Source organism: Podarcis liolepis (genome assembly GCF_965112155.1).
Source record: "Podarcis liolepis genome assembly, chromosome: 15".
Taxonomy (NCBI): Eukaryota; Metazoa; Chordata; class Lepidosauria; order Squamata; family Lacertidae; genus Podarcis; species Podarcis liolepis.
This window is the reverse complement of record NC_139566.1, coordinates 12,010,315-12,148,766: the sequence shown is the minus strand read 5'-3', so window position 1 is coordinate 12,148,766 and position 138,452 is coordinate 12,010,315. Positions and strand designations below refer to the sequence as shown.

General features: G+C 48.2%; 7 protein-coding genes across 26 annotated transcripts; 5 read left to right on the top strand and 2 right to left on the bottom strand.

Annotated features, from left to right (window-relative positions):
* The first annotated feature begins 7,904 nt into the window (after positions 1 to 7,904).
* Positions 7,905 to 33,868, top strand: NR1I3 (nuclear receptor subfamily 1 group I member 3). Of its 4 annotated transcripts, none has more exons than XM_083477626.1 (10): positions 7,905 to 8,052; positions 8,447 to 8,523; positions 10,197 to 10,412; positions 11,064 to 11,194; positions 17,362 to 17,558; positions 23,556 to 23,770; positions 26,971 to 27,116; positions 28,873 to 28,989; positions 30,788 to 30,893; positions 32,471 to 33,868. In XM_083477626.1, exons 3-10 carry the CDS (start codon positions 10,210 to 10,212, stop codon positions 32,607 to 32,609), a joined length of 1,254 nt encoding a protein of 417 aa, XP_083333752.1. In that variant the 5' UTR covers positions 7,905 to 8,052; positions 8,447 to 8,523; positions 10,197 to 10,209; the 3' UTR covers positions 32,610 to 33,868. The 4 variants fall into 4 exon arrangements, with proteins under 4 accessions (XP_083333752.1, XP_083333750.1, XP_083333751.1 ...); XM_083477624.1 differs by having other exon boundaries at positions 30,773 to 30,893; XM_083477625.1 differs by having other exon boundaries at positions 8,447 to 8,537.
* Positions 33,869 to 34,501: 633 nt separating this feature from the next.
* On the bottom strand, positions 34,502 to 49,323 carry TOMM40L (translocase of outer mitochondrial membrane 40 like). 2 transcript variants are annotated; one of them, XM_083477647.1, is made up of 9 exons: positions 48,590 to 49,323; positions 46,775 to 46,842; positions 45,525 to 45,617; positions 44,420 to 44,521; positions 42,853 to 42,958; positions 38,830 to 38,952; positions 36,997 to 37,073; positions 36,803 to 36,905; positions 34,502 to 35,304 (listed from the first exon to the last, which is right to left on the bottom strand). In XM_083477647.1, exons 1-9 carry the CDS (start codon positions 48,693 to 48,695, stop codon positions 35,165 to 35,167), a joined length of 918 nt encoding a protein of 305 aa, XP_083333773.1. In that variant the 5' UTR covers positions 48,696 to 49,323; the 3' UTR covers positions 34,502 to 35,164. The 2 variants fall into 2 exon arrangements, with proteins under 2 accessions (XP_083333773.1, XP_083333774.1); XM_083477648.1 differs by having other exon boundaries at positions 46,775 to 46,839.
* Positions 49,324 to 58,060: 8,737 nt separating this feature from the next.
* On the top strand, positions 58,061 to 63,795 carry APOA2 (apolipoprotein A2). Its single transcript, XM_083477693.1, has 4 exons — positions 58,061 to 58,255; positions 60,429 to 60,510; positions 61,852 to 62,002; positions 63,542 to 63,795. The coding sequence occupies exons 2-4, from the start codon at positions 60,459 to 60,461 to the stop codon at positions 63,654 to 63,656; spliced, it is 318 nt and encodes a 105-aa protein (XP_083333819.1). The 5' UTR covers positions 58,061 to 58,255; positions 60,429 to 60,458; the 3' UTR covers positions 63,657 to 63,795.
* A 3,649-nt stretch (positions 63,796 to 67,444) lies between these two features.
* On the top strand, positions 67,445 to 70,854 carry UFC1 (ubiquitin-fold modifier conjugating enzyme 1). Its single transcript, XM_083477685.1, has 6 exons — positions 67,445 to 67,612; positions 68,787 to 68,854; positions 69,292 to 69,355; positions 69,727 to 69,803; positions 69,924 to 70,014; positions 70,595 to 70,854. The coding sequence occupies exons 1-6, from the start codon at positions 67,490 to 67,492 to the stop codon at positions 70,664 to 70,666; spliced, it is 495 nt and encodes a 164-aa protein (XP_083333811.1). The 5' UTR covers positions 67,445 to 67,489; the 3' UTR covers positions 70,667 to 70,854.
* Positions 70,855 to 74,757: 3,903 nt separating this feature from the next.
* USP21 (ubiquitin specific peptidase 21) lies at positions 74,758 to 101,359 on the top strand. 5 transcript variants are annotated; one of them, XM_083477556.1, is made up of 15 exons: positions 74,758 to 74,938; positions 80,130 to 80,223; positions 81,199 to 82,003; positions 83,169 to 83,261; positions 87,446 to 87,505; positions 89,883 to 90,006; positions 90,806 to 90,917; positions 91,041 to 91,178; positions 93,882 to 93,946; positions 94,402 to 94,505; positions 95,462 to 95,548; positions 95,732 to 95,810; positions 97,812 to 97,919; positions 98,027 to 98,141; positions 100,679 to 101,359. In XM_083477556.1, exons 3-15 carry the CDS (start codon positions 81,224 to 81,226, stop codon positions 100,767 to 100,769), a joined length of 1,956 nt encoding a protein of 651 aa, XP_083333682.1. In that variant the 5' UTR covers positions 74,758 to 74,938; positions 80,130 to 80,223; positions 81,199 to 81,223; the 3' UTR covers positions 100,770 to 101,359. The 5 variants fall into 5 exon arrangements, with proteins under 5 accessions (XP_083333682.1, XP_083333681.1, XP_083333678.1 ...); XM_083477553.1 differs by lacking the exon at positions 74,758 to 74,938 and adding an exon at positions 75,320 to 75,513; XM_083477555.1 differs by lacking the exon at positions 83,169 to 83,261 and having other exon boundaries at positions 74,763 to 74,938.
* Positions 101,360 to 104,163: 2,804 nt separating this feature from the next.
* PPOX (protoporphyrinogen oxidase) lies at positions 104,164 to 116,903 on the top strand. Of its 6 annotated transcripts, XM_083477604.1 has the most exons (14): positions 104,193 to 104,282; positions 104,673 to 104,718; positions 106,133 to 106,226; positions 106,989 to 107,123; positions 108,525 to 108,640; positions 108,758 to 108,890; positions 110,087 to 110,231; positions 110,365 to 110,555; positions 112,212 to 112,272; positions 112,377 to 112,495; positions 113,242 to 113,355; positions 113,870 to 114,019; positions 115,284 to 115,326; positions 116,226 to 116,903. In XM_083477604.1, the coding sequence occupies exons 3-14, from the start codon at positions 106,140 to 106,142 to the stop codon at positions 116,360 to 116,362; spliced, it is 1,431 nt and encodes a 476-aa protein (XP_083333730.1). In that variant the 5' UTR covers positions 104,193 to 104,282; positions 104,673 to 104,718; positions 106,133 to 106,139; the 3' UTR covers positions 116,363 to 116,903. The 6 variants fall into 6 exon arrangements, with proteins under 6 accessions (XP_083333727.1, XP_083333726.1, XP_083333725.1 ...); XM_083477601.1 differs by lacking the exon at positions 104,673 to 104,718 and having other exon boundaries at positions 104,164 to 104,282; XM_083477600.1 differs by lacking the exon at positions 104,673 to 104,718 and having other exon boundaries at positions 104,172 to 104,249.
* Positions 116,904 to 117,967: 1,064 nt separating this feature from the next.
* Positions 117,968 to 138,003, bottom strand: B4GALT3 (beta-1,4-galactosyltransferase 3). 7 transcript variants are annotated; one of them, XM_083477611.1, is made up of 8 exons: positions 137,917 to 137,980; positions 134,621 to 134,654; positions 134,194 to 134,501; positions 129,377 to 129,612; positions 127,609 to 127,799; positions 126,281 to 126,403; positions 121,819 to 121,923; positions 117,968 to 120,578 (listed from the first exon to the last, which is right to left on the bottom strand). In XM_083477611.1, the coding sequence occupies exons 3-8, from the start codon at positions 134,444 to 134,446 to the stop codon at positions 119,981 to 119,983; spliced, it is 1,506 nt and encodes a 501-aa protein (XP_083333737.1). In that variant the 5' UTR covers positions 134,447 to 134,501; positions 134,621 to 134,654; positions 137,917 to 137,980; the 3' UTR covers positions 117,968 to 119,980. The 7 variants fall into 7 exon arrangements, with proteins under 7 accessions (XP_083333737.1, XP_083333735.1, XP_083333738.1 ...); XM_083477609.1 differs by lacking the exon at positions 134,621 to 134,654 and having other exon boundaries at positions 137,907 to 138,003; XM_083477612.1 differs by lacking the exon at positions 134,621 to 134,654 and having other exon boundaries at positions 134,194 to 134,504; positions 137,917 to 137,990.
* Between the last annotated feature and the right edge of the window lie 449 nt (positions 138,004 to 138,452).

The following is a 138,452-nucleotide window of genomic DNA, read 5'->3' as shown; positions in this document are numbered from 1 at the left end:
GGGGCTGAGGACACCTCAGCCTCCCCAACCCCAAAGTAAGCTGGGGCTGAGCCCCTCCCCCAGTCTTGAGGGGCTGGGCCTCGCCAGCCTCCCTACATGTTGGTGGCAAGCCTTGTTGGGCCTCACGACTGGCAGCCGTGGACAGTCTTGTCCTCTGCTAATTCCTCCAATCCTCTTTTAAAGGCATCTATGGTCACATCCAGGGACACGGGTGGCGCTGTGTGTTAAACCACAGAGCCTAAAACTTGCCAATCAGAAGGTCAGCAGTTCGAATCCCCGCAACGGGGTGAGCTCCCGTTGCTCGGTCCCTGCTCCTGCCAACCTAGCAGTTTGAAAGCATGTCAAAGTGCAAGTAGATAAATAGGTACCCCTCCGGCGGGAAGGTAAACGGCGTTTCTGTGCGCTGCTCTGGTTCCCCAGAAGCGGCTTAGTCATGCTGGCCACATGACCCAGAAGCTGTACGCCAGCTCCCTCGGCCAATAAAGCGAGATGAGCGTCGCAACCCCAGAGTTGGTCACGACTGGACCTAATGGTCAGGGGTCCCTTTACCTTTACCTATGGTCACATCCACACCGTACAGTGTAGCTCTCTGAGGGGCAAACTACACTTCCCATAATTCATTGGGGGAGACATGACTGTTAAAGTGGACTAGATGTGTTTTAAATATATGGTGTGGATGTGGCCGTCTCTACCTCTTGTGGGAGCAAATTCTGCAGTTTAACTAGGCGTTGCGTAAATAAAGTTCTTTTGTCTGTCCTGAATCTTCAAACATTCAGTTTTATTGGCAAGCCCCAAGTTCTAGTATTATGTATCTAAATTTCCCCCCTCCCTCTCCTCTTTTTACCTGCTGAAGTATTTCCAGTGTGGTACCAAACTTAACACCATATCCGAATCCAGGATGCACCGCCTTATCAGCAAAGCAAACACACTCGCTGCAGAGGTAGAAAACCTGGAAAAGGAGAACTGTGCCTCCAAGGTGACAAGGGAGGCAAAGATTTACAGGGAGAGATCTCTCTTTTTCTCTCCCCTCAGTTGGAAGGAAGAAGAGAATGGATTGAAGCCCCAGGGGATAAAAATCTGAGCAAAACAGCCTCAGCCTGAGGAGGAAAACGTCCCCTCAGGGATGCAGGAACAAATCCATCAATTTTGGTTTCTCTCAGGTGCAGACACATTCATGACACTAGCCGCAATCCATATCTAGCTGGTCATTTCTGAGGAAATAATTCATTTTGATGTGTTTCTCACCAAACAAGCTGCAATCCAAACTGAGAAACAGCTGCATTTTAAGCTGGTAATGTGCCTCAGTTTCTAATTTTTGCAATCTTAATTTCAAGTCTCCATATATTCACAATAACACACACCCAATACATTAAAAGGCCATGGAAAATTAATCAGCCAAAGAGGAGCTGGCGCAATGGCATGCGGTCAGTGGACTAGGGGGCTAGGTTATTTCCCTAAATGTTCCCAGTAAATTAGAGTATTAAAGTATTAAAGTCTAGCACCTCCTCCCCAAAGCTAGGGAAGCTTCTGCCTGGTTTAGGGAGGCATGATGCTCACATGAGTGACGTCACGACGTCCCCACGCCCTGCAATCGCCCTCACAAACCGGTGCCTCTAGCCCTAACTGTTCCCCTGCGAAAATTTCACTGCACACCACTATAAAGACGTATAATAAAGGTTTCAGTCGAACCTCCCTGAGGAGAGCAATTCCACAAATGGGGAGCCACCCCAGAAAAGGTCTGTTCTCATGTTGCCACCCTCCAGACCTCACGTGGAGGAGGCACATGAAGAAGGGCCTCAGAGGAAGATCGTAGGAGCTTGGCCAGCTCATTTGGGGAGAAGCAGTCCTTGAGATATTGTAGTCCTGAGTCATTTAAGGCTTTATGGGTCAAAAACAGCACATTGAATCGGGCTCGGATGCTAATCAGCAGCCAACACAGTCGGGCCAGGATCAGTATAATATACCGTACTCAAAGCGTCTTGCCCCTGTGAGCAACCTGGTTTGCACCAGTTGAAGCTTCTGAAACATCTTCAGAGGCAGCCCTAGCATAAAATGTTGCCGTAATCTAACCTAGAGGTTATCAGAGCCTAGGCAGCACTACAGTGGTACCTCGGGTTAAGAACTTAATTCATTCCGGAGGTCCGTTCTTAAGCAGAAACTGTTCTTAACCTGAGGTACCACTTTAGGTAATGGGGCCTCCTGCTGCCAGAGCACGATTTCTGTTCTCATCCTGAGGTAAAGTTCTTAACCCGAGGTTCTACTTCCAGGTTAGCGGTGTCTGTGACCTGAAGCGTTTGTAACCCAAGGTACCACTGTAGTTGGGCTAGCCCTGTCTAGATAGGGGCACAGCTTGGCCACCTCAAGTGGCAGCAAAGGATCCAGAAGTACCTGCTCCTTCAGTGAAGAGTCTAACCCCATCAAGAGCAGGCAACCTCCCATTCATCTTCCTCCCCCCACTCTGGCCCCATCCTAAGCAAGAGTCAGGTGTCAACTGTCCAGTTTCCACCTGTGTCTTGCCGGACCTGAACCAGTCCGGTCTCATTCCCAGCTTGTTATCGGAGGCGTTTCCTGGCAAGAGGGCCCTGGAGCAGAACTACGGAGAGACGCTGGCCGCGCCTGTGATCCCCGGAGGCATGGGATGAACGTCTCTGTAGGCTGACTGCCACCGCCACCAGGCTGAGAACCCAGCAGAGATTTGGCCTTCCTGGAGCAGACAAGGCCCACAACCATTAAGGGAGGGGGCAGGCAGGCGGGCAGCACCCCCACCCCACCGACAGGAGCAGTAAGGGATCTGGGGCGAAGCTTTGCTCAGGCTTCAGTGCGACAGGGTAAGTGCGTCACCTCGCCAAAGAATGTGTAGTTTCCAAAAGATTACTGGCTGTGGGGCTGAGGGGAGACTTTAGCAGGTATAATGATCGCAGGAACAGGCAAAGGGGCGTGTCCCACACGGGTGTGTGGCCCTCTGGTCCTCTTTGTTTGGCCCTCGTGCTCTATGCGGAGGATGGAGAGGGTGTGCATGTCGAGAAATTAACACCCCATGCAAAGGTAAACATTGCATTCGATGCTCCGCCCACCTTTTCCCACTGGCCCCGCCCATCTCTGGCCTGCAGCCCTCTGGGAGTGGTCCAGGAAGGAGGGTGGGCTGAAGGCACCACTGACTCCAGGGTTGAGGGCATGGGACTTCCTGGAGATGCCGGGGAATGAGCCAGTCCTGCCTCCCATCGTTCAGCCCCGGACGCTGAGGTCCAGCTCTGAGGGCCTTCTGGCGGTTCCCTCACTGTGAGAAGTGAGGTTGCAGGGGACAAGGCAGAGGGCCTTCTCGGTAGTGGCACCCGCCCTGTGGAACGCCCTCCCATCAGATGTCAAGGAAATAAACAACTACAGTGGTACCTCGGATTACATACGCTTCAGGTTACAGACTCCACTAACCCAGAAATAGTACCTTGGGTTAATAACTTTGCTTCAGGATGAGAACAGAAATTTTGCTCTGGCAGCGCAGCAGCAGGAGGCCCCATTAGCTAAAGTGGTGCTTCAGGTTAAGAACAGTTTCAGGTTAAGAACGGACCTGCGGAATGAATTAAGTACTTAACCCGAGGTACTACTGTAACGACTTTTAGAAGACATCTGAAGGCAATCCTGTCTAGGGAAGTTTTTAATGTTTGATATTTTATCATGTTTTTAATATTCTGTTGGGAGCCGCCTAGAGTGGCTGGGGAAACCCAGCCAGATGGGCAGGGTATAAATTATTATTATTATTATTATTATTATTATTATTATTATTATTGAATGCAAGCATGTGCTCTGCCACTGAGTTCGGGCTGTGGAGAATAAGTGTGTGTGTGTGTGTGTGTGTTGCTCCGCAAATTTTCAGAACCCCTTCTGATTTTGCCATCTCTCTCTATCTGACTTTGCTCCTGTGCCAACCGCATCCCAGGGGTCTGTGTGGCTGTGGAGGGAGGAGAGGGCAGGGTGGGTGGGAAGCTAGGATGTGATGGAGCTGTCATAGGAAAATGAAGACATCCTGTTCAAATATAATTATCCTCTCCGCCTCAACCACCACCGGCGAGATGGGGGTGGGTGGGGAGGGTGTGCAGTGGAGAGACGGCGGTGGGAAGAATGGATCGGCCCGGCTTGCCTCAGTGCAGATTAATCAAGCTCTTCAAAGTTTCATTAGCAGGAAATTGGTCTTCATTGCCGGGGGATTGGGGGATTAATCAGACGCTGGGGAATGAAAGGATGGGATCTGGTTCATTTTTCGTTCTGCCCTGCTCTCCGGATTGCCACCTCTTTAATTAGCCTTTAGCCGGAATTTTGTGGGTGAACCTTTGCAGTGGTTTGGAGAGGAAGGTTAAAATTGGCAGTGGGGTGGGGTAGGGACATTACAGTGGTACGTCGGGTTACATACGCTTCAGGTTACACACTCTGCTAACCTAGAAATAGTGCTTCAGGTTAAGAACTTTGCTTCAGGATAAGAACAGAAATCGGGCTCCGGCGGCGCGACGGCAGCAGCAGGAGGCCCCATTAGCTAAAGTGGTGCTTCAGGTTAAGAATAATTTCAGGTTAAGTACGGACCTCCGGAACGAATTACCGTATTTTTCACTCTATAAGACACACCAGACCACAAGACGCACCTAGTTTTTGGAGGAGGAAAACAAGAAAAAAAATATTCTGACTCTCAGAAGCCAGAATAGCAAGAGGGATCACTGCGCAGTGAAAACAGCAATCCCTCTTGCTGTTCCGGCTTCTGGGATAGCTGTGCAGCCTGCATTCGATCCATAAGACGCACACACATTTCCCCTTACTTTTTAGGAGGGAAAAAGTGAGTCTTACAGAGCAAAAAATACAGTAAGTACTTAGCCGAGGTACCACTGTATCTGGCAAGTGTCTGCGTGTCAGGAAGTTGACTAAAGGCAGAGGAGCAGGGCCAGGGAGAAAATATGGCAACCCTGAGGAGGCATGTGCTGGCTGGGGAAAGTGCCTGGCCCAGGAAGAAAGGAGAGCTGGCCGTGGGGAAAGGAAATCCACCATGGGGATGAGAACAGATTTTGAGGCCTACGGATCAGCCTTAAGGAGCCTATTTCAGCCTGAGGGCCACATTCCCTTCTGGGCAACTTTCTAGGGGCCGCATGCTAGTGCTGGGCGGGGCCAGAAGCAAAAGTGGGTGGAGCAAAAAATGTAAATATTGCCTTTATACAGGCAAAGGCTTCACCTTCGGAGTTTTTGCCCGATGTGCTGTTGCTTAAGCCAGCTGTTGCCACTGTTGCTTAGTGCTGTTGCTTAAACCAGCTCAGATGCCAGATTGCAATGCTCACCCCTTAATCCCATAAATTGTGAGGTCTGGTTTGTAATGAATAAAAATATACACTGCACACATTCAGGCACGTGTTCTGCTCTTGATTCCTGAGAAGGCGCCACCATAAGCAGGACACTTCACAGCACACTTTGAGCCAGCGCAAGTTGTAAAACAGCGGGTTGTGCATTGCCTGGCTCATGCGCATGGATTGAGGTGCATGTGCAATAGAGGCATTATTTTGCTTCAGGAAACCCAGGGTTGGAGGTACAGCGGAACCTTGAAGGATGGCAATGAGAGCAATATATGCCCATCTGAAAATATGAACGAGATGCACCCCCCCCAAAAAAAAAACACATGGGGGAAATGATTTACCAGGGACTGTGGGTTAAACCACAGAGCCTAGGACTTGCCGATCAGAGGGTTGGCAGTTTGAATCCTCGCAACGGGGTGAGTTCCCGTTGCTCGGTCCCTGCTCCTGCCAACCTAGCAGTTCGAAAGCATGTCAAAGTGCAAGTAGATAAATAGGTACCACTCCGGCGGGAAGGTAAATGGCGTTTCCGTGCGCTGCTCTGGTTCGCCATGATGGCCACGACCCGGAAGCTGTACACCGGCTCCCTCAGCCAATAAAGCGAGATGAGCGCCGCAACCCCAGAGTTGGTCACGACTGGACCTAATGGTCAGGGGTCCCTTTACCTAGGAAATAGGGACCACCTCAGATAAATAAAGGGAGATAGGAGCATATCTCCTGACAACCCACTATAGCATGGATGGGGAAGCTGTGACCTTCCATATGCTGCCAGACTACAGCTCCAATTATCCCTATCCACTGGCCTTGTTGGCTGTGGTGGTTGGGAACTGGAGTCAAAGCACGTTATTGAACTACAACTCCCATCACCCTGAACGTTGGTTGGGGCCGGTGGGAGTTGGGTGTTCAACAGGATCTGAAGAGCCACAGTTTCCCCATTGCTCCAGAATCACAGAATTGGAAGGGACCTTAAAGGTCATCCATTCCAACCCCCTACCCCCTGCTCAATACAGGAATCTTCTGCCTCTCCAAAAGAAATGAAAAGCCACAACCAGACCTCTCCACCCAAAATCCAAGCCTGGTCACACGTTCAACTCCAAGTCATCCAATCAGATCCATGCAGTTGTGAACAGACGTTAGTCAATCTGAACTGGTTTATGTCAGGGTTTCCCAAACATGGGTCTCCAGCTGTTTTGGGACTACAGCTGCCATCATCCCTAGCTAGCAGGACCAGTGGTCAAGGGAAGATGGGAACTGTAGTCCAAAAACAGCTGGAGGCGCACGTTTGGGAAACCCTGGTTTATGGCGTAAGTTTGAAAGGTTGACATAACCTAATATTATAACAAGAGATACTTCATCTTGACCTTTGGTGATGCTGGTACCAGTCTGATCCCAGCCTCTTGTCTCCTGAAAGGCATTCGGGGATATCTTGAGTTTCTCACACCTTGCAGAAAGGTCAGCACATGCAAATTTAGTTGCCTGAGTACAGTCTATTCAGCCCTTGAATGGAGACCATCAAGATAATGTTAGGATAAACTGAAGGGAAAGAGGAGTCGAAAAATAACTACAGTGGTACCTCGGGTTACATACGCTTCAGGTTACATACGCTTCAGGTTGCAGACTCCGCTAACCCAGAAATAGTGCTTCAGGTTAAGAACTTTGCTTCAGGATGAGAACAGAAATTGTGCTCTGGCGGCGCGGCAGCAGCAGGAGGCCCCATTAGCTAAAGTGGTGCTTCAGGTCAAGAACAGTTTCAGGTTAAGTACGGACCTCCGGAACGAATTAAGTACTTAACCCGGGGTACCACTGTAGTTCAGTCACAGCCCACTAGGATGGGAGTCTTTCAAACTCTTAATTTGCAAGATGAGCGAGGTGAGAAACTCGGGGGACGGGGGACAATGGAAACAACAGGAATTGCTCATCTTCCCCAGGAAGGAAAGCACATAAAGGAAACCTAAAAATGGTAGACAGTGGCTCTCATAGCTCCAAGGAAGACCATCACTCAGCACTCACAAGGAATGAACTGAACACACACACACTTAAGGACAGGTATACTCCCCCCCCTTTTCTTACCTTACTATTAATGTGGGTGGTGCCAGAGGAGGGGGAGGCAAGCACCCCCCAACAAGAAGCTCACCCCCAACTCCTTCCCCCGCTGCTGAGCTCCTGTCAGTAACATAAATTGATATTCCCCCCTTGTGGGACACAACTCACCCTACTAGAGATAAACTTTGCCCCTTCTCTTCCCACTCACCCTAGATTTCCCCCCTGCTGCCACCACTGTACATCAGGCTCCAGTACTTGTGTAGCAGCTGTGTGACAGGCCGAACTCCAACAGATGCAGCTACAAAGCAAGACAGGAGTGGACCCCGCGGTGCCAGGACCCTGTTTGCAGCACGACCCCTTTTATGATTCCACCCAGCCCTCATTTTTGCTCCCTCTCTTTCCGTACTGGCTCCTAACCTCCCTCACCTTGTGCCCCCCTGGTTTTTCTTGCCTCCGCCCTGCGGACGCCAGCTGTGCATGAGGCCAAAGTACAAATTTCACTTAGCCTTATCAGAATCCAGATCCTTTTCTCTCTCCCCACCGGAGAAACAAACGCCAGTGGGGAGGCAAACAAGAGGTCCGGTGCCGAGTGGCAGCCCTGTGGGGAGACCCTCACCCTCCACCCTCCCAGCTGCCCCCCCTTGTTTACACCCACTCGCCAACACACACGCTGCTGGAAACTCAACTGGTAAGCCCAGCTTTATGGGGTGGACATTTTGGGGAGTGGGGTGGCTTTGGAAGAGTGGGGGAAGGCATGGTGAGGAAGAAGAGCAGGACAGGGGGAAAGAGGACCTAGGAAAGGTCAGAGGTCAGGAACAGCTTCTTCTCCCCAAAGCCCCCCTTTCTCAGTACACAACAGATATATACCAAAAGTAAGGAAGGAAGGTCGGCCGTTTTGGGGAAAGAATGGGCAGAATGAACCAGGACTGCAAACGGGGTTTGTCTTTTCATTGCTTTCTTCTTCACAGCTCTTTGTTTTTCTCCGCCAGCCGAGCCAGACACTCAGGAGAGAGTTGCTTTCTTCTCTTGACCTTTCCTTTCCTTTTCTCTCTCTCCCCTCCCTCGTCCTCTTTCCTTTCCAGGTTGCGTAACGGCTGCCCTTTTATCTACACCCAAAGGCGCAGGCGCTTGCAAGGAGCTGGACGTGACATTCGCACAGGTGGTAAACTCAAGGTGCCTTAATGCAGATTCATGGGGCACTGTAGGTTCTCGGGGCAGGCCCCCACCCCACCCCAGCTGCCCCAAAGAGGTGTCACTCAATTCCCACTATTGGGGCCACTGCTTACAGCAAGGATGGGGCACTTCAGGCCTGAGAGGCTTATATGCCCCCTGCTAAGTTTCTCTCGCTGACTCTCGGAACAACCCCCAGGCCACACCCCCTCTTCCTGAGGCCACACCCCTCACCTGCCCTGCTCCACACCCTCCGTAGTGTTTTCGCCTGGCTGCGATGTCTCCTTGAATTCTGGTAATGCCCCTTTACTTGCTTTGAAGTGGGAGAGCACCCTTAACTAGGAAGTACAGTTCCTAGGATTCTTTGGCATTAAGTCACAGAACATTTTAGAAGTGGTGTGGTAGTGCTTTAAATGTATGGTGCAGATATGGCCAAATGGACCAATTTAAGACAATGCCAGGTCTCTTATGGAGCCTGAACACTGCAGAGCCGTGTTTGACGAATAGAGAGAGGCATTCAAGTATTCAGAGGTGGCCACATCCGGCCAAAAACCAGGGGCAGCCTCAGCAACCAGCAGCAACTAGGGAAAACCCCACAAGTGTCCCTATTTTCCAGGGACGTCCCTGATTTGGAGAAGCCATCCCAGTTTCTGATTTGATCCCAGAATGTCCCACTTTTCCTTAGGGTGCCTCTATTTTCACTACAAATGTTGGAGGGTACGGAGTTATCTGACCCCCGAACCGTCTGAAGGCAATCCTGCATAGGGAAGTTTTGGGTTTTTTTAATGTTGAATGTTTTATTATGTTTTTATATAGGTTGGAAGCTGCCCAGAGTGCCTGGGGCAACCCAATAAGTTGTGTGGGGTATAAATAGTAAGATTATCATTATGGAATGGGACGTCAGATTGACCACCCATGCCTGTTCTGAGCCCACCTTTTTAAAAAACCAAACCTCTGCATGGCACTCTGAGCAGAACTGGATGGGCTAGTCTAGCCACCATTTTAGTGTCCCACAGGGCATTATGGGAAATTAAAATGGTTGGCAGACCCATCAACAGCTGGGCTTCAGTAGAGGGCGCTTTGCCCAGGGCAAACCCTCTCAAACCTTAGTGAAATGTGGGGATATGCTTAATAATAATAATAATTTATTATTTATACCCCAGCCATCTGGCTAGGTTTCCCTAGCCACTCTGGGCAGCTTTCAACACAATATTAAAATACAGTAATGCATCAAAAGTTAAAAGCTTCCCTAAACAGGGCTGCCTTCAGATGTTGTCTAAAAGTCTGGTAATTGTTGTTCTCTTTGACATCTGGTGGGAGGGCGTTCCACAGGGCGGGTGCCACCACCGAGAAGGCCCTCTGCCTGATTCCCTGTAACTTGGCTTCTTGCAGTGAGGGAACCACCAGAAGGCCCTCAGAGCTGGACCTCAGTGTCCGGGCTGGACGATGGGGGTGGAGACGCTCCTTCAGATATACTGGACCGAGGCCGTTTAGGGCTTTAAAGGTCAGCACCAACACTTTGAATTGTGCTCCGAAACGTACTGGAGTCAAACCCGCTACAATGCAGGAAATGCAGTCATATTCCAAAATGCTTGTTTGGAATTTCAGCCTCAGGCACTGATGTGGGCCTGCCTGTCACCCATTTTCCTCCCTTCACACCAGGACCGCAGCTCCCATGGCATCGGTGCGTGGGGTCGCCGTGCAGTGCCCCTCCGACGGTGAGAGCAGCTGCAGCGGAGGCAGCCCAGCCACCACGGCCTCCAGTCGCAGCGACACAGACCTCGACGGGGAGGAGAAGACTTGTGCTGTGTGCGGGGACCGGGCCACAGGCTACCATTTCCACGTCATGACCTGCGAAGGCTGCAAGGGTTTCTTTCGGTACAGTTCCCCATCTTGGTTTCCACTCCTCCTCCCACTTCTGTAACCCCATCTTCCCTGCATGCAAAGACTCAATGTTTGGGTTCCCCCCACCTTTTTTGCGACTGAGGTTAGTGTGCTTAGAGGGAGATTAAAGGTAAAGGGACCCCTGACCATTAGGTCCAGTCGTGGCCGACTCTGGGGTTGTGGCGCTCATCTCGCTTTATTGGCCAAGGGAGCCGGCATACAGCTTCCGCGTCATGTGGCCACCATGACTAAGCCGCTTCTGGCAAACCAGAGCAGCGCACGGAAACGTCGTTTACCTTCCTGCCGGAGTGGTACTTATTTATCTACTTGCACTTTGACGTGCTTTCGAACTGCTAGGTTGGCAGGAGCAGGGACCGAGCAACGGAGCTCACCCCGTCGCGGGGATTCGAACCGCCGACCTTCTGATTGGGAAGTCCTAGGCTCTGTGGTTTAACCCACAGCGCCACCCGTGTCTCCTAGAGAAACATTAGAGAGACGTTTTTGTGTGTAGTAATCACTAACATGTGGCATTTATAGGCACACTGTTGTCTACACATTTTTATACACATTAGCGGCTGCAGAAGTCAGAGAAACGCCACGGTGCGACTGTGAGGTAATTTCCGTTCCCGCCCCCTTGTCTTGCAGGCGGACCGTTATCAAGGGCATCCAGTTCACCTGCCCCTTCACCCGAAGCTGCGCCATCACCAAAGCCAAGAGGCGGCAGTGCCAGGCGTGCCGCTACCAGAAATGCCTTGTCGCGGGCATGAGGAAAGACAGTAAGTGTGTCTGGCCAGTGTTCTTCCTTGCTTGGTTTTGGCCAGGCAATGTCAGCGGCTCCCGGCTGGTTGCCCAGGAAAGTATAAAGGCCAGGAAAACTTTATTACAGTCCTTTTTTATTTCAAACTTTGCAGAGAGAGGCTATAGAACCCAGCCTCTTGGATAATGGTGTTGTCTCGAATGAATCTCTACCCCATCCAGTCTCTCCCACGTCCTCATTCGTCACTTCTACGGCTGCCGCTAAGTGCCCTCTGTCTTTGAGCTCTTTGCTCTCCTACTTTTAAGGCTCGCCGGGTTCTGGGAGATGGAGGGTCTGGAATGCTTTCAAGTGACAATGTGTCAGCCAGCTGCTGTTCTGGCTCTGCTTGCTCCTGCCCTCCTGTTATTTCCCAACTTTCCCCCTCATCTGCCTCTGAGCTGTGACCTCCCTCAAACCCCTGTTATAAATCTATACTGTCTTCCTCTTCCTCCTCCCTGGAAGGGCCAGGATGGGGAGGCGCTCTGTCGTCTCCACCACTCCTCCTCCTTCTCTGCTCAGTCCCTGACAGGCAAATTACTGTACCAGGCAATGCAGTACCTTTTCAACCTTTTCAATGCAGAAACCATCCTGGTTTCTGATTTGATCCTGGAATGTCCCACTTTTCCTTAGGATGTCCCTATTTTCATTGCAGAAATGTTGGTGGGTATGGAGTTATCTGACCCCAGAGCCGTCTGAAGGCAATCCTGCATAGGGAAGTTTTAAAAAATGTTTTATTATGTTTTTATGTAGGTTGGAAGCTGCCCAAAGTAGCTGGGGCAACCCAGTAAGATGTGTGGGGTATAAATAGTAAAATTATCATGATGGAACAGGACGCTCCTATTTTCATCAGAGAAATGTTGGAGGATTTTATTTTATTTATTTATTTACTCATTCAGAAAACTTCTACCCTGTTTTATAGGGGCTGTTATAGTGGCTTACAGCAGATTATCACAATTTTCTTAAAAAAATAAAAATAATCACATTCAAGACTAGTATCAGGAAAAGAAATAAAGCAATGTCCCTAGGGTGCTTTTGCGTGCAAGGCAAAAAACAAAAGCAAAACTCCCTTTGAGATCCTCTGAGGTAAAAGAGTGATGCTTAGCAGCTGGGCCTCGCTCAGGTTTTCCCTGTTGGCGGTTGCTAGGCAACAGCTCCCATCCGCACCTGTTTGGCCACTGTGAGAAAGGATCCTGGACTCTAAAGGCCTTTGGCCTGATCCTGCAGTTGGACTGTTACTACTCCTAATCTTATTAATTTGTTAAGTCACTTTCCCCACAGACTGACGCAAAGTGACATACATTAAAATTGATTCAGAACAACCGAGTAAAAAAACCCCAGCAACACGGCTATACAGATAAAAGGCAGGACTAACAGCCCCATTGAAAGCAGTCACAGTGCCCCCCCCTTCAAATGAAAGGCCAAAAGCCTGGGTAAAGAGAAAAGGCTTTGCTTGGCATCTAAAAATAGATAAAGATGGCGTCTGGCGTGCCTCCTTGGGGAGAGCATTCCACAAGCTTATGTTCTTAGGTTCTCCCAGTAAGGTCTTCTGAGGCAAGCGAGTGGGACTGACACACACACACACACACACACACACACACACACACACACACAGAAAATACATATGGTTGTCCCGTTCCATCTTTGGACATTGACAGCCCCTCTTGCCATTCCTCCACTCTTGTGGCAGCGTAATGAAAAAAACATTAGAATTGATTGAATTCTAAAAATGGCTGACGGTACAGAGGCCAACTGTTCCCTGCCTTACACCCAGGGATGAGGGAGAAATTTTGCTTCAGATTGCTTTTAAAGGCAAACCTGTGTCATTTGCACCTTCTAAAAACAGTAGGGAGAGCGGAACAGAGCCATCCTTAGAAATCTGCGCTTCTCTGAATTTTGCATTGCTATGCGTTAAGGGAAAGTGTGCGTTTAAATGCATATATTGGTGAAATTAATATGCAAAAACGTGTGTGTGTTTGTGTGTGTGTGTAGAAATATGCTTTGAAAAAAGTCTGTAATAATAATTTAATTATTTACGGTGTATGCCACCCATCTTACTGGGTTGCACATAAATATGTATTTTAGGCTAAATTTTGCACTAAATGCTAATGAATTTTCATGAGGATTCTGAGTAGTAGTAGTAGTAATAAAAATATAAATAAATAAATAAATAAATAAATAAATAAATAAATAATAATAATAATAATAATAATTTCAAACTGATGTGGAACTCTGGGGAACTGAACTTAATATTGTAAAAACGAGAAACTGAAACTGAAATTGACACATTCACCCAACCCTACTTACATCCTATGGCCTAAACAAGTTCAGCTGTGGTGGATTTGAATTTTCCTACCAGATCCCGTTTGTGATACCCATCCTCCATATATTTGCCTATCAAGAGCTATTAGTGTTAATGAAGCTGTCTGGTCAAACACAAAAGTCATACTAGACCTGGAAGGGGTTGCGGGGAAGAAACAGACTAGATGGCTTCTGCCCTCAGGCTCTGGCTTGTGGAGTTCTTTTTAATTCCTATTACTATATGACCCAGGAAGCCTCTCTCTCCTTCCTCACCCCCCAATTCTTTTGGCCTGGTCCTTTTGTCCTGCACTTAACTGCATTCGGCAAGAGAGATTCTCCTTAAAGGTCCCTGCGTTCTGCAGGAGAGTTTCTCTTTGAAGTCCCAAAATATCAGATGGCTGCTTCAAGCAGGGCTGCCCCCATTTGTGGGACACTATCCCATATAGTGTGGGACACGGGTGGCGCTGTGGGTTAAACCACAAAGCCTAGAACTTGCCGATCAGAAGGTTGGCGGTTCGAATCCCTGCGACGGGGTGAGCTCCCGTTGCTCAGTCCCAGCTCCTGCCCACCTAGCAGTCTGAAAGCATATCAAAGTGCAAGTAGATCAATAGGTACCGCTCTGGCGGGAAGGTAAATGGCGTTTCCGTGTGTTGCTCTGGTTCACCAGAAGCGGCTTAGTCATGCTGGCCACATGACCCAGAAGCTGTACGCCGGCTCCCTCGGCCAATAAAGCAAGATGAGCGCCGCAACCCCAGTCGGCCACGACTGGACCTAATGGTCAGGGGTACCTTCCCCCCCCTTTACCTTTACCTATCCCATACAGAGATATGACAGGCAGACCACTATCTGCACTTTCAGGAAACAGATGAAGGCATGTTTGTTTTGATAGGCTTTTCCAGCAGGATGGAAAAGTCTCTGGCCCTAGGGGTTCATTTTGTATAGTTTCAAAGCTCATCCTTAGTTGTTGTCAACTGCTTTAAAAACTATTTCCAGCTGTTTTTAATGGCACATTTGCAAATCGCCTTGTAAAAGGTGGTTCATAATTTAATAAATAATAGTATAAAGAGACCCCTGCTAGATCAGATTCCCAGCAGACGTAAAATATAACCGTCGGGGCTGGTCACATTGGTAGCCCTGTCCTCTGCAGGCCTGTCCTTCCTGCAGCCAAGCAGAAGCTGCGTCGGACATTTGGCTTCAGAAAAACATTCGAAAACCAGAACACTTACTTCCAGGTTTTTGGCATCCGGGAGCCAATTTGTTTGTTAACTAAGCCATTTGAGAACCAAGTTCCACTGTACTTCCTTTTGCCTGTCTCATATCTTCCAACATTCGGGCTTCGTAGGTTGTCCCCGAGTTTAAATATTATGAGAGAGACCTCTCTGTCCACCCCCACCCCCCCCACCAGGCCTCGTTTCACACGCCCCCCTGTCACGCCTGCTCTTCCTTGCCTATTCTTGAAACTAAAAAAAGTCCCCAAATGTTGTAACTTTTTGTCACACGGGAGTTTCTCCGGCCCTTTGTTTATTATTTTGGTGGTCCTTTTGGGAAACTTTCCCCAGCTCTATAACAATAGCAACAACATTCACACACACACACGCACACACACACACACACACACACACACAGAGGTAAACAGCACAAGATAGGCACTCTCAAAGGATCTTTCGGTGTCATCCTGAGCAGAAGAAGCCTTCAGCTTGTTTGCTTCTGCAAAGCCATCCTCAGTAAAGAGGAAGGATTGGAAGCAGCTGTAGGGTTGTGCGGAGAGGGAGGGGTGAGGAGGAGGAGGAGGAGGCGGCTGTCAGCAAAGCCGCATCCCCTCTCCAGGGAACGATACACTGCGCTGGAAAGCAGGGTGGATTTGAGGCCGCCCAGCCAGCTTTTCCTCCGCATTGACTGGCCCAAAGGGTCAGATTTCATTAAAAGAAACACCAGAGAGGAGCAAGAATAGAGTCATCTCCCTCCTCCAGCTGCAGAAGCAAGACGCTTAAAAGCAAAAAAGATCTCAGGCTGGCAGCAGAGCCAAACCAATAAAAACAAAACAAAATGGGCCTCTGCCTGAGCACAGATTAATCTGATGGGGGCAGTGGGGTGGGGTGAGGTGTGTGTGTGGGCAGACAATAATCTGGTCCAGGATGAATCTTGCCGCACACCTCGGGGCTTTGTGGAGAGAGGAAGGAGAGAGGAGCATCAGCGCTGTGCGAGAGACTGTCAGAGGGTGATGCAATGCGGTCTCCTTACACAAGAGGGTGTTCCGCGCTGCAGTCGGACTGTGATGTAGCCGTGGGCACACACACGTCGTCGTTGTGTGTGTGTGTTTTAAGAAAAGAAATACCGCCTGGATCTGCCCGCAAACAGCTCCGAATTGCACCTGACCCTCTCTGCAGAATTTCCATTAAGGAGCTTCTAGCGAGAGGCAGCCCCTGTAAAGTGAATCGAGAAGGGGGGGGGGAGTGTTGCAAATCAATTGGGGTTTCTCTCTGTAGAATCTTAAGCAAGTTCAGCTGGGTACTGACAGCGGGGGAAGAAAGAAAGAAAGCAGCGTTGCAAAGAGGCCGATGCAGCGGCAAAACCTTTCTGACAGTGTTGTGCCCTGCCTGCCACAGGCAGCTGACCCCCAAGCCCAGGGATGATGCAACAGGGCTTAATTTGGACAGTGGCGAAGCCCATGAGGGTTTCAAGAGCTACAACTTAGCCATGGAATGTGTAATACAGTGGTACCTCGGGTTACATACGCTTCAGGTTACACACTCCGCTAACCCAGAAATAGTGCTTCAGGTTAAGAACTTTGCTTCAGGATGAGAACAGAAATCGTGCTCCGGCGGCAGCAGGAGGCCCCATTAGCTAAAGTGGTGCTTCAGGTTAAGAACAGTTTCAGGTTAAGAACAGACCTCCGGAATGAATTAAGTACTTAACCCGAGGTACCACTGTGTTAATAATAATGGAGAGTGTGCAATAACAGAGTCGGCATGGCGCCGTGGTTAGGAGCTGGGGTAGGGAACCACCGGCCAGGGGCAAATTGTGGCCCTCCAAGGCTCTCTGTGTGGCCCTCAGGATGCTCCCAGACTACACATTTAATCACAGGAAGCTACTGGAGTAGTCCCTAAAGTATGTATAGGAATGCATTTTACTAGGGAACTTTGCAAAAAAAAGTATATAGGGCAAAAATCCATATAAATGTGCCGGTTAGGAGAAATGTGTGCTAAAATTCTGGTGAATTTTCCTGAGGACTTAAAAACATTCCACACACTGCTGTGGAAATGTGGAGAGCTGTACTTGAGACTGAGAAAATGAGAAACTGAGAGAAACCAAATGCTCACTCAGGGATGGAAGGATCAGTTCTCTGTTTTCTCATCTTTCGCGTTTTCAATTCAGTTTGCCACATTTTGCAGAAATTTGTGGGGTTTGTTTGTTTAAATTCTCATGAATATTCACCAGCATTTTAGTGCAAATGTCTCCCAACGAGCACGTATGTATATGGAGTTTTGATTAACGTACACATCTTTGCCAGCAATTGCCCCTAATATAATGTTTTCGTGCGTGTGCCGTTTTCAACAATATGTTCATGCTTCCTTTCACCTAGGAGATCCGTTTTTTGGTAGTAAAATTCAGTAAAATAGTAAAATTCAGGGGAGTGCGAATTTCGGAGGATGGCTGGGTTATGGTCCGTTTGGAAAGTGTAGGTTGGAAAGATTCGGCTTCAGAGGAGACGTGAATCAAATCCCTCCCTCGCTCCTATACCCACCCTTACTGGTGGGGCATTCAGTTTATCAGGTCCCTGGTAACTCCCTGCCCAAGGTCCGCACAAGCTTCTCCTTTGAGCACTGCTTCCTTTTCGTTCTGTCACAGTGATAATGTCAGAGGAAGCTTTGCACGTGCGGCGTGCGCTGAGGCGGCAGAAGAAGCACCAAGAGCAGAGTCCGGCCTCAGTGGAGCCGCCTGAGGAAAGCGGACTCACAGCGGAGCAGGAACAACTGATTGAGCTCCTCACCGAAGCCCACAAGAAAACCTTTGACTCCAGCTTCTCTCAGTTCAACCACTACCAGGTGAGCTTTGCAGGAGTTCCAGACGGTTTGTTTCAGGAATGAGGGGAGGGGAACACCCTGTCCCCCCCCCCAGGTGCTGCTGTTGGACTCCAACTCCCATCCAGTCTGGCCAATGGTCAGGGGTGATGGGAAGTGGAGCTCAGCGTCTTCTAGAGAGGGGTCCCTCATCCCTGAATTGATTCATGTACCAGGAGAGACCTACATGATGCCTTGCAGATATCGCTGGAAAGAAAATATCACTGGTCCTAAAATATCTACAGTGGTACCTCGGGTTACAGACATTTCCGGTTACAGATGCTTCAGGTTACAGACTTCGCTAACCCAGAAATAGTACCTCAGGTTAAGAACTTTGCTTCAGCAATTCAAAAAGTGGGAGCCTTACAAAAAGAAGTTGAAGAAATAAAAGGAGAAGTCAAGCCTCTGCACAAACAGGTGGGTGAACAACAAACCTACCTGTCAATGGTGGAATTGAAAAATCGTGAGAACAACATCAAATTGAGAGGCATTCCAGAACTTGAGCAAGGAGACTTGATTGGATATCTGACACAAGAATTTTCAAAGTTCTGGGGCATAACAGAAGATACAGACTTTAAAATTGTCTCGGCATACAGATTGGGAAGACTGGTAAGGAAAGACAGATCCAGGGACTGTTTGATAATTCTAAGATCAAGGGAAGAGAGAGACAAGATCCTAGGCCTCCATTTCAAAAAAGCAATTCAAATACAAGACAAAAGGGTGGAAATTTATAGAGATATCCCAAGACAGCTGTTGGACCTTAGAGCCACCTATACAGAACTAGCAAAATTACTGAGACACAACGCAATTCCCTACAGGTGGGAGTTCCCACAAGGATTATCCTTTACATACAAAGAAAGGAAGGTTAAAATTAGAACACCTGAAGACAACCAAAAGTTCCTTCACGATCACGGTGAAGATCTCCAAAAAGGAGCAGATTGGCTTCCACCTTTACCAACACCAATTCTGCCTGGAAGCGGGCCAACGCCTGCCCCCTCGGGATCGGAGCAAAAGGAAGACACCTCATCTTAAGAACATCTCAACTAGAACAGGATGTCCCTGCAGCTACTTAGTTGGAATATAAATGGCGGGAATTCTCCGGAAAAAAGAAGGAGGATATTTCATATCCTAAAAAAAGAACAATTGGACTTAATATGTCTTCAAGAAACACATGTGACCAGGCTCCACAGGAAAGTATTAATCAATAAAAGATTAGGCCAAGAATTTATCTCATCAGACAAAGTTAAAAAGAGAGGCGTTGTAATATATGCAAAGGAGAATCTGACACCAAAATTCTTATTCAAAGATGACCATGGAAGAATTCTCGCAATTGAAATTCAAACACAAGGGGAGAAGATTCTGATACTAGGAATTTATGCACCAAATGATGGAAAATCAGAATTTTATAAGAAGCTGCATGAGACACTGCTCGACTACCTGGACTATTCTAATATTATCGTGATGGGAGACATGAATGGGGTGGTCTCAACAAATATGGATAAATCCCAAAATCAAAATTTAACAACAGACGGCAGACTCCCCAAAACGTTTTTTGAAATGACAGACAATATGGACTTGATTGACATCTGGAGGACAAGGAACCCCTTGGGTAAAGAAGGAACCTTCTTTTCTGAGGCCCATTTGTCATGGACACGAATCGACCAAATTTGGATATCTAGAGGGCTGGCACCTAAAACAAGAAAGGTGGAAATCTGCCCAAAAACCTGCTCCGACCATAATGCCTTAAAAATGGAATTGAGACTTATCCCAACCGGATCCTTTAGATGGAGGATGAATGACACCTTGCTAAGAGATCAAGAGATCGTTAAGAAGGCCCAAAAAACTTTAAAGGACTATTTTGAAATAAATTTGAACACTACGGTTGAGAAGAGAACAGTCTGGGACGCAAGTAAAGCTGTAATGAGAGGGTTTCTGATACAACAGAACACAATAAAAAGAAAATTTTGGAATGGAAAAAAGGAAAAAATCTTAGAGAAAATAAGTGAAGGAGAGAAAAAGCTGAGGACCAAACCAAAATCAAAAGAGGTATTAAGAGAAATCAAATTCCACCAAGCACAATATTCGAAATTGATTAATCAAGAAATTGAATGGAAAATTAAACAAATGAAGCAGAGATCGTTTGAATCAGCAAATAAATGTGGAAAATTGTTAGCTTGGCAGTTGAAAAAAAGACAAAAGTTAAATACAGTTACAAATTTAGAGATTCAAGGAAAAATAGTGCAGAAACCAGAAGAAATAAGGAAGTGCTTCCACAGATACTTTAAAGATCTTTATGCACAGGGGCCTCAGCAAGAATCGGAAATAGACCAATTTTTGAGAATAAATGGTCTAACTAAAATAAGTCAAGACCAAAGAGTAATTCTCAACAGTAAAATAACCCAACAGGAAATTGAAGGTGCCATTCGAAATATGCAACTCGGCAAATCTCCAGGCCCGGACGGGCTCACCTCCAAATATTATAAGACTTTGAAGGACTTTTTGATACAACCATTATTGGAGGTTTGCAACCAGATTATGGAGGGGAAGAGGGCACCGGAAACGTGGAAAGAAGCATTCATCACATTGATTCCAAAGTCGGAAATGGAAAAGACCCAGCTTAAGAACTATCGTCCCATCTCACTCCTGAATGTGGATTACAAAATATTTGCAGACATTTTAGCAAATAGATTTAAAAAAGTATTAAATGAAGTAATTCATAAGGACCAAGCAGGTTTTCTCCCTAGCAGACATATGTCGGACAATACCAGGAACATTATTGACATATTGGAGCTTTTGAGAATTAGGAACACAAGGGCCGCATTAATTTTTATTGATGCGGAGAAAGCATTTGACAACATTTCTTGGAGGTTTATGAAGAAAAACCTGAAAGGGATGGGAGTGGGAAGGGGGTTTGAAAACGGAGTAGAAGCAATCTACTCAGAACAAAAAGCCAAACTGATAGTGAACAATGTGGTGTCGGAGGAACTCAAAATTGAAAAAGGGACACGACAGGGGTGCCCCCTGTCTCCTCTGTTATTTATTTCTGTCCTGGAGGTATTGCTGAATATGATCAGAGAGGACCGGTTGGTGCAGGGTATAGTGGTCGGAGCGAAACAATACAAACTGAAAGCTTTCGCAGATGACCTAGTCTTGACATTACAGGAGCCAGAATCTAGCACAAAAAAAGTTCTTGAACTTATCTCGGAGTTTGGTCGGGTGGCGGGATTCAAGCTTAATAAACAAAAAACCAAGGTTTTGGTTAAAAATCTGACACCTACAGAGACAGAGGGGTATCAGAAAGAAACAGAGTTAAGTGTGGTGAAAAAAGTGAAGTACCTGGGGGTATTTTTGTCCACCAAAAATTTAAATTTATTTAAAGATAATTATGAAAAATGCTGGTTGGAAATCAAAAAGGATTTGGATATATGGGCAAGATTGAAACTTACCTTGTCAGGCCGAATCGCAGCTATAAAGATGTGTGTTTTGCCAAAAATGTTATTTTTATTTCAAACCCTACAGGTCGTGGACAGAATGGAATGTTTTGGAAAGTGGCAGAAGGATATATCTAAGTTTGTCTGGCAGGGCAAAAAGCCCCGAATAAAATTTAAAATACTAACTGACTCAAAAGAAAGAGGGGGGTTTGCCCTGCCGGATTTAAGGTTGTACTATGAAGCTGCAGCCTTCTGCTGGTTGAAGGATTGGTTCTTGTTGGAAAACACTGATGTCCTAGACCTGGAAGGGTTTGACAATGTTTATGGTTGGCATGCATACTTGTGGTATGACAAGGCAAAGGTTCATAAATTGTTCAAAAACCATATTGTCAGAAAATCAATATTTGCTGTATGGATGAAGTACAAGGATTTACTAGAAAGTAAAACCCCGAGGTGGTTATCACCAGTGGAAGCCAAAGTTTCCAAAAAAAGGCCCAATATGGAGGCCTACTGGCCAAAATATTGGGAATTAATTGAAAGAGTTGGAGACAACTGGAAGCTCCAAAGCCAAGACAAATTAAAAAATAAGGTGCGAGACTGGCTACATTATGCTCAAATGCAAGAGGTTTTCAAAATGGATAAAAAAGTTGGTTTCCAGGTGGAGAAATCGAAACTAGAGACGGAGTTATTAGAACCCAAAACTAAGGTACTTTCGAGAATGTATAACTTGCTGCTTAAATGGAATACACAGGATGAGACAGTTAAATCGGCTATGATAAAATGGGCACAGGATGTAGGACATAACATTATGTCTGAGGACTGGGAAAGGTTATGGAACACCGGTATGAAATTCACGGCATGTAGTGCCTTGAAAGAGAACATTATGAAAATGGTATACCGGTGGTACATGACCCCAGTCAAGTTGGCTAAAATATACCACCTGTCTGATAATAAGTGCTGGAAATGTAAGGAGGAAGAAGGGACATTCTTTCACCTCTGGTGGACCTGCCCGAAAGTAAAGGCCTTCTGGGAAATGATATACAATGAGTTGAAAAAGGTATTTAAATATACCTTTCTTAAGAAACCAGAGGCCTTTCTGCTGGGCATGGTGGACCGGAAGGTGCCAAAGAAGGACAGAACTCTGTTTATGTATGCGACAACAGCAGCAAGGATTCTTATCGCAAAGTACTGGAAGACACCAGATTTACCCACACTGGAGGACTGGCAGACACAGTTGTTGGACTACATGGAGCTGGCAGAAATGACTGGCAGAATTCGAGATCTGACCGAAGAAACAATAGAGGAGGACTGGAAAAAATTCAAGGATTATTTGCAAAAATATTATAAGTTGTTTGAATGTTAAGATTGTGCATGATTAGGAAACGTCACGCTTCCGCAACCTATTTAAGCAAAGGATAAAATAAGCGTAGATAAAAAAGAAAAGGAAACAAATTTGAAACAATATATTATGTTTATTGTGAAGGTACCAAAAGTAAACTACAAACTGTCGAAATTGGTAACATAATAAAGTCAAAGATACAATAAGTTGTGAAACAAGGTAACAAATTGCTGATCAGGTTAGAACAATGAATGCAATGTTGGGAAGATGTGGGGAGGTCCAAAAGAAAGTAAATTTATGAAACATGATGTGTAACATATTCAATTTTTTTTTTTTTTTTCTTCTCTTTTTATTTTTCTTTATATATAAAAAAAAAAATGTTTCTTGTATGTTGCTATGTAAACTAATTTGTGAACCTATGAAAAGGAACGCAATAAAAAATTTTATAAAAAAAAAAAAAAAAAGAACTTTGCTTCAGGATGAGAACAGAAATCGTGCAGCAGCAGCAGCGGGAGGCCCCATTAGTTAAAGTGGTACCTCAGGTTAAGAACAGTTTCAGGTTAAGAATGGACCTCCAAAATTAATTAAGTTCTTAACCCGAGGTACCACTGTACATTGGTTCCTAGTATGCTTCTGAGAACAATTCAAAGTGTTGGTGCTGACCTTTAAAGCCTTAAAACAGCCCAGTATACCTGAAGGAGCGTTTCCACCGCCATCGTTCAGCCCCGAACACTGAGGTCCAGCTCCGAGGGCCTTCTGGCGGTTTCCTCACTGTGAGAAGTGAAGTTACAGGGAGCCAGGCAGAGGGCCTTCTTGGTAGTGGCACCCGCCCTGTGGAACGCCCTCCCATCAGACGTCAAGGAGATAAAGAACTACACAACTTTTAGAAGACATCTGAAGGCAGCCCTGTATAGGGAAGTTTTGATGTTTTACTGTGGTTTAATTATTGAAAGCCACCCGGAGCGGTGGGGACAACCTAGTCAGATGGGTCGCATTAAATAAATAAACAAATAATGATCCTTAACTCAGTGCGATAGATCAGGCGAATGGCTGCCTCACAGGCCTGCTTGACCAATTTCCATGCATTTCTCATGAGGACTAGATGCTTAGGATCAGAAGTTGGTGGGAGGAAAAAAGAAAGCTGAGATGGTCTTGGGGTTCAACGAAAGGAAATTTATTGTGAGCCCCACTTAACCAGCGTCTCCCCTCCAGCCAGCGGTACGTCTCTACATCCACAGCCAGAAATCTCAGAGCCCCCAGGATGCTGCCGTCCCTCCCATGTGCCCCTACAGTCCTCAAGACCACATGGAGAGCTTTCCGGAGGAGGTCCTCCCTGATGTCTTCAACCTCTTGCCGCTCTTTGCCGACATCAGCACCTACATGATCCAGCAAGTGATCCAGTTTGCCAAGGCCATACCGTCTTTCAGGTGAGTGCCTTGCTGTGAATCAAAGGGTCTTTATTCACCCCCTGCAAAGTCCTATCGTCCTCCGGGAGTCAATAAAGGTAAAGGGACCCCTGACCATTAGGTCCAGTCATGGCCAACTCTGGGGTTGCGGCGCTCATCTCGCTTTATTGGCTGAGGGAGCCAGCGTACAGCTTCCGGGTCATGTGGCCAGCATGACTAAGCCGCTTCTGGCGAACCAGAGCAGCGCATGGAAATGCCGTTTACCTTCCCGCCGGAGCGGTACCTATTTATCTACTTGCACTTTGACGTGCTTTCGAACTGCTAGGTTGGCAGGAGCAGGGACCGAACAACAGGAGCTCACCCCGTCGCGGGGATTCAAACTGCCGACCTTCTGATTGGCAAGTCCTAGGCTCTGTGGTTTAACCCACAGCGCCACCCGTGTCCTTCTGGGAGTCAATGTGTGACTACTAATGGGGAACTCTGATCTAAATTAAGGAAGCTTCCAGACTGTTGCTATTTTTATGCGGGAGATTCAATCACATATGGACATATTTAGGTCATATGATTAAAGTCTCTCCTGTGCATCAGACCTGCTTCTTCCCCCCCAAAAAAAATCATTCCCTTTTTTTGCGATAAGAAAAAGCATTGCAGAAACACACTGGAAAGTGTAGGGAGGCAGTTGCTTGACGCAATGTTGTCTGAACTCTCCACGAAGGTTGTGCAAACAGATCAGGGTGGGTGCTCAATAAACCAGTCACCCAGAGGTGACGTCTGTCCTGTGTTGCCTGCTGATAACTCATAGGTGATGAATGCCGAAAGAGTGTGTGTAAGGCAGGCTGCTCCGCTGTAAGACAATGAAATTAATCTAAGACTAATTATTAATTAATTATGGAACTGATTTTAAAAGGTTTGAGGTAAGGATCAGTTACTGAAGTGCATCCCCTGTTTTGGAGAAGGGGAAAAGGGTTGTTTACAGCTCAGCCGTCAGTGATTGTTGGCTTGAATAATGGATACAGAGAGATTTATAATAAACAACAAAATACTGGGGGGGGGGGGGTTGGTTGGTTGGTTTGCTACTATGTTATGCATTTTTGTGTTTTCATATTGTAAACCACCCTGTGATCCTTAGACGAAGGGCGGTATAGAAATTTAATAAATACAGTGGTACCTCTGGTTGCGAATGGGATCCGTTCCGGAGCCGCGTTCGCAACATGAGCAGAACGCAACCCGTGTCTGTGTGTGCGCAGGTCGCGATTTGCCGCTTCTGCGCATGCATGTGATGTCATTTTGAGTGACTGTGCATGTGTGAGCAGCAAAACCCGGAAGTAACCCGTTCCGTTACTTCTGGGTCACCGTGGGACGTATCCTGAAAGAACATAACCTGAACCAAACTTAACAAGAGGTATGACTGTAATAGCATCTTAAAAAGCAGAGACATCACCTTGCCAACAAAGGTCCGTATAGTTAAAGCCATGGTTTTCCCAGTAGTGATGTATGGAAGTGAGAGCTGGACCATAAAGAATTTATGCTTTTGTGTTATGGTGCTGGAGGAGACTCTTGAGAGTCCCATGGACTGCAAGAAGATCAAACCTATCCATTCTGAAGGAAATCAGCCCTGGGTGCTCACTGGAAGGACAGATCCTGAAGCTGAGACTCCAATACTTTGGCCACTTCATGAGAAGAGAAGACTCCCTGGAAAAGACACTGATATTGGGAAAGATTGAGGGCACAAGGAGAAGGGGACGGCAGAGGACAAGGTGGTTGGATAGTGTTCTCGAAGCTACCAGCATGAGTTTGACCAAACCACGGGAGGCAGTGGAAGACAGGAGCGCATGGCGTGCTCTGGTCCATGGGGTCATGAAGAGTCGGACATGACTAAACGACTAAACAACAACAACATGACTGTAATAAAATAATAATATTTTCCCCACCATCCTCAGCCAGTCCCCACCTGCCCTGCCTTCTTGCTTTCATCTAGAACTGAGATCTGCCAACCAGAAGCAGGTGCAAAATAGCCGCTCTGTGAACAGCGTGCCTCTGAGCATGTGCTCAGTCCAAGTTACAAGAAAGGAGATTCCAACTAAATGCTGTATCAGGAAGAACTTTCTGACAGTAAGAGCTGTTTGCCAGTGGAACAGACTCCCTCAAGAAGCAGTGGGCTCTCCTTCCTTGGCGGTTCTTGAGCAGAGGCTGGATGGTCATCTGTCCTGGATGCTTGAGCTGAGATTCCTGCATGCAGGGGGTTGGACTTAGGTGACCCTCGGGGTCCCTTCCAACTCTACAGTTCTGTGATTAGAACTTTCCAAAACAGTCTGCAGACCAAAACACAGCTGGCCTTTGAAATTTGCACTTCTCCAAGTTTTGCAACACAGTTCTCTGGCCAAGTCACATGTACGAAAAGGCTGACTTTAAAGGTTTAATAAATCGAGCTTTTTTAAAAAAGTGAACACAACAGGCAAAAATGCATTCTGTTAGGAAAAGTTGCTCTGCAACATTATGTACGGTCATACCTCATGTTACGTCCGCTTCATGTTATGTTCTTTCAGGATACGTCCCGCGGCAACCCAGAAGTAACGGAAAGGGTTACTTCCGGGTTTCACCGCTCGCGCATGCGCAGAGGCTCAAAATGACATCACATGCATGCGCAGAAGCAGCAAATTGCAACCCGTGTGTGCACAGATGCGCCGCTACGGGTTGCGTTCTTTTCATGTTGCAAACGCATAGCTGTCAACCTTCCCTTTTTTTGCGGCAAATCCCCTTATTCCAGCACCATTTCCCGCTGCTTCCCGCTGCTATCTCGGATTGTTAGATATCCCGTAGACTGTCCCCGGGACATGTGAGGCTGCTGATCCCTTATTTTCAAATCTGAAAGTTGACAGCTATGCAAATGGGCCTCTGGAACGGATCCCATTCGCAACGAGAGGTACCACTGTATATGAGGCAAAATTGCATACAAACGTTTATATTAGGAGAAGTTCGCACCGTTATTATTATTTTTAAAATAAATTTGCAATACTGATGTGGAAATGTGGAGGACGTTGGAAAGACGAGAAACTGAGAGAAACCAGAATTGACAGTTGAACCAATCTCTAAGTCAAGGTTGATGGAGTTCAACAACACCTAGAGAGTCACAAGCTTCCCACCTCAAGGCTAAGGATTGGTTCCAAAACTTTGAGCCTGTCTTACCGCTTGACATGTTTTTTTCTCTCTCCCCCAACCAGAAGTTTGCCAATCGATGATCAAATCTCACTCCTCAAAGGCGCCACCCTGGAGATCTGTCAAATCCGGTTCAACACAGTCTTCAATGAGGAGACCAAAGCTTGGGAATGCGGCCAACACTGCTACACCATCCAAGATGGCGCCCTGAGTAAGTCACAGGAAGTCTAGAGAGTCCCACAGCTGCCATGTGACTGGGAGCAGAACACATTCCATGGGTTCTCTCAGGCTTGACTATAAGAGCGCCCTGCTGGATTAGGGCCACGGTCCATCTTGTCTAGCATCGTGTTCTCACAGTGGCCAACCAGATCCCTAATGAAAGCCCACAAATGAGATCTGAGTGGAAAAGCACTGTCCTCACTTGTGATTCCCCTCCTTTGGTATCCTGAGGCAGGCCACCATCCAAGCGTGGAGACAGGACCCACTCATCATCATGGCTTGTAGACACTGATAGCTTCTTCCTCCATGAATATGTTCAATTGTTTTGCAAAAACATCCAAGTTGGTGGCTGTCACTGTGGGCCACGAATGGCCCAGCCCATTAGCATTTTTTAAACTTCCAAATGCAGTGGTACCTCGGGCTACATACGCTTCAGGTTACAGGCTCCACTAACCCAGAAATAGTGCTTCAGGTTAAGAACTTTGCTTCAGGACGAGAACAGAAATCGTGCTCCTGCGGCGTGGCAGTAGCAGGAGGCCCATTAGCTAAAGTGGTGCTTCAGGTTAAGAACAGTTTCAGGTTAAGAACGGACCTCCGGAACGAATTAAGTACTTAACCCGAGGTACCACTGTATCACTTTCCTAGCCTCTTTGCTAATTGTACAAAGGAAAGCTGTCTTGTTTTGCAGTTTTCGTTTCCAGGCGCTAGTACTTCCATAAATTTAGTATTCAGTCTGTACAGTCCAGTTGTTAGCATTCCTACCAAACAGAATGTATGGAGCACAATTTATGGCTGCTGTGATTATGCTTCCTGGGCTGGGATAGAGAGATTACCCTGGAAACAGCAGTGTGGGTACATGAATTCATGGAGAATTCACATGATTCACATTATTTTTCGTTTGTTATCACGTCATGCATTTTTGTGTTTTTATATTGTAAACTATCTTGCGATCCTCTGATGAGGGGCGGTCTAGAAATAATAATAATAATAATAATAATGTAAAGGTAAAGGGACCCCTGACCATTAGGTCCAGTCGTGACTGGCTCTGGGGTTGCGGCGCTCGTTTGCTTTACTGGCCGAGGGAGCCGGTGTACAGCTGGTCATGTGGCCAGCATAACTAAGCCGCTTCTGGTGAACCAGAGCAGCGCACGGAAACGCCGTTTACCTTCCCACTGGAGCGGTACCTCTTTATCTACTTGCACTTTGATGTGCTTTCGAACTGCTAGGTTGGCAGGAGCAGAGACCGAGCAACAGGAGCTCATCCCATTGCGGGGATCCAAACCGCTGACCTTCTGATCGGCAATTCCTAGGCTCTGTGGTTTAACCCACAGCGCCACCCGCGTCAATAATAATAATAATAATAATAATAATAATAATAATAATAATACGTTCCTGTTTTCTGAGGCAAATGCTGCTAAGTGGGAAAAAGAGCCCCTTTGGGACGCTGAATTCTTTCCTGGGTTCTTTCACCCCTTGATCCGGCATAGTCCTGACCTGGTCGCCTTCTGGAACCAATTTTGCTCATGGGGCTCATACAACCAATCTAGCAAGAGACCCATAATTGGATTATGTTGTGTGAATGCTCCCTCCTGTGGTCAGAGGGGAGTATTTAGCACAGCAGAGGATCCTGGATGGGCCAGTCCTCAGATTGGTTCCTTCTGTGGGCAAACTGTTCCACATGCCATAAGCATCACAGGCCCACAATACACAGAGACCCACTTTATCAGCCACCCTGTCTTCTCCTCCAGCGGGATTCCAGCAGGTCTACCTGGAGCCATTGCTGAAGTTCCACATCAGCTTGAGGAAGCTGAAGCTGCATGAGGCCGAATACGTTCTGCTCCAAGCCCTGGTGTTGTTCTACCCGGGTAAGTCCTCCGCATCCCAGTAGTAGCAGATTGCACCATCACCAGTGGCGTAGCGTGGGGGGTGCCAGGGGTGCCAGCCGCACCGGGCGCAACATCTGGGGGGGCGCGCTCGCTGCCTCCGGACTCGCTGAAGAGCCTCCAGCGCAGGCTGTAGCAGAGCCCCATGTCTCGCGGAACCGACGAGCTGTGCGCGCGTCCGGGCTGAAGGCGTCCGGCAGGCAGCGGCTCTCAGCCCTGCGCGTCAGGGCCACGGAGGACGCGCCAGGCAGCCCCTCCTCACAGCCCCGCCTCCGCCGCTGCTGCTGCAGCTGCTGGGCCATGTTGCATTTTCCTCGCCTCTCTGCCCCCCTCCTCCTCCAGGCAAGCGGCGTGGTTTGGGCGGCAGCGCCAGCGGCAACTCGCCTCAGATCGGCAGGTTAGGGGTTAGGGGGGGCGCAAATTACTTGCCTTGCCCCGGTTAGGGGGCGCAAATTACTTGCCTTGCCCCGGGTGCTGACAACTCACGCTACGCCACTGACCATCACCACCCTTTCTGAAAGGCAGGAGGTCCCCACGCCTGCTCGGTTAGAGCATTGGACTAAGACCTGGCAGACCAGGGTTCAAATCCCCACTCAGCCAGGAAGCTCACCGGGGGACTTAGTCACAGCCTCTCAGCCTGGCCTGCATCACAGGATTATTCAGAGGAGAACATGGAGATAGAACCGTACACGCCACCTAGAGCTCGTTGGAAGGAGAGGTGGAATAAAAATGTGTGTCTGTATGCGGGTGTGCTTATATATCTGTGATTAAAAATAAATAAATATTTTTTGTTAACCGCAGTATCATACAGGCAATGGCCAGTCGATGCACGGCCCATTTGGCGTTGCGCCAAAGCTGGAAGTGTCTTTAAAATTTTCAAAAAAGGGCCCTAAAAAAGCCCAGAAAAGGGGGGGGAAGGCGCTTAGCAATCCTACAAGCCTTTGCAAGTGCAATCCCATGAGCCTTTGCACTGACCTTTGAGGCCCATGGAGAGTTGGGAGTTTGAGCAAGGAGGTTGGGAGGGAGCGATGGGGGTGTTTGCAGGCTTCCCCAGTGGTGTTCCCAATATACGTAATTTCAGTTAAACATGGTTCCTCGTAACATAACCCCTTCGCAAATGGGGAGTGGCCTGTATCTCTTATTCCCGTGATTAACAGAATCTCAAAAGAGATCCACAGAAAGCTTGGGTGAAGTGCTGTTTGCTCATATATGTATATATATGTGTGTGTGTATATATATATATATATATATACCGTAGATTCTGGCATATTAGGTAACTGGGCGTATAAAACGACCCCCCAAATTGGCTGTGTCAATTTGGGTTTTGTCTTATAAGCCCAGTCTTATATGCTGGGCAGGAGGAAGCCGCCCGGTGCCCACTGCTGCCTCGGAGGTAGTACCCGGCGTATAAGACGACCCCTGACTTTTTAACCTCTTTTCTGGGGTTAAAAAGTCGTCTTATATGCCGGAATCTACGGTACACACACACACACACACACACACACACCCCACACACAGCACAGTATGTCTACCTCATTCTTTGTTTCAAGAGGTTTGGCACTTCTAGACAAGAGCCTCTGGGTGCATGCAGAGTACATCTTCCTCAAGAGGGGGACATTTTTCTATGTGCCTCTGAGCATGCACTAAGTAGCAACCCATTTGGGTAGGTGGGTTGTTGGTTTTTTGCCAGTGCTCCCTTTGGGTAAGAGGGGGATTCCTCACCCTTTGCCCCATATCTCCTCTGCCTTGTCTCTCACTGCCCAAGCCTGCGACTTTGCAGACCACATGGACGTCACACAGCGAGAGGTGATTGACCAGACCCAAGAGAAAATCGCTCTAACTTTAAAAAACTACATTGACCAGCGACATGCTCTGCCTGAAGGGAGGTGAGCAGGGAAAGCGCTTTGTGGCGGGTGGTACTCTCTACACGGGGTGGGGAACCTGTGGCCATCCCGATCTTGCTTGGGGGCTTCCAGACGGGCTCTTTATTTTGCAAATGTGATTGTTTTCGTTCAACCGGTATGCAGCTGACCAAACTCCCTGTATTTTAGGATTGCCATGGGTGTTCTGCTGTAGTCAGTTTTTCACAGAACATTTCTGTTATGTATTTTCTGACCTGTCCCAACAGTTAATACTTCTCCACTCTCTCACAAACCCAACTTTCCAGCCCCTAGTTATCATGCAATGGGCAAAATGAAGGTTTGTGCTGTTTGTGTGTTTGTGCTGCAATTCCCAGTGGTTTAGCAACCAATCCCTCTTCCCAGGGGACTCTGGGAACTGTTCCTCTGTGAGAGGAATAGGGATCCCCAAACAACTCTCAGCACTATAGCAGCCAACTCCTAGGGGCCAAGGTCCCTTCACCCCCTCCAATAAAACATTTGAAGGGGCCAGCCACCCAAAGTTGGCAGGCGTTGCCATTCAAATGGTGTGTGTGCATCACGTTCTGTGATTATGTGGGGTGGGGCTTACCTGGGCCCCTCCCCATATTTTATTCAAGTTGGCAACCCTGCTGTAATGGGTATGAGTTACTCGTGTGTAAACTGGTGCCTCTCTAGGCTAATTTGCCTTGTTAAACCTTTCTGACTGCACAGCCCTTTCTCATCGTGGCTGCCTCAGTCGCTGGCAGAATCCGTCAGTGGGCGTTTCTTGAACCTCTTCCAACATAAAAGTTGTTTGACACCCAGTCTCCTCCTCCTCTCACTGCGCGGGAGTCTTCTGCGCAGGGAGGGCGTGGGCAGCGGAGGACCTGGGCTCTCCTCACTGATGTCCAGTGAAGAGTCCTGGAGCCCTCTCTCCGATTCCCCCATCTGCCCCCCTTTCTCCCTGGTGTTGCGCTGATTAGCTTCCCCCTCTACTGAGCTGTTTCTCCCCCTGCTGCTGGGTCCTTCACCAGCATCATCTCGGAGCCTCCCCTTCGCCTCTCGCTCTGATGTCAGTTCCCTGACACCTGCTCAGCACAAACTACATTTCCCAGGATTCTTTGGAGGCCATGATGTCTTAAAGTGGTATGATACTGCTTTAAATGTACAGTGTTGATGGAGGCCTTAGTCTTTTAAGATCCCTTAAGCAGCCTTTGCTTCCCCCAATGAATCCTGGGAACTGTGGCTTATTAAGGGTGCTGAGAATTGTTAGGAGACCCCCTATTCCCCTCACAGGGCTAGAATTCCCAGAGTTCCCTGGGAAGAGGAATGGATATTGTTAAATCCCTCTGGGAACTGTAGCTGCGAGGGGGTCTCCTGAACAACTCTCAGCGCCCTTAGCAAGTTACAGTCCCCAGGGTGATTGGGGGAGAAGCCGTAGCTGCTTAAAGCAACGTAACTTGAATGTGTGGTGCTGATGGGGCCCTAGGTGGTGCTCAGGCAAGGAGCCAATGGAAATTTGGTGTGTGTAATAGAGAGCACCCACTCCAACTATCAGGAACGGCAAGGACTGATGGCTGCCTCCCCCCCTTCCACTTCTGCAGGTTCCTCTACGCCAAACTTCTCTTGTTGCTGACAGAGCTGAGGACACTGAAAGTCGAAAATACGCGGCAGATCCTCCATATCCACGACACCCAGGACCTCACCACCATGACGCCACTGCTTTCGGAAATTATCAGCTGAAAGTTTGCACCAGGAGAGTGCTGCATCTTTCGTTCATGTTTTGCTTTAGGTGTAAAAAGGGACATATGTGCTGGAAGACCGGATCCAGAAGTTTCCCAAGACTTCTCTCGAGATCTGGTAGTTTTAGGGATCTGCTGGAAAGCCAGGCATTGCTCCCTTCCGCTGCTACCCTGAGCAAGGGCTAGTTACTTTTGCAGAACTGCAGTCTCTTCCCCCTCCATCTGCTGCAAACCCATATTTCCCGTCCCCCGCTCCCCCACAAACAATCTAATCTTCCTTCCACAGCTAATCCAATAGCAGCCAACCCTGTTCCTCCCATCCTCACCCCCAATCCTGGCTTAGCCAAGCATCATCATGAGCCTCCTTGCAGCCAACCTCGTCTGATCCACTGATCCTCTCTAAGCTCCCCAGCGCTGCCCCTCAAAACCCTCTTTAGGCTTCCGAGATCATGAAAGCAAAGCGAGACTGCCAGGGCCCCACCCCCAGGCAGAGAGAATTTCAGGGCAGCTTTTGTATATCAAGCTGGTGTCGTGTGGGAGGAAAAGAGCTCCCCCCAAAAAGTGATGGGGTGTGTGTGTGTGTGTGTGTGTGTGTGTGTGTCTGTGTGTGTGTGTTTTAATGTGTTTAGTTACAGCTCGAGAATGATTTCCGGCGGCACATCAGATGCAAGGCCAGGGCCAGACAGAATCAGTACAGGCACCTAGGAGCAGCAGGCTTCAGAGTATGGAAAGCTGCCTTGCCTACTCTGCCCCTAGACTCTTTTGGCAGCACTTTAAAAATGAGGCAGTGCCATTTTTGCTGCAGCACACACTTTTCCAAGTGACGTTCGAGTAAGAAAATGTGATGATGATAATAATTTATTACTTATGCCCTACCCATGTGACTGGGTTGCCCCAGTCACTCTGGGTGGCTTCCAACAGAATAAGCACAACAAAACATCAGACATTAAAAACTTCCCGATACAGGGTTGCCTTCCAATGTCTTCTGAAAGTTGTATCATTATTTATCTCCTTGACATCTGATGGGAGGGCGTTCCACAGGGTGGGCGCCACTACCGAGAAGGCCCTCTGCCTGGTTCCCTGTAATGTCACTTCTAGCAGTGAGGGAACTACCAGAAGGCCCTCAAGCTGGCCAGAATTAGTTACTAATAGACAGCGCACAAGAGGGTTCCAGCTAGCTCTTTGTGAGATTTCTTCAGGGGCAAGTGAATTGAACTGCAGCTCAAGGGCTTGAAGCCTTGATAAAATTTGCTCCTAATACACCTTTGAGGTCTCCTGTTTCTTTCCTTCATTACTACGCTGAGCTCTTCCATCACCCCCAAGGAATTTTAACAGAACAGAACAGCAGCCCTGCTGGATCACCCCCAACGTCAAGTCGAAAATTCTGTTTCCCATCCAATGGCTTTGAGGACGTGAATGCTTTTGGACTACAACTCCCATCATCCCTAGCTAACAGGTCAGGGATGGTGGGAATAGTAGTCTTAAAAAATAGTCTAAAAACAGCTGGAGACCCAAGTTTGGGAAACCCTGCTTTAGAAGAAGTCAGCTAACATATTGGATGCAATGCCTTAGTTTTCTCCTGCCTGGGACTGGGTGGGCAAAGCGCAGTGGTACCTTGGGTTACATAAGCTTCAGGTTACATACGCTTCGGATTACAGACTCCGCTAACCCAGAAATATTACCTCAGGTTAAGAACGTTGCTTCAGGATGAGAACAGAAATCGTGCAGCGGCAGCAGGAGGCCCGATTAGCTAAAGTGGTGCTTTAGGTTAAGAACAGTTTCAGGTTAAGAACGGACCTCCAGAACGAATGAAGTTCTTAACCCGAGGTACCACTGTACATCACAGGCAAACCTTCCTGCAGGTCCCCCAAATAAGCACCAACAAGACACACATTTTTGAGGGGGGGGGTGGGATGTCCCCAGCATGATTTTAATTGTATATTCCAAGCCATCACTACACAGAAGCCACAGCCCTTGCCCTCGTCACAGTCCCAGGCAAGGGGAGTGGCACAATGCCCACATGCATGCCACCATCTTCAAAATTCAGAGTTTGGGGCCAGAACTGGCGTAGTGATGGCATCGATTCCCAGTTCCTCAAGGGAATGCCATGATTGACATCCTCCAAGCCCCAACAAACGAAGGCATCCATCCTTCCACGAGCCCCCGTGCCCCGTCACCCACACCATAACACCTGCCGTGGAGTTTATGCCTTGCACGATCTGGAAGAAAACAATACATGGTCATGTTTTCGGAGGAGAGCGCATCTCCCTCGCTGCCACACCAATAACATTAAATGTCCTTCTGGAGACAAAAAAAATTTAAATAACAATCCGTGGACCTCCTCAAGGCAGGGCTGTGATGCAGGCACGCTGAGAGGATGCTGGGGCCCCCAAATCATCGCTGCCCCACTGCAGAAGTCTGTGGTGAAGTGCCCCGCTCTGCCCACACAAAACACACAGACACGCGGACAGAACGGGGGTCCCCTCTGACCAAGCAGCTTCGCAAAATCAAGTCCTACTGCCTGGCGCAGTCGAGAGAGGTGGGTCCTCAGGGCGCTCAGCCCACGATGATGCTGAAGCCGCAATGGAACCGGTTCTTCCAGTGGTTGAGGAAGGCGCCCAAGGCCAGGGTGACGGGCAGAGGGGGGAGCTTCTTCTCCAGGACAGCCCCCACACACCAGCTGCTGTCCAGGAAACCTAGAAAAGGAAAGAGGGGGCACATTTTGTGTAGGTTTAAATATTTACAAACTGTAATTGGATTTTATTTTATTTTTAAAAAAAGGATAATAAGGCAGCAGGGCCCTATGGAAAAATATAGTATTACTACAATAGGGTTGCCATATGTCTGGAATTTCCCATATGGCACTCGGAAACAGTGTCCAGGTGGAAATCACTGCAATGTCTGGGGAAATCCGGACTTGGGCAACCCGTGTTGGAAGTGTCAAATTTGGTGAATTTCCTTAAAAATAGCTCCAAAACTTCATTTTGTTGTTGGTGAGATATTGGAAATATGGCAACCCTATTAACTATAACATCCATAAAGATTGGTTGGTAAAACACACACACACACACACAGAGAGAGAGAGAGAGAGAGAGAGAGAGAGAGAGAGAGAGAGGGGGCGGGTGGGAGGGAGAACCATGTCTGAACTGTATGGTTTTTAAAAGGTGCGTCGAAGAAAGCAGGGTGGACTTTAGCCGGCCTTCACAGGGGAGGTCCTGTCACACTAGGGACTCAGCTCCTGGTAAAGGCCACCTGAACTTCAGGGGAGTGGGGGACCCCCAAGTTAAGATGGCAATAGCAGCCACCCAGTTTACAATTCCCCACTGCCGGAACTTCTCAAGCAAGCTGCTGAGATGCAGTCTATCTCCGCTCTTAAAAGTCTGGCCAGTTTTTCTCAGGCTCCGCTGGATGGCCTTGAGAGACCCCAAGCTTGGCTTCAGGAGAGCCTCACACTCAGGGAAGACTTCCAAGATGGGACATCTCTCTGACAATCTGCTTAAACCTTTCCCTGGGATTCAGCTCCTGGCTTCTCAATCACCAGCCCTCCTCCTCCAGCTCAGACATTTCTCGAGGCCCCAATTTTGTCCTCTTCGTGCTGCTTGGGGTCATCTAGCTGCAACCTCCTGGTTTCTTTTCCCCTCATCTCCTCAGGATGTTCCTGTCCCGTCCCCCCCCCCCATGACACCTCCACAGGGCTCACGACAGACAGGAACTCAGGTTCCCTATCCCTGCCAAACTCATTTCCTGTCGATATACGATATCTTTATTGTCATTGTCCCATGCAGAACAATGAAATTGAAAAACTACATAAAACAACTACAAAACTACATAAAACTACTACAAAACTACATAAAAACTATATAAAACATTCAAAACCCCCTAAAAACTCTGAAACCCCACTTTAAAATACACTATACTATAGAGACCCCTTATGCTGCATTTAGAACCAGAATTGCATTTGCATAGAAACTGTTTCTCAGGCGGCTAGTCCTGGCCTTTATCACCCTATACCTTCTTCCAGAAGGCAGCAGCTGAAAGAGATCGTTTCTGGGGTGCGTACTATCCTGTCACAGGAAGACAGGCAATGGCGAATGAAGGAAGGGCTTATGGGAAGCAGGGCCTGTGGCAGGAAGGTTCAGGCATTTGATCACACTCTGGCCTCGCACAGGGAGGGGGTCCCAGCCCCTCGCTCACCTCTGAAAACCATGTTGGCCTGAGGCAGCGTGAGCTGATATCCAAAGGCAAAGCTCGTGTCTTGCAGCCGAGTGTTGGCCTCAAATTCTACCCCAACCTGGATCTGTTGAGGGGGAGAAATCAAGAGGTCAGACTTGGCCAAAAAAAAAGTGGACAATGGGCGGGGGCGCCAAAGAAACTCCTTTTTGACTCACCTGGTCATTGGCACGGTGATAATAGCTGGCGTGAGCCCCGCCATAGCCAAGGTTCAGGGTGGCTATCCATTTGAGGGCTACAGAAAAGAGGGGGGAAATACACACAGCACAAAGGAACACATTGAAATTCATGGACCCCAGTGAGGGTTTTTTTGGGGGGGAGCAGATTTGTGTGGCTTAATGACATCTTTGTAACAACACCTCTATCCTGTCTCTATTCCTGGCTAACAGTGTGCCAGATTGGGGAGTGTTAAGAATACGCAGACACTTCTTAACGCAGTTTTCCTGGCTACAAGATTCCACTTGAAGCGTTATACAGTGGTGCCCCGCAAGACGAATGCCTCGCAAGACGGAAAACCCGCTAGACGAAAGAGTTTTCCGTTTTGGAGGTGCTTCGCAAAACGAATTTCCTATGGGCTTGCTTCGCAAGACGACAATGCCTTGCGAGTTCCTGCGGGGGTTTTTTCCTCCCCCCCTTTTTCTAAGCCGCTAAGCCGCTTATCAGCTGATCCGATCAGCAAATAAGCTGCTAAAAGCCGCTAATAGCGCTAATCCGCTAATCCGTCAATGGGCTTGCTTCGCAAGACGAAAAAACCGCTAGATGAAGAGAATCACAGAACGGATTCTTTTCGTCTTGCGAGGCACCACAGTATCTGCTGTCAGACGTGGCTGCTGTTTTGAGGAAGGGAGAGTAGAATCCTTAGGAAAAAAGGAGGGAGGGTAGATCTTTTTCCCTGCCTCTCCTTCCACCTTCCTTCAGAAAGTAAAACACATTTATTTCACTAAGGGTGCTGACAATTGTTAGGAGGTGCCCCCCCCCCCCGGTGTTCCCCTCGCTTAGCTACATCCCAGAATTCCCTGGGAAGAGGAGTTGATTATTAAGCTATCCTGGGATTTATGGCTCTGTGAGGGGAATAGCTCTCAGCTCCCTTAGCGAACTACAGTTCCCAAGATTCTTTGGGTGCCAGCAATTAAACATGACTGTTTGGAAGAGGTACAGTAGTGTTTTAAAGGTATGGTGTGGCTGTGGCCATCACCTGGGAGGCCACAGGTTTCTTCATCCCTGCTCTCGTGTGTGTGTGTGTGTGTGTGTGTGTGTGTGTGTGTGTCTGCAGCTGGATTATTCACAGTACAGTGGTACCTCGGGTTATAGATGCTTCAGCTTACAGACTCCACTAACCCAGAAATAGTACCTCGGGTTAAGAACTTTGCTTCAGGATGAGAACAATAATTGGGCGGTGGCGGCGCAGTGGCAGTGGGAGGCCCCATTAGCTAAAGTGGTACCTCAGGTTAAGAACAGTTTCAGGTTAAGAACGGACCTCCAGAACGAATTAAGTTCTTAACTCAAGGTACCGCTGTATCTCCCAGACGCAAAGGAAGAAGGGAAAAAATTAGCAGCCATAAACTGATTCTGCCCTTGATACTAAGCCTCTGACACAGAGAAGCATTTGGACATGCAGGCTTCTTCCTGCCACATCCCAAAACAGGAAAGTCTGAGGGCAACTGAGAAATGAGCCTTTCTGCAAGTGTTTCAATCAGCTCTGTGTGCTGTTGTTCAGGTGTGGGGAACCTTTAGCCATCCCGATGTTGACTGGACTACAACTCCCATCAGCCCCAGTCAGCATGGCCAAGGACCAGGGATGATGGGAGCTGTAGTTCAGCAACACCTGGAGGGCTGAAGGTTTTTCATGCCGATCGCATCTGATGCCAAATCGGGCAATATCAAGAAGCTGCTCTTTGAAGAACCATGATGGAAAATGGAGGCCAAGTATGTGGGGGACCAGCGCCTGCCCCTCGAGTCACGCCCCAGACCTTCAGCAAAAGGAAACCAACCTGTGTACTTCCCAGCAAGCGTGACGATGGCCCCTTCTTCCCCCGGCCGCCGGTGGTACACCATTTCCCCGCCAAGGACTAACCGTGAAGTGATGCTCTGCAGGAAGTGTGCCACGACAATGACTGCAAAGAAGGAAGAGCAGGTCAGTGTGTGTCCCCCCCAAAAAAGGCTTGAATGCAGCTGCAAAACAACCAACACCCTTTGGAGACGAGCTGTGGCTTAGTGGTAGCACATCTGTTTTGCGTATAGGTCCAATCCCCAGGATCTCCAGGCAGAGCAGCGCTGGGAGAAATCACTGCCTGGAACCCTGGAGAGCCACTGCCAGTCAGTGCAGGCAGTACAGAGCTAGATGGACCTGTGGCCTGATGTAGTGATCAGATGGGATTGCTATGAGGAATTATAGCAAGTATAGAGTAAGCCATCTGTGTCAGCAATGAAAGCATTGTGTTGACTGGGTTTAAACTATTTTGATATGATTCTTGATCAATCCACACCTCTGCATCCCTGTTCCATTTCTCTTTCTTGACCAGTCACGTACACAGACAGGCAGGCGTCCTGGGTCATCAAAGACAGCAGTGGGCAGTTTCTTTGCTGTAGTTTTTCTGATATGTCAATCTTAGGGCCAGGAAACAGGTCTCACATAAAGGTGATAATGATTGCTGTCCTCCTGGCCATCCTTCTTATCATGTGTATTGATTGTTTATGACCTCCGGGGTTGCTGAATTCACTCCTTTGTAGTTTTTATTCATTTACCCAAAAGTATGCATGCCTAACTAGTGTTTGTATTTTAACTTTGTCCCCAGGTGGGGTTTGTTGAAATACTCAGAAGAAATCTGATTGGTTCTTACGAACTATCTGTAAAAAGTTCTTTTGTGAATAAAACGACCTGGGCTGAGGGGTAGAGGGAGAGAGATTATTATACGCACCCTTCCCAGAGTCTTGCTGGTTCAAGCCTCTGTGTGTATTCTTATTAATCAGAGTTCAATCCTTCCTTACTTTGAGAACGCCTCAGCCTGATTCAGTATAAGCCAGCTTCCTGTGTCCCCTCTTAGACTGAGCTAACCAAGTGTTGGGGCAGCTACAGCAGAGATGGGCAACCTCTCGGCCTCCTGATCTTGCTGAGCTTCCAATTTTTTCCTTATCGCTAGCCATGCTGGCCAGGGCGGATGGAAGTAGAAACAAATAAAATCTGTGAATAATGGGAGGGAAGTGTATTAAACTTGGGAAAGTAGATAGTGACCGGTCTGTTTTGTGAAAAGGGAACTGCATAACAAGGGAGACTAGGAGATTTTTTTCTGGATGTTTGTGAGGTTTGTAAAACTCGGATATTATGAATGAGAGGATGTTATTGAGGAAATAGGATTTAAAATTACGATTAATGATTTATATGGACAGATTAGCTCTACTTGATTAAGTGGGAAAATAGAAAAAAGTCTGAGCAGGAATTGAACATGCAGAGTCAATGGAAATAGCAATGGATGGGAAAGTATTATAAATTAAGAAAAAAAGTATTTTTACTGTGAGCAGCAAAGAAGGGTTGGAAAAGAAGCTAGGGCTGATGGGAGTTGTAGTCCAGCACCAAAGGTTCCGCATGCCTGCTCTATAGGTCACACCAACTTTGGTCCATCAGCACGGACAGAGGGAACTTTTTCTAGTCCGAAGGCAACCTCCCAAGAGCTGTCACATGCCAGCGACGGGCAGGCCAGAGGCCAAAGTAGACAAAGCAATGCATGCAAATTTGTACTTTGCACAGGAGGCAACCTTCTAAACACACAAACACATCTCTGTCTCCTCCACCCAGGCAAACCAAGAAGCATTATCAGAGTTCAAGGGCATGATCTAGCTAGGCAGAAACACCTAGGCGGAGGGACAGCAGGGCCAGGGAGGGCTGTGGCTTGGGCAGAGTTTTGAGCAGAGCCTGGGAAGTTCATTTTAAAAAGGAACTAGTTCAAGTTCATCATGTCCGAAAAGGAACCTCATTCCAGTTCATGTCTGTCCCTTAATGAAACAACCTTCAACAACGTTCAGTAGTTCATTCAAGTTATCCAGGGCAATTTGCCTGTTCCCAAACCCAGCATTCAAAATGCTGAAATTTAATGGAAACTTAAGATGTTTTTAATTGTGGCTGCTTTTAGAATGCTTTTACCTGGAACTGCTTTGAGAGGTTTTCAACTGTTGCTGTTTTTAAGAACGTTTTACTTTCTTCCAGAATGTTTTTGCTTGATCTTTGTTTTTATTTGTTTATTAGATTTATTTATTAACTCTATATCCTCATTAAGATATCAGGGCGGTTCACAGAGCAAAAACAGGATAAAAACATGAAAAATAAGTAAAACAAAACAGCGAAACAATAACCTCCACCATTCCCACAGATGAATTCAAAAGGCTGTAGAATATTAATCCATTTTAAAATTGTGCAAATCCGTTTGCCTCGGCTCCTTGGGAGAGGAAGAGTGGGACAGGAATTCAATAAAGAAATAAAATAACACACTAGTCAGGAGTTGAGGACGGATGCAAATTTGTCCCACCCGGGGTGGGGGGGCAACTGCTAGGCTGTTACTCCACCCCTCTCCAGGCATCACTGTAGGCCACAAAGAAGCCATGATGTTCTTGCCCCATGTTAGAAGCTGCCACCAGGTGACATAGGACCTCTCACTGTCTAGCAGGCCCTACATTACATGGTAGAAACTCCATCCTTCTCTAGGGTTGGTTGCTAAGCAACACAGCAGCTGTGGGAGAGTCGCCCCCTCTAGTGGTCATTCGAGGGAAACATTGGTCTTGGGGGCTCCCTCCCATTCTAGGCCTCCAAACGTCTTTTCATTCTTTTTTTACTACGTTTATTTACCACCTTTTCCTCTGAGGTGGTTTACATGGTTTTCTTTTTCCCATCTTAACCTCACAACAACCCCTGTGAGTTAAGTTAGGCTGAAAGACACTGACAGGTCCAAGGTGACCTACAAGATTAGGACTAGCCGCCTGAGAAACAGTTTCTATCCAAATGCGATTTTGGTTTTAAATGCAGTGGAAGGTAGTCTCTATGTGAGCATATTGTATTCAATTATGGGGTATCAGAGTTTTTAGGGGCTAACCAGGCTGGGATAGTTGGGATAGCAGGCTTGTTGGTTTTTGAATGTCTGGTGTTTTCAATTTCGTTTTCAATTTCGTTGTTCTGTATGGGACAATGACAATAAAGATGTCGTATCGTAAGTGAGCTTCGTGCCCAGGGGGGATTCAAACCCAGACCTCCCAGGTCTTAGTCCAACGCTCTTAACCACTACACCAGGGTTTCCCAAACTAGGGTCTCCAGCTGTCTTTGGACTACAGTTCCCATCATCCCTGACCAGTGGCCGTGCAAGCTAGGGATGATGGGAATTGCAGTCCAAAAACAGCTGGAGACGCACATTTGGGAAACTCTGCATGGTGTCCTATTTATTCTGCGTTCATCCAGAGGGTCTGGCTCCCTCTCACTGCCTGCCTGCCTCTCTCTCCATTATGTCAGCCTCTCTCTCTCTCTGCCTGCTCTCTACATTTGTACAGGCAACTCTCCATTTGCGCACGTTCAAGGCACACGTGACCACGAACATGTGCATCACGTGAACCCGGAAGGGGCAAAAACGGCCCCCAAAAGAGCACAAAAATGGCACAAAACAGCGCCTAGCAATCCCACAAGCAAGTGCAATCCCATGAGCCTTTGCACTGACCGTTGAGGCCCATGGAGAGTTGGGAGTTTGAGGAAGGAGGCTGGGAGACAGCAACTGTGGCGCTTGCAGGCTTTTCCCAGTTGTGTTCCCAATATATGTGATTTCACTTAAATGTGTGGTGCTTCAAAACGTAACCACTGCATAAATGGAGAGTTGCCTGTATCTATCTATGCGCACGCACACACATTTGTATATTTTCCTGGACAAGCTGCCAACCAAAGAACTAAGATTTATTTTTTTTCAAAGAGGGGCGGGCAGGATGCAAACAAGCCTACGGCAACTGCAAAAGGTTGCCAAGATGGCAGACGGGCACTCACTCACTCGACTCGCTGATCAAGTCAGGGTTGCCCAGCGTCAGGGTGGCCGTGTAGTCATCTCCCCGGTACTCGGTATCAAACTGCCAAGTCATGAATTTGGACTGCTGAGTCTGGAACACAAAAAGGGGGGGGGGGGCGGGAACAGGGTTGGGCATGGACTATTACTCAAAACGAGTTTACAGCCTAGTTCTCAGACATGCAAAAGCTCCCAAGGGACTGCAGGTCAGGGCTGCAGGGATGGGGGACCACAAATTGGCAGAGGCTGGTCCATTAGGGCAAATGGGGCACTGCCCCACCCATCTCGTCTGTGTCCCCCCCCCCAGCTGCCACCTGCCTGCCTTACCAACCACCAGTCCAGAAGGTGACAGTACAGTGGTACCTCTGGTTATGTACTTAATTCGTTCCGGAGGTCCATTCTTAACCTGAAACTGTTCTTAACCTGAAGCACCACTTTAGCTAATGGGGACTCCTGCTGCCGCCGGAGCACGATTTCTGTTCTCATCCTGAAGCAAAGTTCTTAACCCAAGGTACTATTCCTGGGTTAGCAGAGTCTGTAACCTGAAGCGTCTGTAACCCGAGGTACCACTCTATGGCCTGCCAGCTTCCCCCCTCCTTAGTCTCAGTGTTGCCACTTACAGAACTCAACAGCAGGGAGGAGGGTGGTGGCAAAACGAGAATTACGGTATTTGGCTCTGCCTGTCTTAGCTCTGGCGCCACCCACTGTTGGGCTCCATGGCTTCCGCCCTACCAGCCCCAACAGCTACCAGCCAAATGCTGCTGGGCTCCGATTCCCATCAACCCCAGTCAACAATATCTGGAGGGCCCCAGGTTCCCAGTCCCTGATTTGCAGCCTCTTCAACCTCTCAGACAGGATGCCGTTGTTAACGTGACAAAGCCGCACAGGCGTGTGAGATGCCACCTCTGAATTTCTTTATTTAGGATTCATTTTTATTTATAAAAATATTTGCATACTACCAATTCATAAACAATATACATAGTGTAAAATGCCATTAAAAACAGGGTAGGGGGAGAGATAAAAAGGTTAAGGGACCCCTGACCATTGGGTCCAGTCATGACCGACTCTGGGGTTGCGGGCTCATCTCACTTTATTGGCCGAGGGAGCTGGCGTACAACTTCCGGAGTCATGTGGCCGGCATGACTAAGCCGCTTCTGGCGAACCAGAGCAGCACACAGAAACGCCATTTACCTTCCCGCCAAAGTGGTACCTATTTATCTACTTGCACTTTGATGTGCTTTCGAACTGCTAGGTTGGCAGGAGCAGGGACCAAGCAACGGGAGCTCACCCCGTCGTGGGGATTCGAACCGCCGACCTTCCGATCGGCAAGTCCTAGGCTCTGTGGTTTAATCCACAGCGCCACCCGCGTCCCTGGGGGGGGGGGAGATAGGATAGTTTTTTTAAAAATTAACCGTTGCATAGGCCTGTTGCTTGCCATCGAACACTCACAAAAATATACACTGATGAGTTTTCAGCCTGGCAATACCGAAAGCATTAAGATCCTGCCTTCAAGCCCGTTGGCCTCAGACCCAAACACTCCCTGTGTAGTTTTTACCTGGAATACAGCTTTTGTCCGTATCCGCTCAGCCAGTAGGTGGAGCACCTGAGCGTTGAGGCTCCCAGCATTATTAATGTCTCCAATGAGTGTTGGGAAGGCCTATGATGGAAGCAGGGAGAAGGTAAGGAGAACCAATGGCCCATCTCGTCTCGCCATCGCCAAGCACTGAAATTTAGCACCAAAGCAGCACCTGAGCTAGAGAACAGTCTCCCCACCTGTGTGCTCCAGCAACTGGCATTCAAAGGAAGGAAGACTGAATGAGTTAGAAACCCATGCTCAAGAGAACAGATGGCGCATAGATGCTGCCATTTTTTCCTTCCACCTTATTCAAGATGGCGTCGGGGTGAGCAAATGTGCATGCCAGGTATCATTCTGGAAGCATCTCTGCCTCTGCAGAGGCGGTGACTGAGAAGCAGGATGGAAGGAAGGAAAGAGATGCAGCTTTTTCTTTGAGGGAGTGGGAATTTTGGGTAGAAGATATTTATTTCACTTTTAACTTGTATATAGCCTTTCAGTACACAAGGAGGCTTACAGGAAAAAAATATACACACCTTATAGTAATCTGATCCAATACAGAAAGTCATAAGGAAACATAACTTCAAAAGTAATATTCAATAATCGACTGGAATATAATAGTACACAATAAAATTAATTCTCAAATCAGCAGCAAATAATAATAAAATATAAAATTGGGGGACTGGGCAACCTGTGGCTTCATGGAATGACCCTGAGTTCAAGTTCCACCTTGGGCAAAAGATTCCTGCCTTGCAGGGGGTTGGACTAGATGGCCCTCGGGGTCCCTTCCAGCTTGACAATTCTGTGATTCTAAGCATCATGACAGAGCCTCTCCTTATCTACTTTCTCCATCATGCCCATTCCCCCTTTTCACATCTTTTCTAAATCAGGAAAAAGGCCCAAATTTTGTCATCTTTCCTCACAGGGGAGTTGCTCCAACTCCTAGATCGTTTTTAAAAATAAACTTTTATCAACACTTTTCACAACCCCCCTAAGACCACATATCTAGAACCATGTTGCTCTTTTCAGCACTTTCCCCACTTGTCATAACCCCACCCCCCAGGAAAAAAATAAATGCTTTGCTCACTTCCGTGGGGCTCAACTGCTGGTCTCCCACATACGTTGTATTGAGATGATAATGTGATTGTCCAATTGTGCTCATGTGAATAGTATGGGTCACCTGGAAGAAGGAAAAAAGATGCACTCTGTTGATGGAAGAGAGTCTTATCGTCTTTGAGAAATGAACACCATGATCCAGTAGACAGCTCATACTCCAGGTTTGGGAGCTCTGGGATCTGTTAAGACTGGGTGCCACCGTTGGTCAGCACAAAAATACAAGGAGCACAGAAGTATGTTTTAGAATAGGCGGTCCCTTCACACAGAACCTGTTGTACAGTAAAATTTTATCGGGTTCGCTGGGTTGCAATGGCAAACATAGAAACCTTATATGGAGATCCCCATCCATCAGCAAAAAAACAGATTCCCCCCCCCCCCTATTATTCCAAAAAGAAACTCTCTGGAGAATTCCTTTGAGGAATCCATCCCTAGGCGAATTATTTTTTTGTTGGCATCCATCTGTCTCGAGAGACAATGGAGTGGACCTCCAGGGGTGAAGTCTAAGCACTGCGTTAGCAGCACTGATGTGGTCTCCCAGGGTGTAAGTCTCTGCAGTGTGTATGGGGGTCCTGGGCTGCCCAGATAACAAGACCCTCCTCTCTGCCTTGCTGATGTGGTCCAAAGGAAAGCAAAACGAGACGTCTGGCACCAGCTTGGCTGCAGGAGTTGCTGGAGGGAGGCGTAAAAGGTGCAACCCAACCGTCTTAGGGATTTCCATAAGGTTTACCCCATCGCTTTTTTTCTCCCGAAGATAGTGGAGCTTTAGGATCAGAAGTTTCCTTCTCCCATTGGACCCACTCTTTGTCCCATCTACTCAATCCTTCAGAGCCGGTCTTCGCGTGCAGGGGAAGCCCCTAACACATTGAGGGTTTGAAACCCACCGGCTCCCCTCACCTGGTTTAGCCAGCCAGTTGAAACCATTGCCAGGGTGTGGCCGCTGTCGCATGCTGTCAGCTTCTGGGAGCCACAGGTGAGATTTGAGTGCAGGCTGGGAACTAAAGGTGGACAAAAACTGCCCCAGAAAGCGGCACTACCCCTCCCCTTACACCTTACAGGGAGCAATATGGTAAATATTGAACAGTATTTCCCACTTCCCCCTTTTGCCTGCAAACCAGACGCTGTTCCGCTGCACCACAGTGCTTCCCCTGGGAGCTGGACCCATTTCTCCACTTTATATGACTAAAAATAGCCAGCATGATTAATAGCGGCAAGGGTACCCACCTGAAAATGGCTGGTGAGGGATTTATTAATGATAAGCTTGACTCCTTCTGTCTGCTGGGGGAAGACTTCTGGAACAGAGGTAGGGAGGGAGAAGAGAGACAAAAGCAGTATTTAAGCTTACAAAATGAAGAATATGAATGATCCAGGAATTCCTAGACCAGAGATGGAGAACTTCAGCCCCAAGGGCCAGATGCGGCCCTCCAGTCCTCTCTACCTGGCCCTTGGCCCTCTCCCCAGGCCACACCCCTCTTGAGTCCTGCTTCACCCCCTCCTTGAGCGTTTTTGCCTGACTGGAATGCATCCTTGAACTCCCTTTATGCCTTTATGGATGATAGAAGTCCCTTTATGAACGATAGAAGTGTTTGTGAGCACATGGAAAAGCTAGTCAATTGTCCAAAGGCAAAATTGTTTTGCAGCCACATAAAGTGAGAGGTTTCTGCATGCACATATCTTTCCAACCTCCACCCAGCAAGCAAGAGGAATGATCATAGCTCAAGGACACATTTCTAGAGGATTACTACTATTATTATTATTATTAGTAGTAGTAGTTGTAGTAGTACCCTGCCCATCTGACTGGGTTGCACCAGCCACTCTGGGTGGCTTCCAGAAAAACATTATACAGTGGTACCTCGGGTTAAGTACTTAATTCGTCCTGGAGGTCCGTTCTTAACCTGAAACTGTTCTTAACCTGAAGGACCACTTTAGCTAATGGGGCTCCTGCTGCCGCTGTGCCGCTGGAGCACAATTTCTGTTCTCATCCTGAAGCAAAGTTCTTAACCTGAAGCACTATTTCTGGGTTAGCGGAGTGTGTAACCTGAAGCATATGTACAGGTACCACTGTACAGTACTTAAAAAAACAAACCTTCCCTATAAAGGGCTGCCTTCAGGTGTCTTTTAAAAGTCAGATAGTATTTATTTCCTTGACATCTGATGGGAGGGCGTTCCACAGGGCGGGTGCCACCACCGAGAAGGCCCTCTGCCTGGTTCCCTGTAACCTCACTTCTTGCAGGGAGGGAACCACCAGAAGCTCCTGGGAGCTGGACCTCAGTGTCCAGGCTGAACAATGGGGGTGGAGACGCTCCTTCAGGTATACCAGGCCGAGGCTATTTAGTTCTGTACCAACACTTTGAATTATGCTTGGAAACATACTGGGAGCCATTGTAGTTCTTTCAGGACCGGTGTGATATGGTCCCAGCAGCTGCTCCCAGTCACCAGTCTAACTGCAGCATTCTGGATTAGTTGTAGTTTCTGAGTCACCTTCAAAGGTAGAAAGCTGCCTTGTGTAGAGGCACTACTTATAAGGAACATAGGAATCTTCCTTATAAGTAGTCATTGTGGTTCGGTATGAATGAATTTCTCATGAATTTCAGCCGTGGGGAAGGAATGAAGAGGGAGATCATGCGGGCAACAGGGAAAGCTTCATGGGGTCTGGAAGTGTGCAGCGACTCCTGCTCTGACTGGCAGCAGCTCTCTGGGGTCTCAGGATGGGTCTTTCCTTTCCTCTCCCCTACTGGTCCTTTTTAATTGGAGATGCCAGGGACTGTACCAGGGGTCTCCTTCATGCGTAGCACATGCTCCACCCACAGAGCTATGGCCATTCTGCAACCACACAAAACTACTCAAGGAGGGTGCAGAGCAGGGTGGGGGCCAGCAGAGAAGTCCGAGGGCCAAACAGAGCAGACTGGACGGCAGCATTTGTCCCCACCCCAGCAATAGACCTTCATGAGGACTAGGGGGCTGCCTGCACCAAAGGCTTCATGAGAAAGGTGAGAGCTTTGAGGAGGGATGAGGAGGGATGAGCAAACGACGGCTTACCTTTGCATTTCCGATGGAGCTCATCGAAGCTGCCCGGGTTAGCAAGCGGCTCCTTCCGATGCGCCCCCCGGCGCAGCCCAGGCAGAGGGGACAGCATGTTCCCCATGGCCCTCTAGAACCGGGCTAAGAAGCTTAGCTTTGGCCCATTGGTTTGGCGTTCGTTTGCTTCTTAAGGTAGAAATCTATTTATACGAACTCTTGCGTCCCACTTCCTGCCTCTCAGTTTAAAGAAAAGAAGAGAGTAACGCCGGGTTTTAAGCGGAGGAGCGCTTTATCACCCGCAGCCGCAGCCATGATAACCACTCCCAACATCCCAGGACAACTCGCTTCTTCGGATATTTATTGCCAACGAGTTAACGAAGTTTCACAAGAAGCTTGCCAGGTCAGCCGCATAAAGCGGAACCTGGTTTGCGGGGTTTGCAAAGGAAGAGAAAGGCTATGAGGGTTCTGAGCAGGGGGAAACCTGTCAGTGCATGTTTTGGATGCTCACGAGAGGCTTCTAAAGCAAGATCTGGAACATGCACAGGAGGAGAAGCTCGGATAACTGGGCACATACACGCACGCAAAACAGCAGGCAGCGTCCTGGCAAAAAGCGGGGGGAAGCTTGTGGTGGTGGGGAAATAAGGGGCATCAGCCAGAAACTAGACTCTAGGAAGAAACCCACTCTGTGATCTTGATGGGGGCAGCCATCTTGGGCCCCCCTTGACCCCACCCGCCCTCTTCCAGGAAGCGATTTTCAGCGGTTGAAGCCTAACATGTGCTTTCAGCGGCCATGTTTGAAACGGGCACGCAACACGCACACACGCGCGCGCGGAGGAGAGGAAGCAAACAAGGGCTGTGATTGGAAAGGAATGTTGCAATCGCTGTTGTTGTTTCCTTCTCCCCCGCCCGGAACTGTTCTGTGATTGGGTGAAAATGTTGCCGCCGCCTTCTTCCTTCCATTCAACATTCCGAAAGCGCCGCTGTGGCTTCAACCCGCTAAATCAGGGACATCTGTGGCTCTCCAGATGTTCTTCCATCTGGGCTCCTTGGGGAGGAAAAGTAATCCATGCTTACTTTGGGATCTTACTTGGGATCCCTTCTGAGTAGGCATGCATTGGATCGGGCTGCAAACTTCCGCACACACTGAGCGCAACGGGTTCCCTTCGAAGTAAATGCTTACCCAGAGATTTTGTTCCTAATTGGTGTTCATCTTTTAGTTGGGTGGGAGACAACGTGTCCTTTTTATGCGATTGCAGGACGAGCGCTTTTAGTTAAAAGTGCCTTCTAATCTTTTGGTGGATGTTAATTTAGTATTGTATGCTTTTAAAAAAAGGGAGGGTTGTAGTAATTTTATTTATTGACATTTATATTCCTGCATTGCAGGGGGTTGGACTAAATGACCCTTAGGGAGGGGTCTCTTCCAACTCTACAATTCTAAAATCACAAGCAATTAGTGAGGGAGCTGCCAGATGGTGAGGCCAGAGGCCAGGAAGTGTTGCTTAAATAAAGTCATAAGAACCAGAGAGGCTTTGAGGGCCACATTCAGATTGCAAGGTAACCCATATAATAATAATAATGATGATGATAATAATAATAATAATAATAATTTATTATTTATACCTCTGGGCGGCTTTCAATAAAATATTAAAATACAATAATCTATTAAACATTAAAAGCTTCCCTAAACAGGGCTGCCTTCAGATGTCTTCAAAAAATCTGGTAGTTGTTTTTCTCTTCGACATCTGATGGGAGAGCATTCCACAGGGCGGGTGCCACTACTGAGAAGGCCCTCTGCCTGGTTCCCTGTAACTTGGCTTCTCGCAGCGAGGGAACTGCCAGAAGGCCCTCGGCGCTGGACCTCAGTGTCCGGGCAGAACGATGGGGGTGGAGACGCTCCTTCAGGTATACTGGACCGAGGCTGTTTAGAACTTTAAAGGTCAACACGAGCACTTTGAATTGTGCTCAGAAACCCAGTATTTATTTTGGAGTGCAAGGGCAAAGAAACTTACATTCGTGCCCTGCTGTGTCAAAAAAGGAACCAGAATTTCAGAACCAAGTTCTGGTTCCTTAGAACACAAGGAGAGGCTGCTGGATCAGGCCAAGGGTCCATCTAGTCCAGCATCCTGTTCTTACAGTGGCCAAACAGAGGCCTCGGAGGCAGGGCCAGAGCACAAGAGCCCTCTCCCTTGGATTCAGAAGCACCTGCCTTCTGACCACGGAGCCACCAAGGCAAGCAGCCATCCATAGCCGCCTGCATCATTTTGCCCAATCTTCTTCTTCTTTTTTTAAAATATAAATCTTTATTAGTTTAAAATACAATCATACAGTAAAGGTAAGGTAAGTATAACAAAATTAAGCACACAAAAAAGAAAAGAAAAAGGATTCATCACCTCAAAAAGGTCGAAAAAGGTTTAAAAGTGACCAAAAAAAGACAATTAAAAGAACCACATATTTACACAACATGTCTTATCCAATAAAGTTTTCTGTGAAAAACTTCCAATCGTTCTCATTATTCTTTTCCTATTGTCTTGATTTTGTCGCGCAGTTTGTTTTATATCTTTTTCCATATATTCCTCCAAGCTGTTTATTCCATTTATTTGTTGTACACAAATATCATTCAATTCTGCCAGGATGGTATCATTTTTACAATATAGTCTTATATATTCCTTAAATATTTTCCATTCTCCGTATACTTTTTGATTTAAGGCTCCCCTGGTTTTTCCGGTCAGCTTTGCTAATTGGAAATACTCTATCATGAGTGTTTGCCAATCTGTTATTGTTGGTGTTTTTTCGCATTTCCAACTTCTGGATACAAGTATTCTTGCAGCCCAATCTTCTTTTAAAGCCTTCTCGGTTGCTGCCCATCACTGCCTCCCCTGGGAGCGAATTCCAACAATTTATGTGCTGCGTGACTCTGCCCTACATTTTTCAACATTCAGTTTCACTGGACGTCTGCAGGTTCTAGTGTTATATAAGGAGAGAGAGAGAGAGAGAGAGAGTGTGAAGCTTTTCGCTATCTGCTTTCTCCATGTCAGGCATAAATTTTATGAACTTCAATCTTGTGGCGCAATGGGTCAGTGAACCCGGCTGTTAACCAGAAGGTCAGTGGTTCAAGCATTGCAGGGGGTTGGTCTAGATGACCCTCGGGGTCTCTTCCAACTCTACAGTTCTATGATTCTATGCTACCACCTGCTCACCTTTTCACTAAACTAAAAAGTTCCAAAGAAATCAGCCTTTCCTTACGGGAGTAGCTCCATCTCCTTTATTATTTTAATTCCTTTTTTTCCCCTTCTGGGAGCCACTTTCACCTGTGCATTATTTTTTATGGCTGTTTTTTGATGACTGATTCTGTTTCATTGACATTCATATTTTGCTTGGGATTAGGATGTTTAATATTGTGTGGTGCTTGGGATTTGTTAACCCGTGTGGTTTTCTTTCGGAAATTAAGTTTTTCTTTGTTTTTCCCAAAAAAATACTTTTTTCCTGGAGCTACTTGGAGCTTTAAGAAAAATGCTTTCCAATTATTTCAGCTTGGATCAGGGTGATCTATTTATTTTATTTTTGTCAAATACTGCAGGGGTGATGATTGCTTAACTGAGCCTTTGGACTGAAGAGCACACAGCGACTCTTCAAACACAGGGGCACATGATGTGCAGCGGTGACGGAAGAAGCAGGCCGAATGTGCCCACCATGTTTATGTACAATAGCCCCGGTGGTTTGTAATGGACAATTTCCCAGAATTTTCGATGCTGGGGATGAAGCAAAAAGGGTTCCCTCCCCCCTCTTCTCCCTCGTTCCTTCCCCCCACCTGCTTGATTCAGGTTCGTTACCCTCTTGTTTATGCTAATAAGAATATTTGGCTCATGCAAACGGGTCCCTCAATTAAATTCTTCCTCCAGGGACAGTATTCTTCAGCCACCAAAAGCCTGGGTTAACAGGAACGCTGTCATATTCCTCCTGGTAATTATTAGTGATGGAGACAGGCGCACCTCAGTAGGGAAGGCATTGCACAAATGGGGAGCCATCACTGAAAAGGCCCTGTCACAGGTCAGTGCCAACTGGGCAGCCCCGGATGGCAGCAAGGCCTCCCCTGTTGTATTGTATTGTAAAACCTTTATTGGCATCACATACAACATCCAAAACAAATCAATACAGAATTACCACTTCCCCAGTGGCACAAAACATTTACTAAGAGGAAGGAGGCAGAGCAGTGTATCGTCATATCTCTTGGTCTCCAGGGAGATCAGACGTCTGCAGTGTATTTCGACGACAAAAAAACCAAACAGAGATATTTAGCCACTAACTTGGGGCCTCACCTGTCGACCGTAAAGTTCAAGATGGAAGGTGCTGTTGATCATCAGGTGTTGAAGGCTTAGGAGCCCTTCTGCAGTTGAAATCCTGATGTGTTTAATAGTTTTCATAGTTATGCGCTGATGTCTCCTGTTTGTTTCATAGAATCATAGAGTTGGAAGAGACCACAAGGGCCATCGAGTCCAACCCCCTGCCAAGCAGGAAACACCATCAGAGCACTCCTGACATATGGTTGTCAAGCCTCTGCTTAAAGACCTCCAAAGTAGGAGACTCCACCACACTCCTTGGCAGCAAATTCCACTGTCGAACAGCTCTTACTGTCAGGAAGTTCTTCCTAATGTTTAGGTGGAATCTTCTTTCTTGTAGTTTGGATCCATTGCTCCGTGTCCGCTTCTCTGGAGCAGCAGAAAACAACCTTTCTCCCTCCTCTATGTGACATCCTTTTATATATTTGAACATGGCTATCATATCACCCCTTAACCTCCTCTTCTCCAGGCTAAACATGCCCAGCTCCCTTAGCCGTTCCTCATAAGGCATCGTTTCCAGGCCTTTGACCATTTTGGTTGCCCTCCTCTGGACACGTTCCAGTTTGTCAGTGTCCTTCTTGAACTGTGGTGCCCAGAACTGGACACAGTACTCCAGGTGAGGTCTGACCAGAGCAGAATACAGTGTTTCTTCTCTCTCACACACAGACAGCCAAGCACATTGGGATGTAAGAAGTAGTAATTTATGGAGTCAGACCATTGCTTCGTGTAGCTCAGTCTTGTCTACTGGCAGCATCTATCCAGGGTTTCAGTAAGGGATCTATCCCAGCCTTACCTGGAGGATGGAAACCAGGACCTTTTGCATGCAAAACAGATGGCCTGCCCACTGGGCTCCAGCCCTTCATGTGCTCTGAGCACAAATGCTCACTCTTTTAAGCGGGCAGCTCCCCCCGCCCCCAAGTAGAAGAAGAACTTTGGGCATGGTCTTTTTTGAAAAATTGCTTGTTTTGCAAACGTACACAAGTTGACCAAGATGAAAGAGTACAGAAGCAAGCACACCAGCTGTGCCAGTTTGAGAGTTGTGTATTATTCCCCAAGCCTGCCTGAATCTTAGGGCCTGTCCCTACCTAACGTGGACTGTGAACCACTCCTGCAAAAACCCAGAGATTCCCTGTATCCTGAAAAATCTGAACAGCAAAGCCACATCCATTGCAAAGGGAAATCTCTGGACTTGAAGAGGAGAAAAGTCTAGGGCAGCAGTAGTTGGAGGAAAACACTGTAAGACTGAGGGGGAATTAAGGGAGGCACTTGGGATTCAGAACCCACCTGAAACACAGGTGTGGGTGGCAGTGGCGTAGCGTGGGTTGTCAGCACCCGGGGCAAGGCAAGTAATTTGCGCCCCCTAACCCGTGGATTTGCGCCCCCTAACCCGTGGATTTGCGCCCCCTAACCCTAACCCCCAGGTGTTGCACCCGGTGTGGCCGGCCCCCCCTGCACCCCCCACGCTACGCCACTGGTGGGTGGCCCTTAGCCAGCTTTGTGATCAGCAAATTACTTAAACCTGTGGTTCTCAAAGGGTTTGGTGTGGCAGGAGAGGTGGTGGGAAGGTTCAAGGACAAGCAAAGAAACATTTCAACATAGCATAGTACCAAAATAATTGTTTTTATTTGCAGGAAATGGATAGATATCTTTTCAAAATGAGAGCAGGAGCATCAAGTTAAACTGCAAGCTCACACCTCTCACTGAGTTTGTATACATACTTAAGGTACACATGTAAGAGGCTTGTTTATAATTATATTTTGGGGGTGATTCTTATGTAGCTGCATTGTTTCATACTTTCTGGCTGTCCCACGATCCTATTACAGTGGTACCTCAGGTTACATACGCTTCAGGTTACAGACTCCGCTAACCCAGAAATAGTACCTCGGGTTAAGAACTTTGCTTCAGGATGAGAACAGAAATCGTGCTCTGGTGGCGAGGCAGCAGCAGGAGGCCTCATTAGCTAAAGTGGTGCTTCAGGTTAAGAACAGTTTCAGGTTAAGAACGGACCTCTAGAATGAATTAAGTACTTAACCCGAGGTACCACTGTATAAAGGTAGTTTGTGTTCTACCGTATGTTCTAAATCAACCACTGCTAGTGGCTGTTTCTTTTTGTTTCCCAACGTATTTGCTACCAATAAAAAATTCAGTGTGGCACGAGCTAATTCTTATTCCGAAAGTGTGGAGCTTAAGAATCACTGGCTTAAACCATTCCTCCATAAAACCTTTATTTGCAACTCCAAGCAAAACTACGGTTGCACATTCCATGTGAGGTCAAAGGGAAAGACGCCAAAGATTTGGATTTCGGTTGTTGTTGTCTACCTTTTTAATGGGGAGGGAGTTGTTTGCCTGACAGGTTTCCCCCACAGACCAGGTCTACTGAGTTTCTTAAGGACTTCTTTACACGTCCTGGACTCCCGGCTTCCTTTTCTGCTGACACTGTTTTCCCCCCTTTGTCTACTTCCACATCTGCCCCTATTAGTCAACCTGACATGTTGGAGGTTAATGTCCAGCGATAAGATTAGAGCCAAACTCTGTCCTTCACCTCCCAGCCATTAAACCCTGGCCAGCCTCATGTGAGCTGACAAGACCTTTTACGCTGCCAATTCTCGTTGTAGACTGAAATCTACAGGAGCCTGGCTGAAGAAACTTTAAAGACTGAATCTCCCTTTTGGACACAATTTGAATGAGTTTTCTGTTTGTGGCTTTTGTAGTAGATCTTGTACCTTGTTCTCTCAATTTTTGGATTATTAATATAAGATTTAGAACGTAGAATGGTTTGGTAGTGTTTTGTGTGCTGCCTACTTCATATCAGGCTCCAAATGTGGGCAGCCAATGGTCACATCCACAGGATGCATTTATAACGTTCTTATGCCACTTTAGCAGTCACGCCATCCTGCAAAGAACCATGGGAACTGTAGGTTTGCTACAGCGCGACAGTTCCCAGGGAACTCTGGGAATGGTAGCTAGCTCTGAAAGGGGACTAGGGGTCTCCTCACAACTCATTGCCCCCTTCACAAACTACAGCTCCCAGGATTCTTTGGGGGAAGCCATGACTTTTAAAAGTGGCATCATAGTGCCTTAAATGTTGGTGCAGAATGCACCAATTATGTTTGCAGGTGAAGGGGCAAAAAACTTCCCCCTGTTTATTTCTGGAGAGCCACTTTCTTTTAAAATGCACAAGAGCAGGCTAGGCCCCCTTCCATCCTCATCAGTTGGCAACTGATGAGGGAGGAAGATTCTAGCACGAGAGGTGCACACACAGCATTTAAACGAAGAATTGTTTAGCAGAGCTTGCTGCAGTTCAGCTGCAGGAGATGCTAGGGTTGCCACCTTCCCACCCCCAACAAAGCTCCCATGCCTTTAACAGCAGCCACAGTTGGCAAATTCAGCAAGATAAAACTTTTCCTGGCATGGAAATGAATGGGGGGAGTTGAGGGGAAAGATGCAGAATTTGTTTCTTTTTATTGTCAGGACCGTTTATTTATTTTCAAGTCGTTAAACTTAGGAAAGTTATTGAAGCATCATTTTTATCTGTCATGTGACAAACTTACTGTTCTGTACTGAAATTCTCACCCCGGGCCAGCAGGGGGATACTGTAGATAGTTATGCAAATGAAGGATCGAAAAGTGACGTTCAGTGATTGGATAGTTTTAGAAAATGGCAACAGTTACATTGTTCTGGAGCTCTATATAAGCAGGCTGACTGAGCTCCTCAGTTCAGTTCTGTTCCAGCTTACAAATAAAGAGCTGCTTTGGAAGAATCGCTGTGTCGTCTGATATGTTCGCCCACAACTTAACACTTACTATGCAATGTACACAAAACACTTTGTTCAGTTTTGGTCGCCCCACCTCAGTTGTTTTTATAAAAGGTTCAGAAAAGCACAGCCAAAATGTTCAGGGGGGGTGGAGCCGCCACTCTGTGAGGAACGATGACAACATTTGGGTTTGGGGTTTTTTAGCTTAGAAAAGATGTATAACGCTACTCTATTGAGGGGGAATCAAATTAAGGCCAGGCTCCTTCTGCACTTTACATTTAAAGCTGTATTGTATTACTTTAAACAAACATGGCTCCCCCCCCAACCAAGGAATGCTGGGAACTGACTTCAGTTTGCTAAGGATGCTGGGAGTTTTTCAGAGACCCCTGATCCTTTCACAGAGCTACTGTTTCAGAGTGGTTTAATAATCAACCCCTCTTCAGGAGAAACTCTGGGAACTGTAGCGTTGTGAGGGGGGTCTCCTAATAACTCTCTGTGCATTTTGCAATCTACAGTTCCCAGGATTCTTGGGGGGGGGGAAGGAATACGTGACTGTTTAAATACTCCTTGAATACTCCTTTAAATGTTTGGTGCAGGTGGGGCCTGGGTAGTTTTTCTCTTTCTTGCGTAATACTAGAACTCAGAATCATGCAATGGAGCTGAAAGTTGGAAGATTAAGGAGTGGACAGACAAAATGAAGCATATACCGTATTTTTTGCTCTATAAGACGCACCAGACCATAAGGCGCACCTAGTTTTTGGAGGAGGAAAACAAGAAAAAAAATATCCTGAATCTCAGAAGCCAGAACAGCAAGAGGGATCCCTGCGCAGTGAAAGCAGCAATCCCTCTTGCTGTTCTGGCTTCTGGGATAGCTGCGCAGCCTGCATTCGCTCCATAAGATGCACACACATTTCCCCTTACTTTTTGGGAGGGGAAATGTGAGTCTTATAGAGCAAAAAATACGGTAGTTAAAACTCTTGTGATTCCCTGACTGTACAAGGGGGTTAGAAAAATTAATGGATGTTTATGGCTATTAGACAGTAACGTTTCTGAATACCAATCGTTCAGCTTTTAGCCTGATCCACTGCAGCTGGGCTCTTCTGTTCTTACTATCCCTACACAACGTCTTTGTAAGGTAGGCCAGGATCATGAAAAAGGAGGGAGCCAAAACTGCAAACGTTACTCTAGATGTGACTGCACCAAAGGTTTATATGAGGGTGCTTGCCTCAAGCCAGGGCTTGCATTCTGCATTAACTCTGATATGGCCACGATTCCCTTGCCCACAGTAAATGTTATCGCTGAAGTAAGTGTGGGCCTCTGTGTGTACTTAACCCTTAGACCCCGAAGCTGTTGACATGGGAATTGCCTTAGTTAGCAGTTGCAGAAATTGCACATTGCACTTCCAAGAGGGACAGATGATGTGGTGGCAGGTTGAAGGGGAGGAGGAGGGACAGGACGGGACGCAAGCACCAATCACCAGGGAGAATAGATCGGGTGAAACAGGCTGGTCTTTTGATGCCCTATATAAGAGCCTACAACCTCAAACTAACAATCACTTCTATGTTGACTGGCTCCTTGTAATTGATCGTTTGGGTAAGAATGAATTGACTTTATTTTATTTAAGAAGAAAGGGTTTGGGGTGGGGTGGAGCAATGGAATTGTCACTTTACCCCCTGGCAGAAATTCTGAAACTTTATCAGCTATGTGACACAGGCAGAAATCCAACCGGTGGAGCTTCTGTTAATAGAGCTTGACTTTTTTTATGGATTACGGCAGAATTCAAGTGAATCCACAAGCCCTGCTCTTGAAACCTTGGTGTGGGGGGTGGGCACTTGTTCTTATAGTGGGCGGGTGAAAAAAACCACTCTCCTGGGTGTTCATATGGGTCTGAGGTGTGGCAGTTGTGCAATGGGTGTCAAAGCACAGAATTAAGCCCTGCTGTGGTGCTGGGGGAAACTGTCCCAGTTTAATTTTAGCCTGTTCTCAAGAGGGGAAGAGGGTGTCAAGGGTGGAGCGGCAGAAGGATGGGAAAGTAGAAAATCTGAAAGGAAGCTGGTGACAAATGTGAAACGGAGGGGTTGTCCTTGACAATAGTTGTTGTTTGGCTACTGCTAGGCTGCAACAAAGGGTAGCAGCGTGAAGTGCTCTGATTTGGGATAAACCGGTTCCGTTCCGTTCCCAACAGTCAGTCTGCATTCTCAGTCCTCAACTGCTGCTACTGGTGTTTCCTGTAGGCTTTCCCCCCTCCCAACACACAATGTTTTCTTTATTTCTGCAAACCTTGGGGGCTCCCCCGGCCTGCTGATAATACCCCCTAGTGCTAGGGTTGCCATACGTCCTGAATTTCCCGGACATAGATGGGATTTGGCAATCAGTGTCCGGGCGAAAATCGCTTAAATGTCCAGGAAAATCCAGACCTATGACAACCCGTGTCGGAAATGTAGATTTTGGTGGATTTCCTTTTTTAAAAAAGCTCAAAAAACCCCCCTCTACGCTGGTCCCAACTTGGCTGCGTAAGCACTTGAACTAAGGGTTGTGAAATTACTATTGTTCGATATTCAACACCACATTTCATTTTTTCATTTAGAAAGATTCTGTGCCACCTTTCTGAGTTTGGGATTTCTAAATTACTTTTATTACGTCTGGGTGGTAGACGTAGATGGGTACAGCTCTCTCCTCCCTTTGTCCCCCCCCCCCTTTTCCAACACCTTTAGCTGTTCAGCCTCTTCTCTTAACACAGGCATTGCAGCCTTCAAGAATGGCTGCTCTCCATTGACCAAAAAGGAGGGCTACAATAGTTTCTAGTCCTCGTGAAAAGTTTTGGGTTTTTTAAAGCGTGCCATGCAGTTGGGCAGAAAACGTGAAGTGGTTTTTTGGGAGGAGGGGGGAATTGTTCACAAAGTTCACATATTTACTATATTCTTTGTTTTTAGAACAGTAAAGTATTTAACAAGCAAGCAAACAAAAAATCCTGCCTCACGAAAAACCTGAGAATTCACTTGGCCAACTAAGTCTATACCAGGGCTTCCCAAATTTGGGTCTCCAGCTGCTTTTGGACTACAACTCCTATCATCCCTAGCTAGCAGGACCCAGTGGTCAGGGATGATGGGAATCGTAGACCAAAAACAGCTGGAGACCCAAGTTTGGAAAACCCTCACTGTACCTTTAAAGCAATGCTTCTATCTAACTATCTGATATGGTGGGCCATAGTTTTCTCCCCAGCCTCAATGTGCCAGGGACTGGCACCATATTTGGTCTCTGAAGCTCCCTACCCAACCTGAGCTGTGGGAGGGTTTACGTGGCCTTTGAGCAGATAGCTTGTGGACTGCCAATGGTTTGTGGGCCATCCCTTTGAGGACTACTGCTTTCCAGCACATTCTTTCCTCCCAGAGAATTCTGGGCACTGTAGTTGACCCCTCAGGGAGCTTCAGTTCCCAGTAACTCTTTTCGAACTACAATTCCCAGGATTCTTTGAGGAGAGCCACGTGTCAAATGTACAGTGTGGGTGTAGCCTGCGTACACACAATGCCCTCAAATCACATCTTCTCTCTCAAGGAATTCTGGGCACAGGACTTCACCCTTCACAGAATTCCCAGTAATTCCCTTAACAAACTACAGTGCCCAGAATTCTTTGAGGGGGGGAAATGTGCTTTGAATGTGCTTTAAAGGTATAGTGTGTACGAATCAAGCCGTAGAGTGTGCGGGCTTGGCCTTGCTTCCTCACCTCTTTTCTCACAACCTCTCCCCGTCCTCCCTTTCCCCCCAGAAAGTAAAGGAGTGCTCCAAGCGTGCCAAAATGAAGGTGTTCGCTCTCGCAATCCTGTTGGTCAGCATCTGCTGCATGGAAGGTACTGTGGGGCAAGGGGGCTGGCAGCGTTCTTCATTGCAAACCGTGAGGGAATCAGAGTGCTTCCAGGTGGAACTTAATTTGCAAACATAATAAAAATAAAAATAAAAATTATTTATTATTTATACCCCGCCCATCTGGCTGAGTTTCCCCAGCCACTCTGGGCGGCTTCCAATCGAGTGTTAAAAACAATACAGCATTAAATATTAAACACTTCCCTAAACAGGGCTGCCTTCAGATGTCTTTTAAAGATAAGATAGCTGCTTATTTCCTTCACATCTGAAGGGAGGGTGTTCCACAGGGCGGGCGCCACTACCGAGAAGGCCCTCTGTCTGGTTCCCTGTAACCTCACTTCTCGCAATGAGGGAACAGCCAAAAGGCCCTCGGCGCTGGACCTCAGTGTCCGGGCTGAACGATGGGGATGGAGACGCTCCCTCAGGTCATTGGCAACCGTTGAGGGTGGGTGTTTTCCACTTATTCAATTTTCTCCGGTATTGTTCCATCTGGACTGAACTTTGAACGACACAGTGTGGACACAGGAGAGGGGATACTGCATGCGTGAGGAGCAGAGCTGAAGCTCTCTAGGTAGAGCATTTGCCTTGCATGAAGAAGGTCCCTGGTTCAGTCCCCAAGGACATCTCCGAGAGCCCAGGGAGTGGTGGTGGGATGACAATGAGTGGTGAGAGGGAGGAGAGGGAGAAGACTGGGAAGAGGAGGGGCTGGGAACTGAAGGGGTAACAGGGCTTAGTGAGCTGGGAGAGTCTGTGGCAGACAGAAGTCCAGAATCAGAGGCAGAAGCAGGAGAGGTGGAGGAGAGAGGCCAAGATGAATCAGGCTGTTGAAGAGTCATGGGGGACTCTGGTCTCCTAGAACCAGAAGCGGCATGAAGTGGAAGGAGCAAAGACAGACTGCATGCCGGCTCAGTCTCTGATTGCTTGGAGGGGGAAAACCCTGGTGGGGAGAAGACCTAGACGATTGTGGGGAGGCAGGAACCTTTAGTTTCAGCAATTGATTCATGGGGGGGCAAAACACCTGGAGGTAGGTTCCTATGTTCCTTAGGCCTGTTACTCAGCCAAGTCTTTGCAGATCCTGTTCTTGCTAATAAAGCTTTAACTCCAACATGCACTGTGTGATTTACTGCTGGCTCGCTCCTGTCGTTCAGGTAGGTCTGGGAGGAACCCCTGGAGTGTCACTGACAGTCAGTGAAGATGATACTGAGCTAGTTGGTCTGATTCAGTATGAGGCAGCTCGCTTTGAACTAAGAGGGTGTACTGGTTAATGGCTTTCCCCCTTTGTACTGTCGAGTGACCCCCTATTTATGAGTCTCCCCGTGTTCTTGCAGGGACTGTGGTCAGACGGCAGGCGGAACAGGCTCCAGCCCCGGCTTCTGATGTCGTGCAGCAAGTGCAGAGCTACCTTAATAGCTTATCTGACTACTTCAAAAAGGAACTCGTGCCACAAGAGAAGATAGAGGAATTCAAGGCCCAGACAATGTAAGAGCTCCTTCCCCCACTCACATCTTTCTTTCTTTTTAAATTTATTTTTATTAAAAGTCCAACAATTCAGAAAGACAGGCAGAACGAAAGGCGATTGAGCATGGTCAGGTAAGGAGATGAAGCATTAAAAACATAACTTGTACAAAAGAGGCAATCTTTCGATTCAAGGCAAAAACAGCGGATCAAATACACATATAAATGAAACAGCGCCAGATCCAATCGCATTTCAACTGAGATGGGGTGAGGACCCTTTTTATACAATCCTAAAAGAAACTCTGGATCAGGTAACCTTCTCCTCCACTGCCCAATAAAGGCACCAAATTCTACACATGGAACCTGGTTACTTTTACCAGGGCCTGATGGTTATTGGCTGGTGGTGAATCAGAGACTGGCTTTTTCCTTGCTAGCACCAGTGTTGTGGAATGCAATCTCCCTGCTGATATATGAGATGCTCCATCTGCATTGGCATGCTGCCGGCTTTCGAAGATACTTATTTATACAGGCATTCCCTTATTCTCTCAGCCCGAGCCTCTTGTTTTAATTGCAGTTTCATTTTAATGGGATTGTTTCATTGCACATGTTAATTATGGTCATTTATATATTAATGTTTCAGCTGGATTGTTTTACCATGCATTTAAATTACACCGAATTTTAAACAATTACAGTAGTCTGTATTTTAACAATACACACAGGTCCCGCTATCAGAATGCTCCTTATCTACAAATTCCAAACATAAAGAATTATGCCCAAACAACAGCTGATTCAGATATGGGAACATCTGGAGTTTGCCCACTTCCTTCCTTGTTTGTGCTTTGCTGGTCAGTCGCAGCCATTTTGGGGCAGAAAGCATGGGAAAGGGGAACAGGCAGAGAGAAGGGAGAAATCAGTTTTTCCTTTGTCTTTCTTTTGCTGGTTGGCTGCGGCCATTTCAGGATAAAACCGTGGAATGAGAGAGAAGAGAGATTGGACAAATCACAGATCAGAAATGTTCCCATGGGAAATAATGGAAATTGTCGTTATGCAAACTCTTGCCTAACGAACAATTTCCTGAGGAACGCATTGCATTCTGAAAACTGCATGTACTGTACTGTGCAGTTGGTTCTTATGTTTTGTAAACTGCTTTGAAGCAATCTGGGCATATATATGTAATTAATTAACTCATAATCGGCAATATGGCTAGGAATGGAACCCCCATGCACTGGGGCAGTCTCTCCAAAGAACAGCTGCTGAGGACTACCAAAGAAGGGGAGAGCCATTTGCCTTCATGCTCTGCTTGTTGGCTTTCCAAAGGTGTCTGTCATATCACTGTTGGAAATGGATAGGATTAGAGCAGGCACCCCCAAATTCAGCCCTCCAGATGTTTTGGGACTACAACTCCCACCATCCCTGACCACTGGTCCTGTTAGCTAAGGGTGATGGGAGTTGTAGTCCCAAAACATCTGGAGGGCCGAGTATGGGGATGCTTGGATTAGAGGGAAGCCCTTGGCCTGATCCATTTACTGATTCTTTTATTCGTCCTTTTATTCATTCTGACAGGGCTTACGTGCAGCGGGCACAAGAGCATGTGACTCCTATGGCTGAACAACTCAGGGACCAGGCTACCGAGTTCTTCTCCAGCCTTTTGAGTACCATCCAGAAAAAGACCAAGTAAAGTAGTGGAAGCTGCGTTCAGAGAGGCTCCGTCCTCATCATCTGCTGAAAAGGAAACTAGGGAAAATCTAGCACCTTCTTGTAACCCAAAGACTGGCTGGATCTCACTCTGGTTGTAATAAAGGCGCCTTATTCTCTAAGTGTGTGCATGTGTGCATGTGTCTGGGTTTTGATACAGGCAGAGCATCCAAGTTATTGCATGTCCACTCCACTTAAAATGGCCAGCAATGGGGTGGGTGCCAAATGGGGACCCCGAAGCCCCCTCCATGTTCATCTTTTTCTTTTATACCATGTACAGTTCCCTGCCCCACTGGTACGTCATCCCAGTTTGCTGTTCCTCAAGCTGCTGTAATGAGCTTCAACTATTTAAACAACAACAACACTTGATTAAAAACCGCACTGTAAATTTAAAGTACTGTACTTATCTGTGTATAATACTAGGGTTGTTTTTTTTTTTTTTTTACTTTAAAATAAGGTTAGAAATCTGGGGGCGTCTTATACACGGATAGTGCATATGCCCATTTTCTAAATTTGGGGTCCCTAAAAGTAGGAGGCGTCTTATACACGGAAAAATACGGTACATTTAACACACATCCCAAGGTAGACTGGCACTGTACACTGAAGGTTCTATTCCAGTAGGGTGCCATTGCAGCGCCCCCCGACATGCGCTGCGCCCCCGACAGGCGGTGCCCCCCGCCCCGCCCCCAGAACGTGTGCCACGCCCCTGCGGGCAGCGCGTCACGGCCCCCGGGTCACAAGCCACACCCCTGCCTACTCTCCGCCCCTGGTAGCAGAGCATGCAGCTTCGCCACTGCAACTGCAACTGCCCTCTGCCGATATTGTTCACTAAGGTAGAGTTTGCTCTGATCCAGCAAACGCTCCGTTTGTTTAATATAAAACGCACTCTATTTAAATTGGAAGCACCCAGTGTGATTTACAAACTGGGGATTAAACAACATCTTTTAAATACACCGCTGGGAGGGAGAGCTCAGTTAGTAGAGCATAAGACTCTTAATCTCAGAGTCGTTAGGGTTGCTGTATTTCAGAAAGTGAAAATCTGGTCACAAAAGTGAGGGGGGGGGTGTCAAAGTTGTTAAGCTTTTTTTTGGCAAAAAATAAAAATCAGCAAAGAAACCCACTTACAATATGGATTGCCATATGTCCAGGTTTTTGCGGACATTTACAATGGACGTTGAAAATTCCGCCAGGAAGCCATTTTTGGAAGCCAAATCCTGGCGATGTCTGGGATTTTTCGGACATATGGCAGCCCTAAGAGTCATTAATTTGAGCCCCACATTGTGCAAAAGATTCCTGCATAGCAGGGGGTTGGACTAAATGACCCTCATGGTCCTTCCAACTCTCTAATTCTCTATGTATATTCCTGTACCACAGAGATTTTCAACTTTTTTGAGTCTACGGCTTCCTTGACCAATTACATTCTTTCTGTGGTACCCCTGTGGGGCTGGCAGCCTCTCACTTTTTTCGAACACCCCCCCTTGTGGAGTGTTCCCTCAGCCTCCTCTCCTCTCTTTGGGAGTCCTCTGTTGCTGTCCTCCCCAGTCTTTGAGTTGCCCCCTGCCCCAAAGAGATGTGGCTCCTTACACTGTCCATTCCCAACGATAAGGGCTGGAGATCGCCTCAGCTTCTGGCAACCAGCACCCCCTGGCCAGCCCCAGAGGCACCTTTCACCTGAGGAGCTTGTAGCCAGGGCCTCTGCAACAAACAGCTGTGCAAACCTTTGGGAGGCAGAGATGCCAAAGGACATCAGAGGAGGGTGGGAAGGAAAGAGGGACAGAGGCCAGTGTTGCCCGCGGCACCCCTGACCATCCTTTAAGGCACCCTAGGGTGCCACAGTACCCTAGTTGAAAACCACTGCTATACAGTATATGTAAAAACATAAGGCTGTCATCACGCTGCGGTTCTTGTGGATGCCAATAGGTGGCCATGGCAACTGCAGCTTGATGAAAAACAGGCAGGCCAGCGAGGAGGTGGCAAAAGTGACAAGCAACCCAGGTGAACTATTTAACAGAAGGAGGGAGGTTAATGGGTTAAAAATAAAATAAAATGAATATTACTTGTTAGCTATAGGTCATCGTAATCACTGCAAGAAAAATGTCAAAGCAAGCACATAGAAAAGATGAATGTGTGCCTAATGATACTATATAACTCTCAAAGGGAGACAATCATCTTGTAAACAGAGCTGATGCCACTAGTTCTGGCTGTGACAGGCCAGCTCCATCAGGCCTCCCCTCCCTTCAACTGTCACTTGGGGGAAGCCAGTCCATCAGGCTGCCTCAATGGGAGAAATACGAAACTCACCCCTCCTGCTCTGCTGGAAGCCCAGCTCCATGTGCCAACTGGAAACAACCGTTCAGAAATTGTTGCCCGAGTTTTGATTTTCCTCTTCCTTCCTTGCCCCTTGCCCTTTGCGTGTCATAGGTTTCTTGTTCTTGTTGTTTTTGCTTACATGGTAAGACTGTCTTGTTTTGACTGTACGCAAGCTGCTCTGGGAGCCTTTTTGGCTGAAGAGCAAAGGTAAAGAGACCCCTGACTGTTAGGCCCAGTCGTGGACGACTCTGGGGTTGCGGCGCTCATCTCGCTTTACTGGCTGAGGGAGCTGACGTTTGTCTGCAGACAGTTTTTCTGGGTCATGTGGCCAGCAGGACTAAGCCGCTTCTGGCAAAACCAGAGCAGCGCACAGAAACACCATTTACCTTCCCGTCAGAGTGGTACCTATTTATCTACTAGGTTGGCAGGAGCAGGAACTGAGCAACGGGAGCTCACCCCGTCACAGGGATTTGAATCGCTGACCTTCTGATCGGCAAGCCCTAGGCTCTGTGGTTTAACCCACAGCGCCACCCGCGTCCCACAGTACAAATGTTCTAAATAAATCAGCAGGTTTGAAGCTTAATGTTCAAACTCTCCAAGGCTGGGAGAGGTCCGGCATTTGCCACAATGACTTCAGTGATTAGGCTGCTTTAACAGTCCACTTAGGTCAGATTTTAGGGACGCAGGTGACTCTGTGGGTTAAACCACAGAGCCTAGGACTTGCCAATCAGAAGGTCGGTGGTTCGAATCCCCGCAACAGGGTGAACTCCCGTTGCTCGGTCCCTGCTCCTGCCAACCTAGCAGTTCGAAAGCATGTCAAAGTGCAAGTAGATAAATAGGTACCGCTCTGGCAGGAAGGTAAACGGCGTTTCCGCGCGCTGCTCTGGTTCGCCAGAAGCAGTTTAGTCATGCTGGCCACATGACCTGGAAGCTGTATGCCGGCTCCCTCGGCCAATAAAGCGAGATGAGCGCCGCAACCCCAGAGTCGGCCACGACTGGACCAAATGGTCAGGGGTCCCGTTACCTTTACGTCAGATTTCAGAGAGCTTACAGTTTTGGACTACGACTCCCATGAGCCCCAACCAACACGCGACGACTGGGGCTTGATGGGAATTGTAGTCCAAAAGATCTGGAGGGCATTAGGGTGAGGCTGGCTGCTCCAAGTGCATGCGGCGGAGAGGAATCCGTCCGCTCTCCCAGTCCTTTGATGTGGGGTAAAAGTGGAATCCAAGGAAACCACAGCGCCCTAATTAAGCCACACAAGAAACAACTCCCACCAACAGCCTACATGGAGCCTCTAACTCTTTTCTCCCAGCTCTACGATTCTTCCTTTCCCCCGCCCCTCTCTACACCCTATTTCCGCCCTCAACAATCATGTTGGGGAAAGCGTCACGCGAACCATTTCCGCCCAACTGCTCACGTGCTGGGCAAGGATGACAACAACGTCCGACGTTTCCTCGCCCTGCCCAACCGGAAGCCATTTCCGGTTTGCGTACCTCAACAAAGATGGCGGACGAGGCTACTCGCCGGGTAGTGGCCGAGCTGCCTTTGCTGAAGACGAACGCGGGTCCGCGGGACAAGGAGCTGTGGATTCAGCGGCTGAAGGAGGAATACCAGGCGCTCATTAAGGTACGTGGTCCTTCCCGGTGAGGAGAGGGAGCTATGTGCCGGGAGGCTGACGTGGCTCCGCTGCACTACGGTGGCTTCAGAGGGTCAAGTATAGTCAGGCGTTTTCGTGCTGCTGCAATAGGAGCAACTTGCGGGGCCTGAGGCTGCAGGGCTGTTGCCACTTCCCTGGGAGTGAGCCCCATTGAAAATCAGTGGGACTTGCTTCTGAGGAGACCAGCCTCCACCCACTCCGACGCCTACCAGTTGTTTCGGACTACGGCTCCCACCGTGCGGGGCCTTTGGCTGTTTCCTGGGGCTGATGGGAGTTGTAGTGCGAAACGTCCTGGACTGATGGTCCCCGGCCTGATGGTTGTACGTACAGTGGTACCTCAGGTTACATACGCTTCAGGTCACAGACTCCGCTAACCCAGAAATAGTCCTTCAGGTTAAGAACTTTGCTTCAGGATGAGAACAGAAATCGCGCTCCATCAGCGCAGCGGCAGCAGGAGGCCCCATTAGCTAAAGTGGTGCTTCAGGTTAAGAACAGTTTCACATTAAGAACGGACCTCCAGAACGAATTAAGTACTTAACCCGAGGTACCACTGTACTGCGCTTCAGGAGGGTTTGTACCCAGGAAAGCTGCCAACCTAAGTGCCATGTCCCGCACGCCGCTCTGTGTGGATGGCACTCCTGAGTAAACACACCTAGGACTTGTGTCTGAGTTCACCTTTCTTTTTCTCTCCCCCCCCCCCCCCACGTCCCAATTGTTTTCTGGAAGCTTACTGAGATGAGATCTTTCGGGTGGGGGGGACTATATTTTTAACTGTAACTACTTTTGTAACATTTTAACAGTTTTACTCTTAAAATAATAATAATAAGTGGGTGTGTTTGCTGCCCTGGGCTCCTTTGGGAGGAAGGGTAGGATTTAAATTTAATAAATAAATAAATCCACCCTTCTAAAGAACCCTGGGATCTGTTGCTTACCGCTCACAGAGCTGTGATTCGCAGCACCCTTAACAAGCTACAGTTCGCAGGAATCTCTGTATATGTGTGTGTGGAGGGGGTATTTTAAATATACAGCTGCAGGAATAATCTGTAACCTGCCTCTGTCAGATTTTCAAAAAATGTTCATTACGGACATCATGCTATGGAGGTTACCTTGCTGACTATTTTATTTTATGGATTCTTTCTGTAGTATGTGGAAAACAACAAGAATGCTGATAACGATTGGTTCAGGCTAGAGTCCAACAAGGAAGGCACAAGGTGAGTACAAGGGAGACCCCCAAAACTTTGTGGAGAATCCTGGGAACTGTAGTTTGTTTTGGGTGCTGGGAATTAAAGCTCTGTGAGGTCTGCACCCTGAACAAACTACAGTTCCTGGGATTCTTTATGACTGTTAAAGTGGCACAATAGTGCTTTACATGTATTGTGAATATATTCTACAGCACTTGGAGAATGTTGAAGACACCTGGCTTTTTTACCCTGGCTTTTGGCAATTGGGATGTATAGTTTTATTTCTGTAAGTTGTTTAAACTGTTTTTAACACTGTTTTACTTGCCGTAACCCACCCTGGGACCTTGAGGTGAAGGGTGGGGTGATAGTAGCAATAATAGTAATATTAATATTCATTATTATGTGGATGTGACTTTAGTGCGACAGGAGATGTAACTGTGTCATATCTCTTTTTCTTTCCTTGCCAGGTGGTTTGGGAAATGCTGGTACATTCACAACCTCCTGAAGTATGAGTTTGCTGTTGAGTTTGATGTGAGTCCTTGCCCCGTGCCCTCCTTTGGGCTTCCTAGCCCTCCTGCCTTTCATTCCTCACTTTCTGTGTGAGAGCTGCTTCTTTTACTTTTATATATTTTATTTCAACAATCTGTACATCGTTTAATCACAGTTGCCTGTAAGCAGTGAACAAGAAACCCAATGCAATGTGACTGAAAATGAGTTAAAGCCTTACAATCAGAGTTCAATTAAAAAGCTGGCTGGAATGAAATAGTTTTCAGAAACTGTTGGATGGTCAGCTACCTGTGGATTTTGGTGAGGGCTAATTAGGTCAACCTATGGTGAGGGCTAATTAGGTCAACCTATGCAGGATTTCTAAGTATTAAGCTCTGCTTAAACCCCATTTGCAGATTCCGGTCACATATCCATCCACCGCGCCAGAAATCGCCATCCCAGAGCTGGATGGAAAAACAGCAAAAATGTACAGGTCAGATGCTCTCCTCCTCTATATTTTAGCCAGTTTGTATGGTGTGGTCTAGATCACAATTTCCCCTTGTATCTGTCCTGTTAATGCCCCATCTTAATACCTCTGTGTGTCTTCTTGCAGGGGCGGTAAAATATGTCTGACGGACCACTTCAAACCTTTATGGGCCAGGAACGTACCTAAATTTGGGCTGGCTCATCTCATGGCCTTGGGGGTGAGTTGTAGGTGTGAGCGAGTGTGTTCACACAGATGTTTGACTGCGTTGCTTGGGGCATCACTTAGTAAGCCCCAAAGGCTGCTCTTGTCAAATGAGTAAATTGCATTGGCAGCAAACCTTCTGACTGAAAAAGTGCAAATAAGTATCAAAGCATGAAAACAACACAGGAGTTTTCCAGTTTCTTAAAGTTTAAGATTGCATTTCATTGGTTTTTGTGGACTAGAGCCCCTGTCAGCTGTATCCATAATACATCAGGGGTGGGGAACTTATTCTGGTCTGTAGGCCAGATCTTTCATTCCCCATCAGCTGGCAGGCTAGGATCAGAAAGTCATCCAGAAGGGAATTTGGCTCTCAGGCTGAAAAATGGGTTCCTCACCTCTATTGTAGATAATACTGAGCCTAGATAGGCAACTTCATATGTTTGATGTGAACTGGGAAGCCTTGTAATTGGAAATATTGTTTAACAATCCTAAAAATGGAGGAGAGGGCTATTCTCTGTCAAGTATGTCACATGGCCAAGGAAGGGGAAAGGATGCGGCCCTGGTGGCCTCCTGACGGTCCTCTTTTTGTCTTGCAGCTGGGACCCTGGCTGGCTGTGGAGATCCCAGACTTGATATCGAAAGGCCAGATTGAGCACAAGGAGAAGTGAGGCAGCCTGTGCGGCCGGCGGGTGGAGGCTAGGCCTCGGCTGTTCTCCTAGGCCTCAACCATCAACAGCTGCAGACTCAAACATGTGCCAGTGACTTTGTTTTGTGCTTCTCTGTGTAACTTCTGAACCCCGGACTTCCAACTGATCCACAGAACATGACTCACTAATTAAAAAGAAAAGAAAAGCAATCCTTTCCTAAGAGTTGCTGTTTTGCTTGTCTCTTGAAAAGCCACCTGAACGCACTGTTGTGGCAAATCTTATTTATTTATTGAGAAAGATTTATGTACCACTTCATCAGGAAAAAAACAACTTTAGATGGGTTACATAAAATGATAGGGAATAAGTATTTAAAAATAGCAATAAAAGCAGACCTTGGGTTGTAACCAACTATGTTTTACTCAGAGTAGAACTAGTGAAATTAATAGAGCTAAGTTAATGTTGCCCATTAACTTTAATGGGTCCGCTCTGAGTGGGCACTGGATACAACCCTTTAAAAACATAATAAAATTGAAACAAAGGTGAAAACCAAGAGGTGTTGAAGACAAATGTCTGCATTGCTTAGCAGTAATAGCGCTGCTCATGCATCCTAAGAAACCCAAAAAATCAGTGCGGTTTTGAAATTGGTGGCAAATATTGGTGCAGTTTTGAAAGGTTCAGTCCGTGATCTTGATTCAAAATGGCATTTGATTGTATGTAGCCATAGAGAAAAACCTGCTCCTTGATCTCCAGAACCATCAAGCAAACTTGGGTTACGATATCTTAAGAGGCATCCAAATGCATTACGAACCGACAAACTACTTTCCAAATACATAGTATAGGTATGGTTTTGCAGGGAGCAGCATTCTGTCTCTGCTACCTAGGAGGGACAGGTGTGTGTGTGCAGGAAGAGGGGAATAAGCTATGAGGAAAGACTAGCTCAGGGTAGAACATCTTCCATCTCTCTGTGCTGCTGGGACAGACCTCAACCTGAAATCCTGGGGAGCTGCTGCCAGTCAGGGTGGACAATACTGAGTTAGATTGTGGAAGATTCAAGCCATGGGATTTGCTCCCACAATATGTTGTGGTGGCCACCGAATTGGATGGCTTTGAAAGAGGATTGGAAAGATTCATTTTCATACCATAAATTAGGGTCGCCATGTGGCTTTGGCTGTAATGTCTGGAAAAATCTGGCCATATAGCAACCCATGTTCGAAGTTTAGGTTTTGGTGAATTTCCTCTGGTTTTTCACTTTTTGAAATACGGCAACCCTACTATAAATGTTAAGGGAGGTGGGTGGGTTGTTATATTTTTGTTGGTTTACATTGCAACAACTGTGTCCCTCCGAAAAGCATGAATGCACTACAGAAAAACTAATAAAGTAGAATGGTGTGTGGGTTAGGGCTCAGCAATATATCAATATAAATCACAATGTGGAGCCAGACAACGCTTCTCTTGATTTCTGCAGCCCCTGTTAGCTCGGCCGGCTCAACTCTCCCCTGTGTCCTGCAGGGGGCAGCAAAAATCACAATGCGGGGGAAACCGTGAAGCCAGCCAATGCCTCTACATAGCTCCATCCTTATTTCAGGCATCATGATATATCAGAATATTGTGATGTTTTGCATGGTGATATCTTCTTCTTTTTCTTTTTTGGTGATCACTTGTAGCAGAGTAAGATTGTCTTCCATTAACACAGTTTAAACAATGAGTCCGTAAGTGACTGTGGAGGCTAATTCTGGATTCACACATCCTTCCACAGTGGGGACATTGGTTCCCGGGTGGGAGTTGATCACAGTGTGGATTTGCCAAGCGTACCTTCCTCTTGGCACGTTTCTCCCTTGTGTCCTGAGATCAAGTGTCTTCAAAGCCCATGACACCTTTGGTAAAGGCTGTTCTCCAACTGGAGCGCTCTCAGGCAAGTGTTTCCCAATTGTTGGTGTTTATACTACATTTTTTTAAAAATTGCCTTGAGACAGTCTTTAAACCTCTTTTGTTGACCACCAGCATTACGCTTTCCATTTTTAAGTTCGGAATAGAGTAGTTGCTTTGGAAGATGATCACCAGGCATCCGCACAACATGACCAGTCCAACGAAGTTGATGTTGAAGAATCATTGTTTCGACACTGGTGAGCTTTGCTTCTTCCAGTACACTGACATTAGTTCGCCTGTCTTCCCAAGTGATGTGTAAAAATTTTCGGAGACACCGTTGATGGAATCTTTTGAGGAGTTGGAGATGGCGTTTATAAGTGCTCCATGTTTCACAAGCATCCAGTAAGGTTGGTAGTACAATAGCTTTGTAAACAAGCGTTTGGGTTTCCTTGCGAATGTCCCAGTCCTAAAGCACTCTGCACTTCAGTCGGGAGAAAGCCGCACTCGCAGAGTTCAGACGATGCTGGATTTCGGCATCAATGACGGCATGGTGATATATCATGATGTTGAAAACCAGATATTGCCCAGCCCTAGTGTGGATGGTCCAGACGATCCACCATTGAGTGCTCTATTATTCCATCCGTGGCATGTTGCAGAATACGCCCATGAAAAAACACCAGTCTGGGGGCTTCCTCAGTGTGACTGGATGAGGCCCTGTGCGAGTTTAATTCTGTGCAAGCAACACTGCCTTTCCCCTCAGTTGATATTTGCTGAGCCATTAATGAATGGGTGGAGGGTAGCATCCAGTTAACATGTCCAGTATCCTCTCCCCTTCATCTTCTCAGTAAGCTGATACGAAGCGAGTAATTAATACAGAGGAACGTGAGTATTGAGATGAGCAGATTTTTGCAAGCTGATCTAGGAGGGTTAGTTTACCACCATCACAAGGAAACAATTCTCCTTCTCCCTGGGAAAGAGGAGTGGATTGGCTCAGAGGCAACAATAAGCACATTAGCATCTTCACAGGCTCGTTATGAGGTTAACGGGATATCTCACATATGGTTGGTTTGCATACAAATGCTAATGTTTAATGTTTTTCTATTACAGTATATGGTTCAAGGAAACATGGGGGTGTGTGTCCCCCTCCAAGTATTCCATTTTGATTAAAAATACTGTAGCTTTTAGGGCAGGTGTTGTCCGCTATACACTTTTGCTTAGGGGGTTCAGCCCTATTTGATTCGCTAGTGGTTGATGTCAGAACAGTAAGGCATGCTCACTTGCAAGGAAAAATGTTTACTTCAGTGTTACAACAAACTCCTTGCCCTGCTCTGCTCAGAAGTAAGCCCTGCCCTGTTCAATGGGGCTTATTGTCATTTAGGTGTGCACAGGACTGCAGAATGTTGCACCAGCAATGCAGTCTTGTCGCATTTTAAAAAGACTAATGTAACAAGTAACAATGTAACAATTTTGATTTTAATTAATTCTTATGATGTTTTATAATGTTGCACTATTTTAGTGTTGTTAGCCGCCCTGAGCCCGGCTTCGGCTGGGGAGGGCGGGATATAAATAAAATTTATTATTATTATTATTATTAACAAGTATCTATTTGTTAGCCTTCAAGGTGCAGCCAAGATCTGGAAGTTCTTGTTACATTTGAATTAACTCCCGTCAAACAAAGTGGGTATAATTATGATTAAATATCCTGCAATTGCAATTCCTATGCACACTTAACAAGGAAGTAAGCCCCATTTGTTTATTATCATTTCCTATTTCTTAAATGATATTTCACCCTTCCTCACAAAGGAGTTCAGGACTGCAGACATCAACAATAAACATTAAAACACACACAGCAACCTGGAAATAGTTAAATACATTCTGAACAACAGTTTAAAATTTAAATTTAAAAGCATTTCTATTCTGCTTAATATTTCAAAAATCTCTTAAGTGGTGTGAATTACTCCTGAATAAACATTCATAGGATCTGGTTGCAGCTTGTGAATAAATCACAGCGAACGACTCCCAAGAAATATACAATACATAGACCGGATCCGGCTTGCAAAGCGTCCAGCCTCTATTATTTTTTTTATTTATTTAAGGCTACTGCGCCTTTAAATTTTCTGGGACGCTTCCCGCCGTTTCCATGGCGACGGAAAAGGTGAGAGTGGCAAGTCGGGCAAAGCAAAAGCTGACTGTGACGCTACCAAAACAACAAAAGGAGCCTAGGGAGGATGAGCTGCGCACGCGCAGGTCCCGTCAGTCCGTCGCCTGCGCGCGCGGGGCCCGAAAGGCGTGCCAGCGCCTGCGCGTTGGAGCCGCGCGAAGCCGGCCTCGGCCGGGCAAAAGCGCGGAGTGCGGCGGGGAGGGGGGAGGAACAAAGATGGCGGCCCGTGCTGCAGGAGTTGTTGTTGCCATGGCGTCCTGCAGGAGGTGAGGCCCACACACCTGAACTCCTTTGCGGCACCGGGGGTCTGTTGCGGGACGGGGTGGGGTTTGAGGGCTGGCGGGGCGAGGGCCGTGGGCCGTGTAGCACGAAGGGTTAAGAAGAGGGGGGCTCTAAAGGCTCGGTTAAAAGGATGCTCCGGGGGCTCCTCTCCTTATTTGAGTCGTGGGGCCGGCTGTGGGTCTGCATGGGGGGCACAACGCGACATAGGTAAGGCCCACCTGCCTAGATGGTGTCTAGCGCAGGCGACATGCACACTCTGTGCCTTTATAACGCGAGGGGAGGGGGAGGGCAGGGAGCACAATTTGACATTATTATGTAATCGCGGCATAATAATATGTGGGGTGAGTCTTGACGGGGTGGGGTTGGGGTTTGTGGTTTTTATTTGGGGGGGGGGACTTCTCTGCCCAGGGTCCTCGGTGAAGGGGGTGGGGAATGGGCTTCTCATGGGGGCTCTGGACTGCGAAGGAGGGGGGCTCTAGAGGTCGCCAGATGAGGCTGTGCAGCCTAGGAGTTGGGGTGGGCTCCTGGTGACAGCAGGAAGACCCCCAACCTCTATGGAGTAAGTAGGTCTGAAGTGTGGCTTGGAAGTAAAACAATTGGGGGGGGGGTTCTGGGTGTCAGTATATTTTTTATGGCACTGGTTTTCAGCTGGTGGGTTCGGGGACCCCGCTAGTGGGTCACGGCTTATTCCAAGGTGGGTTGCAGCAGGAGCATGGACACCATGCAGATACACGGTAAAAATAGTAGGGAATGGGTCCTGAAATGTATGGATGGGTTGAAATTGGGTCCTGGGAGTGAAAAGATTGATGACTACTGTTTTATGGGATGCATGGACAAGGGCTACTAGGAGGCTGCCTCTTGAGAAGGACATCCTGGCGAGGGCGAAACCAACTTCATCTATCTGCCAGTTGAGGATCAGCTGCTCCAGTCCTTGATTTTCCTCTTCCCTCCTCATTCCATTTTTCTTTCACATTGTGTCTATTGAATTGTGAGCTAGAGGGCAGATATTGTCTTATCCTTTAATTTACAAACAGTGCTTAGAGAAATTTAGGAGCTTTGATAATGATGATAATATAGGTTTTAAAATAGGGAAGGTATGGACTGTCTTTTTAAATGGGAAGATGCACCCCAAATCAGAAGATGGATTTGTGTTTTAGGTGTTTAGATGTGTTTTAGGTGTTTAGATATATTATTGGGTTGTATCCAGGGCTAGTTCTTCCCATAGAAATGAATAGGCATGGCTAGTTCAGTTCCATTTCAATGAATCTACTCTGAGTAGAAGTTGGATAAAAACCTAGTATTTAAATGGTGTATGGCAGTGTCATTATCTGGCTTTAAGGTGTTTATGAAGATTTGGTCAAATTGACAGAAAAGGATAGAGCTCTGAGTGTCTCTTTGCTGCTGCAAGATATGGCAGTAGTAAAGATTTGAAGGATTTATTTTAAATGGTGAGGTGGAGGCCACCAGGTGTCATGGCTTCAAACAGGGTTAGACATACTTATAGGAGAGGAGAAGGCTGTTGAATTTCCATATCCAGTAGAGGTGGAGAACCTATTAGGCCCTCCATATGTCATTAGACTACAATTTCCATCATCCCTGATCATTGTCCATGCTTGCTGAGGCAGGCAGAAATTGGAGCCCAGCAGCATCTGAAGCAGCATGGATGGGGACCACAGATTCCCCATCCATGATGTACAGGTTGAGTCTACCTTTGAATTCCCCAATGCTGAGGACAAACATGAGGGGAAGATTGTTGCTGCTTTATCCCTGGTTGATGGAAGCTTTCTGGAGGGACCTGGCTGGACAAAGTTTGTACTGGAGAACTGGACCTTTGCCTGACATTGATGGGCATGCTCCATCTCTCCCAATAACGTTTTGCATGTCAATGAAGCTTTGGAACTCCCAGGGGATGTCTTGTTTTCCCATTTCAGCCACAGTGAAAAGAAGCAATAGAGCAAAGGAAAGATATGAGGGCCAGTGGTGGTTGTCCTCAAGGATCACATCTGTGATCCTGCAGATGTTAGACTCCAACTCCCATCTTCCCTGGCCATTGGCCATGCTAAGAGTTGGATTCCAGTTATGTCGCGGGGGAGCGGGACACAGATGTTGACCGGCTGATAATAAAGAGAACTCTGGGATTTTTGTGTATGTAAATAATAAGCTTCTAGAAACCAAGGGGAAGTGCTCTTGTGCTTGAAGCCTGCTTGTGGGTTTCCCCACAGGCAATTGGTTGGCCATTGCGAGAACAAGATGCTTGACTAGGTGTTGGCCTGATCCAGCAGGCTCTTCTTTTGTTCTTCTTTTGTTTTTCATAGAATCGTAGAATTGTAGAGTTGGAAGGGACCCTGGCAGTCATCTAGTCCAACCCCCTGCAATGCAGGAATCTCAACTGAAGCATCATTAGATGGCCACCCAACATTTACTTAAAAAACCCCAAGGAGGAAGAGTCCACCACCATCTGAGGGGCCTACACAATTTTTGTTCTTCTGTTGCATCTCCAGTGCCTGTCTCTATTCATTCCTCTATCCTCTGTGTCCCTATGAATATTTTAGAATATAAGCAAAGGACCACTCAGGCTTCTTCAGTGTCATTTATGTAAATGGGACTCTCTGTATATAAGTAAATGAGAATGTGTTGAAATTCTGTGTGCCGAGAAAAGCTAGATTCTATAACCGTGGCAGAAATTATGCTGATAATACATTTGCATATTCTTTTTTCATCTACTTTCTCTTGCTTCTGCTGTGTAGCGACAAATAACTATACCGGTTACAGAATCTTCTCTTCCCCTGCTTTCTTTCAAGTCTTACTTTGCAAAAAAGGAAAGGCTTTTCTGAAGGCTAGCTCTTTACTTTGGTCCCCTATTCTGTGATTGGGTGGAATTCATGTGTCCCAGCCTGTTTCCTGTGTGGCTCTTTAGGTCTCAGTGGGCATAGCTCTGTCTCCCATAAGAAGAGCCCTGTTGGATTGCACTAAAGCTGGGGTGGGGGCAGGACCTTGTGACCTCTACATGTTGTTGGACTGCAGCTTTCATCTTTGAGTCCAGTATCCTGCCTTTCCCAGTGACCTGCCAAATGCTCCACAGCCTGAGCATGAAGGCACCGTTCCTCTGCTGCTTATTTTGTTCCTCAAGTCTGCATAATTCATGTAATTCCCATAGTTCTGCTTAAGCAGGCTTTTTGAATTTGACACAGAAAATTGGTTTCCCCCTGTTTTTAAATAAGTCGCTCAGAATCTTGTTGCCTCTGTAAAGACCTCCTTGAGTTCTGATTTCCAAAGAATTGTGTTTTCCAAAAGAATTGTGCCAGGAATGCAGAAGAAATCCCCTTTGGCCAATGGTAGCAGAGGAAACTGGAGGAGAATCTCAGAAGAGCTCTGGCCAGCAGCTCTCTGACGCTCACAAGCAGCACAAGGAGGCAATAGCCCTTTAGCAGCTGGTATTCAGAGGTATACAGCCTCTGAACTCCACTAGCCTTCGTGGCTGCTACCCATTCACAGACCGGTCCTTCATGAATGCGTGTAAATGCCTTGCAATACCACCTAAAGTCATATAACTACACAATGCCCTAAAGATGTTTGGCTGATACCACTGTGGCAGAACTTTGGGACTGGGGGCCGAATGTGGCCCTTCAGGCTTCTCTGACTGGGCCAGGTTGCCTCTGGCTTGCCAGGATGGAAAGACGTGTGACCTTTGCATGGCCTACTATACAAAGTAAGAGTTGCACCCATTGCTCTGCCCAGTTTACTACTGACTTGGCCCTGACACAGGCATGTGGCCCCTGGAAGATGCCCGATGAGAGAATGCGGCCCTTGGGCTGAAAAAAATGCCTGACCTCCCTGCCCTATGGAGTGTTTGTGATTTTTTTGGTCAACCTTTAGGTGTCCTGGTTTTTGGAATAAAATGTCTCATTTAGGTAAGTAGATGCACATGAAGCTTAATTCATGAAATAATTTAGATGCAAATGTGAGTGAGCAGGGACGCTGCCTATTCCCCCTTGCTGCTCTCGAAGCTTGGAACTCCTCCCTAAATATGTACATGGCGCCACCTCTCCTCCCTTCCTTCGAATCACTTCTCAAAATTAATCCTTTTCTAAGGGATTTTCCCTCCTGAATTCCTCTTTCCAACTTTAACCAAGTTTTAGGCCGGTGTAACTGCGTCTGCCCACAGTTTCTCCTCCCTTCTTCGTTTCTCCCATTGTCTGTTTTGGATTGGAAGCTCCTTGCAGGCGGGCACCTCTCTGTGACTTACTGTACCCCAGGAGTGGGAAGACTATGGCCTTCCTGGTTTTGCAGAACTGCAACCCCCCTCATCCCTGACCACTGGCCATGCTGCCTTTGGCTGATGGAAGGGCCACAGGTTCTCTGGTGCTCAAAAGCTTGCACTGACTGGCCATACTGGGCCAGGTTCAAGGCTCTTAACAACTTGGACACCTCAGGGTCCACCTCTCCCTTGTATCCCTGCCCGGTCACAGAGGTATTCAGGGGAGTCACTGTTGGTGTTAGTTCTCTCTCCCCCCCCCCCATGGCTCAGATGCGCAGCATTTGATAATGTGGGCCCAGTTTTATGGAATCTTCTTCTGGCCCAAGGTCTGACAGGCCCCCTCCCTGTTGAACTTCTGTGCCTTCTTAACTGGGTTAAAAAAAATAATAATCCAGCAGGCGTTTTAATTTAATTCTGATTTTGTAATTTTAATTGGGTTTTGATGTCATTGTATTGAGATTTTTGTGTGCTGCATAGAGGTGATATAATGGAGAGCTATATAAAATGTCTAAGCAAATGAATAAAAATGTGAAGGAAACACCCATTATGTTACAGGTACTCCCAGCCAGGTGGCCTTAGGCTTTGGTTTCCAAGGTTTTGACAATCTGCGCACCTCCAGAGCCCCTTTCACTCCGTCCTTGGAATGACGAGAACTATTAAACCTGTATCGCAGAAATAAAGCCAAGGTTCTCAGGAAGCCAGAAGTTGAGCTGAATCCTACATGGTGTTTACAGACTATGCTCACCCTTGTTTCTGAGGAATTGGAGTTAAGATGTGGCCTCGGTTCCCCCTGAGATGCAGGGAAACGCTTCCCTTTCCATTGGGACCACCTATCCTGGAATCTGGCTGTGGGGAGCATCTCTGAGTAAAGGCGGAGAATTTTACCAGTTTTCCTTTGCTGTTTTTTTGTCTTGCAGGGCATCTGCCAAGAGGAGCCCTCCTGCGGTCGGCCACCTCTGTGAGGTGTGAGCCAGGGGCCGGCGGGGGTGAGAGTCTAGCACTTTTTGAGAGGTGCGTTTCCAGCTTGCTGGGCTGGGGTCTTTGTGCTGCTTGGCTTTGTGCCTGTTGAGTGCCTGTTTGGAAGGGCTAAAAAATTTCCGTGCTTTTATTAAATTGGAAACTGGGATTTCCCAGGAGTCTGTATGCTCAGTCCTCTGAACTGACCTTTTTCCACAGTCTCTTGGTTTAATTGCTGCATTGTTTTAATGTGTATTTTGCTTAAGGGTGTCTATATTGTAAGGTGATTGTGTAGTTTAATTAGGAATGTTTCTACTTCAGTGTTTTGTTTATACACGGTAAAAAGCACAGCAGCCTATTCTGAATGTTAAGTGGTATATAAAGTTGTTAATAACTGATTCTATCCAGCTAAATCCTACTCAGAGCAGATGTACTTAAGTCAATGGACAAATTAGTAATAGCTATTTATTTCTCAGTTGGCTCCAACCCAGTATTAATAACCAGTAGCCTCATATTTGGCATTGCTCTGGAATGATAAGGAACCAAAAAACCAGTGCAGCTCTGAAAGGTTCAGTCTGCCATCTTGATTCCAAATGATGCCCAGCTGTATCCAAACATAGACAAAAGCCTGGTGCTTGAGTTCTGGAGGAACTATTATGCCAAATTTGGTTATGATATCTTAGCAGGTATCCGAATGCACAGCCAACAAACATACAATGGTACCTTGGTTTAAGAACAGCTTAGTTTATGAACAACTTGGATTAAGAACGCTGCAAACCTGGAAGTAGATGTTTTGGTTTGTGAACTTTGCCTTGGAAGCAGAACATGTTGAGTGTGTTCCATTTGTAAATTGAGTCCCCCGCTGCTGTGGGAAAGCACGCCTCGGTTTCAGAATGCTTTGGTTTAAGAACGGACTTCCGGAACGGATTAAGTTCGTAAACCAAGGTACCACTGCATTTCAAAAACGTAATGTGAAGGAACAGACCTGACTGTTTCCCCACTTCCCGCTTTTGTTTCTTTTCTCCCCAGGGCCCTCCTCTATCTCCTCTCCGCAATGCCGCAAGCCTCCGAGCACCGCATGAGCCGGGCGAGAGAGCAGTCGGTCATCACCTCTCAGCCGAAAGCCACCTCCAAGCTCCCCAATGGACACCGAGCCCCGAGCCAAGAGCACCGTGGCTGCTCCTCCGCCGCCTCCAACGGACTTTCCGTGGCGTCCAAACTGCGCCCGTTGCCGCCCAGGCCGAGCCCTCTGGATGACAGGGGCAAGAAGCTGGAGCTCGACCGAGGCCGGGCCTCCAAGCGCAGCGACACACTGCGCGCCTCCCGCCGCGGCCCCGTCAAGGCAGACCACGCCCTCAAGGTGCCCGGCTGCCCGCAGGCCGGCACCATCTCCGGCAGCGCCTCCTTCACCATGCCACCCGGCGTCCTCCTGGGCGGGCCGGACTCGGACCGCCGGAGCGGCAACCTGCTGCGCTCCAAGTCGATCAGCATCGGCGACCTGAGCCAGTCCGGCAGCCGGGGGGAGGAGCAGCTGAGCGCCATGCTGAACCGCCTTGCTCTCCGGGACCGCAGCCCATCGTGCAGCCACAAACACGGCCTGGGCGCGCTGGCCCTGAAGAGGAGCTCGTCTCTGCGGAGAGTCAACGTCACCCCCGGGGCAGATGGGAGGCCGTCGCCCACGCTGCTGTCCGTCCGCACGGAGGGCTGCCCCAGGACTCGCGCCCTCGACCCGCAGGCCACGGAATACGCTCGCTCCCAAGACGTCCCAGTATCCACCAGCCCACCCCAGAGCAAGGGCCCTGTTCCAAGCAGGCTGGAGGAGAAGGCCACTGCTGTAAGGGACTGGCAAGGGGTGCCCAGCAATGATCCTCTTTGGGGGAATGGAGGGCCCCAGGCTTTGCAGTAGGGTACACGGTGTGAAGATAGTAGATAGAAGGAACTTTATTAACCTTAGAATCCAGGGCTGTCTAGGAAACTGATTGGCAGTAGATCCAGGGGCAAACTGAAGAAAGTAATTCTCTGCAGCACATATAGGTTCACTCTTGGCATCTCTGTATTTAAGCAGTTGCCTGGGAGTTGTAGGCACGAAGGAATTCCCTGTGGCAGAAGGGTCCTAGATTCCTCTTCTGTCCTGCACCCCTCACCTTTATCCCTCCTCAGCCAAAATACTTTGCAGAATGCTTTCCCCTTCCTCCCCCCTTCCTCCCTGGCTGCTAAGAATCCGGTGTCCTGGGTTTCCATACTAGACATGGAGGACCAGCCTCTTAGCAAGCTAGTGTTTAGAAAACAAAGTGTGGGATACTTACTATTTATTCAATTTATATTCCGCCCTTAATCCAAAGATGTCAGGGTGGTTCATAAGCGGGGAAAATGCAGGATAAAAGCAAAAAAATAGGTAGTTAAAACCAAAATGAAACAATAACCCCCCACCCCAAGAAACACATTTACAAGCCATAACTTTTGTGGCACTATGGGGAGTACGTTGCCGTGAAGTGCAGTCACAGTCGCCATTTTGGTTTGTCTTAAAGCAGGATTGGTGTAACCTGTGTCCCTCCAAATGCTGCTGAGCTCCAGCTTCCACCCTCCCTGACCATTGGCCATGCTGGCTGGGGCTTACTCTGGAGAGCCAGAGGTTCCCACTCCCTCCTTTAAAGGAAGGAGAGAAGACAAATTTGTGGATGACTTTTGTTCATCTCTTGATCATCTGATAAAGCTCCCATGTTCAGTAGCAGTATACCGCTGAATACCAAATGCTGGGGACAGCCTGTTGCCTTCACAACCTGTTTGTGGGTGCCCCAGCATGAGCCAACCTCTCTCTCTCCTCTCCTGGTGCATGCCCAGGGTGGAGGGTGGAGTTCTGGCCTGACTCCCACCACCCCCAAAAAATAATTGCCCCAGAGGGTTCCGTGAGCAGAAATTGACGCTCGCTGGATTTCACTTGATGTTTATGCTGTCGGCTCCCGCTAGTTTTTAACTTCTTTGTTTCATGTTCCTCCCAGGCAGACATGCACGCACGCAGGACTCTCCTTGGCAGGCGGCTAAGTATCTCTAACAGAATAGACAGCCACAAGAGTTCCCAGCATTCCTTGGGGGTGAGTCTGGGGGGGGGGGGAGCGCCATAGTCGTTAAGCTGCTTTTAAGTGGCTCAGCTGTGTTAGACACACTTAAGTGGGTTTATCGGCCATGGAACCTTGCGGTTTGTGCTTCGGCGAGTCGGACAGAGATCCTTCTCTGAGAATTCGCAGGAATCCACCACCAAAGGAAGTTAAGGGGGACTTGTGGTAGTTTGCCGGGTTTAGATTTGTGGCATGTGAACTTCCCTTATACTACTAAGGCAGAATGCTGGCCCATCTAGTTCAATATTGTCCGCAGTAACTGGCAGCAGCACTTTGGGATTTTCCATCCCTACCTGGAGATGTCTGTGTATAAAAGCAGATGCTCTACGCCTCTGAACTATCCGTCCAAAAGAATAATAACCATTGAATAGGTTCCTATAGAGCTGCCCCTAGCTGTTTGCTTTCCCCTTTGCCTCACAGGAAGGCTGCCTCAGTATCCTTCATATCAATTACTTACAGTCCTGTAAATACTGGCAGATGGCCAGCATGGATCCAGTTCCCCAGGGCAGGAGGGTGGAGTTCTGGCCTGACTCCCACCACATGCCAGCTGCTGGAAAGTGAGACAGCACAGGCATGGCTTCTTGCAACAAGGCGCTTTTGGTGTCGTTCGGGTGTCAGTGGGAAACTTAGGAAGCCTCTGTATACAGAGTTGAGTTTTATCGGAACTGGCTCTTGAGGGTTTCAGGCGGTTGGCATCCCCAGGTCTACTTGGAGGGGCCAGAGATTGAGCCTGCAACCTTCTGCATGCAAGGCAGATGTTCTGCCACTCAGCTACAGCCCTCCTCCCTCTCAACAGTGGTCCAGACAGAGAGGAGGGCATAAGAAGCTGTCTTCTACTGAGTCAGACCATTGGTCCACCTAGCTGCTCAGTATTGCGTATACTCACTCCAGGATTTCAGGCAGGGTTCTCTCCCAGTCCCACCTGGAGATGCTCCTGGGATTGAACCTGGGACCTTTTGCAAGACAGATGCTTTCCCCAATGAGCTATGGCCCTTCCCCAAGGAGTGTTGGCTGTTCATTGTGCTGTCACCCACCCACATGGTTTTCTTTTCCTTTTTCTGTTTATTGCATGGTGAAAATCAATGAAGCTTTTTGTGGACAAACGTCGTCTCAAGGAGCAGCCTCTGCACAGTTGCATTGCAAGCTGCTTCCCCTGGTCCATCTGCCCCTGTTGGAGCCATCTCAGGAGATGCCTTCTTGTGGCCTCTCCAACACTTGAAAGCAGGAGGCAGATGGGAGGGAGGGAAAGGAGACTTTTCTTTGGTGATAGCCTATCGAAAATCACATTTGTTTCCATAGAAACAGATGCATGGAACAAAATGTATAGAGTTAGCAGATGTCTCCCCTAAATCTTTTCTGTGAGTGCAGGGACCGTCTTTTATTAGAGGGGGTGGGGATGGCTTAGGGGAAGGCACATTCTCAAATGTGCCCATTTTCTTCCACTGCTGTCCCAAGCTGGCAGCCCTTTTGCTGAACCTGGACTGATTTGGGGGTAAAATGTCCACGCCCAGCTCCTAGCTCACTATCTGCACCCGGTTCCCCCTGCTAGTGACTCTGGTCGACTCAGGTGCTGACATCTTCCAGAGTTGTAACGGCTAATTAATTCCCTGGGGCAAGGATTCACTTGCACAGTTTTTATAGGTCTGTGTAACTGTCCGACTTGCCCTGCTCAAGGTAGCTTTTGGGGAACGTCCCACTGTGCCAAGGTGGGTTGGCCCACTGAGAAGTCGTCCGAAGCAGTTACCCGCTGGGTCTCGGGGCTTTTCTCGAGGACGCTGCAGGGGCCTCTTGGGGAAGCTGCTAGCCGTAACCCTGGTCACCCTGAGCTGTGTATATTTGCTTTGGTTGTGTTTTTATTTTGCCGCACCGTTCCCTCCCTGGCTCCGCAGTTCTCCGAAAGCGTTGCTGTTCCCCAAAGTAGCTCTTCCTGCTAATTAATCCCGCCGAGATGAGCCTCCAGGAGGAGCCAGGAATAGCCAGGGGAAATCGGATCAGCTAATGAGCTGCTGGCTTATAGGGACGTGAGGGAGCGCCCGCCAGTCCTTTTCCCCGCTTGGCGCCACGCAGGACGAGGGCTGCGCCTCTTTCTCGCCGGCTCCTCAAGCGGGAAGGGGCAGCGGGGGAGCCATGCCGGGGCTCCAGGGGGCCACTCTGGTGGAGCTGCCCCGGAAGCTGCACCGCACCTTGGCCACCAAGCGGGAGCTTCATGGCCGAGCGGCGGACATCTCTGAGTCCGTGGTCCACACGGCGGTGATGGGGCTGCTGCTGATGACCAGTGAGGTAACGCCCCCCCCCATCTCTCCCCGTTGCTGCCACTAAGTTGATAATGTCTAACGCGGCTTCATTGCATGGCTTTATTGTACAGAGGTGCACCAAGCCTCTCTCTCCGTTTCCTTTACCTTTTACCTTTTTACTACTTTGGCTGGATTTATACCATTCTGTTCCATATGGGACAGTTTTCATTGTAATGAAGGATGATTAAGAAACTTGACTATTAAAAAAACCCTGCTGTTTGCTGGGAGAATTTGAGGAACAGGGAGCTTTGGCCTATGGGACAAGGCTGCAGCTGAGAAGAGCGTGGGGAATGCTTTTCCTTGATTTCATAGTGGATGAGAGCAGCGCTCGTTGAATTATTTGTTTCTGACCCAGTAGTTGCCTTTAACTCTGGCCAGCGACTAGGGACCCAGTTATAATGTTTGTGATGAGATGTTTCCCTCCTTTTCCTCTTCCGCCCACTGCAAGAGGAGAGGACATTTTTAATAGCTGTGTGAAAGAGGTTTTTCTTGGAGGCTCCACCCTGTGACAGAAACCTGCATGTGCTGCAGTTTCCTTCTATATTACTAAATTCATACCCCACTTTTTCCTCCCAAAGTTGTCCAGAGTGGAAAACACACAAGCAAGAAAACAATCTGAGCGTCTTAAAAACACCACTCCAGTACGGATGCAGGCCTTCTTTTATTGCACCACACAGCTATTTAAAAATGAAGAGGCTTGGTCTTCTTTTGCAGTTGGTCTCTCTGATCTCAAGCTCTTCCTCCCTTCCACCACAAAAAAGGAAATTGAGTAAATCGACCAGTTAGTGATGCTGCTGGGGTGAAGTGGCTGTAGGTCAGGGCACAACCTTCCTGTCAAGGGCCAGTGGTCTAAAGAAGGGGTTGGCAGGATATGTGGGGCTGATGGACTCCAATTCCAGACATTGCTGGACTCCCATCAGCCCCAGACAGCAACATCTCCAGGGCCACAGTGTCCCCCTTCGGAGTATACAACAACAACAACTTCATATGCTCATACAGTTCTCTTACATTGGAAAAGGACCATAGTTCAGTTGATCAAGCCCCTCCTCTGCCCTCAGAAGGTTCAGTCCCTGGCATATTTAAGTGGAAAAGACTCTGAAGTTCTAGAAAGGCATGGCTGTTGGTGTGGAGCCTATTGGGTCCTCTGGATGTTGCTCAGCTGCCTCCCATCAGCCCCAGACAGCAGGACCAAGGTTAGGGAGTTGGAGTCCAACAATGTCTGATCCCAAAAATGTCTGAAGGGTGCCTGATTCCCTCCCTCTGGAGCTAAGGAAGGATTGGTGTCTGGACTTGTTTGGGGGCTTGCAGCTCCTGTTTCAGAACTTCTTGGTTTCAGTCTTAGAAAAATGCCCCAAGGGTGCCTCCCCCCCCCAACTTCTTGATTGTGTTCAGATTTCCTTCCTGTCACGGCAAGTCGCACAATATAATTGCGTGTATGTAAATCCTCAGCGGTTACCGCTCAAGCTAACCTGCTTCAGAACCGCTGTGATTTGCTCACTCCTCTGCTCGAGACGACTAGGTAGGGGAGCTGGAACTCCTCCACAGCTGGAAGGGAGAGGTGGATTGATCTGAGATGCCTGCAAAAGGCAGCTTGGCCAGAAAGTGCAGTGGAGCGACCCCTAGACCATGGAGAGGAATCATGCTGGAGGTTGGGGAGCTCTGGCAATGACACAAAAGAGACCTGTGCCAGTCTTTGGGTTGGGATGCTCACTCTCTATGTGTACTTAAGTACGGATGTATCTGTCCATCCTGCATGTGGAGACGTGAGACGAGACGAGCCTATTGTTCCCGCTGTCACAACACGCAAAACATCCCTCCCTCTCTGTCTCTCTCGTTCACTCTGTCTGTTGTTTTTGTTTTTTCCAGACGCATCACACTCTCCTGCTGGGCTCTGGGCACATAGGTCTCCGCAACCTTGGCAACACGGTAAGAAGTGGGCGCTTAGCCTCCCCAGCCCCAGGTGAAGAGAACTTTCCCCCCCTGCATAAAGGACTTGTCACAAAGGTTTCTTTTGAAAGGCCCCAACAATGTGCAATTTTTGTTATTCAAAAGATGCCTTAAAATAACCGGCATTGAGAAGTTGAACTTGGTAGGAGGCGAGGTAGCCGTGTCAGACTTGCCACAATGAGCGCAGCAGAAGTGATGTCTCTTATTGAGATTGTTGTGCGTGTGTTTTGAAGCAAAGGTGGCAAATCTTTTCTGGGTTGGTGGGTGAGATCTGCATCTTCCCCACCCCTGGAAGGCCACATTTGACAGGTGGGTGGGGTTGTCCACCTGCCAATTGCCTGGATCCGCAGTGGCAGTTGCGATGCAGCACTTTGAAGTCCTGACTTTTGGGACTTCAAAGCGCAGCGTGGGGCTGTTTGAAAGCCCTTTTGCAAACTGCCCCATTTGCTCTTTAAAACTCCAGTTTCAGAGGCCGCATTTGACAACCTGGTAGGCCAAGATCGCCCTGTGGGTTCCCCACCGCAGATGATTTTGACCTTTCAGCTTGTATGATGTGTGCATATTCTGCACAACTGCTCTGTGCCGAGTGCAGAAAACAGGTTTGGAATTCTGCATCCAGGTGTTGCTGAGGGAGGTGAGGTTGGGTGGTGTGCTCCACGAATGTTCTGCACTAAGCACCAAAATCAGACGCAGGACCCAGCGTCTTTGGAAACTCAGTAGGGTTTTAGGTGCTGCCTGAAGCCAACTTGCAACTCTGCCGCTTCAGTCCCTGTTCCTAACCCTTGATCCCCATCTGGAAGTTGTGGGGGCCTAGCAACAAGGACACACACACAGCCAGCAGCTGTGCCAACCTCAGCATAACTAAGAGCATACGTTGTGGTTGGTTGTTCCAAAATGGCAGCACACGCCTGTTTCCCACCACCACCAGGAGGGGAAAAGGGGAGAGCATGGAATTGAAGTCAGGATTGCTGGCTAGGAATATGGGTGTTTTATTGCATTCTGCACTGGAGCACTCGGTAGCTGATGTGCAGTTCACAGTTGTTCCCCCTCCTGTCCAGGCACTGACTCACCCCAGGCCTTCTTTGCTCCAGCAAGGTTTCATTTATTTAAAGGTATTTAAAAACATCTTGTTTATTACAGTCGTACCTTGGATCCCGAACGCCTTGCAAGTCAAACATTTTGGCTCCCAAACGCTGCAAACCCGGAAGAGACTGTTCCTGTTTGCAAACTGTTTCTGGAAGCCAAATGTCTGATGGGGCTTCCGCAGCTTCTGATTGGCTACAGGAGCTTCCTGCAGCCAATCAGAAGCCGTGCTTTGGTTTCCAGACGTTTTGGAAGTCAAACGGACTTCCGGAACAGATGCTTTTCGACTTCCAGGGTATGAATGTATTATTATTCACTAAACAGTGTGCAACATAAAAACAATGGGTTGTAGCCAATGCAAATTCTATTCAGAGTAGACCCATTGAAATTAATGGACCTAAATTATGTGTGTTGGTTTTTGAAATATTGCTTACTGTGATTTCAAGAATAAGGAAATACATCCGTGGAGGAAGTTACCTGTTGAATAAAGTACTGTATATATCAGTGAAAAAAAAATGTCAAAATTTATGGGGCATCTTATACACGGATAGTGCCAAGGGTGTACTGGCGATTGGTTGTTGCCACGAGCAGGAATGTTTCATTGGCGATAGGGATGTTGATTTGTGTATGCGGCGAGGGCTGCTCAAAAACTGTGGGCAGTCCGCTCCAAAAAAAGCTGAACAACTGAGGACAACCGTCCACAAAAAAATCCTCAACAACTGTGGGGCACCCCCCCCCCATTTTCTTAAACCTGAGTCCCCGAAAGGGTACTTATACATGTCTTATACATGGGGGCATCTTATGGACGGAAAAATGCGGTATGTTGATACAACTGTATTACACAATTATACTTCCCTCAGTCAGCAAAAAACCGTTCGCAGAGCCTCTGTAACATAACTAAATGAAACAAAACTAAATCTCCTGCCATGTTGGTCCCCCCCCCTCTGAGTTGGACCAACATTGGATAAACCCCAATGGGAGGGGGGTTTATTCAACTTGTTTTTGCTCAGAGTAGACCCGTTGAAATTGATGGCAAAGACTAAGTAACGGCATTCTGTAATACAGGAGTAAGGACAGAAAATGTCTGTGATGTTCTGCAGGGTGCTGTGTTGGAGGTAGAATTTTCCCAGCTGATTTAAAGGTTCTCCCGGGACTATACAGGGGCAGGTGACCTTTCAGGTAGCTGCATCCTGTGTGTCTTCACACCATCCCTTTTGGGGGAACGGGAATGCTGCAGGCCATGATGATGCCCCCATTGTATCTCCCCCTCCAGTGCTTCATGAATGCTGTGCTTCAGTGCCTGAGTAGCACCAAGTCCCTGCGGGACTACTGCCTCCGTCGGGAATTCCGGCAGGAACAGCCCAGCGCTCTGCGGACCCAGCAGGAGCTGACTGAAGGTAAAGGGGGGAAGCGGAAAGACCCTGCCCTGCTTTTTCTGTTGTTGTTTTCCCTCCCGTCGGCAGAGTCGGTTATGTAACCAGATCACTGTCTGAACGAGCTTCAGCTAAAAAGGATCCTTGTAGTGAGCCAGCAATCTAAATTGGTCTCTGGAGGGCCTTAATCCAATCCCGGTTGACCACTATTATATAAGTACCTCTGCCTTGAACAAAGTATTATATAATTAGAGGACCTAATTCCAGCGCTGTCCTGTCCTGTCCCTTTCTCACCTGCGAGGTATTCATAGGCCACCATCTCTGGCCTTCACCTTGCAAACGTATTACAGGAAACGCCTAAATAAATATTGTGGGACAAACTGCCCAGTCTTATAATCTGCAATTTTGAGGTGGGGGGGGTGGAATGGTGGGACAGGGAGAAGATTATGAAAGTCACGCCAAAGGGAGTGGGCATTTGATATTGTATTGTGTTTGTACATCTTTTTCCATTGCCCCAGGCCCTCCTCTGACCCCCTTGGTAGTTTTCCACCAACAGTATCTTTGGGCCTGTCCTGTTGGGAGGGAGAGGGTCTAGGTATGAGTTCTGCCTCTGCCACAGTCTTCCCTGGACAGGCCACCTACCTAACTCCAAGTTCCAATTCCTCATTTGTAAGACAAAACCAGGAATGGTAGCATATTTGTCGTGTTTCGAGGAAGAGGAAGCAAAACGAAGTTTGCTGAGTGTTTTCCCCAGTGTAAAAATGGAGAAGGAGAAAGGGAACAACTCCTTTATTTTCTTTTTTTGTGGCTCTTCATTCTCCAGCCTTTGCAGATGTCATTGCCACTTTATGGCACCCCGATTCCACGGAGGCCGCCAACCCCAGCCGCTTCAAAGCCGTCTTTCAGAAATACGTGCCATCCTTCACAGGATACAGGTGAGGCAAGTTGGGGTGCCCATTGCCTTATCCCTGCCCCAGTGCGGTTGCACATTTCTTACCCACCCCAACATTTCCCCCACCCCGGCCTGCCCAACGCGTCTGCCTTTCTTCCTTTTCTAGCCAGCAGGACGCTCAGGAGTTCTTAAAATTTCTCATGGATCGGTTGCATGTGGAGATTAATAGGAAAGGGCGCAAGACTCCCAGCATCCTCTCTGACGCCAAGCGACCCTCAGTACTAGAGGACACGGATACCTTGAGGTGAGTGCAGCTCACGTGGGCGGGAAATGTGGTGCCGTCTTGTGAGCTGTGCAGAAGAAACTGCTCTATACCACAAATCGGAGCATGCTTCTATTTTTTAAAGGGGGGAGGGCAGGGATTGAACCTGAGACCTTTGGCTTGTGAGGCGGGTGCTCTACCACACAGCTACAGTTCCTCCCTGAATGTGTCAAGCTGCTGTATACCAGGTCATCTATCCCAGTACAGTCAAGTTGCATCATCCGGGCATTTTACTTACACAAATTCAGCTTTATGTGCCCAGCTGCGGCTCCATTCTGCCTCCATCTCTCTCTCTCTCTCTGCTCACCTCCCTCCTCCTACCTTCTTCTGCTCACTTTCACACAGAGGAGTGAGGGGAGGCAGCAGAAACATGGGGAAGGCCTCCCCATGGGACTTCCTCACCACCACCAGCCAAATGAAAAGTAATTTTGGCTATGTATGGTTTTCACGTATATATGCAACACCTGGAACGACACCCTTGCATGGGATGCAACTTGACTGCATTGTCTGCTGATAGTGGCTCTCCACAGCCTCAGGGTTTTGGCAACCCTGCTATCTAAAAGCTCTTATGTTTTGTTACTGTTTGCAGTCATATCTCGGGTTGAAGGCGCTTCAGGTTAAGCCTTTTTGGGTTGCGCTCTGCGTGTGACTTCCGGGTTTCGCCGCTCACGCATGCGCAGACGCTCAAAATGACGTCCCACACATGCGTGGAAGTGGCGAATCACAACCCACGCAGACGTGGGGACACGGGTTGTGTTCGCTTCAGGATGCGAACGGGGCTCCGGAACGGATCCCATTCGCATCCAGAGGTACCACTGTATGTAAAGAGATTGTTTGAATGATGCCAGTTTCTACTATTGACACAATATATGCCGCTTTTCAGCCAAACGTGACCCCCAAGTCAGCTCACAAGAGAATAGATACACAAATGCCAACACAAATGATAAAAATTCAAAATAATTAACATTTGAAGAGTGTTTGACTGCGTTCGTTTTCCTGCCAAAGAGGCAAAGAGCATTCCCTACACACACAAAATTGAGAGCAAGGTCAAATCTTTAAGCAGCGGCTCCTCCTTATAAGAGTCCCAGTTAGGGGGCAAGGCAGGTGGAAAAGCTTTCCCGGGATGATTCCAGGAGTCTTTCCCATGCCTGGAGATCCTTGGAATTGGATCTGGAACTGCTACAGTGGTACCTCGGGTTAAGTACTTAATTCATTCCGGAGGTCCGTTCATAACCTGAAATTGTCCTTAACCTGAAGCACCACTTTAGCTAATGGGGCCTCCTGCTGCTGCCGCATCGCCGGAGCATGATTTCTGTTCTCATCCTGAAGCAAAGTTCTTAACCCGAGGTAATATTTCTGGGTTAGCAGAGTCTGTAACCTGAAGCGTATGTAACCTGAAGCGTCTGTAACCCGAGGTACCACTGTATATGCAAAGCGCAGGCTCTGCTACTGCTTTATGGCCCACTCCCCTAAACACCACCTCAGAAGAGGAGATAATGCTAGAAGGGGCTTCCCAAGGAAGTTGAATGTTGGAAGATTGTCCTGAAAGAACGTCCTTCACGCAGTACAGAGAGTTAACCCGTGGAACTCACTCCCACAAGACGAGTGGTGGCCAGCAACTTGGATGGCTTTAAAAGAAAATTAGGCAGGTTCATAGAGGAGAAGGCTCTCAATGGTTGCTTGCCACAGTGTCTGTGTTCTTCCTCCACCGTCAGAGGCAGTTGCTGGGAAGCGCAACTGAGGAGAGTGCTGCCACTTGCAGGCTTCCCAAGGGATCTGATCAGCTACAGTGAGAGCAGGCCTTGATGGGCCTTCTGGTCCTGCAGGCCTTTTCTTATGTTCTTACAATGGGCTCATCTTTCCTGGTCCAGTGGCCTGTCCCAGTGCAGGGTGTTTCTGACCGACCTGGGCCAATGTGGTGAACAGTTGGGCCTGACCTCCCAGTGTAGCTGAACTACTAGCAGCGCTCAGAGTGTGTCTGAGCACATAAATGCTGGAGGCTGGGTTTCTAGTCACCGCCTGAATCCTGATTCATACCTGCATCTCCATTGCTCAGTGCATAGCTTGGATGTGAGAATTGCAATGCTTGGAAAGCGTTTGTGTGTGGAGGAGGTGTTTGATGAAATCTTCCCTGCGGTGACTGGTTGTTGCTTACTTAATAATAATATCCAGCCGTTCTGTAGCGCTACAGTTTTCCAGGCACATTGCAGACATTCTCAGGTAATTTTTACAACGCCCCCGTAACCTGGACTGGTATCGTCACACCCACGTTTCAGATGGAGTCTGAGACTGGCTTGCCTAAGGCCATCTAGTGAGGTTGCTCCTGAGGCAGGATTCGAACCAGGAACTTACAGGTTCCCAGCTCAGTTTCTTACCCCCATGCCAGCTATCAACTTGCTGCCTCTGAGCTTCCAAAGTTCAGGGGTTGATGGGCCTCCAGTTCACCATCAGTGCCTGGGATTGTAAGCTCATCAGGGGCCTGTTTTGGCTTTCATTCTTCTGCAGTGATGCATTGATACTGTTGTTGCTGAATTAAAATAATAACCGTTTTGCAGGTGGGCTCTGCTTCTGTTCTCTGCCCCAGTAATCAATGCCCCACCTCCATCCAACCCTCTTCCACTTCCTGCTCATGTTGCTCACACTGTCCTCTTGGGTTTCTTTCCTCCTCTCCCCCCCCCCCCCCAGTGATGACGAACAAGCCAACCAGATGTGGAAGCGCTACCTGGAGCGAGAAGACAGCAAGATAGTAGGTGAGCAGGTGTTGTTTCTTGCACAACCTTGGGCTGCCAGCTCCCATCATCCCTGACAGTTAGCAAGGGACTGATGGGAGATGGAGTCCGGCAATCCCTGCAGGGCCGAAGGTTTCCCCCATCCCTGCCCTACAGCATGGGGATGGTCTGAGCCGAGCCATAAGGTCGAAATGATTTGCCTGTGACTAAGCCAGTCGAAGAATCGCCCACCTGGTCACACAGGAACATGAGGGCCACTCGAGGGTAGACCCAAATGCAAATGCCAGTGTGCAACTCCTACAGGGTGCTTTTGATTCCATCTATATCAGCTTGAAATTCTCCCTTGGAGCCAGAACGCATGAGCTGTAGCAGAATGTGCAAGTCAAACGCTGTTTGCAAGCTGGCCCACACAGTAACAGAAGCATTTCTCTCTCTCTTTCTTTCTCTTTCTCTTTCTCTCTCTCTCTCTCTCCTAGATCTCTTTGTCGGCCAGTTGAAAAGCTGCCTCAAGTGTCAAGCGTGTGGCTACCGGTCGACCACGTTTGAAGTTTTCTGTGACCTCTCCCTGCCTATCCCAAAGGTAGGCTCCTAGTGTCGTCACGGCAGGCTTCAGGGCAGATGCTGTTAAGTGACGGATGAAGCTTCCTTACAGCAAGTCAGATGGCTGGCCTGGCTAGCTCAGAACTGTCCAATAATATGACTGGTATCTTAAGGGATCCTTTTTAACTGGAGAGTTAATCTGGGAATCCTCTGGAGTGTTTTCTCTTTTAACTGGTTAAAGTATTAGAGTTGTCCCCCTATCCTGTAAGCCAGGAGTAGGGAAGGTGGGACTTTCCATATGTTGCTGAACTCCAGTTTCCATCATCCCTGATGACATTATACTGACTGGGGATGATGGGAGTCGGAGTCCTTTGAACTCTGGAGGGCCACAGCTTCCCAATTGCTGCTGTGAACCACTTCAAGAGAGAGTTTTTAAAAAGAAAAGAAAAGGTGGTGATTTTAAAATTAAGATTCCTGGTTGTCATTTTGTGTTTATCTACTGATGAGCAATGTCAGAAATGGGCCACCCAGCTGCCAGTCCCCTGGTGCTACACTGACATCAGGCGATGCTTCCTTTTGAAGCCCCAGTTGTCAGGACTTAGAAGTGAACCGTAGGGCTTTCAAAGCCCCCCACGTTTCTCTTGCAAACTACTGGACTGTGGGCCTTTCATGTAATTTTGCAGTGGCTCAGAAGCAGCAAGAAGGAAAACGGAGTGGGTTTGGCCATCTGAGCAAGGGGACTTGACATCTCCTTGAGCAGGGGAGGTAGGCTGAGCTGGGGGAGAAGAGGTTCCTGCACCCAGTTTCTGGGTACATTTTGGCACTTCCTGGCCTGGCAGCGGGGCAGAGGGACTGCTAGAAGTGGAGATCTTCATCCCTGCTTTTGTTTTTACGTGTGAGCAATGATGTTTGTAAGCCTCCTCAAACATTCAGCCTAACGGATAGGGTGGCGGTAAAGGTGATCTTTCCAACGAAACCCTTGCCCTGATTTCACAGAAAGGCTTCACCGGTGGGAAGGTATCTCTGCTAGACTGCTTCAGCCTCTTCACCAAGGAGGAGGAGCTGGATTCTGAAAACGCACCAGTAAGTTCATTGTGCTTTTCTGCCACGTGGGTGATGGCATTAGCAGTAGCACCTGTTTTACTGAATTTGTGATGTCTTTTTGTTTAAATGATAATTGTCACACTGTTTGAGAGGTTTTTAAATAAAAAAATCTCCAGTGTTTTATAAAAGCTTTTACAGAAAGCTCTCTCTCTCTCTGAGCAGGTGTGTGACAAATGCCGGCAGAGGACCCGAAGCACCAAGAAGTTGACCATCCAGCGCTTTCCCCGCATCCTTGTGCTACGTATCCTTTCTGCATTCTCTCCGCCCCCAACTTCCCCCAAGAACTGGGAGCCAGTCAGGGCTGCAGCTGGCAGCAGAGCGCCCAAAGTCTTCTGTTTGTATTTTATCTGCAGATGTAGAAGCCACTTTGCAGCCAAAGGTTGCCAAAGCGGCATACAGAAAAATATCAAGTTGAAATCCCCAAAGAATTGCCAACTCAGTAAACTACAAGCAACAATAGCAATTTCTACACTTGTACAATTGTTGTCCTGTAGTAAGACTGCGCCACACTGCAGGGAGAAAGTGGCTGCTTAGAACAGTCTGTTAAAAATGTTAAGATGGTCAAACTGGCCTACTTTTCTGGCTGGTTCTGCAGAATTACACAAAGTACTTGTGAAAAGCGATACATACAGTCATACCTCGTGTTACGTTTGCTTCACGTTGCGTCTTTTCAGGTTACGAACACAGCAAACCCGGAAGTGTTTACTTCCGGATTTGCCGCATGTGCAGAAGTGATCTGCGCACTTCGCGCATGCACAGTAGCAAACTGTCATGCTGCGTGCAGTAGCGGCACTCTACTTACGTACTTTTTGGGGTGCGAACGGCACCCCGAAACGGATTGTGTTAGTAAGTAGAGGTACCACTGTAAATCGAAGTCAGATGCTTTCCTGGGTTTCCTAAGGAATTCGGGGTTGGCTTCTGCTGGCCTCTAAATATGACGCCGCCAAGGCTATTCTGGCTTGGGTTTTCTTTTATGAGGAAGCATCAGGTTATGCTGCGCTGATGTGTGTGATACTGGGTATCTTGCTCCTTTCCAGTTCTGCTGAGTTTAGGGGAGAAGGCAAGAGGCACATTCTAGAGCAGTGAGACCAATGGTCAAAGTGCCCTCGCTGCACTTGGCACAGGCAGTACAGTCCTTCTCCAGGTTGAGTCCTGGAGAAAACGATATATAATAAAATAGCTTGTGCAAGGTTTTGCAATACAAGGTGGATGCCAGGAAGCTGCTGATGCCCACCTAGTCCCCTAGAACAGCTTGACGCATGAAGCGACAAATTTATATAATATATATTTCATTGCATTTATATCCCACCTTTGCTCCAAGGAGATCAAGGTGGTGTGCATGGTTGTACGCCAGTGTGGTGTAGTGGTTAAGAGCGGTAGTCTCGTAATCTGGGGAACCGGGTTCGCGTCTCCGCTCCTCCACATGCAGCTGCTGGGTGACCTTGGGCTAGTCACACTTCTCTGAAGTCTCTCAGCCTCACTCACCTCACAGAGTGTTTGTTGTGGGGGAGGAAGGGAAAGGAGAATGTTAGCCGCTTTGAAACTCCTTTGGATAGTGATAAAGCAGGATATCAAATCCAAACTACTACTACTACTACTACTACTACTACTCCTACTCTCCTTCTTCTTCTTCTTCTTCTTCTTCTTCTTCTTCTTCTTCTTCTTCTTCTTCTTCTTCTTCTTCTTCTTCTTCTTCTTCTCTCCTGACCTGTTTTATCCTCACAACAACCCTGCAAAGGTAGGTTAAGCTGAGAGGGAGTGACTGGCCCCTAAGGTCACCCAGCGAGTTTAATGACTGAGTGGGGATTTGAACCCAAGTCTCCCAGCACTTTTAATTGCTTCTCCATCACAGGCTCAGAACAAACATATAAGGATGGTGCTTAAAAAGCAGGCTAAACCCGTGAGATTCACTTAGATGCACACCTGCCATCAGGTGTAGAATTGGAAGGATGAGTTTACCTTATTTTTTATTAATCATTTATTTATGGCATTTACGCCACCTTTAGCCAAAAAGGTTTTCAGAGCAGCTTACAAAAGACAAATACTATCCCTGCCATGTGGCTCACATTCTTAAAGGACATGACACATGAGGAAAAAAGAAAGGGAGGAGGAAAAAGCAAACTTGAGTACTTCAAGTTACAGCCAGTTACCGTATATTGGTTCATGTGTTTTGAGAAACAGACGGTGAAAAGCAGGATATCAGTTTTGAATAAACAAAATTCTTTAACTCACCCTATCCCAGACCTGAACCGGTTCTCCACCACCCGTTACTCCATTAAGAAATGCTCCGTGTTTGTGGATTTCCCCCTCCAGCAGCTCAACCTGAAAGAGTTTGCCAGCGAAAAGGCCGGTGAGTTGGCGTGCCGAGACTGGGCCAATCCCTCCTGTGCCGTCTCGGGGCCTGCCTGCCGGAGAAGGGCAAGTCTGAGCTCCTCCTGTTCTCTCTCCCTGTTCCAGGCACCCCTGTGTACAACCTCTATGCCCTGTGCAATCATTCTGGCAGCGTCCACTACGGCCACTACACAGCCTTCTGCAAGGACCAGTCTGGCTGGCGGGTTTACAACGACTCCCGGTGAGCAAAGAGAAGACGATGGCTTTCCTTTCCTTTCCAAATCTCCACTGCACTGATTCTAGTCTAGTTATAAGGCAGCTTTCCTAGATCAAAAGCGAGGGTGTAAACAATCTCCAGGGTTTTGTAGCCCAAACGACGCTGGTCAGGCGATCCAAATTCTGCAACCCGGGTTCGAAATGCGTAATTTCCTTGTTGAGTGATTCTGGGGAGGAGAATTCCCCGGACACTGAAGGCCTCTTCCATGCATCTCATAGGGAGATAGGGAGTAAGACTGTTGGTCCAGATCGCTCAATATTGCCGCGTCTGTCTGCTATGGAGTCAGGCGGGTGCTCTCTCCAGGGCCTGCCTGGGGGTGGATGCACAGGATTGAGCCTGGAACCTTGTGCATGTAAAACACGCACTGAGCTGTGGCCCATCCTCCCAAAAAAGGAACCTGGGATATATAGGAAGCTGCCTTGTATTGAATCAGACTGTTGGTTCACCTAGCTCAGTGCTGCCTGCTCTGACTGGCAGCAGCCCTCCAGGGTTTCAGGCAGGGGTCTGTCTCTCCCAGCCCTACCTAGAGATGCCCGGGATTGAACCTGGGACCTTCTGCATGCAAGGCAGATGCTCTCCCACTCTCATTCAGCCGCACTTGTTGAGGTTACACACACACACACACACACACACTCAGCTGTTTTGTAGGCATACGGAGTAGAAAAGTCCTTTTTTTGTTCTTAAATCAAACCGTGAAGGGCAGGAAGCTGAAAACTGCACCCTGTGTCAGCATTTTCCAACTCTACAATTCTGTGATTCCGCACCCGCTGTGGGATTGTGGCGCTCACCCAGGCCAGCTCTTTTATGGGTCAGAAGTCACTTCCTGAACCCTTCCTGCCTGTGACCTGCTTCCTTGCACCATAAATCCTGTGCTCTGCTCTGGACCAGGATGCTAATATAATTAGGTAGCTGTACTATCTTAAGCAGCTTAAGACACCTGTTCCTAATGTGTGCCCTGCTTGGCAAGGGTTTAAAGCAGGCCAGGCTGCTCCTGAACACCTTTGATGCAGCCTTGCAGCCAGCTGCAAAACCATTCAAACCCGGCTGCCCTAGAGCCCAAATTCTGCAGGGTGAACAGCTCAGTTTTGCAACCAATGTTAACAACAGCAAGAGGGTTGTATCCAACATAGAGTAGACCCATTGAATTCAACAGGCATGACTAACTAAAGTTTATTGTTTTAATTAGCTGACTCTGAGCAAGAGTGAGCAACCAAAATCTCTGGTTTTCCTCACTGGCACATTTTTTTCCTGCTCTTTTACACGATACAATCCTCTCCTGCTCATTATGGGATGCTGGACATTGGTGCCCTGCCCTGCAACCTCTCGGAGTCTTCTTTGGCCATCACAGTGCTTTCTAAGATTTCTAGCATAGCTCATGTATCGCCACAAAATCAAAATGGCTACAGAAAAATAAGAACCTGGCAATTAGATTGATAAATTATGTGGCACTGTGATTTTGGCTTTCTTCTGTACACTTGGCAGTGGTTATTAATTTTATTTAGTATCCTCTACACACATGGAAGGGACGCGGGTGGCGCTGTGGTCTAAGCCACAGAGCCTAGGACTTGCCGATCAGAAGGTCAGCGGTTCGAATCCCTGTGACGGGGTGAGCTCCCGTTGCTCGGTCCCTGCTCCTGCCAACCTAGCAGTTCGAAAGCAAGTCATAGTGCAAGTAGATAAATAGGTACCGCTCCGGCAGGAAGGTAAACCGCGTTTCTGTGCGCTGCTCTGGTTCGCCAGAAGTGGCTTAGTCATGCTGGCCACATGACCCGGAAGCTGTATGCCGGCTCCCTTGGCCAATAAAGCAAGATGAGTGCCGCAACCCCAGAGTCGCCCGAACTGGACCTAATGGTCAGGGGTCCCTTTACCTTATACACATGGAAGTTTACAAAAGTACTGGGCAGGGAGGGGCGGCAGTACAGGCGACGCCAAATTTCCAGTTGGTTCAAAATGCAATTGCGTATTTGACACTGGGAGGAGATCAGATCACTGGGAGGAGATGTGATCTCAATACCATCAGCTTTGGTTATTTACTGGTTTCTAGACTAAATTCAAAGTGCTGGTATTAACTTCCTAGAACCAGCACACCATAAGGGCTGCCGCCTCCCGTGTGACCAAGTCTGAAGTTCATCTTAAGATGCCCAGTTTCATGTTCCTTTGCTGTAAGACAGATGTGGGGAACCTGAACGGCAGCTCCCTGTGAGTCCCAGCAGATGGGCAAGGGTGGTGGAGCAGGGGCAGACTTTCAGATTTCACCAGCGCCCTTTGTGGATCCACCTCTTGCCTTCCAATCTGATCAGTTCAGTACATTAGAGTTGTGGTGTGCTGCTCAGCGTCCGGTGTGTCAGAACTGGTCACTCTGCCTAAATCCGCCTCTGATGGGAGTTGTAGTTCTGCAACATTTGGAGGAGTATTCCAGGCGAGTAAGATGAGCAGGCAAGTAAGGTTTCTCTGCTAATGTGCCATCCTTTCTCTCTCCCCCTCCCCTGCCCCTTTTGCAGTGTGTCGCCCATCAGCGAGAACCAGGTCCCGTCCAGCGAGGGCTACGTCCTTTTCTACGAGCTGGACGACATGCACTGGAAGAAGCAGTAATAGTATTGGGACCCAGCACTTTCGGCCCTGCCGCCCCTCTTACCTCATAGAGACTGGTGCTCGGGTCTTTTAAACAAAAAATCATTTTTAAAAAGCGACGACGACAAAAACAACAACAATAAAAAAAACAAACGACACTGTGTGGGGTTTGTTTCTACGAGTGACCCGGGTCATCCACTTCTCCATATACGTACCCAGGTTTCCTTTTTATTTTCTTTCCTCATTTGTTCTTTTTTTAAAAATAAAATAAAAATCACCAGGTCTTAAGGCGGGATGGGAGCGAAGTGGTTGCGGGGCAAGGCCTGGCAGAGAGAGCGAGTGTGTATGTGTGGGAGCTTGTGAAGGGATATGTGTGTGTGGGAGGAAGAATGCACAGAGCCTCCATTGTCCGTCCGCTTGCCCCCCCCCAAGCCCTCAGGGGAAATAACATGCGCTTACCCCTCAGTCTGACTGTGGCAGCCACTACTGATTTTAAACGACTATGTGACTTTGTATATATAATGATGGGTTTGTACATAGATGACAAGAGAAAAATGAAGAGGTTGAAACTTTTTTTGTGAATAAATTTACTAAAAAAATAATAACAAAAATGGTGTTTGTCTCACTTCTATTTGGGGGAAGGGGTCGTGGGGCTGATGCTCGGGGGGGAAGAAGAGACATTTTGGGGTGTTGGTTTAGAGCAGGCTTCCTCAACCTTGGCCCTCCAGATGTTTTGAGACGACAATTCCCATCAGCCCTGACCACTGGTCCTAGCTAGGGATCATGGGAATTGTAGGCCAAAAATATTTGGAGGGCCGAGGTTGAGGAAGCCTGGTTTAGAGTGTCGGACAAGGATCCAGGAGAGATCAGGGTTCAAATCCTTACTCGGCCATTATGCTCACTGGGTGACCTGTAGACTGGGGAAACTCCGGCACTGGTCCCTTTGGATGAGAAAGAATTAAGGTACTTAATTATCATTTTTATTTCCAATTGTGAAATGGTTTATAGGTGTGAGTGTGTTCATTTTGTGTGTGTGTTTGTAACATAATGCTTACATCTTGGCACAGAGTTCTGTGTAATCTAGAAGCAGGCACATGTTTTCTTGTTGCAAGACAAAAAAACACTGGTACTTTTTGTGCTAGCAGAATGAAGCCGGACTGATTCCTGGGCAACACTCTGTTGGAAGCATTAGTTGGTTGCTGGGGTGACCCCACCAGAGTCCAATTAGTATCTCTACTCATTTGGGATGCAGGAAGCCCCAGAGAAGGGGTGTGCATCTCTCACTGGGTTACTTTTTCTTTCTAAAATTCTCTGGTGTGTTTATAAAAAGTTTTTCTCCCCCTAGCCCTGAGAGTGTAATTTGTCTTTATTTGAGACTTCTGTGAACTAAAATATAACTGCCTTTAACACAGGAGACAAAGGAAATGTATGTGAGAGAGAGACAGAGAGAGAAAGAATTGTATCCTAGAGATTATCAGAATGGCAGTGGTGTTTAGGGGCTTCTGCTGGGGTCAAGATTTAATTTTGAAGTGCATTATTTTCACTGTTACTGGGACTGTGTTTGTATTTTGTTATTATACCTTATGAATTACAAGGGGATTGCTTAATTTTATTGTATATTTCTTAATGAGCTGTTTTTGTTAACTTGTTTTTTATTGTTTAAATTTTGTTATATTTTGTAACAGTGAATTACCGTATTTTTTGCTCTATAACATGCACCCGACCGTAACACGCATGTAGCTTTTAGAGGAGGAAAATCCGTAGGCATGCCACCCGTAGGCATTCCCTCCATAACACGCACAGACATTTCCCCTTACTTTTTAGGAAAAAAGTGAGTGTTATGGTGCAAAAAATACGGTATGTCTTTTTCATGGTGTGGAAAAGCTGCACACAAATTATGATAGCCAATGCTAGTTGATGGACAGTAGATTATTATGAATAATAAGTAACTTTGTTGGTTGCTTTGCCCAGGAAAACCCAAAGATGAATTCATTTCAGTGGGTTTACTCTTAGTACAATTAGTTAGCTACAACCCTGGGAGATTTAAACTTCAGCGTGCCATACTCAAAGCCACTTCCCATGCATTATCTAGCTGCTGTCCTTACAACAACTTTGTAAAGTAGACTGTTGTTGTGCCCATCTTGCAGATGTGGAACACTGAGGCGGAGTGTGTTTTGCTTAATGCCACTTCATGAATCCTTGACCTTGATACCTCCTCTTGAGTCGCACAGAGACGGGTAGCTCTGAGCATTTTAAATTCCGGTGTCTATCAATCACTTAAGTTGTTGTTGTTTAGTCGTTTTATGACCCCATGGACCAGAGCACGCCAGGCACTCCTGTCTTCCACTGCCTCCCGCAGTTTGGTCAAACTCATGTTGGTAGCTTGGAGAACACTGTCCAACCATCTCGTCCTCTGTCGTCCCCTTCTCCTTGTGCCCTCCATCTTTCTCAACATCAGGGTCTTTTCCAGGGAGTCTTCTCTTCTCATGAGGTGGCCAAAGTATTGGAGCCTCAGCTTCACGATCTGTCCTTCCAGTGAGCACTCAGGGCTGATTTCCTTCAGAATGGATAGGTTTGATCTTCCTGCAGTCCATGGGACTCTCAAGAGCAGGGGTCAGCAACCTTCTTCAGCCGTGGGTCGGTCCACTGTTCCTCAGACCATGTGGTGGGCCGGACTATATTTTTTTGGGGGGAATGAACAAATTCCTGTGCTCCAAAAATAACCCAGAGATGCATTTTAAATAAAAGGACACATTCTACTCATGTAAAAACATGCTGATTCCTGGACCATCTGTGGGCCGGATTGAGAAGGTGATTGAGCCACATCCAGCCCATGGGCCTTAGGTTGCCTACCCCTGCTCAAGAGTCTCCTCCAGCACCATACAGTGGTATCTTGGGTTAAGTACTTAATTTGTTCCGGAGGTCTGTTCTTAACCTGAAACTGTTCTTAACCTGAAGCACCATTTTAGCTAATGGGGCCTCCTCCTGCTGCTGCGCCTCTGGAGCATGATTTCTGTTCTCATCCTGAAGCAAAGTTCTTAACCCGAGGTACTATTTCTGGGTTAGCAGAGTCTGTAACCTGAAGCGTATGTAACCCGAGGTACCACTATAATTCAAAAGCATCAATTCTTCGGCGATCAGCCTTCTTTATGGTCCAGCTCTCACTTCCATACATCACTACTGGGAAAACCATAGCTTTAACTATACGGACCTTTGTGAACTGGTAGCTCTCAGTACAGTATTTTAAATTCTGATGTCTATCAATCACTTATAAAAGCGCCCCAGACCCCGCCCACCAGGCGGTGCGCGTAAGTAGGAATCGCTACAGAATGCTGAACGTTCCACTCGCCCCGCCTCCCCTCCCTTTGCAGCCTTCCGAACCCTTACGTCATTGTCCCTATTAGCCAATCCTGGGCGGAGGGGAGGAGCCCTGAGCTCAGCTGCGGGGGTTGAGAAGGAGAGGAAGAAAGAGGGAAGTGGATGCAACGTGCAGCCGTCAGAGTAAGGGGGCCGGACGTCGCCCGAGGACTAGGGGTGGGTGGTACACGTGTGTTTTGTGTTCGTGTGAACGCAGTCAGAGAGTGGGGTAGAGGACATATTGGTGTAGGAGGAGTCAGTCGCTGTAAATCGAGGTGGGTCGGTCTGGAGTGTGTGTTTATTATGGTAGAGAGAAATTATATCGGTGGCAACTAAAGGAGGCCTTGAACTAGGGTTAGGGGTTGCGTTGTAGAACCGGTTGGGGGGGGGATAACAGGAGGGCAAATTGGGCAAATTGTTCCAAGGATAGGATATCAGGGGGGTGCACGTTACAGACAGGAAGAGAAATGTCATCAAATGACGGGTTGGAAGGCATATTTGCTGGTGAGGTTCTGGGGCAATTGGAAAGAGTTTTACTCATCAATTACTGCATTTATATCCTCCAAGGAGCTGATGTGTGGTTTCCATGTTATCCTCGCAACAACCCTGCGAGTTAAGGCAGAGAGAGCTGGTGACTGAAGTCACCCACAGTGAATTTTGTGGCAGAGGGGAGATTTGAACCCTGGCCTCCCAGATCATAGTCCAACACTTTCACCACTATGCCACTGAAGGCTTTCATTGTGATGACAAATGACCCCTGGTCTTTACAGGGGACACGGAGTGGGTGTGGCTGGCTAGGTGCAAATAAGGTAGTAAAGTGAATGGGGGGAGGGAAGAGCGCAATCTTCCCTGAAGGGGGTGGTTGGTAGGGTGACCAGACAAGGGAATTGTGTGATCACTTGAACTCACTTAATATAGACTGCATGCAAACCATCCATTTAAAGCACACACACCCCCCAAGAAATCATGGGAACTGTAGTTTTATAATGGTGTTGAGAATTGTAGTTCTGTGAGAAGGCATACTACATTTCCCAGGATTCTTTGGGTGGGTAAATGTCCTTTAAATATATTGTGTAGTCACAACCCCATTAAGTGTTGGCTACTTTGCTGAGCACCTCAGGTTGTGCAACAAGCCACATTCATGAAGGCTTCCAGACTGCGTTGTGTGGGCTGAAAAATGTATTCTCATGTGTGTTAATAATGGCAACCAGGAGTGGCAGCAGAGACTCATCTGGGGGTGGGAAACTTTCAATTGCAAGTAAATATATGGGCTGGGGAGGTATTTTGAGGGGATGACAATTTCAGAGTGGAACATTTCCTCTCTATGATTAAAGTGCACATGGTGAAGTTAATTTCTTGATTTCATAAAATTTATATACCACTTAGTTGTAGAAAACCTCAAAGCGTTTACGAAAAGTTTATTAGTTTTTTTAAAAAACACCTAAAAATAAAAACCAGCAATTAACTAAAAACACATAAGTATTCTAAATATCACGTTAACCCATATATATATATATTTATTTTTATTATATTTATATTAAATAAATCTAATTTATTTATTACACAAGCCTCCCACCTGTTCTCAGAGGTGCTCGAAGTGTACACGTTCCCCTCTCCAGTTTGACTGGGGTCACATCCATGCCTTGCCTTTAAAGAATCCTGGGAACTGTAGTTTGTTAAGGATGCTGGGAATTATAGCTCTGTGACGGGTAAACTACACTTCCTGTAGGAAGCCAAGTGCTTTAAATGTATGGTGTTGGAGGTGGCATGGATACCTTCAGCCCACTTGTTATCTCTAGGCCCAGCCAACCTCACAGCGTTGCTGTGAGAACTGAAGACGGCTGTCAATATGGATGCCACTGTGATCTCCTTGGAGGAAGAGATGTAAACCGCTTTGAGGTTTTCATTGCAGCCAAGCAGTATATGAATGTTGTGGAATAATAAATGTAAAAATAATAATTTGGGGGGCATGGTGTTGTGGGTGACCCCCCTGTACGTAACTGGATCCTTTGCCCGACTCTCTCTAGAATCCCAATGCAGAGGACCGTGGCTGTCCTTGGTGGGGGGGTGAGCGGCCTTGCAACCTGCTACTACCTCGCCAGAAGCCCCCAGGCACCCAAGGTGAGTGTGGGACTGTCTGTGAGGTACTGTTGCTCTCTGGAGGGCAAGGCCCGGAGGGAAACAGCACTGCATTGGCTGCTTAAGTTGGCAGTTGTGTGTGTGTGGGTGACCAAGGGCACAGCTTTAGACAAGCATGGCTTCCCCCCCCCCCAAAGGATTCTGGGAGCTGCCGTTTGTTAAGAGTGCTGAGAGTTGTTAGGAGACTCTTGTTCCCCTCACGGAGCTGCAGTTCCCTGGGAAGAAGGGCTGAGTGTTAAACTCAGAACTGCAGCTCTGTGAGGGGAATTGGGGATGTGCTAATAGTTCTCAGTACAGTGGACGCTCGGGTGGCGAACGTGATCCGTGCGGGATGCACCTTCGCAACCCGCAGGGTTCACAACCTGCAGCGGCGCATCTGCGCACACACGGGTTGTGATTCGGCGCTTCTGCTCATGCGCAAAGCGCAATTTAGTGCTTCTGTGCATGCGCGACCCTCGAAACCTGGAAGTAACCCGTTCCGGTACTTCCGTAACCTGAAAAAAACACAACCTGAAGCGTCTGTAACCCGAGGTTTGACTGTACCCTTAACAAACTCTCCTCCCCCTGGGTGCTGTTCTGGAGTATCTTTCAATACCCAATTTGGGGGATTCAGGGGGAGCAGAGCGGGGAAAGGCCCCATTGTACGTTTCGGAGCACAATTCGAAGTGTTGGTGTGGACCTTTAAAGCCCTAAACAGCCTCAGCGCTGTATATCTGACACACACCCCACCCTTTCTCTGTCCAGGTAATCCTTTTAGAAAGCAGCAGCCGTCTCGGAGGATGGATCCATTCCACCCGTACAGAAGACGGGGCGGTTTTTGAACATGGGCCCAGGGGGATCCGCCCTGCTGGGGCCGTGGGAAAGAACACCCTCCTTATGGTATGTATTTTGTAAATCAGAAGCCCTTTACAATCACACAGTATATCAGTTACATGAAATAAAATAAATTGATAAGTTGAGGCCCTTGATAGCTCAGTTGGTAGAGCATGAGAGACTTTATTTCAGGGCCATGGGTTCGAGCTCCACATTGGGCAAAAGATTCCTGCATTGCAGGGTTGGACTAGATGACCCTCAGGGTCCCCTTCGACTCCACAATTCTATGATATATCCCTGGCAAGATCCTCCCAGCTGTGCTAGCCTGTCCCTGGAAACATGGCCACTTCACCCAGAGACAGATGATACTTAAACCTAGTGGACTACTTCTGAAATCACCTGCTGGCCAATTCTGTCTTATTACTGGTTTTCCAAATTATTACAAATCAGTCTGAATTACTTTAATTTCATACAATTGCTTTTAAAAATAATAATAATCAGGTTTCCCAGTCCTGTTACAAACATATGTCCATTACTTCCCCATGCAGCCACTTCATTCTTCTTTAATCTCCTCTTAATCCTTCTCTTGAATTCTCTTCCATTTTGAGAATTAGCAAGAGAAGGACCTGCTTGCCAGTTCTCAAAACAGAATTGGTTTGCCTCAAGCCGTAGGTCAGGTGCCAGAACCCTTTGGCTTTCCAGATGCTGCTGAACTACACTTCCCATCAGCCCCCAGCAAGCATGGTGGGAATTGCGAGGCCACTGGGGTTTGAACCTGGGAGTGGATGCTCTGCTACACAGCGATGACACTACCCAAAAGCAGCTCCTGATCTGGGTGGCACTGGCTGCTGTTATCCATCCATCATCATCTACAAATGATCACACATTGTTTTATCTTTAGAAACTTCAGCGTCGACTTTCTAAGCCCCACAGACTGTACAGTGGTACCTCGGGTTACATAGGCTTCAGGTTACAGACTCTGTACCTCGGGTTAAGAACTTTGCTTCAGGATGAGAACAGAAATTGCGCGGCGGCAGCGGGAGGCCCCATTAGCTAAAGTGGTACCTCAGGTTAAGAACAATTTCAGGTTAAGAACAGACCTCTGGAGCGAATTAAGTACTTAACGTGAGGTACCACTGTAAATCATTTCAGATCCGCATTGCTCGGGGAGTGAAACAGCCCCCAGAAGCAATCATGTTTGCTATACAGTGGTACCTCGGGTTAAGAACTCAATTCGTTCTGGAGGTCTATTCTTAACCTGAGGTACCACTTTAGCCATTGGGGCCTCCCGCTGCCTCCAAGCGATTTCTGTTCTCATCCTGAGGTAAAGTTCTTAACCCGAGGTACTATTTCTGGGTTAGCGGAGTCTGTAACCTGAAGCGTCTGTAACCCGAGGTACCACTGTAATACACTATTTTGAAGTTGAGCATCTGCACTGGGGTTAAGAGGGTTGCGATTCCTTTCTAGGTCTCTGAACTCGGACTTGACGCAGATGTCCTTCCTGTCCCTGGTGACCACCCAGCAGCCAAGAACCGCTTCCTCTATGTCCGTGGAGCCCTGCATAAACTCCCTTCGAGTATCAGGTACTTTCCAGAAACCCTGGGGATGGCTCCCGGGAGCCCTGAGATCAACCCGTCCTTCCTATCTGAGCCCGGAAGGTGATACTTTGTCCACTGTGTTTTGTGGGTGGCGATTTCCAGTGGCGTCGTGCGAACTGTTCCTCCTTTCACCCGCCCTCTGGTCTGGAGTGGCCTGAAAGAGATCCTGTCCCCCCGCGGCTCCGAAACGGACGAGACCATCCACGCCTTCGTGAGGCGTCGCTTTGGCCAGGAGGTACGTGCCCAGAGGGGAAATGTGGCAGCGCTCATTTGGGGGAGTGAGCCAGGAAGGTTTTCTTATGGTGGGGCGTTTTGTTTTGGCTGGCACAGGGCAGGGGGGGGAAAGGAGAAGCGGACCAAGGGTGGGGCGGGGGCCGTCTGTCTTATCAGCTCCACACAGGGCCCGAGAGAAGGGTGGGTCCCACGCCTCTCCCTGCCCTGCCTGTTTCTCTCACACAAAGCCTCCCATCAGGCTCAGGGTAAGATGTTCTCAAAGATATCCTGTCCGTAAAAGAACAGGGCTACTGTCTGCTTAAAACAAGGGCAGGGTACTTTCCCCGTCTCCCACCGCCCTTCAGGCGAAGGGCCGCATTCGCTTCAGGAGAACCTTCCAGAAGCCACATGAGTCAGAGGCAAAAGTGAGCAGAGCAGAGAATGTGAATTTTACCGTTGCACAGAGAACTAGTTTGTACATAACACTCATTCGCCCCTCTCCATCCTGTATCAGTTTTTAATGTTTGCTGTTTCATTATGTTTTTATATGTTTTGGAAGCTGCCCCAATGGGTGGGGTATTATTATTATTAAGGGGCCCCTGACCATTAGGTCCAGCCGTGGCCGACTCTGGGGTTGCAGCACTCATCTCGCTTTATTGGCCGAGGGAGCCGGCGTACAGCTTCCGGGTCATGTGGCCAGCATGACTAAGCCGCTTCTGGCGAACCAGAGCAGGGCACGGAAACGCCGTTTACCTTCCTGCCAGAGCGGTACCTATTTATCTACTTGCACTTTGACGTGCTTTCGAACTGCTGGAGCAGGGACTGAGCAACGGGAGCTCACCCCGTTGCGGGGATTCGAACCGCCGACCTTCTAATCAGCAAGTCCTATGCTCTGTGGTTTAATCCACAGCACCACCCGTGTCCCTATTATTATTATTATTATTATTATTATTATTATTATTATTATCCTCCATCCAGGCAAGTAATAGGCCTGATCCAAGGTCGAAGACACATTCCAGCCAGGCAAAAACACCCAAGGACCAGTGAGAGAGATTTGGCCTGTGGAAGATTCCAAAGGGCCAGATAGGAAGGCTTAAGGGGCCACATTTTGCCCCAGGGCCTGAAATTCTCCACTCTTGATTTTAAAAAGTGCCTCACCCAACATTGGGGCGGTTTTCCGCTTTCTTGCCTTGAGTGTTACGTCCTTGATCTCCACAGCTGGCCGATATCGTCATCGACAGCCTCTGCCGGGGGGTGTTTGCCGGAGACTGCCGGACCCTCAGCGTGCGCTCCTGCTTCCCGGCCTTGTTCCAGGCCGAGCGGAGTCACCGTTCTGTCATCTTGGGCATGGCCCTTGGCAGAGGTGAGGTGCCAAGGGGAGCTGGAGAAAAAGGAGGCGGCTTTTGGATTGCATGTTTTGCAATTTCAGAAGGGAAGGACGCATAGAGAAGTTTCTGATATCAAACTTCCTGATATCAAACTTCCTTATCTTTCAGGGAAAGGCCCCCCTGTGGATTCTCCTCTGATCCGCAGAGCCCAGGACGAGCGATGGAGCCAGTGGTCGCTGCATGGCGGCATGCAGACTCTCCCCGAAGCCTTGGAGGGCTTTGTGAAGCAGCGTGGGGTGGAGATTCACTGTGGCGCCCCTGTGAAGCGGCTGGAGAGGGTGGCATCCGGCTCCTGGAAGGTAAGAAAAGGGCCACTAGGGAGTGAGAAAGGAGCATAAGGTAGCTTCCTCTCTAGGAATCTCCCTTCAGCTGCTCTGGAGGAATTTTGCCCCATTCACACCTCTTGCGATATTTCTGCAGAGGCCTGTTCAGGTCAAGTGGTTAAAGTGTTGGGCTCAAAGACCTGGGAGATGTGGGTTCAAATCCCTTTCTCAGCCATGAAGGTCACTGTGGGCGACCCTGGGCCCAGTCACTATCTCTCAGCTTAACCTGCCAGACACTGAGGTCCAGTGCTGAGGGCCTTCTGGCGGTTCTCCCGCTGCGAGAAGCCAAGTTACAGGGAAGCAGGCAGAGGGCCTTCTCGGTAGTGGCACCCGTCCATTAGATGTCAAGGAAATAAACAACTATCTGACTTTTAGAAGACCTCTGAAGGCAGCCCTGTTTAGGGAAGCTTTTAATGTTTAATAGACTATTGTATTTTAATACTTTGTTGGAAGCTGCCCAGAGTGGCTGGGGAATGAATGAATGAATGAATGAATGAATGAATAAATAAATAAATAAATAAATAAATAAATAAATAAATAAAATAACCTACCTCATAGGGTTGTTGTATGAGGAGGGCGAGATCCACATGCTCCACTTTGAGAGTCTGGGAAAAAAGGTGGGACTGAAGTGGGATGATGAACGATAATAAATCGAAGTGATATGAAGAAACAAGCCGCCATTTCCTTGCGGAAGCACCTGTAACCATGTGTAGGCCTTAGCCGGCTGCCCCTGACTATAAATTGAGTTGTGTCCCACTGAAGCATACTCAAGAGTCAACCTACTTTTTTATTATTGCATTTTATCTCGCCACTTCCACCAAGGAGCTCACGGGGGGGGGGCAGGCATGGCCCTCCCCTTCTCCATTTTAACCTCACAACAACCCTGTGAGGTAGGTCAGGCTGAGAGAGAATGGTTGGCCCAAGTTCACCCAGTGATCTTCGTGACCAAGTGGGGATTCGAACCCCGGTCTCCCAGGTTCTAGTCCAGCGTGTTGGGTACTGCAGTAACCAGCACTGGGCTTGGTGCCAAGGCTAATTTTGGGAACATCACCCAGAGTTTTCTGAGTGGTCATTTTTGGTGGTGGTAGGAGCGCTGGACTTCAGCTAGAGGGCCCTGGCTGTTGTTGTTTAGTCATTTAGTCGTGTCCGACTCTTCACTCCCATTTCTTTAAGAACTTGCCATAGTTTGCTGTGGTCGACACAGTCAAAGGCTTTTGCATAGTCAATGAAGCAGAAGTAGATGTCTTTCTGGAACTCTCTAGCTTTCTCCATAATCCAGCGCATGTTTGCAATTTGGTCTCTGGTTCCTCTGCCTCTTTTAAATCCAGCTTGCGCTTCTGGGAGTTCTCAGTCCACATACTGCTTGAGCCTTCCTTGTAACATTTTAAGCATAACCTTGCTAGCGTGTGAAATGAGTGCAATTGTGCGGTAGTTGGAGCCTTCTTTGGCACTGCCCTTCTTTGGGATTGGGATGTAGACTGATCTTCTCCAGTCCTCTGGCCACTGCTGAGTTTTCCAAACTTGCTGGCATATTGAGTATAGCACCATCTGGTAAATCACTGCACTTGTGTTAGAGACCCTTCTGCGGCTGGCGCAGCGTTGATTGATGCCGGCTCTGCTTTTCTCCCTTAGATAGCGCTTGAGGACGGCGTTGTGGAGGCAGATCACATCATCAGCGCTTTGCCTGCCCAAGGTAGGAGAATCCTCTGTCCAGGAACAGGGACTGTGGAGCCTAAGGACCCCATTTCATCCTAGGCAACCTTGAATAGACTCAACCTGCCTCTTGTCTCTCTCCAGCGCTTGCTGAGTCGCTCCCCGGCTGGGCCGAACCGCTTGCCCGAGAGCTACTGGCCATCCGGGCTGTTTCTGTGGGGGTGGTGAACCTACAGTACAGAGATGTGCATCTCCCCGTCACGGTAAGAGGCTTTTTCGATGCCCCCTGCTCAAAACGCGAAGCTTCTCAGTTCCCATTGCAATGCAGGCAGGGATAATGTCTCTCGTTTCTCTCAGGGTTTCCCCCCCTGTTGTGTCACACAGGAGAAAATCCGTACATGCCCATAGTGAGATCTATTGCTTTGGGAACTGGGAAGCTTTACCAGGTGAATTTCTACCTGTCACAGAGCGCAACAGCTTTGAAACCAAAGAAAAGGGGAATGTGGCAAAAATCTCCACATGCCCACAGGAAGATGTAGCGGTTGGAGGAGGGGGTGGGGACACCTTCCCAGCTAGAAATTCAACAGGTAAAGTTGCCTGGCGCTGTCACGGGAAAGATTTCTATACGTCCACAGAGAAATGGAGTGATGTGACAAGGGCTGGGGCTTAAGCCTTAAATTTTGAGAGCTCTGGAGTGTACATTTTTGTAATGTTAACTTCAGCTAGAGTCAGTGGTCCTTGCAAAAGGCCATGATGAGCCCTCCCCCTATTTTCTCAAGGGGGTGTGCCCAGCCATGTTCCAACCTGCCCCTTGATCTGTGAGATTGGCTGGGAACCCCAGGCAGGGCCTTCTTCAGAGTGGCCCCAACCATTAGGAATAGGTTTAAATACTGTGTGTGTTTGTTTGAATGGGTTTCGTTTGCATTCCCAGAACCTTTAGGGCAGAGTTGAAGTAAAAATAAAGAAACCTACACTTTGTGTGTATTTTCTGCCAATCTCTTTCTTCCAGGGATTTGGGCACTTGGTACCCTCCTTCGAGGACAGCTCGTTGCTGGGCATCGTCTACGATTCTGTCGCCTTCCCTGGGCAGGATGGATCCAGCGGTCCTTGCATGCGCCTGACAGTAAGAGCCGGTGGGAGGTGAGGGGCTAACCTCCCACCCCCACTATAGGATCATGTTCTAAATATGACTTAATGCAGGCTTCGTCAACCTGGTGCCCCTAGAGGCTCCTCCATTAGGGCAGATGGGGCACTCCCCCACTAACCTCAGCTGGCTCTAAGCCAGCCCCTATTTCCTGGCTGTCTTACAAGCAGTCCAGGGGGTGGCACTGCTTGGCAGCTTCCTCCTCCTTAGGCTCCGTGTTGCCCCTGTAATTGTGCTCATCAGGGGGGGGGGGGAGCTCTAGGATGCTGGAAGTGGGAACTGTCCTGCAGAAATTGACCCACCCTGGCCACTAAACCACCGCCCAGCTTCCCTCAGCCCAGCCCTTTTGGACACTCCGGCTTCCATCAGCCTCAGATCGGCTGGGAGTTCTAGTTCAAAATGGGTGCTGTGCCAACGAGCCACGGGTCCCAGAAGGCCATGCAGCTTTCAGGATGGGAAGCAAGCTTTTTAACATTCCGCTCCTTTTGCCCAGGTGATGCTGGGTGGTGCGTGGTTTACATCGGGGCTCGGAGATCCGGACACCGTCCCCCACGCTGTGCTGCTGAGCCGGGCCAAGGCAGCTGTTAAGGAGCACCTGGGGGTCTCAGCCGAGCCCTCCCGCAGCATTGTCAAGGTGCAGAAGGTACAGACCCTGGAGCAGAGAGAGAGAGAGAGAGAGAGAGAGAGAGAGAGAGAGAGAGAGAGATGGGGGTGGGGAAGAGCGTCAGTCTTAATTCCACAAACCTCCTTCTGTGTCCCAGCTGGATGCACAGCTCCCATTAAGTTCAAGAATCACAGAGCTGGAAGGGGACCCTGAGGGTCATCTAGTCCAACCCCCTGGAATGCAGGAATACGCAGCTGTCCCATTCAGGCATCAAACCTGCAACCTTGACATTTTCAGCACCATTCTCTAGCCAGCTGAGAAAAGTGAACTGATTTATGATGATTATATTGATTTCCTTTATTTCACAAAACGTATAATAAATAATAATAAAAATAAATTTTATTTATACCCCACCATTCCTGGTTCAAAAACCGGGCTCAGGGCGGCTAATAACAATTTTAAAACACTTAATTATAAAAGCAGTATAAAATACAGTATAAAAACATGAATAACAATAGAATTCAAAAATCAATTAGATAATCCCCAGGGCTAGCTGGCTGAATTGGTCCTACTTGGGCCAGCGAGGAGGCCAGGGGAGAATTAGCTGTGGGGTCACAGAGCGGGTGATCTTCATAAAAGAGGAGGGGGAGGGAAGGGAAATGAAAGATCAGGCTGAATTCAAATTAATGTTCAGGTGGAATAGCTCTGTCTTACAGGCCCTGCTTGCAAAGAAGAAGCCCTCAAAGTGATTGACAAGCAGAATGAAAATGAAATTATCAGTGTGTGTGTGTTTTTAAAAAAGTTAAAAGCAACTATTTAAAACTTTTTTTTAATAATGAAAACCAACAATAAGGTAACATTCACTTTTCTGGTGGTGAATGTAAAGATTGCCAAGATGGTGTACAGCATGACACAAATGGAGAGCTTTAAAAATGCAGAATTGGGCGGAGGTTAAGACCTATGGTGCTGTGATTCACCGTCTATGTTGCTTTTGTGATGACACAGCCACTGTGCTGGCTGTTCCCATGGTACAGATGGAGAATTGGTGGCTTGAGGAGGCTGTGGGGATTTGAACCCAGCTCTTTGCTGTCCAAGCCTCAATTTCTGTGTCTTGTGTGTGGAAGAAGCAGAGAGGGCGCTGCATTGGGTGGCAGAGAGAAAAAGAGTCGGGGAGGGGTATTGAAGGGGAGAAGAGAAAGGGGTACAGGATCTCTTTTTATATATATAACTCCAATTTGTTTGAAAACATTTTGAGTTGCTCAAGACCACCTGCAAACCCCTTTGCCCCTTCCTGTCTCTGCAGGCCTGCATTCCTCAGTATACTCTCGGCCACTGGAAACACATAGGTAGGCCTTTCTTTTTTAACTATCAAGACAATTTAATTCAGCTATTTTCATGTTATGCAGCCTTCCAATATGTGTGTGTGTGTGTGTGTGTGTGTGTGTGTGTGTGAGAGAGAGAGAGAGAGAGAGAGAGAGAGAGAGAGAGAGTGAGAGTTAGGCCTCAGCTACATTAATAAAAAAATAATGTTTTGAATTCATTATAAAAATGCAACACCAGATGGCGCCAGAAAGAAGAAAAATTTCTAAGTGGTTTTTGCATAGCATTTTTTTCTTTCTTTTGTTATAACGATTTAATTTTTGACTTATTTCTAGTGTTTTTCCCGAGAGAGAGAGAGAGAGAGAGAGAAGACACACAAAAAGCCCAGCGCAGCAACACCTTACATTTCTATGTATATAGAAGCGCAGGTCTTCAGCCAGGGGGTTGGGACCCCCAGGTGGGCCGCAGCCCAGCTCTTTCTTCTTGCCATGTTGTACTCCAGCTACAGCTGACCAAACCAAAGGAGCACAGTGCGTGTGGTGTCTGGCCCAGGATGCATCCTTCTGACAACACACATATTTTTGCCACAGGTGCTGCAAATTGAAAGGCTAGAGCCTTTTTCCATAAGAAGGATATTTCTGGCAAGCTGTGAGGGCGCTGCGACACTGTTCGCTTTCTGGTCTGTTTGTGTGGCTCTCTCGACTTCTCCCAGAACAGTTGAATGATGGGGACCAGAATGCGGGAGGTGGTAACTCAGCGGAAGGGATGGCTGCAGGAAATCAGCTGGCAGAGGCTCCCCCCTGGAACCCTGGACAACCGCTGCCAGTCAGCGCAGGCAGTACTGAGCTAGATGGACCAATGGCCTGACTCAGTATAAGAAGGCAGTGACATATGTTCCTTGCTAACCCTTTGCTCTGTCCTATAGAGAGTGCAGCGGCTTACCTGGAGCAGCACAAGCTGCCTCTCAGCCTGGTTGGGGCTTCCTACGAGGGCGTCTCGGTCAACGACTGCATCTCCAGTGCCCACACTGCCGCAGCCAAGCTTCTCGGCCATGTCTCCTGAGAAAGGCAGAGGGGTCTTCGTCTTTCCTCGGCTTGTGGGACTCCTGCCCCAAAGTGCTCCTCTCCGCCGGCAGCCTTGGTTCTTATCCTGCTAACTGCCTGGAAGTGATGAATCTCTTGGCACAAGATCCAGGCCTCTCACATTGAAACGCAGAAGGAGGTGGTTGTGTTGGTTCAGCTTGGAATGGATTTGCTCCTCTGAGCATATATCTATCTGGTCTGCAAGAACCACACACTCTGTGCTGAGCACCGTCTGGAGGCGGCCTCGCTGAGGACTAGGAGCATGCGTTGCTGCAATTGGAAAAGCGGGTGTCTAGCCTCTGGCTTTCCTCCGTCCCTTGCAATTTCAGGTTTCCCCTGGTGCTTGGAAGTGTTCCCTGCTTTGTCTGAAGATTATGGGGAAGGTGTCTGAGATGCTCTGCTGTTGGATGGTGGGGTTTGTGTGGGCCCTGTCTGCTTCCTTCCCATCACCCGTCAGTTCTTCATATAATTGACTATTTCATAGATGTCTACTAATAAAAAATATATATCTGTCAGCCCTACTGCTGGGGAGGCTGGGCTGATTTCTCGCTCCCATTATTTGGGTACATAAAAGTGCAAAGCTTGAGGACTCAGGCCTGATTCAGGCAGTTGTGAAATCTACACAGGTCTCCTCCTGTGCAGGAGATCTATAGCAGGCATTCATTAGAATTCACTGTGCAGGAAGACTGCAACTTACACAGGAGTTACATTCTTGAGCTCATGCCTGAAGCCCAAATCTCTCAGTGGTGGCCAAACTTGGCCCTCCAGCTGTTTTTGGACTACAACTCCCATCATCCCTAGCTAACAGGACCAGTGGCCAGGGATGATGGGAACTGTTGTCCCCAAACAGCTGGAGGGTCAATTGCCATAGCCACTTTTCCTGGAATCCTGCCCCCTTTTAATTTAAAAAAAAACCTGTCATATGCATGAAGCTGAATGTGCACTAGTTAAATGTGTGTTAAGTTGCGGGTTTAAATTGCAGTGCAATGGTATACATGTGCCTGCTCAGAAGTAGGTGTCTGTTTGCAGCAGGGCTTACTTCCAGGTACAGGATTGCGACAGAAATTATTCTAGCAAGTAAGATCAGCATCGGCTGCTGTTGCTGCTTTGTGAATAATTATTAGCCTTCCAATGGACATAGGCATTCCACAACCAACTCTATGCCCTGTGCCCTTTCCTCTTTGGTGCAGGTAGAAGTTCACCCGGTGACGCCCATCCTATTTCTTGTCCGTACTGGGGGGGGGGGGGACATCTATTCTACCTGTCCCACAGCTGGTCTTTTTATTGCCTGAAGCACACATGCCCTAATTGCAACCTTCCAGGGGCTGCATATTGGGGGTTTGGTGCGGGGCAGAGGCAAAAGTGGCTGCATTTGGAGGTTATATTCCAGCCAAGCAAAAGCCAGAGGATTCTACTTCTACCCACACCTCTCTCCACCCTCCTAGCAACATTATTCAAGTGCAAGGGCACACAAGGAGAGGGCCTGGAGGGGACAGTCCCCAAGGGCCACCTAGAGAAGGCCCGAGGGCCACTCCTGCCTGCAGAGGGCCAGGGCAGCCACTCTTAACCAGGGAAGACAGCTCACTCTTTTCCTCTTTAATCCACGGACCATGTTTTTATTTCATTAAAAAATCGGTTTATCAAAAACTGAGGCAAGGGACAGCAGCTACAGCGAGAGAGAACGAGGACTCCATAAATAGAATAAATAACTACACACCACTGCCAACAGCTAGAGCGATTGTGAGACGCACACCTGCGAAGAGGAAGAGGAAAGGGCCTTTTCTGAGGATTGGGGTGGGGTGGGGCACAGGTTGCAGGCTGGGACCAGCCCTAAGAGAGAGAAAAATGTGTGTGTGAATGTGTAGAGCTGGAAGAGGGCGTTGTGTAATGTTAACTATATCACTATAACTTCCGTTCACAGGAAGTTTTACAATCTATCCCCTTTCCAGCTTATTTTTATTTTAAAAACCACCATGATTCAGCAGCTACAGAAAGTACAGGGCTGATCAAACCCCATTTCCAATGGTCCACATAGGCCATTTTTCAGGCAAGGAAGGGGGCCCAAGGTGCTAAAAACAGCCTGGGAGGGCAGGCATCCAGCTGGCACCTTAGCCTATTTGGGATGGGGATTAGGGTACAAAAAATGGCACTACACCATTAAAAAGGGACCTCCTTGGGAAGGAATATATTGCACGACAGCCCAAAGTTGAGAAGTAGCCCCACTTTTGACCCCAAAATGAAGCTAGGCCACCTTCATGCCATACATTTAAAGACCTATCATACCATTTTAAATGTCTCCCCCCAAATATTCATGGGAACTATTAAGGTGCTGAGAGTTGTGGGAATGACCCCCTGCCCTTCCCCTCATGGAGCTGAAATCCACAGTTCCCTGTGAAGAGGGATTGAAATCCCGTTCGTGAGGTGAACTAGGGACACTACAGCAACACTCAGCACCCCAAACGAACCGCATTTCCCAGAATTCTTTGGGGGAAGCCATGACCACAAAAGTGGCACTTTAATGCTTTCAATGCGTTGTGTGAATGTGGCCCTAATCCTTGGACATTAAAAAAAGGGGGGGATTTCTTGCTTGGCTCAGAATGATTAAATAGGTTCCAGCATCCATCTGCGTCCAACTCCAGAAAACGTGAGAGGGGTTGGTTCAGAGAACTGCAGGAAGCAGCCATCTAGGTTTCAATTCGATTGGGGGGGGGGGGAGACGGACGACAACGGGGACAGACCTCTCTCCTACCAAATGTTAGGTTCACCACCAGCACCTTGACTGGGCAGAGTTCCTCCTCTTAAGGAAGGAGGGTGCCAGAAAAATAGTGTTTGTATATGGACGTATTTCTTTCAACAAGTCTGGCTAAGCAGGAGAGCCCCGCTTTGCCAGCCTTTTGAAGAAGGCACCCAGCAGCACCAGGCTGTGGAGTGCCCCTTCTCCAAACCAGGCAGGGAAGAGGCCTGCATCTTTCCACTGGGACGACATGAGCCCAAGGGCTTTTGCAGGAACGGCCTTTGCTTCTGAGGGAGCCTGGCACCAGCAACAGGATGGGGCTTGGTGGATGTGCCCTCCTTCACTTCAATCGTACGCAGCCACCTCTTCCCCCTGTTCTGTCCACTGCCTCCGACAAAATCCACCAGCACGAAAATGTCACAGCAGCTTAATGACCCCCTTTAACGGTACAGAACACCCCCAGGCCCCACAGTGAGAGTCAGCCCCAAAGCCAAGGGGGTATGGCTGCGCAGCAGCGAGGCCTAACTCTTCTGCAGAAAGTTGGTGGCACCTCTGAGGTAGGGCCAAAGTCTTCGGGAGGAGACGGCACCGCAGGTGGAACCAGGAGTCAATCGCTGAGGGATCAGGATGTGGAGTGTATTCCCGCCCCAGTGGAAATTTAACTACCATTTATTGCCCCTCCCAGGTCTCTCTCCATTGTCCAGTCCGGGTTTGTTGGGCCCTGGTGACCCAGCAGACACAGAGAAGGCAGCCCGATGGGCTCTAGGCCACAGCCTGATTATTATTGCAACTCCTACGATTGGTTCTAGAGGCTTGAGGCTTGGCTGTGGTGCCTAGTGCCCACCGGCTTGGACTGCACCCGCCCTAGCCGGCGCTTCCTGGGCCAGTGTGATTGCTCATGGGCTTCTGGACCAGGGAGGCAGGGGTCTTGAAAAACTCTGCCTCCCCTCGCCCGGGTAGATGCTTCCCAGCATCCTCTGCTTCTCGCTTCACAGCTTCCGCACTGGGTGCCGCTGCCAGGACGACCGTTCTGAGGATTCCTGGCCTGGCGCTGCCAGCCACCGCATGGGGGGACCCCACCTCCCGCTCCGCCTTCCCCGCTGTGGGGCTGGTTTTCGTCTTCTCCTGTTTGGGAGCCCCCCGCTCTCCCGTCGCCGAATCCAGCAGGGCCTGGATGGTCCCGAAGGGCACTTCCCCCCAACCCATGGCCCGGGAGAGCTTGGCAAACGGAGTCTTGCGCAGCATCTCCTGGCGGAAGTCGTGGTTGCTGCCGCTCGGATAGTTCCTGCCGCCGAGGCTGGGGATTGAGCCCTTGCCGCCCCGGGTGGCCCGAGGGTTGGTGCCAATGTCGGCCGTGATGTTGGTGTAGAGAGGTTGCAGCTCCTTGGAGAGGAGGGTATACGAGAGGGAGTTCATCCCGTCCTGGGTCCAAGCCCGGTGCGTCCTGATCAGCAGGTCAAACCTACGGGGTTGGGGAGAGACAGCGAGAGAGTGTGTATGTGCAAGGTCACATTTGTGCCATACATTTAAAGCACTCTTCTGCCACAGGTCCTGAAAGTGCTGTCCATGTAGAAAGACTGGGTCATTATAAAGAGAATAATAAATAATAATAAATTTTATTTATATCCCACCCTCCCCAGCCGAAGCCGGGCTCAGAGCGGCTAGCAACAGTAAAACAATAAAACATTCTAAAATCATTTCATTATAAAATTAATTCCAATCAAATTAATGGCAACCATTGGGTTAGAAGTTCTGTGAGGATTGCCAAAGGAGGGAGTCAAAATAATAAAAAATTAGTGGTTCTTAATTGATCGGGGATTCGGGAGTGCTGTATTGTATTATTTATGCAAATTGATTTTCTCTGGAGTTAAAGATCTGACCAGGACAAACCTTATTATGTTGAGCTCATATTTTGCACAATTTGTATACGGTGTCTGTTTGATAATTGTGTGGTTTGCTATGCCTAATAAAGGATAAAGGTAAAGCAACCCCTGACCATTAGGTCCAGTTGTGACCAACTCTGGGGTTGCGGCGCTCATCTCGCTTTATTGGCCGAGGGACCCAGCGTACAGCTTCCGGGTCATGTGGCCAGCATGACTAAGCCGCTTCTGGCAAACCAGAGCAGCGCATGGAAACGCTGTTTACCTTCCCGCCTCAGCAGTACCTATTTATCTACTTGCACTTTGACATGCTTTTGAACTGCTAGGTTGGCAGGAGATAAGGATAACTATATATAAAAAGATCTATGTTGGCTCCCAGGACCGTTTCTGAGCACAATTCAAAGTGTTGCTGCTGACATTTGAAGTCCTAAACTGGCTCGGCCCAGTATACCTGAAGGAGCATCTCCACTCCCATCATTCACCCACTGAGGTCCACCTGCGAGGGCTGGTTCCCTCCCTGCAAGAAGTGAGGTAACAGGGAACCAGGCAGAGGGCCTTCTTGGTAGTGGCCCCCCTACCTGTGGAACGCCTTTCCATCAGATGTCAAGGAGATAAACAACTACACAACATTTAGAAGACATCTGAAGGCAGCCCCGTTCAGGCAAGTTTTTGAAATTTAAAGTTTTATTATGTTTTTGTATATGATGGAAGCCGCCTAGAGTGGCTGGGGCAACCTGATGGACAGGTACAAATAATAAAATGATTATTCCTCCAACTGCAGGGTTTTTTGGGGGGCGTGGGAGGAGGGGGGAAGCAGCACACCTGTGTGGATTCTCCTCGTTGCCTTTATCTCCCTTATGCTTCACCATCTTGTAGTGGCCGACAGAGACAGGAGGCCGTGAGATCTTCATGCCGGCCAGGCGCACCCTGGAGACACAGAAGCAAGGAAGCCAAATTAGGATTTGCTAGCCCGGCCCTATTGTTAGCCACAGTGGAGCAGATGCCTCAGGCAACATGTTTAGGAGTGCAGGGAGTGGTGGTGGCAACAGAATGTCCACCGCCAACCCCCCTCCATTGGAGACCAGAGCTAGGTCTGCCACAGGCCTGTCACACAGCAAGCAAACTGCTCACTGGGATAGACTGTCACTATAATGTTACACTGCTGCTGGAAGCATGGCAAAGGCTGTCCATTATCTACCAACTTAGACCTTGTCCACACCACACATTGAAAGCACCACGGCAATCCTTTCAACAGCCATGGCTTTCCCCAAAGAATTATGGGAACTGTAGTCTGTTAAGAGCCAGTGTGGTGTAGTGGTTAAGAGCGGTAGATTTGTAATCTGGGGAACCGGGTTCGCGTCTCTGCTCCTCCACATGCAGCTGCTGGGTGACCTTGGGCTAGTCACACTTCTGTGAAGTCTCTCAGCCCCACTCACCTCACAGTTTGTTGTGGGAGAGGAAGGGAAAGGAGAATGTTAGCCGCTTTGAGATTCCTTCAGGTAGTGATAAAGCGGGATATCAAATCCACACTCTTCAAACTCTTCTTAAGAGTGCTCAGCTCCCCCGACAGAGCTACAGTTCTCAAGAGTTCCTTGTGAAGCAGGACTGGTTATTAAATCACTCTGGGAGTTGTAGCAGTGGTCTAACAACTCTCAGCACCCTTAACAAACTGCCGTTGGCAAGATCCTTTGTCAGGCGGGAAGCCATGACGGTTGACGTGGTACAAGAATGCTTGAAATGTATGGTCCAAGGTGCAGATGTGGCCAAATAAATGCACAGACACACGCAGTATGCAGCCTTAGGAACAGTGGGTGACGCTGTCTCATTGACAGTGTTCGATAAGAGTCTACTGCTAGGCCTGCCAGCTTCTGTACACAGAATAGAGAGTGTGAGAAGGAAGAGAAGGGGACGCCATTTTGTTTTTAGCCTCAGGTGGCAAAATATATTGGGCCAGCGCTGTGGATTTATAGTCAGATGGGCTTGGATTTATAGTCAGATGGGCTGTGGATTTATAGTCAGAGCTTGCCTGGGCAGCTCCCTAACAGAGACGTCGAACCTGCTCTGAGGTCAGGGACTCCTGACCAATCAGGAGGTGGGTAATGTGCATTGCTGCGCTAAACATCCTCCCTCTCTTTTAACGCCAACTCTTTTGTGCAGGGATTTTTCCAGAAGCAGAGCGTAGGCACGCCCTCACAGCCAATTCCCTCCTACCCCTACCCACTCGGGTCTCTCTCTCTCTCAAGCTTTTCCTTTATCTTCGCCCAAGGTTAAGCATTCCACTGCTGTTCCCTCGCAGCAGGAGGTGGAACAGTTGCCATGGCGATGCACAGTCCTAGTCAAATCCATTGAAGAGAGGCACAATTTGGGAGCCAAAATGCTTCCCTGGGCGAGCCTGTTGGAACCAAGTACCAATTTTATTAATCCTTTGTTATCCATGTCTCTTAGTTCCCTCTCCTCCTCCTTCCTGCCACCCCTCACTGGCAAATCTTAAGATTGTAACCTTCCTGGGGCTGGGATCCTGCCTCCTTCCCAGGGCTTATGCGGGTTTTTTTTGCAAAGTGGTGATATCGAACCTCAAGCCCAGGGTGGTTGTGAATGCGGCCCTCCAGGCTTCTCTATTTGGCCCTCAGAACTCTCTCCACAGGTCATACCTTGGCTGCAGTTACACTCTCTCTGAAGGAATAGGCATAGTCTTTCAGTACTTCTGAATCCATCAAGGCTCAAGTGGCCTTAGTGGCGCTGAGTGCCTTCCATCAGCTTCAGCTGCTGGCATCCGTCTCTGGACAGGGACAGCCTAATTCTGTCGCCTGTGCTCTGGTAACCTCAGAGCTGGACTACTGCAATGTGCTACACACGGGGCTGCCTTTGAAGACCATTCGGAAACTGCAGCTGGTGCAGAATTCGGAGGCCAAATTGCTGACTGGGGCAGGACAGTCTGAACGAATAGTACCAGTTCTGGCACGATCGTCCTGGCTGCCAATTGGTTTCCATGCAAAATTGAAAGTGCAGGTTTTGACCTATAAAGACTTCCGTGGCTCAGGACCCCAGTACCGCCTCTCTCTTCCCATGTGAACTGACCCGGACCCTGCAAACATCATCTGCAGTCCTTCTTCAAGTGCCTCCTCCACAGGAGGTTCAGAAGGTGGCAACACAATATTGGGCCTTTTTTGTGGTGGCCCCCTGCTTGCAGAATGCTCTTTCCAGAGAGGCATCTCTTTATTTTTAGGTGCCAGGTACCCTGGCTTTTGGCCCTTAATTTGAAGAATAGCATTGTGGCCTCTTTGAATGAGGTGGGATCGCTAAGTCGTGCTCTGCTTTATCCGTTTAGTGGTACTTTTTGGATTTTTACTGGATGTTCCCAATCGGTTTTAATGTAAGTTGCTTTGGGTTCCCCTGTGAGAAATGGAACTAACAAATGAAATAAATAAAGACTACGCCTCACTGCCCTGCCCTACACCCTCGTTGAATATAAAGCTACAATTTCCAAAGTTATTTAGCCATCCATCTTTCTTCTCAGGGAACTCTGGGAACTGTAGTTCTCGGAGAACAGGGTTCTCCCAACAACACTCAGCTCCCTTAACAAACTACACTTCCCAGGATTCTTTGGGAATTGACAGTTTAAAGTGGTGTCATAGTGCTTTAAATGTATGGGGCAGGTGTGGAACAATTCCTAGTAAGTAGCTCACAAGTGTGCTAAACCCAGGGTGGTGAGGTGTTAGGTACTCAAATTCTAATGTCTGCAGGGATAGATTAAGTTTTTCTTCTGGTGCCCCATTAGATAATTCTTTTATCACCTCAAAAATTCTGGACATGCATTCTTTGGGATCAAATACGCAAAATTAAAGCTTCACATCTGTTCCTTACAAGAGCATAGATCTTTGGACTATATCCAAAGCTAGTTCTATTCAGAATAGACCCAATGAAGTTAAAAAACATGGATAATCTCCATGAATTTTACCCCGAGTAAAACTAAGTTGGGCACAACCCTCAGAAAACATTTATAGCCCCGCCTTTCCATTAAAAATCTCATTGTTCTGTGCAGTTTCCCTTTCCACCTTCTCTCACCGTTGCTGAGCTGACCCAACAATATCTCACAAGAGACACCCCACCCCCAGTGTTGGAGCATTTGTGAACATCCCATGGCATCACAGACATTCAATTCACCAACAAGTTCAAACCCTAATGCAACAAACACATGGGACTACTGAGCTGGGCGCGTCATCAGGCTTGCTGCAATTTTCTCACCTTACCTGAATGCTGCAGCCCAAACCGCCACAGCCTGCGTGGGAAAAATGAGCATGCAAGGATCCGACAGCGTGCACAAGGCAGGGTGGAAGAAAGAGATAAAAAGAGATGATAATGAAGGCGATGAGAAGGAAAACAGCACTCCAGTTGCAGAGTGGGAAGAAGGGAGTGGAACAAACATAGGCTGGGTGGGGAAATCAGTGCTCCAATAATCTCCGAGTCTTGCAACAGGCAGGGAAAACTACAATACCAAAGAGTGTAAATCTACCAGCTGCAGCTACTCTTCCCACTGCCCATTTTTAACCTAAAAACCATGGCTACACTTATGCCACAGTTCTTCACAATTGCAGGAAAAAAAGCAGGAAGAATGATTATCTGGCCTGGAATTTAGGAATCTGAGCTGCTTCTACCACTTTTTATTTCTTTCTCTCTCTTTTTTTTAAAAAAACAAGTTTCTAGTCCTTTTTAAGTTGTTAAGAGTTGCCAAAGGCATCCAGGATCCTGTTCTCTCAGCAGCTAACCAAAGCCGACAGGAAACCTGCAAGCAGGAACCGAATACAACAGCAGGTCTTAAAAAAACCAAACCCATTAATTTTGTCCAATCCTATTTTAAAGCCACCAAGTTGCTGGTCATCACTGCCTCCTGCAGGAGAGAGCGCCATCATTTAACTACGCACTCCTGTGGTTTCCGGAGACTGGCGTGCAAGGTTACCAACAGGGTTTGAACTGCAGAATCCTAGAATTGTAGAGTCGGAAGAAACCCTGAGATCATCCAGTCTGACCCCGCTGCAATGCAGGAATATACAGCCGTCCCATACGGGGACCGAACCTGCAACCTTGGCGTTATCAGCACCATGCTCTAAACAACTGAACGAACCACCGCCAACCCCTCAGCTACAGTTCCCGCCGAGTCAGGTGCCAAAACAAAAAGAGCAATGAATGTTCTAAGCGAGTGGGCGAAATGGTTGCAGGTCGGAAAGCAGAGGGCGAAGAGACAACGGCCACCACAGAAAGAGAGGGGTGAACGAGGGACACTCACCTGGTGGCGATGTCGTCGTCCTCGCCTCCCCAGCCCCAGTACTCGTTGGGGAAGCCGTTGATCTTTAGGTACTGGTCCGGGGTAAGGGCCGACACACCGCCAAAGTACTGCGAATATGGGAGGCTGGAGTGGGAAAGGGGCAGAAGAGAAAATGGAGAGAAAGGCCACCATTGTTAGTCGTTTTAAGTGACGCCGGGAAACCCCTGCACTAGATATTTCAGAGACACAGGGGTGGGAAAGGCTCTTGACACAAATTTGCAAAGCATTTGCTGTTTCGCATGTGCTAGTGTGCTGCACATAGATGGAAAGTCCAACCCCAAATCAAACTTAATTCATATATGGCCCACTTGGCAATGATGGGAAATTACTTTTGGGTGTAGTTTGGATATTTTTTAACTGATTCTATGAATTTAATGAAATGGAGTGAGTGCGCTCTGAGTGCTGCCTTCAAAACACAAGAGCCTTTTTGAGGAGGAGTATCAGGACCCGATTATGTTTTCTGCTCGTGTTTTGAAATAGCCCAGAAATGGTGAAAGCTAGAACACTGAACAGTCTGCACAGATTTCGGCCAATTTCATTGTCTGGAAAAACCAACCAGTGTGGTTAAAAAGGCTCCAGGAAAGTCAAGGCAAGGATCATTTCCTTACTGATTGGTTTCCTTATTGATTGGTTTCCCTTTATTCAAAATATGTTAATAGTTCTAATCAAACAAGGAAACCACCTCACAAACATGGCCAGCTCTGAAGAGACAGTAATTTCAGTATTTGGCACTCACTTTTTCTCTTTTTCTTTGGAAACCTGTTGGATTCTGCACTTGTTTTTACATTTTCTAATGTTTATACAGTGGTGCCCCGCAAGACGAATGCCTCGCAAGACGGAAAACTCGCTAGATGAAAGAGTTTTCCGTTTTGGAGGTGCTTCACAAAACGAATTTCCTATGGGCTTGCTTCGCAAGACGACAATGTCTTGCGAGTTCCTGCTGGTTTTTTCCCCCTCCCCCCCTTTTTTCTAAGCCGCTAAGCCGCTTATCAGCTGATCCGATCAGCAGATAAGCCGCTAAAAGCCGCTAATAGCGCTAATCCTTCAATGGGCTTGCTTCGCAAGACAAAAAAAACGCTAGACGAAGAGAATCACAGAACGGATTCTTTTCGTCTTGCGAGGCACCACTGTACGTTCGTTCTGCTCTTGTTACGTGCTATATAAAAATTAATACATATATTTTTTTCCAAAAAAAAGTAACACCATGGAGCCAGCCCTGAAGACAACCAGCCACCCACCACAAAGCATGGTGCGATCAGTCCCACCCTCCCCTATCCCTGCCTTCTCACTTGTAGCCAAACTTGTTCATGGCGACAGAGACGTGCTTGGGACTCCACGGGTCGCAGATGTAGAGATTGTGGTCGTTCTCGGGAATGAGGTCAACATCGTGAAGGAAGAGGCAGTTCCACTCCTCATCCTTTAGGGCTTCCTTCACGCCCACATTCAGCAGCTTGGCCCGGTTGAAAGTCGCATTGCCAGCCTACGGAGAAGCAGGGTTGAGTGGGAAGAAGTGGCAACAGGGCGAGGAGCAAGACTCACGAGGCCCAGCCCTGTCACAAGGCAACTGCACCGAGGGCCTTCTGGCGGTTCCCTCACTGCGAGAAGCCAAGTTACAGGGAACCAGGCAGGAGAGCCTTCTCGGTAGTGGTGCCCTCCCTGTGGAACGCCTTCCCATCAGATGTCAAGGAGATAAACAACTACCAGACTTTTAGAAGACATCTGAAGGCAGCCCTGTTTAGGGAAGCTTTTAATGTTTGATGCATTACTGTATTTTAACATTTTGTTGGAAGCCGCCCAGTGTGGCTGGGGAAGCCCAGCCAGATGGGCTGGGTATAAATAATAAATTATTATTGTTATAATATTATTGTCAGCAGTGCTAGAAACTCAGAGATATAAACTCAGTGCCAAATGGCTCCTTAAAACAAGGTCACAGTCACCAGAACAGAAGTTTTAGTTGCCATTTTGTGAGGGGAGACGGCTTTAAAGTCTTACTTTTCAAATGATGGACTGACTGTGTTTGATTCTCAGTTAAAAATCTGGCTAGTTCACCTTGAGCTCGGTTAAGAGCTCTGAGAACTTAAAGAAGAAAAGTCACTTGATCTAGGGAGAGTCCACATATATATTGGCCTATTCCAACCTTATCTTAATGGTGACTGCTCCTGCTCAGGCTGCCCTGAAAAAGCATTTTGGTTCCCAAAACTCATTCCGATTGTGGAGATAAAATATAATTGGTAGAATTCCACAGGGCGGTGTATCAGCATGTGAAAACAGCCAAGCTCCAACAATCCTCAGATGGTGGAGATGTCAGGCGCCGTCCTGGTGCCCGGGCATCTTCACTTGGTCACAAGTGGTCAAAAGCTGGGCGCAAAATTTGCATGGCACCTTTGAGTCCTGAGGGCCAGGCCTCTGGTAGCTGCTTTGGGCCTGAGGTTCCCCCAGCCAGGGCCGGATTTAGGTTTGAGGAGGCCCTAAGCTACTGAAGGTAATGGGGCCCTTTATATGTCCAGCTGTCCTTTGTCAACAACAAATTGTTGCTGTTTTTTGTGTTGAATATATGCCATATATATATGATATACAGTGGTACCTCGGATTAAGAACTTAATTCGTTCTGAAGATCCGTTCTTAACCTGAAACTGTTCTTAACCTGAAGCACCACTTTAGCTAATGGGGCCTCCCGCTGCCGCCACACCGCTGGAGCACGATTTCTGTTCTCATCCTGAAGCAAAGTTCTTAACCCAAGGTACTATTTCTGAGTTAGCGGAGTCTGTAACCCGAGGTACCACTGTATATGATATTTTAGGGAGCAGGCGGGACCCATTACTTACATCATAGGAGCCTTCACAACACAAAACTCTGTTGCTGCATGTGGGTTTTATTTTATTTGTTTTTTATCTTATATTTTGGAAATGTACATCCAGGTTTTTTCCCTTAAACTTTTTTGGGGGCCCCCAAGAGAGTGGGGCCCTAAGCTATATGTAAATCCGGCACTGCCCCCACCCGAGTTGCATTGAATTAATCTCTCTTTCACACACACACACAAATCCCAAACAAACGCACCTGATGGACCACATAGATCCCATACTGCAGCTGCTGGCGCTGGAGGAAGGGGTGTAAGTAGTAGAGCAAGTGGCGCAGGTGCGTCTCCCGGTTGCGGTGCGGGATGATGACGGCTGTCCGGGAGCGTGGCTCGCAGGCGGAAGGGCGGTACCTGCCCCCAAGGCCCACCGCCGGGTTCTTCTCTTGAATCTGCTCCAGATTCGGCACCTGGCTGAAGGTCACTGTCAGGGGGCCAACTGAGATGAGAGTCGGTAGGGTGAGAGGAGAACAAGAACAGAATCAAAAATTCACATGCAGGCACTGGGCTCTTCCAGCGAGAGATGCTTGCCTCATCTCTCTGATGCAGCGTTCCAAAAACCCCCAAAGAATCTGCCCAAGTTTCTAGTCTTCACGAGGCCTGCATGAATACCCGACACGAAGGCTCTATCTAAACATCTCTCACCCCAGAGGCAGGGAGCTAAACTAACCTTTCCTTCCATGGCACAAGGAGACTCTGTGCATGTCAGGTGTGGCGACAAAGTTTTAAGCTGTAAGCAGGATTTCCCAGAAAAACGGAACGAGAGATGAGCACGCAAAGGCAAGGATAACAAGCTGTTAGGAGCAAATGTTGCTTTGTCCCCACGCCAAGGACATCTGGGTCAGGGATAATCCCACAAGACTAGAGAGAAGCACCCTCAACATCTTTCCTTTATAATAAAATAAGTCAGAGCAATCTGGGTTGGGAGTTGCTGCTCTTAATATGACTGCAGCAGCCCCAGGTGGACAATGCAACGGGAAGCGCACTTTAAACTGAGCCAGACCCACTGGTCCATCTAGCTCAGCGCTGCCTGCACTGGCTGGCAGCAGCTCTTTGGGGTTTCAGATGGTGGACATTCCCAGCCCTGTCTGGAGAGGCTGGGATTGAACCTGGGACCTGCTGCATGCAAAGGTGATGCCCTGCCACTGAGCTATGGCCCTTCTGGCTCCCTGCACCACTGGAGCTGCCATCACTAGAGGAGGCATCTGTGGGCATCTCAAGCCAAGGCACCATCACCACAGCCCAGCATCCTCCAGGCCCAAAGAAGTCATGTGACACCGGGCAGCCAATCCTGTGCCGCTACCCACTATAAAAGGGTTCCAGGCCTGCCACCCTCTTCCTAATCCAGGCCGTTCGGCTGAGGGAGGTGGCCAGGTCTTCTCTCTTACCTTCTGTTCCACATCCATACTATAAATATAAAGGACTATGACACCACTTTAACCTGTCACGGCTTGCCCCCAAAGAATCCTAAACAAACTGTCGTTTGTTAAACGTGCTGGAAGTTGTTAGGAGACACTCCCAAGTCCCTCCAAAGCTACAATACCCTGAATTCCCTAGGGAAAGGAATTGGTTGTTAAACTACTCTTGGAATCACAGCTCTGGGAGCGACTCCAAATTGTTTTATGTATGAACCTGTAGACTCGTTGAAATTAGTGGAGCCAAGTTGGTCATCTCCATTAACTTCAACTCTGAGTAGAACTTGGCTGTTTATGGTAAAAGCACTGAGGTTTTTTTACCCTCAGGTGTGTAAATTTTAGGAAATAAAAAAATAAGCTTCATACAACCCTACGTTCCAAGATCTTCACTACCAAAACTCTGTTGCTATATATAATCATGCAAGGTATCATTTTGGCACTATTAACATTCTTACCGTTAGCTCTGCTTTTAACCTTAAAACTATTTTCCTGGATATTCTGGGCTTTTGCTTTAAGGCAGGGGTGAAAACTATATCTTCTGCCTTTTACTTTTCTATTGACTTTTGGAAGTTGTGTGTTTCTTGAAACCATCCTGGCACAAGTAGATGGGTTGCTATATTATCTTTTTCCTATTAGACTGCACTGTCAGCTTAGATCTGAGGTAGCTAACAAGGCACCCATTATGGTGCCATCAGTTTCCCCAACCCCCCTCCTATTCTCTTTAAAAAAAAATAAATCAAGGGAGGGTGGCCTGCTTATCTGTTGGTCTGCAGTCCATGTAAGTGCATGTAAAAAAGTGCATGTAAGCATTTTGCCTCTTTGGATGTGTGTGAGAGACTCACCGGCTTTTCCACCTGTGAAATGGGTACTTTGTGGTGGCCAGAAGTTTCTTAGATTTCCAAATGTGCCCCTGGGCCCCCAAAAGTTGAGGATTCCTGGCCTAAGTTAAAAATATAGATTGCGATCCTATACACTCCCCAGGAGAAAGTGCTGCTGAATCCAGTAGGACTGAGTTCTGGAAATTGTGATGCAAATGATGCATTTTTACTGACATGCCAGGGACCACCTGACTGACGCTCGCAGTCCATTGGCAATCTGTGGACCACAGTTTCAGAACCCTTGCCTTAAATCACGTCTAGGGAACCTGTGGGCCCTCCAGATGTTGCTGGACTCCAGCTCCCATCAGCCCAAGCCAGCATGGCCAGTGGTGAGGCATGATGGGACTCATAGTTCAGAAACATCTAGAGGGCCACCTTGGAGGAGTGGTAACTTTCATTTGCTCAAGTTACTGTTGTAATTAGTACACAATTATACTGTGTACTAAGGACGCGGGTGGCGCTGTGGGTTAAACCACAGAGCCTAGGACTTGCCGATCAGAAGGTCGGTGGTTCGAATCCCCACGATGGGATGAGCTCCCGTTGCTCGGTCCCTGCTCCTGCCAACCTAGCAGTTTGAAAGCACGTCAAAGTGCAAGTAGATAAATAGGTACCGCTCTGGTGGGAAGGTAAACGGCGTTTCCGTGCACTGCTCTGGTTTGCCAGAAGCAGCTTAGTCATGCTGGCCACAGGACCCGGAAGCTGTATGCCGGCCAGTAAGCGAGATGAGCGCCACAACTCTAGAGTTGGTCACGACTGGACCTAATGGTCAGGGGTCCCTTTACCTTTATACTGTGTACTGGCAGGGCTGTCAGTTTGCATGCCATTTTTACAGAGTGCAGAAGGACAAGCCCCTGCCCCAAGGAGCTTACAGTCTCAACATCTAACAAAGGGGAAAAGAGAAGCAACAAGTAGCACGGAAATCACAGACAATGGACAGGTACTGGGGCATGCTTGAAAATCCTGCCCACACATCCCTGCAAGATCAGCCCCACTGCACTCAATGGACTGACACGTGAGTAGACAAACACAGGGTTAAACTGTTCATTGCAACTGGGAAGGGAGTGGGGAACATTTCCCAGCCCAGTGACTACACTCTGTTCTTGGCTACCTCTTGAGGGCCGCATGCCAGGGGTGGGTGGAGCAACACACATTAATTTCATCCTTGTGCAACAGGCTAGCTTCTGCACCTGCTCTCTCACGCCCTTCTCCATCCACCCTCCAGATAAGCAAGAGGCAGAGTTCAACAGGACCAAAACCGCAAGGAAGGTGCAAAGCAGGGTGGGTGAGGGGTGTGGCCTGGGGAGAGTTGTAAGGGCTGTTCAGAGAGGCCCAAAGGGCCATATTTGGCCTCTGAGGGTGGGATTTCCCTCCTGCAATAGGAATTCCACAGGAAAAGTGATCAAGTTCATACACAGCAATACGAAACTGCTCCTTCAGCAACTTTGAAAAGGCTCAGCCACTTAATGGGGTGCCATGTGATCTAATAATTAAACATTTACCCAGGCCCAAGCAGCAGACAAAGAGACTACCAGGCATAAAGCTGTGATAACAGCCTTATCTTATTTATTTTTTAAGTGGCTTTGAGAGACTTTGTAATCTTGCATACACCCACCCACATTTTGCGTCAGGGTTTTAATCTGGCAATACTGAGCTTTCATGGGAATAGTTTTCTCTGCGGCCTTCGAGAACATAAAACATTTTGGAAAACAAAGCGGAGGACTTTTTCCAGCCTGAGGGCCACGCTCCCTCGTGGGTAATATTCTGGAGGCCACATGCCAGTGCAGGACAGAGCTAGAGGCAAAAGTGTCAGGGCAACAAATGCAGCTCTTAATTTTCTACTGTAGGCCGTGCAAAAGGCCTCCTCTGCACTGTGGATTTAAAGCAGCGTAATACAACTTGGAACCTGTGGTTTGCTAAGGGTGCTGAGAGTTGTTAGCAGAGCCCTGTTCCCCACCCACCCAGAGCTACAATTTCCAGAGTGGTTTAACAGTTAATTCCTGTTCCCAGGAAACTCTGGGAACTGTAGCTCTGTGAGGGGCATAGGAGGGGTTCCTAACAACTCTCAGCTCGCTTAGCAAATGGCAGATCCCAGGATGCAATGGGGGAAGCCATGACAGTTTAAAGTGGCATAATAGTGCCTTACATGTACAGTGGTACCTCGGGTTAAGTACTTAATTCGTTCTGGAGATCCGTTCTTAACCTGAAGCACCACTTTAGCTAATGGGGCCTCCTGCTGCCACCGTGCCGCCTGAGCACGATTTCTGTTCTCATCCTGAAGCAAAGTTCTTAACCCAAGGTACTATTTCTGGGTTAGCAGAGTCTGTAACCTGAAGTGTCTGTAACCTGAAGCGTATGTAACCCGAGGTACCACTATATTGCACAGAAGTGGCCAAAGTCAGCATTTTTCCTCACACACACACAAACCTCTCTCCATGCAGGTAAGCAGAAGGCATTGTTACAGTTCAAGAGCGAACGCACGCAAGGAGGGCATGGAGCAGGCAGGGCTGGTGTGGTGTGCAACTTGGAGAGAGTAACAAGGGCCAGAGAGAGACACATGAAGGGCCACATTCAGCCCCTGGGCGCAACATTCCCCATCACTATTTTAAAGCCAAGTGATTCTCTGTATTCTAGGGCAAGGGAGACTCTCAAGCCCCTTGTATGTCGGAACCTACATTGAACCACCCCTCACCCTCCACACTGAGCAACGTGGTCACAAGCCCCACTCACTGAGGTATGGCGACCGCTCCGGGCAGTAGGGCAGAGACTGAGTGGGGCTCCCATAGCGGGGCTGCTGAGGCAGGAGGCTGAGGTTGGTGTAGACGTCGTGGGTCCGGGAGTAGTCGAAGGACGGGTTGGCGTCGTGCCCAAATATCGAGGCCAAGTTCCGGAAGCCACCAAAGGAGAAATAAGCCATGAAGGCAAACTGGAAGCCAATGAGGAGAGCCAAAGTGCAGGGCCGATCCAGGAGCCTTCGGAGCATGGTGGGGTGGGGGGCAAGGTCTTCTCCCTGGGCCTCAGAAGGACAGCAGTCGCACCTGCAAGAAGGTAGGAGAGCACATCTCTGAAGACCCGTTCCTGGGGAGCAGCAGGGGGAGAGGGATGAGGCTCAGGGGCAGGTCATCTGCTTGGCATGTAGAAGGTCCCAGGTCCTTGCCTCTCCTCCTTGCCTTCAGGCTCTTGGCCTGCTGAAGATGATGGAAACAAAGTAGAGAGGGCAGGCGTGGTGGAATGGTGAGAATGTATTTTAATACTTTGTTGGATGCTGCCCAGGGTGGCTGGGGAGACCCAGCCAGATGGGCGGGGTATAAACAATAAACAATAAATTATTATTATTATTATGTCACACTCAGCCATGAAGTTCACTGGGTGACCTTGAGGCCGGTCACCATCTCTCAGCCATAGCTTACCTCACACGGTTGTTGTGAGCTTAAAATGGGGAGAGAGAGAACCATGTACGCCCCTCTTGAAGGAGAGGTGGGACAAAAAAAATTTGAAATAGAATTGGAAGAGACCCTGAGGGTCATTTAGTCCAATTTCTTGCATTGCAATTGAGAGTCCCATGGACTGCAAGAAGATCAAACCTATCTATTCTTAAGGAAATCAGCCCTGAGTGCTCACTGGAAGGACAGATCGTGAAGCTGAGGCTCCAATACTTTGGCCACCTCATGAGAAGAGAAGACTCCCTGGAAAAGACCCTGATGTTGGGAAAGATCAGGAGAAGGGGACGACAGAGGACAAGATGGTTGGATAGTGTTCTCGAAGCTACCAGCATGAGTTTGACCAAACTGCGGGAGGCAGTGGAAGACAGGAGTGCCTGGCGTGCTCTGGTCCAGGGGGTCACGAAGAGTCGGACACCACTAAACGACTAAACAACAACAACTTGCATTGCAGGGGTTGGACTGCATGACGCTTGGGGTCCCTTCCAACTCTGCAATTCTTTTCTATGAAATAACATTATGGACTAGCAACCTGTTGGCAAGGCCAAATGAAAAAAATGATTAACCAACCTCAGAAATCTTCAATGGACCGACAGCCTTGCTGTTACTTTATACGTAATTTGCTATTGTTATAATTTTTGATTTTAACAACAGAAACTGGCAACAAGGCATCAGGTTTCCTTTTCTCCCCCTTACAGGCAGCGTCGAGAGACGGCTTTGCAGCGGGACAAAAGAGAACTGGCGAGCGCTCACACACACACACGCGCCAGCATTCCCGAAGAGAACCTGACCAACCCCGAGGCACCACGCTGCCCAAACCTGTCTCAGTTTCCTGCAAACTGAAACCAGCGACTTTTACCAGTCAGGGGGAGCAGATAAAGTGCACAGGCCAAAAAATTGATATTTCGCCCCATTCTTCTCTGGGAGCCCCTGGAGCTTGGGGCAGTGCACATGGTTCGCCCATCAGCCCCCAGATTACCCTCACTGTGACCTTGTGAAGCAGGTTAGGCAGCGAGAGAGAGAATATGAATGCTGTGCAACTGGTTCAAAGTCACCCGGTGTGGTGGGTTGTGGCGTTCAGCTGCCCCTGGTCCAAGTCCAACCCCTATATTTATGAATAAAAAGGTTTGCATAGGTACATAAGAAGCAGGCCAATGTCCTATCTGGTCCAGCATCCTATTAAAGCCACCAGGGTTAGTAGCCTTCAACACCTGATGAGGGAGCAGTTCCATAGTTTAACTTCGTACCGCATCCTGCACTAAGGATTGTAGCGCATTGGCACTAAGAAATAAACTGGACTCTCACATGCAATGTTCCCGAGCAAAGGCTCAGTTTCAGTGGCGTAGCGTGGGGGGTGCCAGGGGTGCCGACCGCACCGGGCGCAACATCTGGGGGGGGCGCGAGTCCAGAGGGAAGGGACAAGTTCCTTCCTCCGCCGGGCTCCCCGCCGCCACCGCCAGCCTTGCGCCCTAGCGCGCGCGCCCCCCGCCGTCGCTGTGGCTGCGCTCCGCTCACTGCTCGCAGGAGGAGCAGCCGCTGCAGCAGCGCCGACGCCGCCACCGACGCCTGGCCGGGCACGGGCAGCCTCTGCACCCTGCCGCCGCCGCCATCCCCTCGGCCGAGCCACAGGCGGCGGCTGCTTCTGCCTCCATCCTCCTCCGGGCAAGCAGCGTTGTTTGCGCGGCAGCGCCAGCGGCAACTCGCAGATTAGGGGTTGGGGGGGCGCAAATTACTTGCGTTGCCCCGGGTGCTGACAACTCACGCTACGCCGCTGCTCAGTTTAAGGTTAAAACAGTTGCATGCACAGCTACACAGATATCACAGTTCCACGTATGCACGTAACAGTTTGGGGTGCAAAATCCAATTTCAAAAAGGGGTGTTTGTGTGTTAAGAAACTAAGATTCTAGACCTCACGTTTCCAGAGATATGCTAGAAGAGCACTTTGGGAAATGTCCGAAAGCTGGCAAAATAAGGTTGGCAGTGGCAGAGCACAGGGCTTCTATTCCCTGCATAATCTCCAGATTATTGAAAGCATAATATGTCATACGTCATCTTCAAAGTGTCAGAATAAGCCGTGCAACAAAGACACAGTTTCATCTGTATTTGGTCCTAGGAAACTGACTGAGGGGAGGAGAAATCCTCTGGGAGCAGCATAAACTAGGCATGGCAACATTTTAGCACTGTTTTTACCCACCACCATTTCTTATCCCCCTTACTTGAACAGCCAACAAGAAAGGAATAGACCTGTGTAACTCAAAAGCTGGTGCAGTTCATTTTGAACGCAGCAGGCTCAAGTAAGAACTCTCCATCTTGGCGCTGCCTGGTTCCCCTGCTCCTTTCCCCATCCCCATCCCACCCTTTTCCTCGGACATCCCGCAGAAAATTAAAGAGCCCTGAGTAACTCAAAAGGTAGCACACTTCCATTTGAACACAGCTGGATCCAGCAACTTTCCTTTCCTCCCTGACCTGCTTTCACCTGTATATATCCTGGCGCGACCGACTCACCTGTCCTCCACCGGGTCCCTTCCCAATCTCTGCTCTGAGCAACCACCTCCTTATAAAAGCCTCGCCTTTTAAATCCCAGCGGGATACAGATATGGATCTCGCACACACATATCTAATTATTTCGCAACGGAAGCACCAATTCCATCCTGCCGCTAAAAATCTGGGATGATCTCTACGGCTAAAGCTCAGTTGGCAAGGGAGGGGGATGGAGCCCAAGCCGAGCCCCTCCCCCACCCTCTCCCCTTCAGGATCCCTTTCCCAATCCAATCCCCATAGAAACGCCGGGGGGGGGAGGGCGCGGGGGTTTGCAAGAGGCGCCCCCCGCCTCCCTCCCCCAGGTGCAAGGCTCAGCGCCACCCTGGAGCCCAGGTGTCCCCTGCTCGCCGGGTGGAAGAGCCTCTCCCAGCGGCGCCCACCCTTCCTGCAAAGAGCGTACCCACCTCGGCCCCCAAGGGTGCGCGCCTGCCCTTCCGCACCTCCTGTCCCGCCCTTGCTCACCTGGGTGCTGGGAGCCCTCCGCGCCAGGAACGCGCGGCTCTTAACCCCACCCCAGAATCAGAAACACCGCCGCCGCCATCTTCAGTAGGTAAAAGGAAAAAAAGGGGGGTGGAATTAAGGGGCGGGATGCTTTGGGGAGGGGGATAAGAGAAGGGCCGGTGACGTCGAATAACAGGGCAGGCCCGGATACTCCTCCCTTTAAAGCGCCCTGCGCGCGGAGGCAGATGCAGGAAGTCCGGAGGCTGCAGAGATTTGGATCCGATTTTATTTTTTTTGCAGTATCTTCCCCCCCACGGCGGAAGCTCCAGGATTTGGTTGACTTTGGACGTCTGAGGCACGGCGGCGTCCGAAAGGCGAGAGAAGCCCTGAGCATGCACAGAGGGCCCGTTTTATTGCTCGCCTGCTGCCACCGCGCTAGCAGGAATGGGACCCTACTGCGTGACAACATTGGCAACATAGGAACGGACAGCTGTAGATGCACACTCTTTGGATAAAATACAATGATATTTGGAATGAATTTACACAGAGTATATTCGTTTATTGACA

Bases quoted from the DNA above. Each gene is read 5' to 3' on its own strand.
- NR1I3 (XM_083477624.1), top strand. From the start codon at position 10,210: ATGGCATCGGTGCGTGGGGTCGCCGTGCAGTGCCCCTCCGACGGTGAG. The intron at 17,559-23,555 runs GTGAGCTTTGCA...TCTCCCCTCCAG, and splicing joins CTCAGTTCAACCACTACCAG to CCAGCGGTACGTCTCTACAT. The intron at 23,771-26,970 runs GTGAGTGCCTTG...TCCCCCAACCAG, and splicing joins AAGGCCATACCGTCTTTCAG to AAGTTTGCCAATCGATGATC.
- TOMM40L (XM_083477647.1), bottom strand. From the start codon at position 48,695: ATGGGGAACATGCTGTCCCCTCTGCCTGGGCTGCGCCGGGGGGCGCAT. The intron at 46,843-48,589 runs GTAAGCCGTCGT...CCTCTGTTCCAG, and splicing joins GCTCCATCGGAAATGCAAAG to AAGTCTTCCCCCAGCAGACA. The intron at 45,618-46,774 runs GTGGGTACCCTT...TCCTTCTTCCAG, and splicing joins CCCTCACCAGCCATTTTCAG to GTGACCCATACTATTCACAT.
- APOA2 (XM_083477693.1), top strand. From the start codon at position 60,459: ATGAAGGTGTTCGCTCTCGCAATCCTGTTGGTCAGCATCTGCTGCATG. The intron at 60,511-61,851 runs GTACTGTGGGGC...GTGTTCTTGCAG, and splicing joins CAGCATCTGCTGCATGGAAG to GGACTGTGGTCAGACGGCAG. The intron at 62,003-63,541 runs GTAAGAGCTCCT...TCATTCTGACAG, and splicing joins GAATTCAAGGCCCAGACAAT to GGCTTACGTGCAGCGGGCAC.
- UFC1 (XM_083477685.1), top strand. From the start codon at position 67,490: ATGGCGGACGAGGCTACTCGCCGGGTAGTGGCCGAGCTGCCTTTGCTG. The intron at 67,613-68,786 runs GTACGTGGTCCT...TTCTTTCTGTAG, and splicing joins AATACCAGGCGCTCATTAAG to TATGTGGAAAACAACAAGAA. The intron at 69,804-69,923 runs GTCAGATGCTCT...GTCTTCTTGCAG, and splicing joins AAAACAGCAAAAATGTACAG to GGGCGGTAAAATATGTCTGA.
- USP21 (XM_083477552.1), top strand. From the start codon at position 74,889: ATGGCGGCCCGTGCTGCAGGAGTTGTTGTTGCCATGGCGTCCTGCAGG. The intron at 83,262-87,445 runs GTGAGTCTGGGG...TGTTTTTTCCAG, and splicing joins GTTCCCAGCATTCCTTGGGG to ACGCATCACACTCTCCTGCT. The intron at 87,506-89,882 runs GTAAGAAGTGGG...CTCCCCCTCCAG, and splicing joins TCCGCAACCTTGGCAACACG to TGCTTCATGAATGCTGTGCT.
- PPOX (XM_083477599.1), top strand. From the start codon at position 104,229: ATGCAACGTGCAGCCGTCAGAGTAAGGGGGCCGGACGTCGCCCGAGGA. The intron at 108,641-108,757 runs GTACTTTCCAGA...GGCGATTTCCAG, and splicing joins AAACTCCCTTCGAGTATCAG to TGGCGTCGTGCGAACTGTTC. The intron at 112,496-113,241 runs GTAAGAGGCTTT...TCTTTCTTCCAG, and splicing joins ATGTGCATCTCCCCGTCACG to GGATTTGGGCACTTGGTACC.
- B4GALT3 (XM_083477609.1), bottom strand. From the start codon at position 134,446: ATGCTCCGAAGGCTCCTGGATCGGCCCTGCACTTTGGCTCTCCTCATT. The intron at 121,924-126,280 runs GTGAGTGTCCCT...CTGTGTCTCCAG, and splicing joins GACGACGACATCGCCACCAG to GGTGCGCCTGGCCGGCATGA. The intron at 120,579-121,818 runs GTGTGCTGCTTC...CCAACCCCGTAG, and splicing joins AACGAGGAGAATCCACACAG to GTTTGACCTGCTGATCAGGA.